The 144,179-nt window shown below is 39.9% G+C and overlaps 1 protein-coding gene across 2 annotated transcripts; it reads left to right on the top strand.

Annotated features, from left to right (window-relative positions):
- Positions 1-50,881: 50,881 nt before the first annotated feature.
- Positions 50,882-133,889, top strand: LOC127631403 (neuronal migration protein doublecortin-like). 2 transcript variants are annotated; one of them, XM_052109525.1, is made up of 7 exons: positions 50,882-50,998; positions 71,470-71,901; positions 85,295-85,626; positions 115,537-115,639; positions 119,375-119,464; positions 130,322-130,419; positions 132,749-133,889. In XM_052109525.1, the coding sequence occupies exons 2-7, from the start codon at positions 71,511-71,513 to the stop codon at positions 132,803-132,805; spliced, it is 1,071 nt and encodes a 356-aa protein (XP_051965485.1). In that variant the 5' UTR covers positions 50,882-50,998; positions 71,470-71,510; the 3' UTR covers positions 132,806-133,889. The 2 variants fall into 2 exon arrangements, with proteins under 2 accessions (XP_051965485.1, XP_051965480.1); XM_052109520.1 differs by having other exon boundaries at positions 119,369-119,464.
- Positions 133,890-144,179: the final 10,290 nt, after the last annotated feature.

The raw sequence follows: 144,179 nt of genomic DNA, 5'->3' as shown, positions 1-144,179 counted from the left end.
ATAAAGTCTTCCATGAACTCGTATCAGTCACATCACGAGTTTCACCTCTTAAATGAATAAGTGCAGTACAATACAAAAATTAAGAGTAAATGAAACACTTTTAACAAATTATATTAAAATATATTGTTAACTGGTGATGATTGAGTCCATGTATTCTCAATGTAAAAGCACTTTGAGTGTAGTCAGACAATTCATTCATTTAAAATATGTGAATACGAGTGTTGTTGATCTTCATCAAAGGAAGTAATATTTCAATTTGAAATGTTTAATCGTATAACATTACATCAACATGAAAATGTTATGACTCCGCCACTGAAAATCTCCAGTCATGATCACACACAGGCAAATCATGACATTCATCCGCCAGAAGAGTAAATCCGAAACACGACTCGGCACGTTCTTCCGCAAACTGCTTGCAATTTTAATTTTCAACCACAGATGTCGCTAGAGAGCACAAAGTTACGTAGTGCAGCTTTAATTAGGTAGATACATAAATAAAGAGCATTTTAACGGAGCCAAGTCCCTTTAATTTCAAAATAAGAGTCTCAAAATAAGTAAGAGTGTTTCGGCTTGTTTATTGTTAAAAGTCCCATGTTATGCAACACATCTTTTTTTTCATGTGTAGATTGAGTCTTCAGATAATGTTTTTTTAAACATCAGGGTTTAGAAGGAGACAGGAGAAGCTTATTACAGGTTATTACATTAGTCATTTGCATAAATAAATATGGAATGAGTAACAGAATGTATTCACAGATGTTTTCTTTCTTAAAAAAAAAAGTGTTGGTTAGGAGGCTAGCTAAAATTCAATGGCAATTTCTTTTATCGATTTAAAATTAGGTTTGTTGATTGGTTGGTCAGCATAGGAATAAAAGTCGTCCTTTTTCACACGATCCAAAGTCACATCTTATGTTTTCGCCAAGTTGTATAGACAACTATAATGATGCTTTTTGACAGCCTGCAGGTCACAGTATGCTTTCATTGTGTGGAAAAGAGCAGTGTGAACATTCTGCTATACATCTCCTGTGTTCTACAGAAGAAAGAAAGTCTTATAGGGTTGGAACGACCTGAGGGTGAGTAAAAGATGACAGAATGTTCATTTTTTGGTGAACAATACTTTGAAGTTGACAAGCATTGGTTGTCTCCGTCTCGAGCGTACACTGGACAGGGTTTAGTTTGCATTATTGCCATGTTTCCAGACATTTGTCCTCAGCTTATATTAAATTCCAGGGTTGATGGAGGAGACATTCCTCAATTTCCTGTCTCTTTCTGAAATTGTAGTAATTCACAGAGCAGCTGACAACCAGGCAAATAGCGCGCCGGGTGAATCGATCTCTAAGCAGAATACCTGCTTGTTCAGTGTCACTGATTACATTGCCTCAGTTATCTACCGGCACAGATGGCCCTGAGTATATGAGACTCCAGTGAGTGTTTACTAAAGGCTTTCTGCGCTCTCTGCTTCACATTGTACCAGCCGAAAAGCTCATTATTGTGCCATTTCCTGTTTTGTATGTAATTCCTTGGTGAGAGGTTGTTAACATTCTTAATTATAATGTAAAACATATTCTTGGTTTTGTTTCAACACTTTGTACCCAATAGATCCCACTTGCTTAAAACCAATTTATGATCTCAGCTACTCAGTTTTCCCACTGGGAAACACATCCGTCAAATTGCCATCAACTTTATTGGGTAAATTTTTAGAATTTTGAAATTCTGTTAAGCACTTGCCCGAAGCACTAAAATTCCTGAGGAATGACATGGTGGAGGTGCAAGGAAGCTTTCCACTCTTAATGAATCTACAAACAAATAGAGAAAAACTAAAAATGTATCCAGTCAGAATTTATTCCTTGATGCTTACAAGTGAAGCGTGACAACTGTTTCACAAATCACATGCCTGAATCCGAAACAGCACTTGAGATTGAGCTCCACTCCGTCAGGACTTCAGAATTTCACAGAATCCCTCAACAGTGCAAATGAATGCGCATGTAATCTCAGATTCATCAGCCAATCAGATTAATTTATTTTCTTGTTGGGTGTGATCTTTAGGATATATCCCGGTCAGGCCTTCTAGCTGGCCTTGAGTGACGCAGTCACGCTTTAAGTGATGTACGTAATTTGAAAGCGAAGAGCGCGAGATCTTGCTGACGAGTCGGCTGTCATCGCTGCTGCTATTGCTGTTGAGAATGAATGGATTTAAAAACACAAGATTTTCTTCATGACTGTAAAGAAGAAGGACTGATTTTCACTTCAAGAAAATTGCTAAGTGCTTTTTGCATTGTTATAGCCACCATCAGGAATTTTCTAAGTGTAAATTATGCAGCTTGAGCATTCAGTGTCGGATCAAGATTTGAAAAGTAGTGACTCGGAAAGTCAGATTTTACAACTTCTTACTAGGAAAAGTGCAATGTGCAAAGTGCATCTTGAAGTCAGAATTACAACTGTAGACTTGTGCAGAAATTCTCGACTCGACAATTTGCAGAGGCATGATGTCACACAAACATGTCGACACTCAGGGATATATACAAAGTAAGGGATAAACATTCACTTTATTAAGTAACATCGATAAATGTGTTTGTTTCCACATTACATGATATTAAAGCTTGTTTAACAAACGCTTGCAGAAACGGGTGTATAAAACTTTATAACCTCTTTTGATAATCGTACACCTGTAGCACAAATGCTAGCGCTGCAGCATTGTTTATCAGTTGTGTTGCTAGGAGACATCTCTAACGAGAGTCAAACCCCTGCTAAGCTAACAGGAGAATTGCAGTTTTGTTTCCTAAAATGCCATCTTCCGATTATCGGGGAATGGAATGCATTTATAGTCGGAGATATCAAGTAGGAATCAACTTGAATGGAACGCAGAATAACCGTGTACCCTGACGAAACTAAATTTTTGCAAGCAACATAAGATTTTTCCATTTTAGGTATTATATATATTTATAATTATTATTGATATGAAACATTATGGTTTTTCAATTTCTGCTCGGGACACAAAACAGTCTGCTGCAGTTAAAATTATGCTTGCTTGAGTGAGCATTTAGTGTTGTTTCAAGTTCTGGCTTTCGTATGTGGACTTCTTTATAAAATGTCAATTGGTATTACTAGTTAGTTGTGACATAATGTATGATGCTCAAAGGCATAGGGTATCTTATTCATTGTGAAACTGTGTTTTCTTAATGGCATGAATCACACTGAAGGCCTAGACTTAAAATGCACGACCCGTAACTGATTTCTACAATTTATTTAAAATAAAAATACAACTGTGTATTGTAACTTCACAGTGAACAGGAACAAGAAATTTTTCCACAATATTCAAATCTCAGAAAATGACCTAGCCTGAATTGATTTTACAGTAAAATATTGAAAACAGTAAAATCCTGGAAAACATTTTTTACAGAGTACCTAAACATGGTCGCAGACCAGGTACTCCCCTTCATGGCTATGGTATTCCTAGATGGCAATGGCCTCTTTCAGCAGGATAATAAGCCCTGCCACACTGCATACATTGTACATACAAATTTTATATGTTCAAATAACTCTTTTGTACTTTGTAGCTTGTGATTAACTAGAAAAAAACATTTTAGCATATTATATATGTCTTATTACTGTATGACAACTGTAGTGCTGCTGAGGATTTACAGATATCCAATCACTGCTCTGCATATGTCTGCTAAAGAGGCACCATTGGTCAGGGCCCAGGAGGCCACCACTCTCCTGGTAGAGTGGGCTTGTAGCCCCAAGGGGGCAGCATGTCCTGGGCGTGATATGCCATGGCAGTCCTCTGTTTGTAGACAGCGCTCACTTTCCGCTGTCCACCAAAGCAGACAAAGAGCTGCTCTGAGCTTCTAAAGTTCTGTGTGCGATCTAAATAGGTGCGCTAAGCATGCACCAGACACAGCAACGCCAAGGCCGGGTCAGCCTCCTCCTTGGGCAGTGCTTGCAGGTTCACCACCTGATCCCTAAACAGGGTCGTGGGAACCTTGGGCACATAGCCCAGTCAGGGTCTCAGGATCACATGAGAGTAACCCGGACCGAACTCCAGGCATTTTTTGCTTATAGAGAATGCTTGCTGGTCCCCTAACCTCTTGATGGAAGTGAGTGTGGTCAGGAGGGAAGTCTTCAAAGAGAGTGCCTTTAGCTCCACTGACTCCAGGGGCTCAAATGGAGCTCCTCATAGGACCCAAAGGACCACAGAGAGGTCCCACGAGGGGATGAGACGCAATCTGGGGGGGGTTTAACCTCATAGTGCCTCTCAAGAACCTGACGAACCTGATCAAGTTGTGCTTCCCTACAGTCAGGTCCTTAAATATTGGGACATCGACACAATTCTAATCTTTTTGGCTCTATACACCACCACAATGGATTTGAAATGAAATGAACAAGATTCCGAGCCTTCCGAGCTTTCCAGAGCTCCGCCTTCCGAGCTTTCCAGAGCTCCGCCTTCCGAGCTCCCTAGAGCTCCGCCTTCCGAGCCTCCCAAGCTTTCCAGAGCTTCGCCTTCCGAGCCTTCTACGGCTCCGCCTCCCGAGCCTTCTACGGCTCCAGAGCCTCCCGAGTTTCCCACGGCTCCGCCTCCCGAGCCTCCTACGGCTCCGCCTCCCGAGCCTCCTACGACTCCTCCTCCCGAGTCTCCTATGGCTCCTCCTCCCGAGCCTCCTACGGTTCCGCCTCCTGAGCCTCCTACGGCTCCACCTCCCGAGCCTCCTACGGCTCTGCCCCCAGAGACTCCAGAGCCTACCAGGTCTTTGTCTCTGAAACCTCCCACGGCGCCACCTCCCTCGGCTCCGCCTCCAGAGCCTTCCAGATCTCCGCCCCTAAAGCCTCCTACGGCGCCACCTTCCTCGGCTCCGCCTCCTGAGCCGCCCTCGGCTCCGCCTCCCGAACCTTCCAGACCTCCGCCTCTAGAGCCTCCTACGGCGCCACCTCCATCGGCTCCGCCTCTAGAGCCTCCTACGGAGCCACCTCCATCGGCTCCGCCTCTAGAGCCTCCTACGGTGCCACCTCCATCGGCTCCGCCTCCAGAGCCTCCCAGGGCTCCACCTCTAGAGCCTCCTACGGCGCCTCCTCTCACGGCTCCACCTGCAACGGCTCCGCCTCCCACGGTTCGGCCTCCTGAACCTGTCCTTGCCCTGTGGCTGCCTTCCAGGCCTCCTGAACCTGTCCTTGCCCTGTGGCCAGCTCCCAGGCCTCCTGAACCTGTCCCTGTCCTTGGGCCGCCTCCCAGGCCCCCTGAACCTGTCCCTGTCCTGTGGCCAGCTCCCAGGCCTCCTGAACCTGTCCCTGTCCTTTGGCTGCCTCCCAGGCCCCCTGAACCTGTCCCTGTCCTGTGGCCAGCTCCCAGGCCACCTGACCCAGTCCCCGTCTTGTGCTCCCCTTGGACTGTCTGTCTGCCCCTTGTGCCCACGTGGACTGCTTGCCTGCCCTCTGTGCCCCCTTGGACTGTCTGTCTGCCCCTTGTGCCCCCTTGGACTGCCCGTCTGCCCTCTGTGCCCCCTTGGTCTGCCTATCTGCCCCCTTGTCCCCCCTTGGATTGTCTGGTGTCCCCGTGTGCTCTCCGTGGTCTGCCAGTCCTCCCCTCATTCCTTGGACGATTCTGTTTTGTTTTTTTGTATGTTTTGTTTTGGATCATCTGGAATCCGATCCTTTGAGGGGGGGTTATGTCACAATCCCTGGTTGTCTGTTCCGCGTGTTCCGTGTCACCGTCACCATGTTCCATTGTGTCATTGTTCGCACCTGTTTATCATTGGTAATCACCCTGCCCTTGTGTGTATATAAACCCTGCCCGTTCCTCCATTACCTTGTCGTTCGTTGAATGTTGTTGATGTTCGCTCCCATGCCTGTGTTCCCGTGTTCCCAGTTCCTGTGTTTTCGTGTTTTGTTTTCATTTTGCCCATCATGGTAGTTTTGTTTGTTCATGTCTGTTGGTTTTCATTCGTGTCAATAAACCCGCATTTGGATCCTCATCCCTCGTCTGCCTCCATCCGCATTCATAACACTTTGGATCATGAGCAGTTCCTTTCCTTCTCCATACTCTTCTCTTCCCATCACTCTGGTACAAGTTGATCTTTGTCTCATCTGTCCATAGGATGTTGTTCCAGAACTGTGAAGGATTTTTTAGATGTTGTTTGGCAAACTCTAATCTGGCCTTCCTGTTTTTGAGGCTCACCAATGGTTTACATCTTGTGGTGAACTCTCTGTATTCACTCTGGTGAAGTCTTCTCTTGATTGTTGACTTTGACACACATACACCTACCTCCTGGAGAGTGTTCTTGATCTGGTCAACTGTTGTGAAGGGTGTTTTCTTCACCAGGGAAAGAATTCTTCGGTCATCCACCACAGTTGTTTTCCGTGGTCTTCCGGGTCTTTTGGTGTTGCTGAGTTCACCGGTGCATTCTTTCTTTTTAAGAATGTTCCAAACAGTTGATTTGGCCACACCTAATGTTTTTGCTATCTCTCTGATGGGTTTGTTTTTCAGCCTAATGATGGCTTGCTTCACTGATAGTGACAGCTCTTTGGATCTCATATTGAGAGTTGACAGCAACAGATTCCAAATGCAAATAGCACACTTGAAATGAACTCTGGACCTTTTATCTGCTCCTTGTAAATGGGATAATGAGGGAATAACACACACCTGGCCATGGAACAGCTGAGCAGCCAATTGTCCCATTACTTTTGGTCCCTTAAAAAGTGGGAGGCACATATACAAACTGTTGTAATTCCTACACTGTTCACCTGATTTGGATGTAAATACTCTCAAATTAAAGCTGAAAGTCTGCAGTTAAAGCACATCTTGTTCGTTTCATTTCAAATCCATTGTGGTGGTGTATAGAGCCAAAAAGATTAGAATTGTGTCGATGTCCCAATATTTATGGACCTGACTGTAAATACTTATCGTCTACTGCATTGTGATGTGCTGATATAGTGGTGACACACACCTTCAAGGTGGAGGGGGACAGCCGCCTCTCCAGCCCCTTCCTGCAGGAAGGAAAGCACTGATCCGACTGCGCACCTCTGGGGGTCTTTGCGTCGGGAAGAACAACACTTAGCGAAAAAAATACAGGCACCTCGTAGAGGGAGCCCTGGCCTGAGTAATTGTGTCTACCACTGCAGGTGGTAGGCCACTTAGGTCTTCCGCGTCCCGTCCAAGGGCCGCCACCTTGGTGTTGATGTATGCTACATCGCTGTGTTTTACATCTGGCTGTGTGACCCAGGAAGTGAGGAAACGGCTCTTTTCTTGAAAATGTGGGTACCACAGCCCTTTGGCCATGCGGTAAAATTATAAGAAAAGGTAAACAAGGATTATCCGCCCGACCCTCCACCAGGGGAAGAAGTGGTGCTCTTACCAGCTCCTGTGTAGCAGGTCTCCCACTTCCTTGGCTGCCCGTCAAAGCCTTCCTTGGGTTCTTGGTGGCCGACCATGAGACGGGTGGCGTCTGCTTCCTGTGGCGGAGGTGGTGTTGTTGCCGCAGGGGGGGCAGGATATATTGGATGGCCTCCGTCTGCTTCCTCACCGCTGAAAACTGCCAGGTAAAGTCTCTGATGGTGTCGCCGAATGAGGGCATCAAGGAATCGTACCTTGTCAGCCTCCCTTGACTCGACCAGGTTGTCGTCAGAGGTGTTTAGTGCTCCCAAGTGTGACCCCTAATGTCACTACATCGACACAATGTTGAGTGAGTGACAGAAGGGAAACTAAAGCACTTTCATTTGTTTTACAGTGACTTCAATGCTGCTATTGATTACCACAAAAAATAAGTACAACTAAGTTTTGTGTTAAGTAATGCACTTATGCACTAAATGTGTTATTGTTCATTACAAACTGACGAACAAGTCAAAATAATTTTCTGTGGTAATCAATGGTATGCCACAGATGCTGTAGAGCTTAAGTTGTATTGAACCTGGAACATTCCTGTAAATCAATGCATTCCATTCCCTTTTCATTCGCTTTGATTTTATGCTATATTCTTCTACACGCTGACTTTAAACACATAACAACAGATTCACATGTCTTGGAAATTCATTCACTCCTAGGTAATGATCATTTGGACCAACTCCACTTAATCTTAGTCTTTTGTTGTCTGGCGTTAACACTAGAAATTACGACCCACATTACAAAGAGTTTAAATATAGGCATGCCCTAAAGCTCGAAACAACCTTGTAGTGTTAGCTCTGAAAGGATGGGTTAAATGGCTGTTTTAAAGGGACAGTTAATTTAGAAAGGAAATGTATATAATAATTTACTCACACAAGTTTTTGTGTGGAACAAAGAATGAGACGTTTAGAAGAATGATCATGTTTTTCTATCCCACACAATTAAATTGAATGGTGACAGATGCCCTCAAGCTCCAAAAATGCACTATTACAGTATCATAATACCTATTCACATGACTCATACGCTATATTTTCAGTCTTCTAAACCATATGATAGCTTTGTGTGAAGAACAGACCGACATTTAAATTAAAAAATCTATCTCTAATATCTCATGCTCCTGCATGTTCAAACTTGGTATGTTGCAATCCGGTAGGCAGCAACCAACAATAGATTTTCAGTGAATAATGACTAAAAGATTCATATTGAGCTGTCCACCCTGGTCTCATAGGATCATGTTACTATGCCTACATTTTTTCAATGATTCTAAAATGATTTGTATGTGCCTTATGGTATGTATCGCTGCACTCTCCTGGTGAAATGAATTATAACAGACACTACAACAATTACTTTTAATAATTTTCACACAAATCACAAGTAAAATAGCAGATTATCCATTTATAAGCACTTACTTTTCACACTTTTCCTCACACAATGCTATCTAACATCAATGACATCTAAACACTTTAACTACAGTGCATGACTTCAGCTGGATAACAGGGCTATCTAACATGCACTTACATGTTGGCCAGACCTTTGAAGCTCCAAAAATTACATCATACATACATACAGGCAGCATAAAAGTAATCCATAGGACTCCAGTTTAAATGGTTGTGCGTGAAAATCCCAGTAAGGGATTTGTGCAGAGCAGATTGTGAAATACTCAGACCGGCCCGTCTGGCACCAACAACCATGCCACGCTCAAAATTGCTTAAATCACCTTTCTTTCCCATTCTGACATTCAGTTTGGAGTTCAGGAGATTGTCTTGACCAGGACCACACCCCTAAATGCATTGAAGAAACTGCCTGATTGGTTGATTAGATAATTGCATTAATGAGAAATTGAACAGGTGTTCCTAATAATCCTTTAGGTGAGTGTATGTCTTAATATTGGGTGAGAAACAGATCAATATTTCAATCATTTTAGACTATAAATCTACACTTTCACTTTCTGAATGTGAAAGAAAGTGAGTAAACTCAATATTGATCTGTTTCACACCCACACCTATCATATCACTTCAGAAGACGTGGATTAAACCACTTGAGTAGTATGGATTATTTTTTGCTGCCTCTGTGTGGTTTTTGGAACATGGTCACCATTCACTTGCATTGTATGAACCTACAGAGCTGAAATATTCATCTGAAAATCTTTGGTTATGTTCAGCAGAAGAAATAAATTCATACACATCTGGGATGACATTAGGGTAAGTGAGTGATTATAGAATTAAACATTTTGGCTGAACTACCCCTTTAAAGCTGAAGTATGTCATTTCTGCACCACCAAACGGAATTGCAAAAATAAACTTTGTTTTCAAAACAGCTTTTTGAAAACACCCCCCTTCTGCCATTGATCAAACAAACAGATAGTCCTGCCCCCAACTCACATCATTGGTTGAGTCATTGTTATTGTCTCTCTTGAAACCAGCGCACAAAAAAAAAACAAAAAAACGTCTGAGATGGTCATGGGAAAAAAAATCACCTCCAGTAAATACTATAATAATAAGGTTTGAAGTGCACTAAGGATCTGATTGTGACATAAATTGTACCTGAATGTGGATAACTGACAGATAATATTTAACTTTTCAATATTTACATTTATGTTAATGTGTAAAGGAAAATGCACATTTTAGGGATTATAACAGGTCACCACTCCTTTTAAGTTTCTCACCATTTTGATTCACCAAATGTCATGCCAACCGAGGACCCCCCCACATATTGCACTACCACTTTTGTCCACAAGGAGTCATGTGTGATTCACAGTTGTGAGGCGAAATCTTGAGCGGAAACTACTCACATCTCAAGTCTCTTTAATAAAGCACTTTTGACTGAATAAATAAAAGAACGTTTAATATGTTGACTTTTATTTCTTGGAACGATTGGATTCGATGCTTTACAAAAATGTACAATGATATTTACAACTCTCCATTTCACAGCTCAAATTATCTGTAGGCTAAACTAACATGCAACATTTGCATTATGTACAGACTAAAAGGGATAGTTCACCCAAAAATGAAAATGCTGACATCATTTACTCACCCTCATGTAATTCCAGACCCAACTTACTTTCTTCTGCAGGACACAAAATACATATTTTACTATATTCCGTACAATAAAAGTGGATGGTAATATAACCTAGTGCTTTTGTTGTTCTTCTTTTAGTACTCCTACAAAAAATGATTAAAATGTGTGTCTTTTCCTCACACAAAGCTATCGTCTTGTATAAACATTTTTGAGTAGGCTACAGCACATAAGATTAACAGACTATTTTACAGTGCTTTTTGTTAGCCTTGTTGTCCACTTGTCAAAGTCCACTTCAATTTGATGGATAAGAGCAAAACATCTCCTTTGTGTTCCATGGAAGAACACGAGGAGAGTAAACTATGACAGAATATTAATTTTGGGGTTAACTGTCATTTAAACCACAACGTACACACAACCCCTAACTGCGTTATGTTTGAACTTTAAATGAATAAATGAATGGCCATCCCAAATGACCCTGTGTTCCTTTTGATCCTGACTTTTTAAAGAGGCTACAAAACCACAAACACTTTGTTTTTCAGCCATCCATGTCAACTTTTGTACAAGAGTTCAAAGTAACTTAATGACCATGTCAGGTTTAGTTTCTGTGAAATTTCAATGCACAACAAAGCTTGTTTACTGAGGTGTGTGTGTGTGTGTGTGTGTGTGTGTGTTGTTGGTCAGCTCAGACTCACCTGTTACCTGTTTTGTAATAGCTCTCATTACTACAGTATGTGATGCGTGTATTTGTGTTTGTGTATATTTGCTTGACTTTCTACTGAAAGCAGAATGTCTAAAAGGATAATTCCTTTCCGGAGTACTTTGAAGTCATTTGAAATGACTTTGCACTTTCACTGTAGGTGATGTGAAGATCGGATCATTTTACTGACTTGGATCTTTGAGTCTCGTTCAGCAAAATTAACAAATCTTTATTCAAGTCATTTTGTTAATTTTAGCAGAATTAAATTAAAATGTATAATTTTCAATAGCCAAAGCACCCTAACACGTCTACTTACACAAACTTTGATTAAAGTCCCATTAAGGAAAAAATTATAATGCAGCCAAGGACAAATTATGAGAATCAGAAATGATTAGTTCACCTCTTGAGCCATCTGGTCCAAGTCGTTCGTTCTTTTGTCATGTGACAGCCGTATACACTAAGCACTGCTGCATAGCGTATATAGCTGTCATGTGACAAAAGGATGAACGTCTCGGAAAGGATTATTCAATCCAGAGGTGAACTAATAATTTCTGTTTCCTGTGTTAGCAATGTATAGCGTATATGGCTGTTATGTGACAGAAGAACAAAAAACTTGGACCAAAAGAGTTCAATGGTTAAGCTCCTATGTGGTTTTCACGTAACAAATGAATGGAGGTTGTGCAATGCACATGTGCGGCCAACACAAAATGAAAGAATCACTCTCTGAGACTACTCGTTCTTCTGAGTCACATAGAAGATTGGTTCAAAATGAATGAATCATTCATGAGCGACGCATCATTATTTCACTGGACACAGCCAAAAATACACACATCTTGTCCTGAACTGTGTGCTACAAGCAGGGTTGGGAGAGTTACTTTTGAAATGTATTACACTACAGATTACAGAATACATGCTGTTTATTCTGTAACGTATTCTGTTAGATTACTCAGGGTCAGTAACATATTCTAAATACTTTGGATTACTTCTTCAGTACTGGTCGATTTTTTCACTTGTTTTGACTATAAAACTCTGCCAGTACAGTAAGACAAAACACACATGTTAAAAATACATTCTCTGATAAACCTAAATATCTTATGCAGTGTTGTTTCTAAAACAAAATAAACAAATGTATCTTATTTTAAGGATTTTTATATAAATATGATCGTGTCTGATAACATGTGCATTTAAAATGGCTAGAAATAGAATTTTAGCTTAGCGCAAAGCTGACAATTTACACAAGGTTTATGTCTATTTCTGGTGTTCCAAACTTCAAACTTACTTCTCTGTCTGCTCGTAATGTAACAAATCATAAGAAAGTGTTTCACACTTTCATTTAAATTGTAACTGTAGTGGAATACAGTTACTTATATTTAGTATTTTAAATACTTAATCCCTTTACATGTATTCAGTTACTCCCCAACCATGGCTACAGACATGTACGATAGGTCTCAAACTGTGTGTGTTAATACTTTTTTAAATGATCAGACTTATGATTATATCCTAGCAGACGATAAAGCATGTGAAAAATCTGCTTAAACTTAGAATGAAAGAGTGTATTGAGCCATATGTACAGAAACAGGAGTTTTCTTTTTCTTTAGCTAAAATCTAAAGGTGTCTGTGCTGACTAAAATTCGAAACACTGCCGCCAGTGGCCGAAGCGGTAGGTGTTGTTGGGTGTATGGGTACGTTTGAGCTCCATTTTCTGGGTGAAATGTCCCACAGAGGATCGCCAAATGCAAGATGTGAAGCTAGTTGTTTTCAGCTGTACAGGCTGTAATACAGTGAAGAGGAATGCATAATTTATAAACCATACCATCCAACCCAAACCCCAACCCTAAACTTCACAGATGCTATGTTACTGGAAGTATTGGAAAGAACATGCCTAATTACTGTCTGATCATGTTGCCTATGGAGAATAGCATTGAGAATTGGTTTGGTCCAGTAAGGAACCACCTAGCAACCACATAGCAATTCCCTGGTAACCACACACCCAGCAACACCCTAGCATCATGGCAGCAACTAATTTATTTCTTTCTGCACATCTGCACTGGTGCTTGTAATAAACCCTGGTAGTATTAGACAAAATGACAGTAGCCATGTGGTTTAGCCACCATACAGCTCTAATAACGAGCTAGTGTGAAGTTTTAAACACTCACTCAGTGTTTTTCACTTTTCCCTTTCCACATTCTATGTTTTTCCCTCCTTCGTCTGAGGCATTTTTTATGTGTGAAAATCCCTGATGATTTGGCTCTTTTATTTGGGTATGTAAATTGAGATGAGTTTCTCTAGATTTTAAAAGATTGTGTGATGCTAAAATGTGTGTGTTGATAAACTGCATTGAGAGATTCTCTGAGATATGCTGATCTTGCAGTTTTCTGTCTCTATAGTATCTCTTTTCTCGCTCTGTGTCTGTGTGTGTGCGTTACACTTGTGATCAAGGGCGTAGATTTGGCTTGAACTTTGAGGGGGTTGCCATGTTTCCATTGATCATGGTATAAATATTGGGGGGTTGTACTTGCTTGTTTTGATTGGGGTGGATGGTCTCTTTACACTTGGATGTAAAGAGACCATCCACAGTTTATTTTGCTTTTATGTGCCTTTTAGGGCAGAGATAAATTATACCACAATAATAGGCTGGCGCAGAAACAAAGTTCAATAATAAAACACCAAAACAATAAAGTATGTGTACAGTGTATTTTTAATTATACAGGTGAAACTCGAAAAATTAGAATATCGTGCAAAAGTTCATTAACTTCAGTAATTCAACTTAAAAGGTGAAACTAATATATTATATAGACTCATTACAAGCAAAGTAAGATATTTCAAGCCTTTATTTGATATAATTTTGATGATTATGGCTTACAGCTTATGAAAACCCCAAATTCAGAATCTCAGAAAATTAGAATATTGTGAAAAGGTTCAGTATTGTAGGCTCAAAGTGTCACACTCTAATCAGCTAAACACCTGCAAAGGGTTCCTGAGCCTTTAAATGGTCTCTCAGTCTGGTTCAGTTGAATTCACAATCATGGGGAAGACTGCTGACCTGACAGTTGTGCAGAAAACCATCATTGACACCCTCCACAAGGAGGGAAAGCCTCAAAAGGTAATTGCAAAAGAAGTTGGATGTTCTCAAAGTGCTGTATCAAAGCACATTAATAGAAAGTTAAGTGGAAGGGAAAAGTGTGGAAGAAGAAGGTGCACAAGCAGCAGGGATGACCGTAGCCTGGAGAGGATTGTCAGGAAAAGGCCATTCAAATGTGTGGGGGAGCTTCACAAGGAGTGGACTGAGGCTGGAGTTACTGCATCAAGAGCCACCACACACAGACGGGTCCTGGACATGGGCTTCAAATGTCAAACGTCTTACCTGGGTTAAAGAAAATAAGAACTGGTCTGTTGCTCAGTGGTCCAAAGTCCTCTTTTCTGATGAGAGCAAATTTTGCATCTCATTTGGAAACCAAGGTCCCAGAGTCTGGAGGAAGAATGGAGAGGCACACAATCCAAGATGCTTGAAGTCCAGTGTGAAGTTTCCACAGTCTGTGGTGGTTTGGGGAGCCATGTCATCGGCTGGTGTTGGTCCACTGTGCTTTATTAAGTCCAGAGTCAACGCAGCCGTCTACCGGGACATTTTAGAGCACTTCATGCTTCCTTCAACAGACAAGCTTTATGGAGATGCTGACTTCATTTTCCAGCAGGACTTGGCACCTGCCCACACTGCCAAAAGTACCAAAACCTGGTTCAATGACCATGGTATTACTGTGCTTGATTGGCCAGCAAACTCGCCTGACCTGAACCCCATGGAGAATTTATGGGGCATTGCCAAGAGAAAGATGAGAGTCATGAGACCAAACAATGCAGAAGAGCTGAAGGCCGCTATTGAAGCATCTTGGTCTACCATAACACCTCAGCAGTGCCACAGGCTGATAGCATCCATGCCACACCGCATTGAGGCAGTAATTAATGCAAAAGGGGCCCAAACCAAGTACTGAGTACATATGCATGATTAGACTTTTCAGAGGGCCGACATTTCTGTATTTAAAATCCTTTTTTTTAATTGATTTCATGTAATATTCTAATTTTCTGAGATTCTGAATTTGGGGGTTTCATAAGCTGTAAGCCATAATCATCAAAATTATATCAAATAAAGGCTTGAAATATCTTACTTTGCTTGTAATGAGTCTATATAATATATTAGTTTCACCTTTTAAGTTGAATTACTGAAATTAATGAACTTTTGCACGATATTCTAATTTTTCAAGTTTCACCTGTATATAATTAAAATGCACTACATTCTTGTGTCAGAAGGGTTAATCATTAATAAGACAATACAAAAAAATAGCTTTAGAATACAATGTGTTGTTTACTACCATATTATTGATCATAAGTCAATCATTGGCATACAGTTCACAGCAATCCATTTCACAAGTGAATTTGTCAATCAGTTGGAGACTTATTATAAGGGCTTGTTTAAGGACCCGTCAATTTCAACAAGCGTCAGACATGCTTGTGTAGCGTCTCAGGTGCATTGCGTCATAAACATAAACGGTTTAATACTTAGAACACATCTTGAGATCCCTTAGTTCGGATATGCGCTCCATCAAATGTTTTGAACGCAAGAACATAACGATTGTCTGTTTTGTGCTGTCTGGTTGTTTTCTTCACTGTATAAACTGCGCATTGCCACGCAGCTGAAATTTCAATTACTGCCCTCTGGAGTAAACAGGTGGTACTACAATCTTGCATTTCTCTGGAATCTTCCTTATTACAATCCGGGGACGTTGCGATTCATTGCGTTACATTTTTAACGCGTTATTTTAATAAAATGAATCACACTGAATTAACGTGTTAAATCGACATCCCTAATCAAAACACTTTCACTGCAGTTTGGTACATGTAAACTTTGACATTACATAACCAACTACATTTACCAGCTTGTTCAATTGCAATCAACTGCTATGACGTGGTTGCTGCAGTAATTGTGTTTTTCCTCACAAACTTATTGTTATGACACTAACTTAGGTTTAGGTTTAAGGTTTAGAGTAGGGAGGATGCTTTTATGGATTTAAAACAAGATAGAGCATTAACCTTAAATATAAATCAACTGTTTGGGAGTATATTTAACTCACTTTTAGTGCCACACATTTCACCTAAGAACTATTGTAATTTCATTTAGCTGAAATGTTGCCACAAATGTTGTAATTTTCATGAGATCACTCTGTTTGTGGATTTCAGTCTGTTTGTGGTGAACTTGCTACTAATGTAAGTGCCTTCCACAAAACTCTGAATATGTTTTAAAATTTAATTCGCTTTTAATAAGAGCCCTCAAAAATATCTATAATATAATGAAATATTTGCAATTTATATGATGCTTGCAAAAAACAATTTGGTACTTTGAATGGCTGTCTACAGAAAAATGCTTTTGGCTGCTGAATGGTTTAGTTATGGTGGTAACCCTTACAGAAATCAAAGGTTCATGATAATCACAATGAGATTTGTGGCACACTTGTGGCAAATTGTCCATTGTTGCCAAAGGTTTGCCAGAGGTTCACCACTAACGATGAAGAGCTGCAAACTTCTGGCAAACATTTGCGGTGAATCAAAAGCTCATTTGCATGAGAAAATAACAAGCAGAAAATTAGCTGCATGTTTGCAGTTTAGCAAGTGCTAACCATGCTAATCATGCTAACCAGCCAAATCTTGATCACTAGTTAGTGGCAAGAGGTATTCAGGGGAGAAACATTATAATTTTAGAGAGCATTTATTAGTACTTTTTATATTATAATTAAAGTATGGGATACAGTTTTTCCAAGTGATGAATAAATGTGCATCAAATAAAACAAAAGTTAAAAAGCCATGCATGACTACTAAAGCTTTTAAACACCTGCGTTAACAAAAGCAGTGACAGTCTGAATGAGGGACGATTTCTTTTGCTGTGTTAATTGCCTTTAATGTAGCAGCTTTTATTCTGGGCTAAATTAGAGACTCTCAGGCAGACCTGACACACACACACACACACACACACACACACACACTCATACTGGTAAAGCCTGTGGTAATGCCAGCCTCACAGCATGGGCACAGAAGAGGGTGGGTTGGGCACTGTTCCCATTAATGCCACCACTGATTATAACACATCAATGAGTCTGGAAAAAGATGCCTTACAGACACAATAAGAACATGCAAAATAGCACCCAAAATTAAAATGGCAATTCCGTGTTACCATGGTATTACCATTAGAGGCTGATCAACTGAGTTTTTCAATATAGTATCAAATGCAGTATCGATGTCAATGTCTACAGAGTACGGTGGCTGATTGATGATATAAGCACACATCATACAGGCTTAGTTCGCAAAAGAGATATACTGTACACAAAACTGATGACTTGAGTAACTTTTTCTATATTAAAATATTAATATGCCGAGACATACAGTATAAATAAGCCATTTGTTGGGTCAACCCCTACAAAATGTAGAAGTAATTAATTTGCAGATCCATTTGTAGCTATAGTGGCTTTGAAATTTAAAGGAACAGTTCACACAAAAATACAAATTCTCTCATCATTTACTAACCCTCATGCCATCCCAGATGTGTATGACTTTCTTTCTTCTGCTGAACACAAACAAAGATTTTTAGAAGAATATCTCAGCTCTGTTAGTCCATACAATGCAAGTCAACAGGGTCCAAAACCTTGAAGCTCAAAAAGTACATAAAGGCTGCATAAAAGTAATCCATAAGACTCCAGTTGTTAAATCCATGTCTTCTGAAGCGATATGATATGTTTGGGTGAGAAACAGATAAATATTGAAATCCTTTTTTCCTATAAACTCTCCTGCCCAGTAGGTGGCGATATGCATGAAGAAATCGAATCACCAAAAACAAAAGAAGAAGAACTCTTAGGAGAGGAGATTGCTTTGGAGGGCTGTTTGAAAGTGGATTCAATTTTTTTATTTTTTATTTATCTGTTAGCCAGTCTTTTGATTACTTATAAGTACAAGCATATGAAGTTACACAATTCCTGTGACTTCTATTCTAAAACAAATTTCCTATAAAACTCCAAATAAAGTTCTCTACAAATGCATATATCATGGCAAACATATTAAGGATTAGCACCCAGACAGTCAATTTATACAGTATGTGATTAAATACTAACAATTTACACTAAAGCAGTTAATGCAGCGCTCTCCATCTCCTCCATCGACTTCCATTTAAACAGGTCTCCTTTTCGGCCATTCCAAGATGTCGGTACCATTGACGTATCCGAACCAGCCGAATGAGGATACAAATGGATATATATGGACATATCGCTCTATCACTAATTATCGCTGTACCCCACAGTACTTCTTGTTAATTGAAACATCCTCCCCTTCACAAATTGACTTCTCCACATCAGCAAAAGAGAAAGCCACTATTGAATTTACAATGAGAGAAACCAACTTTAACATTCACAACATATGAAACCAAATATGTCTTTGTGTTCTGTCAAGGTCTTCCCCTCATTATTAGTATGCTCTCTCCGGCAGACTTTCATTCCGATCCACACAAAAGACACTTTGCTAACCCGTAACCATGACAATGGAATGGCAGATAAAAGAAATCCAGGCCATGTCATTTTCACTAACCCTTCATTCATTCCCTCTTCTAATTTTGTCATCATCTCCTCCCTCTCTTCTTGTCAATAGCCGCCAACCACACCCCTAAGTGTTTGATACTTTATTCTTAATCGTTCAATAGCAATATGCTGATAAGGACATGTGCTATAGTTGCCTATAGTTAAGTGAAATAATTACTGTATGTAAAGGGCAGGTTCATGAAACATATTTTAACTGGACATCTGGGGTAAATTATCCTGCTCATTCATTAAAGCAATGAGCCTCTCAAGGCTGTGGGTTACAGTGATTTAAGGGGTGTTGTTGTTAAGGCTAGGGCTTTGTTTTTCCACGTGCCATTACGTCTCATGTACGGTCAAGCACTCTAGCATTTCAAAGTGTACCCTTTTAACTGTGAGCCCATACAGATGCGTTCGACATGATGACTGCTTAGTGATACTCATTAGTACATTCAACAACAGGTGCATGCACAGATGACGTGCACAGATCGGACTGTTTGCATGTCTAGAAAAACCATGCGTACTGTGCTGATGATGAAATTTGCATCACATGCATTGTACACGATACGTACTGGAACATGGAAAACTGAAGTATACTTTGTCTCTTAGGCGGTGGAAATTTAGCTCTTAGATACACCTTTGATCCGCAATTAGCTTTTATAAGATGCTTTTATAACAAATATTTTGTCTTCTAAAATCGGTTTATGCTTTCCGAATCCCAGTGGTCGAAGCTGGAACTACAGTTGTTACGCACTGGCAAGAACAATCTTTTTTGAATGGATGTGACGTGAAAGCCAGAGAATATTTGTGTGCATTACATTTTAATTAATCCTAACCCAAACCCTATGTAGGATAAATATTTGATTCCTTGTAAAAGAAAAACTTTCAAACTAAAATCGTAGTAATAATTGAGAAGGGAAAAGTGTGGGTAATGGGGAAACATGGGGTTACAAAGCTTTAAACAGAACTTATTACAATGTAAAAAATTATTTGTGTGTGAATATGTTTTATACATATTTTATATATAACTTTTAACCCTCATGTTTTGACCCATTTTCATTTTGTTTCTTTAATAAAAACTGTATTCTTCATCTGAGTGGTCCAAGGCTTGGTTACTTTTCCTTCTGAACACACAAACACAAAATTGGACTGGATTTGCATCAAATAAAGTAACACTCGTGTTGTTTTCCGGGTCAAAAATGACATGCCATAGGTAGGCTTTTTTGTTTGAGGACATTTGGCCCTCACAGATATAGACAAATTTGCATTTGCATTTATGCATTTGGCAGACACTTTTATCCAAAGCGACTTACAGAGCACTTGTTACATGGACAATCCCCCCAGAGCAACCTGGAGTTGAGTGCCTTGCTCAAGGATACAATGGTGGTGGCTGTGGGGATCGAACCAGTAACCTTCTGATTACCAGTTATGAGCTTTAGCCCACTACGCCACCACTACTCCAAATGTGTCCACATATACCAAACAGACCACACAGGACCAAGTCTGAGTCTGGCCCCTGTGTGACAAAGTTTATGCTGACATAATGACAAAATAATTAGTCTTTTCTTTGTTAGTCAGATTTGACTGTGGCAGCATGGTCAGGTTTGACTCTAAGCATATTGGAGCATCATTAGTAAATCTGACAGTCCAACAGTAGCTGTTTAAAATTAATGGATATCATAAGTTGTGATAATATCTAGAAATTAAGTTTGCTACAACATTGGGAGATCAGCCAATGCATGGAGCACTGACGCCATCTACTGGCCTTTATTGTCACTTCATGTAATTGTTATTTTGTTTTCCAGCAGAAGCTACCAGAGACCCCCAATGCATGACATATTTTGATGTTTTAACACTCATTCAATTTACTGAAATGAAAGTTTTTATTGAAGTAAAGAGAACATAAAATGTGCTTATTTTATATGAAAAGGAATGGTGTCATTTAGTCATTTGGAGCTAAATAAGGTTTAAATACCATAAACATAAATAGTTTTACTTGTATTTTGTATTTATATAAACATTATTTTGGTAGAAATTAATCTTAAGGATTGATCTTAAAATAGTTAAATGGGAATGAAAATTGTTTTTGTCAAATTATTTAATGTGGTCTTTAATAGTGTAGTGTTTTGTTTTAAACTCTTCTACCCTGATCCAATTGGTGAAACAACACACCAGAATAAAATACTTTATGGCAGATTACGCAGTCAAGGGCGTGTGTTCATTCAAAGAGCTCACACAATAATTTATGAAGAGACTATTATACACTATTACACTCTATCTAGTTTGACTTAAAGGGATAGTTCACCCAAAAATAAAAATTCTCTGATAATATACTCTCCCTCATGCCATCAGAGATGTGTATGACTTTCTTTCTTCTACAAAACACTTTTGAAGATTTGTAGAAAAAGATCCAGGCTCAGCAGGTTAAATGGCTGAATTTACCCGAGTGCTCCTGTGATGCAAGCACATTGGCATGTTCTTTCAACTCAATGGTTTTGTGTCTATAACGAGTCAGTTCACGTGCCATTGTGTCTGTGTCTCTGGACAACTTGTGTAAATTCTGCCATTCGTCAACGCCTGACTGAAAGAGACCTTTTATAGTTAAAAAGTGCTTAAATATCAGTCTTTTTCGCACACTAAGTGATCGATTCGCTTTAGAAGACATTAATGTCGCCGCTGGAAATAGGATGGATTACTTTTATGCTGACTGTCTGTGCCTTTTGGTTCTACAAATATCGAATCACCATCCACTCCCATTCTAAAGATCTACCGAGCCTGGATCTTTTAAAAAAAATCTTCAAAAGTGTTGTGCAGAAGAAAGAAAGTCATATACATCTCAGATGGCATGAGGGAGAGAAAATTATCAGATCATTTTCATTATTGGGTGAACTATCCCTTTAAGCACACATTACTTGGGTAGACACAGCTATTTTCATGACAACTCATTTGACAGTCAAGCGTCACAGTCTGCTTGGCATTTTCCACCCTATCCCATCATTATAAGCTGACTCACATTTGCCTAATTTGTATATGTAAGTGTGTGTGTGTGTGTGTGTGTGTGTGTGTGTGTGAGAGAGAGAGAGAGAGAGAGAGAGAGAGAGAGAGAGAGAGAGAGAGAGTACAAGACAGTTTTAAAGAGAAAGAAAAAGGTAAAACATTCATCATTTGTGATGTAACATTATTTGTGATTTTATTCATGGGATGGTTGATGTAGTGGAAAATAGCAGAAACTTTTCTGCTTTCATTTCTGCTGTTGCTTTTTGTGTTTGTTGTCACTTTCAATTATTTTTCATGTAGCAATAATTCAAAGCTCATCTTTTTACCTAATTATGTGTTTGATGGTTGTCACTGTCATTGTGATTTGCATGTAAAGTGTTGAGGCCCATGTGTGTGTGTCCTTGACAAGCTTAAATTTGAATTTTATAGAGGGATCAAATGTTGATTCAGTTGACTCTGATCATCAAATGGCCATTCACTTTTAAATGGCAGTTTATTTTACCTCTGATAATGGGTACCATAACTGCTTCTATAGTTAATAATATTAAAGGACAATATAAGTATTTGAATTAGAATGAAGATGATTGAATAAAGAAAGTCTAGTATAGTTTAAAAGACATTAAATGTCTGGGCCTGGGTAGGGATTGGCGATACCACTTATTTTTTTTCGATCCGATACCAATAATTTCAAGTCCAATATCGTCGATACCGACACCAATACCTAAAAATTTTTGCAATTACTTGGGATAATATGGGTCTTTTTAAATAATATTTTTAGTCATAATTCAAGTCAGAATTTTTTTTTAGCCTAAACAGAAAATGATTAGACTTCTGTTCTGTTTTGTTTATCCTTACAAAAATTAACCATTTCACTCCAGTAACTATAGTTTAACCATGGTATTTAGTTAAACCTTATTTACCATCACAATTAATCATATTTACTACTACAATATTACAGTAGTTAAAAAATGGGTTCTGCCCCATTGTTTTAGCATGAATTTACTCAAGAAGCAGTAGTGTAGTAATATCTGAAGAGGTGGGTGTACTGTGAATTTATATAACAATGCATGCATCCGATCTCTAAAATTAACTAATTCATAATACGCAATAAACTGTTAAGCATGAATATGAGTGTTAATGTTCACATTAACACGTTATCTTGTATTACCAGATACTGTATAGCCTACATATTGTTTTATTTTTTTAGCATTATGTGCTTTTGCAGTGTAGAGTGAAATTGTTTTCCTACTTAGAAATATAAATTATTTGATATCACGAGAAAAAGGCACCCTTTTGTTTGAACGAGTCTTGGGATGGCGCAAGTGCTTATCTGCTTGTGTCTTTAAGCATTTACAGTATGAATGTTAAGATGAGCGGAAGAAGAAACAGTTCCCATGCTGCACAAGTATTTGCTAATATAGCCTAATCCATTTTATTTCACTTTGAAGCTTATGATTATTGTTCGTGGTAACCAAATAATAATATCCCTTGTCAAAACATAAATACATTATTTAGAATCGATACTTTTGTGTGAGGATCGATATTTTTGATACAACATCAGTATCGGAAGTATCAATACTTTTCAGATCGATCCGCCCATCCCTAGGCCTGGGTAGCTCAGCAAGTAAAGACACTGACTACCACACCTGGAGTCGTGAGTTCAAATCCAGGGTGTGCTGAATAACTCCAGTCAGGCTTCCTAAGCAACCAGTTGGCCCGGTTGCTAGGGTGGGTAGAGTCACGTTGGGATAACCTCCTCGTGGTTGCTATAATGTGGTTGTCGCTCTCAGTGGGGAATGTGGTGAGTGGTACGTGGATGCCGCGGAGAATAGCGTGAGCCTCGACATGCACTAGGACTCCGTGGTAACGCGCTCAACAAACCACGTGATAAAATGCATGGATTGACGGTCTCAGATGCGGGGAGGCAACTGAGATTCATCCTCCGCCACCCGGATTGAGGCGAGTCACTACACCACCACGAGGACTTAGCGCATATTGGGAATTGGGCATTCCAATTTGGGGAGAATAGGGGAGAACCCCCCCCCCCCACTCAAAAAAGCACTCAGCAATTCCTGAGAAACACTGTTTATATTCGAACTCAACTGCCAAAACAAACACACCCCTCCTTTCAATGCTCCTCTGGAAGCTCCACCCCCCAAATTCATGCACGCCGAAAAGCCTCGCCGATGTTGACGTGGGTTCTAGCCCTCGTCTTATCATAATACTTCTTTTTGAGTTTATATTCATCTGACATTTTTCTCTTGGTCTAGTTTAGAAAGTTTGCATCAGCCAGATTTGCCGTCGCTCTTCTAATGAATTTCCCTCTCACTCAGCCCCCACCCCCAATCCTGTGCATGCGCAAGAACCAACCCTGTTGCTGATTGGCTGGAGTAGTGTTGTGTGGATATGTCCGATACACTTTGTTTTTGTCCCATTTACAGAGCCAGGGCTGTGTTCAATACTAGATTTTTTTTCAGCCAACCCACAGAACATTGACAGAGACATTTGCATCAAAGCAAGTGTTATCTGCAAACAAATTATGCTAAGCTTTTATCTAAATTTTTTTTAAATGACTATATATATATATATATATTAGGGCTGTCGATTTAACGTGTTAATTCAGTGCGATTAATTTGACAAGAAATAACGCATTAAAATAATTAAAGCAATTAATCGCAATGCCCACGGACCATAATAAGGAAGATTCCTGAGAAATGCAAGCTTATAGTACCACCTGTTTACTCCAGAGGGCAGTAAGTGAAATTTCAGCTGTATGAGCAATGCGCAGTTTATACAGTGAAGAAAACAACATTAAGTAGACACACAACACAGACATGCATTACGTTCTTGCGTTCAAAACACTTGAAGGAGCGCAAATGCGAACTAAGGGATCTCAAGATGTGTTTAAAGATTGAGTATTAAACTATATTTAACTTGACACAGTGACCTAAACATTTTATGTTTATGACACAACACACCCGAGACGCTACACAAGCATGTCTGACGCAGTTGTAAATTGACGGGCTCTTAAACAAGCCCTAATAATAAATCTCCAACTGATTGACAAATTCACTTTTGAAATGATTGACTTATGATCAATAATATGGTAGTAAACAATACATTGTATTCTAAAGCCGATTTTTGTATTGTCTTATCAATGTTTAACTCTTCTGCCACAAGAATGTAATGCATTTTAATTATCTGAATATTTTATATATATATATATATATATATATATATATATATATATATATATATATATATATATATTGCATTTGTTCAAAGTGACACTTCACGTTAAGAATCACTTCCCCCCATGTGGACCGAGAATTGTCCTTGTAACATTCTAGATGGATCTTGCTACCCCTCACATCATCTTACAGTATGTCTCTATGTGTGTAGCATTTATAATGTATGATATTTTTATAATGCCATGTACAGATGGAATATTAAATGATGTTAAAGTGGCATTGTCCTGTCTGCCATATGGGGGCTCCACAGCCCCTGCAGTGAGCGCTGTACACACCTGACTGAGTCTCACCATGTCTCAGTCAGCTGCTCTTTGCTAGTGCCCGGTCATTCTGGACGTCCTCTCGTTTCTCGTTTGCCGCTCCCTGCTTCCTCTCCCCATCCCTCTCTGTCTCTCTTTCTCAATCCTGCCCCCCAGACATCTGCTGCTATCTTCTATCATCTGTTTATATCCTCCTTATGTTTCTAGAAACACCAGCTGAAGTTCTGTAAATGACGGTCATCTTTTTCCCTGGATGGGTTGAGCATAAGATACGTTAAAACCCAAAGAGGAGTAAATTTATTTAATTCCCCAATGAAGATCTCACTTATGTCTCATTTAAGTATCAACTTTGTCTCAGATATTTCTCCTTAAATTCATTAGGGGAAATAAACATCTGTATGAGTAAAGAGTTAGTAAAATGAATATGGATAAGTTGGTCTGGGAAGTATTGGATGAGAAATATTCATATTGAAATCATGGATCATCACAAGACAAACCAGCAGAAGAAAAAAGCCAGTCAGCTTAAATGAAACATGACATGTCTTTTCTATAAACCATTGTGGTAAAACTGAACCGTTCACAGTACGGTCGTTTTTACTCATAGTTATCAAATTAAATCAGGTTAAGCTGTGAGAGTGATGCTAAAGGCGACAAACTGTGGATTGAGATGAGCGACCGCTTTGGTACAGAAACAGAGGTTATGAAAGAATCGTGGCACGTGTTGCATTTCGGATGCACAGTGAGAGGCGCTGACCCCTGCTGAGACCCTCAGATCAAACCTCCCCCTCTTTCCTAACCCCCAACCCATCTTCTCTGTTCAGTTTACCAAACCTTTCCTCCCTAAATCTCTTTAGTACTCTCCTTGGTTCATTCCTTCCTTACGTCTGTTTTATTTTAGTGGTGTTTGGTAAGACAATGCTTACTAATGCAAGCATAACAATTCATTATTGTTTATTTTTAAGTTTAGGGATTTTTAAGGAGCATGAATGATACCTCAGATCAACCACAACATAGAACACCCTAGAAACCATCTAGTAATACCCTAGAAACTACACTGAACTGCCCAGAACACCATAGAAACCACCTAGTCATATCCTTGAAACTACCCTGAACACACTAACAACCACCTACTTCAACCTAGAAACAACCAAGCAGTGCCATAGCAACCAACCAGACTAACTAACAAGAACACCCTATCAATACCTTGGACCCAGCTAGAACACCAAAGAAACATTCTAGTAATGCCCTAGCAACTACCCAGAACACACTAGCAACCACATATATCACTTTAGAGACCACTTAGCAATGCCCTATCAACCACACAGAACTAAAAACCACCTAGTAATGCCTTAGAAACTACCCAGAACACCATAGCAACCCCCACATCACTACAGAGACCACCTAGCAATGCCCTAGCAACCACCTTAAAACACCTAAGGAACCACAAAGCAACACCATGGCAACTATCCATAAAACCCTAAGAAGTGCAAAGCAACATGTTTGAAAACCACTCTGAACACCATAGCAACTGCATAGCAACACCCAGGCAACCATCTAGCAATGCTCTAGTTATCACCTAGAACACCAAAGAAACAATCTAGTGATTCCCTAGTGACTACCCAGAACACTCAAGCAACCACCCATATCACCTTAGAGACCACCTAGCAATGCCCTAGCAACCACCAAGTAACACCCTGGCAACCATCCACAACATCCTAAGAAGTGCAAAGTAACATGCTTGAAAACAACTCAGGGCACCTTAGTAACCGCACAGCAACACCCAGTCAACCATCAAGCAGTGCCTTAGTTATCAAATAGAACACCAAAAAAAGCATCTAGGGCCTAGTGAATACCTAGAACACCCTAGCAACCATGCATATCTCCTTAGAGACCTTAGAGACCACCAAGCAATTTCCTATCAACCACCCAGAACAATCTAAAGACCACCTTGCAATGCCTTAGGAACCAGCAAGTAACACCCTGGCAACCATCAACAACACCCTAAGAATTGCAAAACAACATGCTTGAAAACCACACAAAAAACCTTAGCAACTGCATAGAAACACCCTGGGGACCGTTTAGCAATGCTCTAACAACCACCCAAAACACTCTAGTGTAACCCTTGTTATTTTAGGCTTTTATTTTTTCAGTAATTAAAAAACATTTTTTTAAAAGAAGGATGCTGTTTCACATGTGCATTTAAAGTATAACTTTTTAATGTATATACAAAGCGCATATAAATGTAACAATTCAAAACAATTACAATCTGAACAACATAATAAATTGGCTCCGCCCTCCCTCACACATCTTTGGTTCATTGGTTGACACTGCGTGTCTGACTGACAGGAACAACAGGTGAGGTTGTTAATCTGAGCAGACAGTCAGAACGAATGTGTGCGCTTGAGCATTTAGGCCTATATTATTTTATTTATTTTTTCGTTCTTTGAAATAGTTCATTATATTAATTTAAATCTTTTGATTATTCATATCTTATTATTTTAATATTTTTATAAATAGATTTGGCTCTTTTGATATGCGAGCCAGCTCCCAACGTTCACCTACAAGAGCAGGCTCTAAGAGCTGACTCGTTCGCGAACGACCCATCATGAACTAGCAAGCAGTGGGAAAGGGAGAGATCTCAAGTTTGCTCATTCAGGGCTGAATGCTTGTAATATAGATGCTTTGAGGATTAACAAACTTCAAGTTACACAGTTTATTAGTTCTGCTAACAAATATTGAGATTCAGAAAATATCTTAGGTTGTTTCTCTGGGTTTTCCACGGTATCCTGTCATTATTACTGATCTTCCTATCATTATTACTGATCTGTGTTCATTCTGTGTTCTTGAGTGAATCATCTGGATTTAATTGCTTCAAGCGGATTCCTTGGAGTGAGGTTGTTGCATTTCACTGGATTCTTCTATCCCCTTCATTCTTCATCATCCTTTCCTCTCTTCTTCATCCTTTCATCGCTACTGGACTGAATATCACCATTCCCATTGGAGTGGTAGGACTGAGACAACCAATAAACATGCACACACACCTCATAGGACTGAACACATTTTGAAAGATGTTTTGTTGACTTTCTTTTGTCAACTTATTGTAAACGGTTTAATTGTGATGTGTCATCATGATTCCAACTGTCTGTTATAAATTGTTCAGATTGTTAACATTGAAGTTTAAGATTTGTTTCTGAAAAAACAAAATCTATAAACAAAGGAAAGGAAAAGATACAAGGAAATTCCTTCCACAATATACATATATTCCTTTCGGTCAATGCAATTGTGTGTGGAGTATTTTCATTTTTTTTCTTTCTTTTTATTTCCCCCCTTCCCCAAGACTGCAGTATATGCTTACTATAAGTAACTGGTTTTGGAAAAGGAAAAAAACAATCCCAATCTCCTTGAACAAATTAACCTTGCTACCTGATACTTAGAATTCGATCATATCGAATCACTGCGATCAGGTGGAGACTGGTGTGAAACCAAATAAGTGGCGAGCCAGCCAGGAGATTGGGTTGACGATTTCCTACTTATTTTTATTTTGTTTGTTATTTTCAGTTATTATCCAAAGAAAAAAACAATAGAAAAAGACACAAACAGAACAAATCGACAAACATCCCAAGAGTTAAGTATGATCTCTGTAACCATTTTGATGTACGTGGGCAGAGTTGTTTGTATGTTACTGGGGAAGAGGAAGCAGTACTGACATATATCACAGAGTTTTTTAAGTAACTGGGGAAATTGCAAAAGTAGTCAGGGTCCCTGATGAACCAAATCAACCAGCAGGTAGAGTCCTCATTCAGTATTTATCTGAAAGATCTATTTTGAGGATCAGGCCTGATCATTTAGGTGACATGCCAAGCTCTAAATACCCTGCAGTTACATGGCATGTAAGAACATTTTTTGATGTATGCCAAAAGGAATTAGGCAGAGAGCTGGCAATGAGATACTTGGATGAACTAAATGCTATTGCTGGAAGTGGCAGGGCAGGATTCCTACTTGCTTTTCAGAATTAGCTTCAAGTCAATTTCAAGTCAAGTCAATTTTATTTGTATGGCGCCTTTCACAACACACATCGTTTCAAAGCAGCTTTACAGAATATCAGCATTAACAGAAGATAAAACAGTAATGTCTATAAAGTTGATTAATCATCATTGTGTAATTTAGATAAAATAAGTTTTTTAATAGTGTTTAAAAATAATTAAATGATAATTGTATTAATAACCCCAGTGAGCAAGCTGTAGGCGACTGTGGCAAGGAACACAAAACTCCATAAGATGTAGATTAATGGAGAAAAATAACCTTGGGAGAAACCAGACTCACTGTGGGGGCCAGTTCCCCTCTGGCTAACATTATGAATGTAATGTAAATATGAATTATGTATAGGTAAAATCATGGTTTAAAATTATTAAACTAAGTGTTAAGGGTCAGTGATTAAACATCGTTTGTGTTTGAACTGTAAGATTAATGACCAAAGTCTTTGAAGTCCATCTTGATTAATTGCAGAAGTTCACATAGATGCAATTGTCCTTGTTAATTGGCTGATGAAGGCTTTTGTTGGCAATAGTTAGTCTAAGCATTTCATTTCAAGATCGTAGTCCATAAATAGACCGAGGTGATGCAGGTTGGAGTTGGCATCATTTCATCCTCTGAAGTCCGTCATAATAGATTGAAGTGATGTTTGGCTGGCACCGGCTGCATTTAGTCATCATCATTCTGCGACATGTAGCAGTGGAGTCCAACATGAAGCAGGAATGGTGCTGGATCCAGCCGGTTCTGGTGACCTCAGGATAGGAGTCCTGAGGTTGAGACAGGGAAACAAATAAAAAGATGTAAGCGTAGATGCCATTTAATTTATTGCAGAGTTAGAGATCATGCTCAATGTTTCTGGTTTCTGGTTCCGGCAGACCCAACTAAAGCAGCCTAATTGTGGGTTGGAGGATAAATTAGGTGTATGCCTGGCTATATAGATGAGTCTTTAGTCTAGACTTAATCTGAGAGCGTGTGTCTGCATCTCGAACAGTGTTTGGGAGACTATTCCATAGTTTAGGAGCCAAATATGAAAAGGATCTTCCTCCTTTAGTGGATTTTGATATTCTAGGAACTATTAATAGGCCAGAATTTTGCAATCTTAATGAACGTGTTGGAATATAGTGTGGTAGAAGATCACTCAAGTACTGCGGAGCTAGACCATTCAAAGCTTTGTACGTAGTTAACAGAATTTTAAAATCAATACGGAATTTAACAGGTAGCCAATGTAACGATGATAAAATGGGGCTAATATGATTATATTTCTTGGTTCTCGTCAGCACTCTGGCTGCTGCATTTTGAACTAATTGAAGTTTATTTATTGATCTTGCTGGACATCCTCCCAGTAATGCATTACAATAATCTAGTCTTGAGGTCATGAACGCATGAATTAGTTTTTCGGCATCAGCAACCGAGAGCATATGCCTTAATTTAGCAATATTTCTTAGGTGGAAGAATGCTGTTCTACAAACATTTGTAATTTGATTTTCAAAGGACAGATTGCAGCACTAAGATCTAAAAGCACTAGGAGAGAAATGCAGCTGCGATCAGATGATAAGAGCAAGTCATTTGTAACTCTGATAAGTGCAGTCTCTGTACTGTGATGAGGCCTAAATCCTGATTGAAATTCTTCATATATACTATTTCTCTGTAGAAATGAACATATTTGTGAGGATACTACCTTTTGTAGTATTTTTGACATAAACGGGAGATTTGAAATCGGTCTATAATTAGCAAGTTCTCCAGGATTAAGTTGTGGCTTCTTAATTAGTGGTTTGATAATTGCCATTTTAAAGTTTCTTGGGACATGTCCTAAGCATAGCGAGGAGTTAATGATATTAAGAAGATGTTCTGATATTACAGGAGATACCTCTTTTAAGAGCTTAGTTGGTATAGGATCTAACAAACAAGTTGTGGCTTTTGATGTTTCGATAAGTTTTGTTAGCTCTTCATGACCTATGATAGTGAAGGATTGAAGTTGCACATGAGGGAAATTATTCAACACTGTTTTCTGAGGTGCTATGACAGATGATTGCATAATTCCAATTTTATTTCTGATTATTTCAATTTTATCTGTGAAGAAATTCATGAATTCTTAAGAGCATTCAGCTTGTTTCAACCACTCACGTAATGCTGATTCAGTTCCCTATACTACTGTTCGCAGCCCAAGCCTTGAGAATGCAAGAAGAGTTAATGCTGAACCTGACCACGCTGAGTCAATCAGATCTCAAACTGTAACCCCCTTGCATGTGCCACCAAGCCCTGGGCATGTTGAAAAGAACATTATCAACCCTCCTCAGATATAGAGAGTGGTTGTGGAGCATGTTATCCACTGCAAGTGTGCACCCTCACACTATAGTCAGGGTAACATTTGCACATTTTCTGGAAAAATTCCAAAGCCGAACGGGGAAATTGATTATGAAACCTGGCATACTCAAGTTGATTTTCTGCTTGCTCATTCCTCCTTATCAGATTCTCAGAAGTTGAGAAGGATCTTGGAGAGTCTGCTTAGCCCAGCAGCTGACATTGTAAAGCTACTGGGTGTTGGTTCATCACCTAGTTCTTACCTTAACCAGATTGAATCTGCATTTGGTGTGGTTGAAGATGGAGAAGAGCTTTTTGCAACTTTCCTTAGTTCAAATCAAAATGTGGCAGAAAAGGCATTAGTCTACCTGCAAAGACTGCACACCCTTCTCACTCAAGCAATATCTAGAGGGGAGCTCAGACTCCAGTAAACACTTACTTTGTCAGTTATGTCAAGGGTGCTGGGGCCAAGCCATGATAATAGGGCTTCAGCTTGAACATTTGAAAGACAATCCTCCATCATTCCCTGACTTTCTTCTCTTAGTTAGTACAGAGGAAGATAAAAGAGCAGCAAAGCTAGACTGAATGAAAAAACACCTTGGTAGTGCAAAAGCTGCTGTGCATGCTCACTCCGTGTATGAGATACCCTGAAGTGTTGAGTCCCATCCTGAACCCAAAAAAAGAAGCAGGATGAAGCTTAAAAGCTTAAGGGAGATGTAGCAGCATTGCGAAAACCAGTTGCATGTCTGTCAAGGAAAGATGAAACTAAAGAGTGTGAAGCAAAGCTTATGAAAAATCCAAATCAGAGCACAGCTAGTATTGACTGCCTTGTGGCTAGCGCCAATGTGTCTTCTAACCCCATAGCCATGCCAAGGCCCTGGTTCTGCTTTAAGTGCAGGGATGATGGACACATTGCAGTTCATTGTAGCAGGGACACTCAGGAGTTGCCAACTGTCATGTTCATCCCAAAATTATGGTTCATGATGTTTTGGGTTTGACCACAGATAAAAGTCATAATCAAATTCAAGACAAGTGTAAAGCGGAGTTTGTGCTACAAGGTCTTATTGACCAACGCTGCATTGCCTCTGTTCTAATTGAAGGCATTGAATGTGAATCTCTTCTGGATACAGGGTCTTAAGTCACAACTGTTTCACAAACATTTTACTTGACCCATCTTACTTCTTCCCCCATTCAGCCAATTCATGCTTTGTTTGCAGTTGAATGTGCTGGTGGGCAGCATATTCCATATCTTGGCTACATTCCCTTGTACTTGTCATTCCAGACTATCACTTTAACTGTAAAGTTCCCCTGCTGGTTTGAACAAATGTTCTAGATAGGCTGTATCTGCATGGTGTAGAGTAAGAAGGATCCAAGTTCTTCCAAATGCCTGTTGCCAGCAGTGATTATGCTTTGCTCTTTCAGCATGTTGCTCAGAGTTATGTCAAAGTACCTGGAAAATGTTGCATCACTATCCCAACCCAAAAAAGTATGTATCCCTGGTCAAGTAAGTGTAAAGAGGAACATCCCAAAGACCTAATTAGTTCTAGAGCAACCTGAGTCATTTCCATTGCCGGGTGGGTTATTCCTTGAAAGAGCTGTTGTGAGTGTCCCACAAAGTGCTTGCTCCAAGACTCCTTTCACACTCAGGAATGTGACAGACTATGACATAATTTTTCATCCGAAGCGTGTAATTGCTGAGCTGTGGGCTGTCCATAATGTTTTGACTTTGAAGTCTGAGCTGCTATCTTGTTCCGCTCAGGTGCCTATTGGAGAGCTCATGTTCGATCTTGATGACTTGCCAATTCCTGAAGACTGGAAAAAGCATATTATTAATAAACTCAAGTCCATACCTGAAGCCTTTGCTGTTGATGACTTGTGATATGGTCATAATACTGTAGTGAAGCACCATATCAGACTGCAAGAGGAGACACCTTTCAAAGAACAGCTACAGCCAATACATCCAACTAACAGTGAAGCATTTAAGCAACACATCAGAGAGCTCCTGGATGCTGGAATAATCAAGGAATCCGAAAGCCTCTATGCATCATAAAAACCAGCCCTCAGCAAGCATAAAAACATTTTATGGCGGACTGCACTTGCCTCAATTAATCCTCATGATATGCAGCTTTTAAAGGAAATCAGAAACCGGTACACACAGGCAGTGAGGGAAGCTAAGGCTAGCTTCTATAAACATAAATTTGCTTCTTGCAGTACCAATTCTAAAAAGTTCTGGGACACAGTCAAATCAATGGAAAACAAGAACACCTCTGCCCAACTGCCCACAGCTTTAAAGCTAGGAGACATTGTCACCACCGACAAGTCCACTATAATAGAGGGATTCAATAAGCACTTCACTATGGCTGGCCATGCATTCCACCTGGCAGCATCTACCTGGCCCAACTATACAGCACCTACGTTAGCATCCGGCTCTAACCACCTACAATTCTCCTTTGCTGAAATTCAAACTGAAGATGTCTTGAGAGAGCTACTAAACCTCAACCCATATAAATCAGCTGGACTTGACAATCTGGACCCCTTCTTTTTGAAGATGTCAGCTGCAATTATTGCCTCACCCATCACTAGCCTTTTTAATCTCTCACGGGTTTCATCAGAGATACCTAAAGACTGGAAAGTTGCTGCAGTTATCCCCCTATTCAAAGGGGGGGACACTGCAGACCCAAACTGTTTCCGACCCATCTCCGTTCTGTCCTGCTTTTCAAAAGTCTTTGAAAGTCAAATCAACAAACAGATAATAGGTTATCTTGAGTCACATCATTTCCTCTCTGATATGCAATCTGGCTTCAGAGCTGGTCATGGGTGCACCTCAGCAACACTAAAGGTTCTAAACGATGTTATAACAGCTCTTGACCAAAAACAACACTGTGCTGCTGTTTTTATTGACTTGGCCAAAGCTTTCGATTCTGTCAATCACAGTATTCTTATTGGAAAACTTAAGGCCCTGGGTCTCTCAAATACGTGCCTTTCCTGGTTTTCTAATTATTTCACTGACAGATTTCAGTGTGTTAAGACTGAGGGCCTGTTGTCTGAGCCTTTGGCTGTATCTATGGGGGTGCCCCAGGGCTCGATTCTCGGCCAGATGTTATTCTCTGTATATATTAATGATATCGCTCGTGCTGCGGGCAAATCTCTTATTCATCTTTAAGCAGACGACACCGTTCTGTACACTTCAGGCTCAACACTGTAAAATGTTTTAGAAAAACTTCAAAAGAGTTTTGAAGACATTCAATTAGCCTTCTGTGATCTTAAATTGTCTCTAAACTCTAGTAAAACAAAATGCATGATTTTTAATCGTACACATTCTGTATCTTCGTGCCCAATAAATATCACCACCATGAATGGGTCTAAGCTGGAATATGTGGAGAAATACAAATACCTAGGGGTCTGGCTAGACCCCTCACTTTCCTTTCAAACCCACATAAACCATCTCCAGTCAAAGATCAAGTCCAGGATCGGGTTTCTATTTCGAAATAAAGCTTCATTTATTCTTCCTGCAAAACAGGCCCTTGTGAAAATGACCATCATCCCAATGCTTGACTTCAGTGATGTTGTCTACAGAACTGCTTCTAATTCTTTACTGAAGAAATTGGACGTTGTTTACCACAGTGCTATTCGCTTTATTACTAAAGCTCCATATAATACCCACCACTGCACTCTTTACTCACTAGTTGGATGGCCTTCGTTACACAATCGGCGCCTAAATCACTGGTATCAATTAATTTACAAGTCCATACTAGGCAAAACACCATCTTACCTAAGTACTTTAATAACCATATCAGTGCATGTATTTAACCTGCGTTCGAGTAAATATATCTCTTTAGACTCTACTAAAGCCCGCACCTCTCTTGGCTGCTCTTCTTTTAAATTTTCTGCTGCAAATGATTGGAACACTTTACAAAAGTCTCTCAAATTAGAATCCACTGTTTCGATCGCTAATTTAAAGTTTTACTGTCAAATTTATTGACAGACCACTGTACATGTTGATGTTGATGCTCTTTGCGAACAAAGACTTATGTATTTTTGCACATATTCAACTAAATGGCTATCACTGCATTTATTTGCACATTATCAATTTACCTATGTTGGACTGCACTATTATCCGACTGCTATTTCTTTTGCACTGCCATTTTACAATTTTTTAAACTATCAAGTCTTTCAATTTCTATTCTTATATATTGTCCAGTACTTTTTAACTGAATCTGAATGTTTTCTGTATTCATGACTGTGTAATTGTATGTTGGTATGTCATGTGTAACTTTATGTCGCCTTGTACCTTGCGCCTTATCTTGGCCAGGTCGCGGTTGCAAATGAGAACCTGTTCTCAACCGATTAACCTGGTTAAATAAAGGTAAATAAATCACCAATAATGCTTTTCTGCAAGAAGAATGGTAATTTCAGACTTTATGCTGATTACTTTAAAATAGCTGTGGCAGGGCGGAGGGCAGGGCCGGGTTGTGATCCTACACACCCGGTCCCGTATTAGGCTAATAGGATAAAGGTTGACTGCAGGGGATCGTGCGGGAGAGAGAGAGATCGTTTACGGACATGTCCGTCATGTGTGTGTCTGTTCAAGTTTACTATTAAAATATTATTTACATCGTCAAGCCAGTTCTCGCCTCCTCCTTTCTGGGTTTCGGCATCAGTGTAAAGTAGTCATTGGAAAGGAGGAGGCGAGAACTGTCTTGACGATGTAAATAATATTTTAATAGTAAACTTAAACAGACACACACAAATGCCAACGATTTGCCGCTAAATGTCTCACTGCTGGATATAGTCCTCCAAAGAAAAAGGGGAAGGTCTACAAAAGAGAGAAACCCCACACACAATGTACTCTTTGGTACCTGTATGGCACTATTGGTGCATTATTCACGTACAGATTCAACATAAAGCCGGGCTGGATCTGCCAAAAAAATGCCAACGATTTGCGAGTTGAAGATGATGCTTTCCTTAAAGAGGAGAGGGCCATTGATGATCTGAAACAGCAGTTGTCCCAAACGGATACAAGGATTTCCAACGAAGTGTTCTCCACTTTATGTCGGCGCCAGTCAGTTACCTTGACAAGTGAAGTTCCAGAAGCGCCAGAATTCATTGTTCTTGCTGAATCTTTAGCATTGAGTGCTTCATCAGTCCCTGAAAGCTTTGCCTGCTCAGGTTATGAGACCCTACCTGGAATGACCAATGATGATTGTATCAACCACAGGTGGAGGATTCATCTTTGCGAAGGATAATCTCTTTTGTGGAACAATACCAGAAACCCAGCTTTAGACTGACCAGCCTCAAAATCCCTGAAGTCAAATTGCTCCTAAGGGAATGAAATGGGCTTGAACTATGAGATGGAGTGTTATACAGTAAATGGACAGACCATGGGGCTGTACTTCCCCAATTAGTTGTGCTAAACAATGCAGAGAGAGAGAACTGAAAGGTGTTCATGATGTTGTAGGACATTTGGTAATGAGCATGCAATCAACCTTGTTTGTGCCAGGTTATTTTGACCTAGGATGGCAAAAGATATCGAGAATAGATGCCATACATGTGAGAGTTGTTTTAGGTGGAAAGCAATACCACAAAGTGCTGCTCCCTTGGAAACCATACAGACAACATTCCCACTTGAGTTAGAGTGTATGGATTATCTGTCCCTTGAGCCAGACATTCACAACACCAGAAATATATTAGTCATTACTGATCATTTCACAAAATTTGCTGTGGCAAGACCAACACGAGACCAGAAAGCTAAGACAATTGCACCACTGGTACATGCGTACAATTTTACCCGAAATGATACCACAGGCTACTCGCCTTATGAATTAATGTTTGGGCAGCAAACTAAACTGCCAATTGACCTTGTTTTTGGAATAAGTCCTTCAAATGACCAACACAAAACTCCCTCTGAGTATGTCAAGAAACTAGAACAGAACCTTCAAGAAAGCTATGAGCTACCATTTGAAACTTATCACAAAATTAAAAAGGCTAGGTTTGATTTAAAAGTCAGAGCTGCTGAACTGATGCAGAGAGACAGAGTCCTTGTGAAAAATGTGAGTATCAGAGGGAAACACAAACTTGCCGCCAGATGGGAGAAAATGGTTCAACAACATAATGGTCTGTATTGTACCCTTCACAGAGATCTCTTATTGCCCTGTGGATTCTTACCAGTGAGCCCTGAGGAACAGGTGCTTGGAACGAGTTCCACCACTAAGAGGATACAGAAGATGAGGACAAGAAATAATACAGAGGTGCAAGAAGGAGGTGATGAGTATGTGGAACTGTCCAGTGATGACCAATTCCTGAGATAATCACAAGGGGCCCATTCATAAGGATGCTTTCCTTACTCACAATCTTTCTATGAAATCATCAGACCAGTTGAACCCTCATGCCATTGAGTTTGTTCCATGTACCTTGACTGTGCCCATATCAGAGTGTGTTCACCCTGTAGAACCCAAAAGACAAGTCCCTGAGTTTGTCACTGAACGTGCATTCCAGTCTTGAGACTGAACCCATTTGAGTCAGACATTCAGTGCTGGAAAGACACCAACCAGATAGGTTTGGATATGATGAACTGGGGAAGCCTCTATTGCTTGCCCGTACTACTTTCTTTCTGCCGATCTTACCGTTAATACGCATGTAGAGACGGTTTAGAGGGGGAGAGTGTACAGAGAGTGCTATCATGACGAACATGTTGCATGCAATGTTTACGCTTTAAGATTCTTTGCATGTGTTGATTATTAACATTTAACATGTAATGAGACACGATTAATTCTGTATGTAGATGTGGGTATGTGGAAGTGTGTTGTCAAGTAATTTTTTATTTACAAGGTTACTGTCACGAACCCCGCTCCTCTGCCCCATCCCCGCTTCCTCGAGCACGCACACGCGCTCCCCTTCGTCCAGCTCACGTGCACGCTCGGCTTTACCGAGCACACACACGCACTTCGCGAGCGTACTCACTCGCTTCCCGCTCCCTCGCTCCGCCCCCTCGAGCTTCTACGCTTGTTTTGCTCGCTCGAGCTTGCACGCTCGTTTTACTCCTACGAGCTCACATGCTCGTACACTATCTCCCCCCCTCGGGCTCACATGCCCACTTCTATCGCCAGAACATTATGTACACCTGCACTCGCGTCATCTGCACTCCTGTTCATTGTATACACCTGCACTCATCCCTATCACCTGTCATTGTTTACACCTGCACTCGTCTCTATAAATATCACAGCACATTTGTCTCCCGCTTGTTGGTTATTGTATTTAGTTTCCCGTGTCTTTGCCCCCCGCTAGTCTCGTCTAGTTCTGAACTCCTCTAGTTTACCCCTTAGCTTGCCAGCTCTTGTGTTCCCCTAGCTCCCCTGTTTAGTGTTACTCGTTGTTTTGATTCTGATTACCCCGGCTTTGACCCCACGCCTTCCTCGACCTCTCTCTTTGGATTTGCCCCCCTTGTTTATATCTTGATTCCCCGGCTTTTGACCTATCGCTCACCCTGACCATTCTTCATCTGGATTTTCCTTGCTGTACTTTTGCCTGCCTGCAATAAAACGCAGTTTTGACTTACATTGTGACTGTCTCTTCTTGTGCGGGTTACAGTTACATTTAACGCTGTTTATTTCAGATATTAAGAGAGGTGCTGGAAAAAAGTACATATTGTATCCATTTATTGGAATTGATTTTGATGATGTAATCAATGTTGGGATTAAACTTGTAATTTTGCATTTGTGCAGATTGTTTTTTATTTTTTGACTGTGTTCTTGAGTGAATCATCTAGATTGAATTGCTTCAAGTGGATTCCTTGGTGTGAGGTTGTAGCATTTCACTGGATTCTTCTATCCCCTTCATTCTTCATCATCCTTTCAACTCTTCTTCATCCTTTCATCGCTACTGGACTGAATATCACCATTCCTGAGGGAGTGGTAGGACTGAGACAACCTTACGCGCACACACACCTCATAGGACTGAACACATTTTGAAAGATGTTTTGTTCACTTTTATTTTGTCAATTTGTTGTAAACTGTTTAATTATCATTGTGATTCCAACTATTTTATAAATTGTTCAGATTGTTGTGAGATTCAACCTCTTAACATTGAAGTTTATGATTTAAGTTTCTGAAAATACAGGGGAAAAATCTATAGAAAAAAAGGAAAAGAAAAAATACAAATAAATTCCTACTACAATATACATATAGTCCTTTCAGTCAACGCAGTTGTGTGTAGTGTATTCTTATTTTTATTTATTTTTATTTTTTTGTCTTCCCCTAGACTGCAGTAAATGCTTACTATAAGTAACTTGTTTTGGAAAAGGAAAAAAACTATACAAATATCATTAATAATAACAAATATTAATTATAACAAATGAGCCTTGCCTCTTGATACTTCGATCATACAGCCGACCGGGGTTACACTAGCAATATTCTAGCAACACCATGGCATTTGTTCACAACAGCCTAGCAACTGTAAAGCAACATGCTAAATACAACTCAGAACACTTTAGCAACTGTAAAGCAACACCCTGGCATAAACCTTACAACACCCTGGCAACCATATACACTCACCTAAAGGATTATTAGGAACACCATACTAATACTGTGTTTGACCCCCTTTTGCCTTCAGAACTGCCTTAATTCTACGTGGCATTGATTCAACAAGGTTTCTTTAGAAATGTTGGCCCATATTGATAGGATAGCATCTTGCAGTTGATGGAGATTTGTGGGATGCACATCCAGGGCACTAAGCTCCCGTTCCACCACATCCCAAAGATGCTCTATTGGGTTGAGATCTGGTGACTGTGGGGGCCATTTTAGTACAGTGAACTCATTGTCATGTTCAAGAAACCAATTTGAAATGATTCGAGCTTTGTGACATGGTGCATTATCCTGCTGGAAGTAGCCATCAGAGGATGGGTACATGGTGGCCATAAAGGGATGGACATGGTCAGAAACAATGCTCAGGTAGGCCGTGGCATTTAATAGATGCCCAATTGGCACTAAGGGGCCTAAAGTGTGCCATGAAAACATCCCCCACACCATTACACCACCACCACCAGCCTGCACAGTGGTAACAAGGCATGATGGATCCATGTTCTCATTCTGTTTACGCCAAATTCTGACTCTACCATCTGAATGTCTCAACAGAAATCGAGACTCATCAGACCAGGCAACATTTTTCCAGTCTTCAACTGTCCAATTTTGGTGAGCTCTTGCAAATTGTAGCCTCTTTTTCCTATTTGTAGTGGAGATGAGTGGTACCCGGTGGGGTCTTCTGCTGTTGTAGCCCATCCGCCTCAAGGTTGTGCATGTTGTGGCTTCACAAATGCTTTGCTGCATCCCTCGGTTGTAACGAGTGGTTATTTCAGGCAAAGTTGCTCTTCTTTCAGCTTGAATCAGTCGGCCCATTCTCCTCTGACCTCTAGCATCAACAAGGCATTTTCTCCCACAGGACTGCCACATACTGGATGTTTTTCCCTTTTCACACCATTCTTTGTAAACCCTAGAAATGGTTGTGCGTGAAAATCCCAGTAACTGAGCAGATTGTGAAATACTCAGACCAGCCCGTCTGGCACCAACAACCATGCCACGCTCAAAATTGCTTAAATCACCTTTCTTTCCCATTCTGACATTCAGTTTGGAGTTCAGGAGATTGTCTTGACCAGGACCACAGCCCTAAATGCATTGAAGCAACTGCCATGTGATTGGTTGATTAGATAATTGCATTAATGAGAAATTGAACAGGTGTTCCTAATAATCCTTTAGGTGAGTGTATAACTGCATACATAACCATGCATAACTGCAAAGCAACAACTGAAAACCTCTTAGAACACCCTTGCAACTGCTTAGCAATGCCCTTGCAACCACCCAAAACACACTGGTAACAACCTAACAACACCCTGGCAACCACCCCTAGCAAACACCTAAAACTCCCTAGAAACTTCCCAGAACACCCTAGCAACCACCCATATCACCCTAAAGACCACTAAGCAATGCCCTATCAACCCCCCAGAAAAACAGAGAAATCACATAGTAATTCCCTAAAAACTACCTAGAACACCATAGCAACCAATGCATCACCCAAGAGACAACCTAGAAATGCCCTAGCAACCACCTAGCAACCGCATAGCAATTCCCCAGTAACCACCTAGCAACACCATGGCAACAATTCACAACACCTTAAGAACATCAAAGCAACATGCTAAAAAATACTCAGAACACCTTAGCAAATGCTTAGCAACACCCTTGAAACAACAAAATAAAACCCTGGCAACCATCCAAAGCACCTTAGCAACAACCTAGCAACACCTTGGCAATCATTCACAACACCCTAGCAACTGCAAAGCAACATGCTAAAAACCACTCAGAACAATTTTACAACTGCATACACCCAGTTAACAACCTAACAACACCATAGCACCTGCAAAGAAGCATGCAAAAAAAACCCCACTCAGAACACCTTAGAAACCACATAGCAACACCCTGGCAACCACCCACAACACCCTAGCATTGTGCTAGTGAGTCTTTGCACTGACAAACACACTCAAATATCTATTTTTCAAAATTTCTGAACATCTTGAAGTAAAAAAAAGATAATCATCCACTCTCTCTGTTTCAGAGGGCAGCAGCTGTGTGGAAGTGTGATAGATATTGCAGTCAGTTTGAATGGGAGTAATGTGTGATATGAGCTGGGCTCGAGAGGGTGAGAATGCAGAGACAGCTGAGGACGGAAGAGCCAGAGAGAGACATCCAAAAACAGACTACCCCACCCAGAAGAACCAAAGAGGACCTTTTGGAGTCACTAGAAGAAAAAGAGACAACTGGGGAGGGGTGCATTTTAAAAAGTCCATTATATAATTATATAATAAGTCCCTTGGGTATCTCAGTGATGCTGTGTTTAGTCTTTTCAGTGTTAGATTTTGCTATGTAAGATTAGTCAACAGGAAATGGCACTTGCAACCCATTCATACATGTGCTGGCTTTGACGTCAACAAATTTCAAAGCTAATGAATATTAAATTAAATTGTGTGCAAAATGTTTTAAATAATCTTTTATCCAGAGATTAGACCTGTAATATTTGTTTAAACAATTGTGAATGTGTGTGTGGATAATGTTCTTCTTTATTGTTTCCCATTGTGCCATTACTTACGAAACGAAAAGATCTAAGAATTAAATGTCATTAGAAGGGAAGGGGATAACATGCTTTGATGCGTCAGAGTGATTTTAGGAATGGGCAGAGCTCTTTTCTTTGGGCTATTGTTTTCCTTAAGGTGTGTAATTCGTATGGCAATCCTGAATCATTTGATTGGTCAAAAGAATCAGGAAGTGATGTGTACAGCCAGACTTCCCCATAACACACACACACTATTACCTTTAAACTTCACTGACTGTCATCTTATACATTGGCATAAACACACACAGACGCCTGCCAATTATGTTTTTAGGGTGCTTAATATGAGCATAACACTACATTCCCATCATACATTCAGTATTGGAATATATACTTTAAAGCTATTCGTAATTTAAAGTAGTTCACAGTCAACCCACCATTTTGATCAAAATCCTCTCTCTGTGAATTCAGCGACAGGAGGTTGAAAGTTGTGTGGCTGAAATCGGTCTGAACTCACCAAAATTTGCTGAATTCCACTGGAGCATTGGGAGCCAATGGCCAAAAAGGGTGGTGCTAAAAACGAGTTGTATTTTTATTGTAAATTATGTAAAACAGTCAATAGGAATACATAATTTATTAACCCAACTTGTTAACCAACAATGGAGAAAAATAGTGTTGTGAAGGACTCCACAAACAGAAGGGAAGGAGGACACAGGGAAGCAGGTTTTTCCAGACTCAGGTAAGGCTTTTAATCGGCCACTTCAGTACTTTACAGTTTCACAAACTCAACAGTTTCAGTGTCACATAGGCACTCAAACTCATTTGCTTCATGAACATAAACACATCAGCTTCCACGAGCACTGTAGGCTCCCTTGTGCCAGATTCTCTCTGCCTCTCTGCTGGTGGCATGTCCGTTTATATGCCACTCTCCCCATGCTCGCTGGAATTAGAGACAGGTGTTGGACATAATCTAGCTCAGGTATAAGTGCCCCTACCACTTTCCCTCTCTCCGGATGGATGCTCGACCACTCTCCCGCTGCCACATATCCCCACCTCCTGACTCAGGCCGGGGGGGCCATCCGACCAGTCTACCACACCCCCCTTCCCATTTCTGGAAAAAATTCCCTTTATTACATTTCTAAATTCAGGCCAATTAGTCCCTAAAATCAGCGTATGAGTGAGCCGGGAACTAACCGCGGCCTCCACTCTGGAGCAGTTTTGTTCCCTAGAATTTAATCACAAGGGTTACCACAGGGTAGTTGTGAATATCCCCATGCACACACTTAACCCTCACCATTTTAGCTGCGCCCAAAGCCTCGAGTTGAACCAAGAGTTGGTGGATAGTGGTTTGATTGCAACCCGTGTTCACCAATGCTTGGTGAGTACCCCCTTGACACTTACCGGTATCGTTATGCTCCTGCCCGGTCGGGGGCAGCCTGCAGAGTATCAGAGACCTAGACCACCGTCCCCTGCTCCATCACAGTGCATTGATCCTGGAAGTGTCCCGAATCCCTGCAACTCCAGCAGGCTGGCCCAAGCACCATGCCCGCACTTGCATCGGCAGACACTTCCACCTGAGGGGGAGAGCGGCGGGGCACTTTAGATGCTGGGGGTAGTGCAAACCCCTGTGCACGGGGAACTGGCCTCGGTGGCGGGGCACCTCACCTCTGCGGGGCAGGACAGGGCTCTGGAGAGAGAGCAGAGTGAGAGGGAAGAGGGGAGGGGGAAGAGAACAGGGAACACACAGGGGGGGGGGGGGAGAAAGTAGGAGGACTGAACCCACTCCGCCATTCCTTTTGGCAGTCGATGGATTAGCTGCTCCAGCATCACCTGGTCGATCACTCCCACTACGTCACAATACCCTGCCAGCAGCCATTTCCATCATGCGTCTCAGAGCCGTTGGGTGAAAGCAAACTGGCGGCTGGTCTTCTCCAGTTTCATGGATTGAAAGTGCTGGCAGTACTGCTCTGGACTACTGCCAACCCCTTGCAGGATGGACATCTTCAGGTCTTCATAAGCCAGGAGGTAAGCCACTGGCAGTGGTTGAGCAGCAAGCTGGGCTTCCCCGGACGGCAATGGGTGTAGCCTGGCCAACCCCAGATCTCAGTGGTGCGCTCGAAAAGATTGAGGATGTCTTCTGGGTCGTCTTCTGCCCCCATCATCAAGAGCGTGGGTGTGCTCCGCTGCTCATCACCCAATTTCTAATTCACCGCACCCGCAATTCACTCATCACTGACTGCATAAATAACTCACCTACACGCGACTTCACTGTCAAGTCTCACACATTGGACTTTAGTTTGACCACGCTGCTCTCACGCAGTTTTTATTTACCTATCTGTATTTGCTCTTGATCTTCATGGATATCTATTTAGTGCTTATCCTGCTGTTTTGCCTGTTACCTCTTCTTCAGTTCTGTGACTGAACTCTTCTGTGAGTTCATCAACTTTGTGAATCCCTCTTCAGGTTGTGAAGCTTCTCTTCTGTGTTATATCAGCTGTACCATTGATCTCACTGTGTAAATCCTGTGAATCTCAGTAAATGCTCTTGTAGTAACTACAACTTGTGTGAATTCCTGACAGTCATATAGCCTATATATTTCTGCTAAAGAAAAAGCACAAGTAGATAACACAATGGCATTGCTCCGAAATAAAGGATGGTTATTTACTGTATTAATGTTTTTTTGTATTATTATTTGGAAATTATTTTTTATTTTAATTTTATATTGGTTATATTTTTTAAATGGTTTTGGACTGTTTTGGTTTGTGAACGGCACTTGGTCTGTGTTCTGTGCAATGTAAATAATGATGTGCTTCCTGACTCCTCCTCCATGTGACGAGCTTACATCATCCCTATCATGAGCATGTATCAGAGAGATGTATGGAAGCAAACATTTGTAGTTTGTAAAGGGATTTAGATGGGCAAAGAGGAGGTGAGAACCGGCTTGACAATATAAATAATAGTTTAATGAAAAACCACAAAGAAACAAACACACACATGACGGTCAGCTGACCGTAAACGATCTCTCTCTGTCGAACCACCATCCACAGTCGGCCTTTATCCCTCTCGGAGGCTTAATTAGCCTGATAAGGGACCAGGTGTGTATAATCACAACCCGGCCCCGCCCTGTCACATAGTATTGTTTTGTTTCTAGAAATATTAAATAGTTTGTGCTCAGAAGAACTGTATTTGTAGACTGGAGTCATGTGGATTATTTTGATTCACCCTAAATGCGCATTTTGGACCGTCAAAAAATTTAATACATTCACTTGCATTGTTTAAAGGAGGAGGCCTGAAATGAAATCCTAAAAATCTTAAATTCTGTTTTGATGAAGAAAGAAACTCGGATACATCTTTCAATGCATTATGGGACACTGGGCGACTGTGGCTCAGTTGGTAGAGCGGGTCGGCCACTAATCGCAGGGTTAGTGGTTCGAATCCTGGCCCACATGCCGAAGTGTCCTTGGGCAAGACACTGAACCCCAAGTTGCTCCCAATGGCAGGCTAGCACCTTGCATAGCAGCTCTGCCGCCATTAGTGTATGAATGTGTGTGTGAATGGGTGAATGAGAAGCAGTGTAAAGCGCTTTGAATACCACTAAGGCTTAAATAGGTGCTATATAAGTGCAGACCATGTACTGTACACACAGATATATATATATAAAAAAAATAATGCTGAAGTTTAATTTGCTGAAGTTTCAAAACTATTATTTTCTCTAGCTGCCGTTCAGTCTCTATCGCACACACATGGGTCTCTATCTTCAGTTTATCTTTTGACACTGGTTCATATGACAGTAAGAGAGCATTTTGGGGCGATGTGAAGAGATAAAGTATTGCAGCTTGCCTGTATCTCTCCCACACCTGGCTCACCCCTTGTGGGTGAAGTCTCCATTCTTGTTACAGTAAATCCATTCCTGTGTTTATAATTTCTAGGACATGTGTCACGCGTAACGAATAAGCATGCACTGTTCCCCACAATCAGTTTCTGTGCTAGGGCGTGGAGTCAAGTCGAGCGTGTAATTTTAGCCACAGGAAGTGGGGAAAACATAAGTGAAGATTTAGGAAGTGAAAAAAAAAACAGATGCTGAATTAATTGCTTTAATGATTACTTTAAACAGTCAACTATTAATCGTATAAATTAAAAAGTACATGAATATTATTTAGTAGAATTACTAGCTACTAAAAAATAAATAATAATAATAAAATATAAAATGCCATGCAGTCTGAGCAGGGACTTGTTTTATTTAACTGGCACATTTAAATCAAGCAATCTGGTTCTCTTTAATGAATATACCAATGCTTCACATGAAAGAAAGTGGACATTTTACGTTAGGATATTTGATTATTATCTCAGTTTGATCTATACCAAACTTCGCAATGTTGACATATAACGCTAATGCAACATTAAAAACATGCAACCGTCAACTATGTATTCTTTGTATTGATCCCAGAGGTCACTGTGTGAAGTTTCCACCATACTTTTAATTAGTTACTCCCCAACACTGCATATGATGCATCACAATGACTCTGTGATTTCACACACAGTTTCTATGTTCTTAACAGATGTGAAAAATTTGCAGAAATCATCAAGTTATCCACCCACACATCAACTGAATGGAATTGTAATGGAAACTGTACTTGCATTGGCATAAATCCAAATGTAGGACATAAAGACTGTTGTTGCAACTAAAGAGTTTGTGCGACATAGGAAGGTTATAACATCACACAGCTGCAGTAAATCTACTTTCATTATCTCTTTGACACTCGGCTCACATCACAGGGCCTGTGTTTGCTCAATGCTATGGTCCAAATCTTTAACTCTTTGAAGTGATTATATCATAGATCTGTACAATAAGCAATGAATGACTTTGTGTTCCTTGACCTCCAGCATTTCACAGTTAAACACACTCTTCAAAGCACAATCAAAGATCAGAGATGTGTTTACATGTATGAGCGTGTGTGCGTTTGAGTTGGCGCATCTTTGTCTGAGTCATTGTTGAGGAAGATACTTCAAAAACAATTTACTAATGACTTTTTTTAGGCTATAAAGCGATTACTTGACTAATTACGCTGTCTGAACAGTAATGCCATTACTCATTACTTACTATTTTAACATTACCGAATGGACAATACAAGGATAGACACCAAATTGTCCTTAAATTGCTTCGAGCATGCAAAATTAATTTGCACACCACAATGGACAGGATATGAGGTCACGCTCGAGGGCTTCTGGTTTAAATAATTTAAGAATATTATATTCAAAATGTTAAGATGTAGCATCTACTTACTTTCCTGCAACAGTAAAAAAACACACAGCTTGGAAACATGTATTCTTTGTATTGATCTAATAGGTCAGTGTGATAAGTTTCCATCTACAATTGGTCACACGTCTTCTCTTTATCCGAATTCGCCAAGTTGAGAGTGTGCCAGACTTGAACTTTGGTACGCAGTGGAATTCGAAATTTCTTGTCCTTGCATTTCCGGTCTCCCATGCTTGGATGCTTTTGAATGGAAGTGAATGGAGCTTGAACATGAGCACTTCCAATATTTGATGAACACTACAGTTTAATGTTTTGCCATATGTGTGCCAATTAGGCCATGGCTTCAACCCAACTACATGATCTTTGAATGAGTTATGTGACCTCTATGTGCTCGTCACTCAAGGTAACATCTCAGTACAGATACAAATATTTACATTAGGATAGCTTGTACAAATAAATCGAAACTAGCCGCAAACTTGCCACAAATTTGCATCTTGCTATTTTCACAAGCAGATTAGCTTTTGATTCGCCACATATGTTTGCCGGAAGTTTGCAGCTCTTCTCCAGTAGTGGCGAACCTCCGGCAAAACTTTGGCAACAATGGACAATTTGCCTCAAGTTTGCCACAAAGCTAATTTGCATGTGAATAATCAGTGGCGAATTTGCGTCAAGTTTGCGTGAAATTTACCATGAACTCTCAATTTTCGTAAGGGTAAGGCATAAGTTAGTTAAAGTGTGGGACACAATTGCTACAAGGGCCACATAAATGTTGCCAGGCTGCAACATCAAGCATCACTTGTACAGCGAAAAGTCAACAACTCATAAAATGTTTCAAATTGACCAAGATCTTGAAAGTTGAGTTTTTTTTACTAAGAAAGCTAAAGCTTAGGATTACTCATTGCTATGGTGAAAAGTAACCCATATGCAAACATTGGGCAAAACAATATCAAGGAATTCAAATTTTGCCAGCACAGGATTGACCATGTCAACTGAGGTAAATGGCCTCCAATGCGACAACATGGGGCTTAACTAGATCAAGTCATTTAAACTGGGTCAGTTTTCCTACTATTTTCCTCTGGCATTGTTGCAGACAGGAAATGAGTGTGATGTAAATGTTTATAGTCTGCTGCTCTGGCCTTTCGTACTACTTACAGTCCTTTATATCAGAAAGAGCATCAGTTCTTTTGTCACTGAAGTTGTATTGCTAACAAAATTATGTTTTCTTCCACTGGAGCCAGTAGCAGATCCTGGCATAGGCGATATAGGCAGGCGCCTAGGGCGGCAACGCTCTCTGGGGCAGCAGGACAGGGTACCTGATCGATCGCCTCTGCACAGAGCTCACAAGTTCGTGATGGGAGAAAGGTGCCCTGAAATGTGCAATCTTGCCCCTGGCTCCCGATGGGTGAAAGGTGTCCCAAATCATGCCCCCTGCCCATGCTCGCAAGATCGCGATGGGAGAGAGGTGAACCAAATCATGCCACCCTGCCGCACAGAGGGCGCAAGATCACGATGGGGGAAGGTTTCCCCGAGTTGTTCCTGACAGGCTACTCAGCCTAAAAGGCTCTAAATGGTTAGGATTATAGATGTTAATAATGCATTCTTACATTCTGAACAAACATAAGATAACCATAATCAAAAGTATAGGCGCACCGTGACACTTGAGAAAATAAGTATCAGCCATGTGATTGCTGGGCACATTTGACAATGTCATTGATGATTTTGCATCAGTGAAAACCAGTAGGGGAGGATTACATTTGAAATTAGGAATTATGTGTAATAGCACAAGCAGCCATCTGTAAGTATTCTGCCATTTTCTTTATTTATTGACTATAATTTAATTGTGCAATTTAAGTTCTGTATATATAATGTACGTGTTCATATAATTTGCCATATATTTATAGTTACTTCATTTCTATATTAATTGTCTAGTTATACCCCAAAATGAATTTACTCAGCCTCATGCCATTTCAGAAACATGTCTTTCTTTCTTTTGCAGAATACAAATTAAGATTTTTAGAAGAATATTTCAGCTCTGTAGGTTTTTCAAAAATTAATATTGACCAGAAACTTGAAACTCCAAAAAGCACATAAAGGCAGCATAAAAGTAACCCATTTTTATATACATTTTTTCCACGAGATTGCACCATTCCTTATGTTTAGACTATGGAGCAAATACATGCTTTTTTCCTATTTTCTGCTTGCTGTGTTATTGAGCACTGCAGGCCAACTGAAGACATGATGCAGCTAAAATTGTGTGGGTGTGTTGGTATGGATGTCACAGTGTGTTTATGTGTGTATCGAAAAATGTGTATGTATGTGTAAAAAACAAAAGTGCCATTATATAAATAAACTTGCATTTAAAGGGTTGAAATCCTTAAAATCAGTGTTGTTGCTAATCATTGACATATCCCAGACTGTGATAATCAAATAAATAAATAAATAAAACAAAACATCCCCTTAGCAATTAGTATATGGAAAATCATTCTTTTTTTGTGTCGCCAACATAAAAAAAAACAACAACAACAGTGGCATTATATTAAACAATTTGACATTTAAAGGGTTAAAATCCTGAAAATTAATGAATATTTGGTAGTTATGAACAGGACTGATGTTGGTTAAAACAATTAACTCACTGAAAGTATAAAATAATATGAATATGTAATATTATTATCAGTTTTTTGACGCGGAAATTTTTGTCCTCTAAGGTCTTCTGAGTAACTTTTTTTTATTGACACAAGGGTTCATTTTGTTGTGTTGTGACTTATTTTCGTTGTTGCTTCGCTAATTTTGTTCGTGTTGTGCACTCCTGGGTCACTGTATAACCTAGAAAGAAACCTCTAGTATTTCATTGAGAAAATAGCCAATATCTTACTTGACTGCAGTACATTTAGGCTGACAAAACATTATCTGTTTCTGAACACATGAGTACGGAAGCTGCACTAGGCGTTGACTGTGCTCGGTAGGCGTGTGCTGGGCGGCGTTAGGACCGCGCGGTGAACCGGCGGGGAAGTGAGTGCAGGCAGAGCAGCTGAAGCGCCAGACAAAGACACGGAGCGCACCGCGATCCTGCAGCATCCACACCCACCCACACACACTCACACACAGCAGCACTGTACCGCTGGTAAGTACAACACCGGTGTGCTATTACTATTATTACTTTTACGTGACAAACAGTGATGCAAACCTGTATATGATGTAATTATGTCAGTGCTCAATGAGTTTTTTTTTAGTGTTACAATCATAGAGACAGATCTTGGGTAAAAGGGTGGTGGATGAACAAGCAGGTGGTTAAAGGTTCGAGACAGCCCTATATAAAGAAATCATTTGGAGTTTAAGAATGTCCTTTTTGCCACTCAATATTTGAGTTGTTTAATTAAATTGAATGAAAGCATATTTTAAGACTCTGAAGTTATTTATTGGAAGCAATTTTCCATATGGTCAAGAATTTGGACAGGATTCCTACTGGAATTTCGTTCATAATTTGGAATCAAACCTAAATTAGATCCTACTGGAAAAACTGACATTTCTACTGGATTCTTAGAATTCAGTTGGATATGGTGTAATCTTTATCAGAACTCTATTTGTTTTATATTGGAATGACGTCTTGTTACTAGAGAGTTCAAGGGAATCATATGGGACTATTGGAGTTTTAAAATCCTTAAAGATTTTCTTTAAATTCCTTTTGGTGTCCGATTGACAATCATAATGGCCCTATTGTAAACTAGATTATGTATTTAAAAATAAATAAATAAATAAATGTTTTATGTTATATTATAGTCCTTTAAGAAAATTCCCATTAGGATCCTTTGGGACTGATTCCAAATTTTTATTCTTTGGAAATTCCTGAAATTCTCTGTGTATTTGTGGTTAAGCAGAGCCAAACTTTACTATCTTTGAGAGATATAAAGTACCGGTACTCTATTCTAATATTCAGGAGGTTGCAGAGTCCTTGGAGTTAGTGTGTGCAGTAGTATTTCCATCCTGAATTTGCTGTAGTGCAGCATGTGCCAAAGGGACACAATGGAACAGATTCGCAGAGCGCTCTGGGTGGGTGGGTGTATGAGGGGAAGCGGGGCATACGGATCTTCCCCTGGAGAACATTTGCTTTTACTATGACCGATTACAGCCCTTTCATCGTGTCATTCAATGTGTCATGTGTTTCTGGACTCCATACCCTTCAGCACAGTGGGACATTAGGAATTATTTATTACCCCCCAACCCAAAAAAAAAAAAAAAATATATAGTAGGCAAAGTTTGTAACAGCAGTATTTTACAAACTGGAAACAGACATTTGGTTTGTGATTATATTGGAATGACCATTGGTATCTGATGGCAATCATGTTCCCACAAAAGAAAGGTATGAAAAAAATGTTAATTCTTTCATCATTAATTCCCTCATGCCATCCCAGATGTGTATGACTTTCTTTCTTGTTCTGAACACAAACAAATATTTCAGCTCTGTAGGTCCATACAATGCATGTGAAGGGTGTCCAGAACTTTGAAGCTCTAAAAATCACATAAAGGCAGCATAAAATTAATCCATAAGAGTCCAGTGGTTAAATCTATATTTTCAGAAGCGATATGATAGGAGTGTGTGAGAAACATGTCATGTACGAAGAATGCATTTTAAATATAAAATTCCAACGCAACAAGAGTAGACCTGAGGAGTGCTGTAATTTACACTTTGCACAGTTATTTTATTTTTGCAGACCTAATATGGACCGAAAAATACTTTTATTATACTTTTTTGTCCTTTTTGGAGCTGGACATTGCCAGTTCCCTTTCACTTTCATTGTAGGAGAAAGATCAGCCAGGACATTTTGGTAAATAATTCCTTTTGGATTTCTTGCAGAAAAGAAAATAATTCAATAATACAACACAAGGGTGAGTAAACGATGACATATTTTTAGTTTTTGGGTGAATTACCCCTGTAGATTGGGTATCAGGTACATGCATCCTTATCAGAAGGGGTGCTGTCTCCAATTACTGTCATTAACTGGAAGCATGTCTGGATGACACTAGGTGTCTTGCTGAGTCAGTCGGCCTCATTGGCTGGCTTCTGGTGTATGTGTGTGTTTAATTCATCTCTGCCCTTCATTGTGTGTGTAGGAGCCCTTGTGTCAGCTGTGGAACAGGCCCAATTTCCTTCTGTAGCACTGATGACAGGAAAAAAGCACTCAAGGTGCACAGTGTCACCACAATAAGGATGTAATCCCTCTTTTTTTACATTACAGAGGGACATGTGCCACATGATTAGACAATAACAGGCCTGTAAATCAGAATCTAATGCAGAACAGGGAGGGGACAAATTAGTGGGCGACACACACAAACACACACACACACGCACGCACGCACGCACGCACACACACTCATGAGTGTTGCCTCAACATATCAAACATGCTTTTTCATCAAATCTTGGTTTGTGCTTTATTGTCAATATCGATTATTGTGTATGTGTGTGTGTGTTCTAAGGTGGGATGGTGAGGGTAGATGCCAGACTGTAATTGGAAAAGCTGCTGCAATCCCTGCTGGCAGTGGCACTGGACACAGGCCCAGGTCTAAATGCCACAGTCCACCACTATTAACAATACAACCCTAACTGCAAATGCATAATCGTTGACAACCACTAGAAATGGGCAATGTCACAAGTAGTATAAAAATGTTTTTTTTTTTTGTTTCGAGTTATTATTATTTGTTTCATTAGATTTGATGTCAATGATTGGAAGGCAAGACAATGTGATTGCCATTTGTTGTTAGTAGTGTTTGCTATGGCAAGCACCAGTGTTAGTATTGCTCAAACTTAGGGTTAGAGGTTTTGAAAAGTTTCCTCTTTGAAGAATTTCATCGGGGAGAGTTGTTTTACTAGGATTGATTTTATAAGCGATCAGGGTTACGATTTTCACCTGGCGGATGATAAAGCAGGCCAAAAAGCCCCATAGACTTGTTTTAATGTAATCTAAGAGTTATCTTGTTTAATGTTTCACACTGTTCATCCTGAACCTTGGGTTAGGAATTCACACTGTATACCTTTGGCACCACACTTTGTGGTTAGTTCATAACCAATGTGTGAAACAGTGCTTAACACGGGGGTTAAATTGGCCTTAAAAGGGATTTAACCCAGGGTTAAGCATAGTGTGAAAAGCCTAATAGGGACTTGGGGGTGAGCTAGTTTGACTTGGGCCAGTAAGCAACGCCTTAGCAACCACCCAGAACACCCTAGCAACCACATAGCAACGCACTAGAAATCTCTATGAACACCTTAGCATCTGCATAGCTATGATCTGACAACCACCCAACACATGACTTTGCACATGCAACACCTCAAGAATGTAAAAAACCCATATTGATCGACCACCAGTCTAAATATTGGGGACTGGCCCCTCTAAATGTCTTATTGTCCTGCAAGCACCACTCCCTCATATTTTCTTCGGCATCATAGAAGATAGTTTGAATGGAAGGCAAGACCATGTGATTGCCCTTTGTGTGAGAGTAAAACTTTTGTTAAGGAGAGCATAGAGGACAAATTTCTCGCTCTTTCCTGTGGCCTCTTGGTAGAGCAGCGTGTTGTCAGAAAGTGGAACAAGAACACTGACTGGTAACAATTTAACTCTCAGAAATCCCATCATTACAGGCTAAAGATAGAAGAGGTCAGGCTTCAGTGCTGATTAAAGAGCTAATTGAGGTATCGTCAGGCTAGTCAGCACTGACAAGCGTTTACAGGATTCTTCTAAATAAATCAATAGAGATGAAAGCACTTTAGTCGTTTGGCAATCCTAAAGGATTTAAGGATATGTCACCTACAACATTAGACCTCTCCTTATGGTCTGAAAGCACGATATGTCTGTTTAATGACTATATAAACCTTTCAAATCTGTTGCGTTACCTTTTAATCGCTTTCTTAATCGGATTTTCTCAAAAAATCTTTTCAGAAAAAAAAATTAATAATGTACTACACCTCTAAAACAAGATCTCATGAAAATTATGTGACTGTGGGAACATTTTTGCCAAATGATATTATGAGGTTCATTGCCTGTATCGCAGCAGTTCCGAGGTGAAATGACCACTGTGTGGCGCTAAAAGCAAGTTACATGTTCTCCGAAACACATGTGTTTTCGAAGGTTAAACCTAAATCTACCCGTTAGTTTCATGAAAGCAAATGTGAGATGAAAAATGCAATTAAAACTGACTGATCTCAAAGTGAAATCAGAAACAATAGGTTTGAATTCTCTTTAGCTAAAATCAGTCTGTGTTAACCGAAATTTAAAACACTGCCCCAGTGGCCAAACTGGCAAGTGTTGTTGGGCATATGAGCTAATGCGAGCTTCACCTAAACATAACCAACACTGGAGTGAAAATGTTATGTTGAAAATGCATCCTCCGAATCACACGGATCATGCGTTCCTGGTTACTTCCTCGTTTCTGCGCGGGATTAGCCGATGCAAAATTGTCTGATGTGAGATGGCCCTTGTCAGTCAGTCCGCATAATTTGGCCGATCCTAGGGGTACTTGAACTCTAGGAAACAACATGCCAACTTCCCGCGTGATCATGTTGTGATGTCATTTTGTGATGCCTTTTTGCAACTCGATTAAGCTTGTAAATGGAGTACGTTATGAAATGTAAACGTTAAAACGTATCACCTTAAAAGTCATGCGCTATAGTAAAAGTGTTTTGATGTCTTAAGCTAGCATTAGGTGAGGAACAGGGTGAAAAGTACGTGTTTATGAACTGTTAACTGTTTTACTCGTAATTTGTGTGAAAGTGAAGAAAAGTTGTTGTTGTAGTGCCTCTAGTGTTCATTTCACCAAAAAAACTGTGGAAATATGTACAACAAGCCATGTAGAGGTATAGTACAGTGATTCTACGAGACCAGGTTGAATATAACCTCTTGCCAGTAGTTAATGGTGTAATTTAATGTTGGTAAACGTTACAAAGGTTACAACAAGCCAATAGCGTTTGAAAAAGAAGCGTTTCCATTTTGATCCATCAACAAGCTCTCAACCTGCCAACACTCCCGAATTTACTGGGTTTCTGTGTTTTTCTACCCCTCCTAACACTGTACTCCCAATTCACAATTTCTCCTGATAAACAATGATTTTCTGCATCCACACTTTGCTCATGAGAATGTATTAGACCTTCACGTAGTGTTGGTTGTCACCCATCCCATAAAATATGGTATTGACCCGTATTTAAATATGAAATGATGCATCCCTTATCGAAACAATACGGGGCGCGATTTGTCCTGTAAGCTGGTCAGATGGCATCACAGCGAAATTGTTCCAGATCCTTAATTTAACATTGACATAAGTTGGACATTTTTCATACCGTTAGTAAGGGGTCGTCTAAAAACGTGCTGAAACGGGCTAATACTGTGAAGGGTGGGGTAAGGGACCGTCTGAAAAGTCCACAAATTGTGCACAAACGGTGGATCTTTTTATTGAAAAAAGAAGGTTAATTGTAGGATGTCAAAAATGACACAGATACAACAATGCATGAATACAATCACTGAGTCATGAAGACAAGAAGTACAGGTGAAGGAAAACAAATAATAATAAAAAAACAAAAAAATACATATAAACCAACCGAATACATAAAGAAAATAAAGAAGATACATAACTGAAGAAATAAAAAAGTATTATTTTACAAGTCATGGATCATAAGTTCTCAGCACACAAGAAAGGATGTACACTTTTATTATTAATAAGTCACAAAGCATTTATTGTTAAAACAGTCAAGGATGTGGTAAGGGACTATCTGATTACATTTCTTAGTATTATTCATCTTCAATGTGGTATTACTGACAGGTACTGCCGCTCCATATACACATATTACGCAGTCTGTGTAGTGCACCCACACCCTACAGGTGCACCATCTTACCTTAGGGGGGCACCAAAAACTCCACCGGGTGCCGATCCTTGCACATACAAACCACGTTTACTAAGAATCCATGCATGCGATGTCTACATTTGACATGTTTGCATCAGCTTGCTTTGATTTGGGATCCAGGTCGTATTTCTGCCATGGAAAATAAAGTAGCTTAATCACTGAACAGTCTATAAACACTGCTGGAGTGCTCTATCATTAACTCTGATATACCATTACTTTCTTAGTTTTGCTAGGCTTAACCAGCCCCTCATCGAGGACAGTTGTTTTGTTTGACATTTCCAACATATCAAATTTCAAATGACACTAAAACAAATTATTTATCAAGTGGGCCTCGCTCAGCTGTGCAGGGAATGATGGGTAGTGCAGTTTATGATGTCTTTGTTTTTTATGTGATGTTGTTGTTGCTTTCAACAGCCGCTCAAACCGAACATGTTTTTTAGTCCATCTGCGCTATACTTTAATTGTTTTCCTAAACATGAGCTAGACGGACACATTTGACCACTGTGCCGCGTCTTGCTGTTTTTTTCAGCATCTTTTCAGTGCATGGGAGTGTCAGTTAAAAGAATTTAAACTTTTGAATACTGAATGTGTCTGTTATGAATGGAGGCAGCGAAGCAGACGAGGAGATGCAGATCCAAAAGCAGTTTAAACTTTATTAGAAAAATAAACAAGGCGGGTACACAAAACACGGGAACAAAGGAAAAACCCTCAATGGGGAAATAAAACATAAAACTAGAAAACACGGGCAGGGAACACATACCAGGCTAACAACAACATTCAACGAACGACAAGGAGTGAACAAAAAGCAGGGCTTAAATACACAGTGAGTGATGACTGAATAAGACACAGGTGAGAACAATGAACAAAATGGCAGTGATGATGGCAGGTGGATTCTGGGAAGTGTAGTTCTTTAACAATGACAAGTGAACACGAAGGCTAACAAAGAGACTAAGGGGCTACACAAGGGACAAAAGTGAAACAAGACAAGGAATTCCTAACAGTGTCTAGAGACACTTGCGTTCTGTTCCATTCGTTGGGTTGCGGAAGAACATTTTGGTCTGATTGGCCACTTATACTGTTTATTAAAAGCTTTCTATTGCTCTCTCTGTTTCCGCAAAATTCTTTTGAAATACAAGCACAGCATTTAACATTTAGATTAGCAAATTTTATTCTTGAAATACAGCTGGCGAGGGCTCTGGCTCACAGACCGGGGCAGGCGAGGGCTCTGGCTCGCAGACCGGGGCAGGCGAGGGCTCTGGCTCGCTGACCGGGGCAGGCGAGGGCTCTGGCTCGCTGACCGGGGCAGGCGAGGGCTCTGGCTCGCTGACCGGGGCAGGCGAGGGCTCTGGCTCGCTGACCGTAGCTGACGAGGGCTCTGGCTCGCAGACCGGGGCAGGCGAGGGCTCTGGCTCGCTGGCCGTGGCAGGCGTGGGCCGGGAGGCGGAAGCCCGTCTTCTCCTCCTCCTCCGGGCAGACGAAGTGGACCGTGCAGGCTCACTGACCAAGGCAGGCGTGAAGGGACGAACCACGGGCGAGTGGAGGGTTATTACTGTGGGAGGAGTGGCAGAGTTCTCCTCGATGGCACCCACAGTTAACGGCGACGCGCAGACCAGCAGAGTCTCCTCGATGAACTCGTGGAGCGTCCAGCCGCGCGTTGTCGGTGGTAACCGCTCCTGGAGCGCACAATTCAGGTTAGCCCGAAAAAACGCCACTAGGGCGGAGTCAGGGAAGTCGGTGGCACTCGCAATCGTGAGGAAATCGTGGATGTGGTCCTCCACCGGACGGTTTCCCTGCATGAGGCTGAGCAGACGGCAGCTTGCTCGTAAAACCGCTGGATCCATGGTGGTCGTTCATTCTGTTATGAATGGAGGCAGCGAAGCAGACGAGGAGATGCGGATCCAAAAGCAGTTTAAACTTTATTAGAAAAATAAACAAGGCGGGTACACAAAACACGGGAACAAAGGAAAAACCCTCAATGGGGAAATAAAACATAAAACTAGAAAACACGGGCAGGGAACACATACCAGGCTAACAACAACATTCAACGAACGACAAGGAGTGAACAAAAAGCAGGGCTTAAATACACAGTGAGTGATGACTGAATAAGACACAGGTGAGAACAATGAACAAAATGGCAGTGATGATGGCAGGTGGATTCTGGGAAGTGTAGTTCTTTAACAATGACAAGTGAACACGAAGGCTAACAAAGAGACTAAGGGGCTACACAAGGGACAAAAGTGAAACAAGACAAGGAATTCCTAACATAGCCCCCCCCTCAAGGATCGGATTCCAGACGATCAAAATAACATAAAACAAAACAAAATATGTCCATGACTGGGGGGGAGCTTGAGGTGGGCAGACAGACCAAGGGGGCAACGAGGGGCAGATAGACAGTCCAGGGGGCACAGAGGGCAGGCAGGAAGTCCAAGGGGGCACAGCAGGCAGGCAGGAAGTCCTAGGGGGCAACAACGGGCAGACAGGCAGTCCAGGGGGCAACAACGGGCAGACAGGCAGTCCAGGGGGCAAAGACAGGTTCAGGTGGTCTGGGAGCTGGCCACCGGGCAAGGACAGGTTTGGAGAACCTGGGAGGAGGCCACTGGACAGGGGACTGGGTCAAGAGGCCTGGGGGGAGGCCACATTACAGGGACTGGGTCAGGAGGCCTGGGAGGAGGCCACAGGACAAGGACAGGGTCAGGAGGCCTGGGAGGAGGCCACAGGACAGGGACTGGGTCAGGAGGCCTGGGAGGAGGCCACAGGATGGGAACAGGGTCAGAAGGCCTGGGAGGAGGCCACAGGACAGGGACTGGGTCAGGAGGCCTGGGAGGAGGCGGAGCCGTAGGAGGCTCGGGACGCGGAGCCGAGGGAGGCTCTGGAGTCTCTGGGGCCTGAGCCGCAGGAGGCTCTGAGGCGGAGCCGTAGGAGGCTCGGGAGGTTCTGGAGGCGGAGCCGTAGGAGGCTCGGGAAGAAGGGCCGTGGAAGACTCGAGAGGCTCTGGAGGCGGAGCCCTGGAAGGCTCGAGAGGCTTGGGTGGCGGAGTCCTGGAAGGCTCGAGAGGCGGAGCCCTGGGAGGCTCGAGAGGTGGAGCTCTGGAAAGCTTGGAAGGCGGAGCTCTGGAAAGCTCGGGAGGCTCGAGGGGCGCAGGCTCTAGGACTGGCATGACCATTGGCGCTGGCTTTTGGTCAGTCCTGGCTATTGGCGTTGGCCCGGGAACGGTCGAGGCTACAGGCGCTGGCTCAGGGACGGTCGAGGCTACAGGCGCTGGCTCAGGGACGGTCGAGGCTACAGGCGCGGGCTCAGGGACGGTCGAGGCGTCAGGCACTGGCTCAAGGATGACCAAGGCGTCAGGCACTGGCTCACTGACCTCTGAGGCGACAGGTACTGGCTCACTGACCTCTGAGGCGACAGGTACTGGCTCGCTGACCTCTGAGGCGACAGGTACTGGCTCGCTGACCTCTGAGGCGACAGGTACTGGCTCGCTGACCTCTGAGGCGACAGGCACTGGCTCGCTGACCGGGGCAGGCGAGGGCTCTGGCTCGCTGACCGGGGCAGGCGAGGGCTCTGGCTCGCTGACCGGGGCAGGCGAGGGCTCTGGCTCGCTGGCCGGGGCAGGCGAGGGCTCTGGCTCGCTGGCCGGGGCAGGCGAGGGCTCTGGCTCGCTGGCCGTGGCAGGCGAGGGCTCTGGCTCGCTGGCCGTGGCAGGCGTGGGCTCTGGCTCGCTGGCCGTGGCAGGCGTGGGCTCTGGCTCGCTGGCCGTGGCAGGCGTGGGCTCTGGCTCGCTGGCCGTCTTCTCCTCCTCCTCCGGGCAGACGAAGTGGACCGTGCAGGCTCACTGACCAAGGCAGGCGTGAAGGGACGAACCACGGGCGAGTGGAGGGTTATTACTGTGGGTGGAGTGGCAGAGTTCTCCTCGATGGCACCCACAGTTAACGGCGACGCGCAGACCAGCAGAGTCTCCTCGATGAACTCGTGGAGCGTCCAGCCGCGCGTCGTCGGTGGTAACCGCTCCTGGAGCGCACAATTCAGGTTAGCCCGAAAAAACGCCACTAGGGCGGAGTCAGGGAAGTCGGTGGCACTCGCAATCACGAGGAAATCGTGGATGTGGTCCTCCACCGGACGGTTTCCCTGCATGAGGCTGAGCAGACGGCAGCTTGCTCATAAAACCGCTGGATCCATGGTGGTCGTTCGTTCTGTTATGAATGGAGGCAGCGAAGCAGACGAGGAGATGCGGATCCAAAAGCAGTTTAAACTTTATTAGAAAAATAAACAAGGCGGGTACACAAAACACGGGAACAAAGGAAAAACCCTCAATGGGGAAATAAAACATAAAACTAGAAAACACGGGCAGGGAACACATACCAGGCTAACAACAACATTCAACGAACGACAAGGAGTGAACAAAAAGCAGGGCTTAAATACACAGTGAGTGATGACTGAATAAGACACAGGTGAGAACAATGAACAAAATGGCAGTGATGATGGCAGGTGGATTCTGGGAAGTGTAGTTCTTTAACAATGACAAGCGAACACGAAGGATAACAAAGAGACTAAGGGGCTACACAAGGGACAAAAGTGAAACAAGACAAGGAATTCCTAACAGTGTCTAGAGACACTTGCGTTCTGTTCCATTCGTTGGGTTGCGGAAGAACATTTTGGTCTGATTGGCCACTTATACTGTTTATTAAAAGCATTCTATTGCTCTCTCTGTTTCTGCAAAATTCTTTTGAAATACAAGCACAGCATTTAACATTTAGATTAGCAAATTTTATTCTTGAAATACAGTATAAGTGTTTTAATGGTTTACTGGATGTTTTGTATATGCTTACAAACTGGAGTTTACACTACGTCAATGGGGATGGTGTGTCGCAAGGATGTAGAGGAAAAACGCAAGGAATTCCAATTTGCTGTATTCCGACTTCATTTAAAAAAGACCTGGCTCCTTCCACACTCTGAAAACACATCCTACACATTCCTATTCGTGAAACGCTCCATCGTACCATTTTCTAGTGTGTAAGCACTAGCCCTAGTCAAGAGGGCTGAGATAATAACTTCAATTTATTTACTTAATTATGACCAAAGTTCAGTTGTTGTCATGTTTTACTTTGAAACACACTATCATGGCGTGTGCAGAAAACCAATGTCCATTTATAGAGAAATGCTCCAACACTGTTTACATTGAGGCTGCTTCATCTCTGATCTGTGCATCTGTGCGGCTCTTCCATGAACCAGAGAAGAAATGACATGCAGCGCCAAGCACCCTCTAGCAGCTGGTGACTATATAGACAGCTTTAATAATGTCTGCTGTCATGATTACTGGACACATTTGTCCTGAAATTAATTAATCGACAATCAATAAGCTTAATCATCAAATTATTAATGACAATAATTCCATTTTCGATTAATCATTAACATCCCTTGTTACAGAAAACAATACAGAAGAAAACACTCCTAAGTCCACAAGAGGGTGCACAAATAGTCTACATAAAAAACCAAAGTACGTACCTAACAAAAATGTATACAAATCAAAAGGTTTTAATCCAGTTCATATTCTCAGATCTTGAATAAAAAATAAAAGGAGAAATGAATGCCTTAATAGACAGTTCTATGTTAACTTGGTGTTGTAAACTAGCTTCAAAATAGCAGTGGTATCACGGTTTTTCATTAAAACAGTTATATGAATGGTAGAAATACGGTATTCCCTGATAGTAGTGGTATTGCGTTTAACTCAGTTGTGAAGCGCCATATGCGGCTCAGGCTCTGCCTTATTATAGTAATGGTATCTGAGCCCAGTGCTGCAATAGGAGCACAGGACCTTAGATGGAGGACAACAGAATCAGAACGCGAGGTTCTGGCGACACACTAACATTTTAAAACACATTGCCAATGGGATGTTCAGACCAACTGCATTCTTGTGCTAATAAAAAGCTTGATGCAGCGCAATGCATATAACAGAATGCACAGGTCTTGAGACACACTTTTAAAAGTTGACTTCCTTTTTTCCTTACACAGTGTTTAAAAACGTGGTGCTGCACAAGGCGCAATGGTCAAAGACATATACCAGTGTAGGGTTTCTCAGCCTTTTGGATTCCCAGTTATCCCAGATATCCCAGTTATCCATGACCCACCAAGGGGGTTAGATTATTTAATTAAGCTAGTTTTGTTTATATTTGTTATATAGTGACCTAATGTTAATGTGTAGCCCGAGTAATTTCATAAATACACAAACATTTTCTGTCATAAATCACACAATGAAGAAAACTGAACGTTAATGTGACAGGGAATGCTGGGAATGCTGCTCTGAAATGATGATGTCCAGAGATTGGATTGCATTCAGACTAGCACGGTAATGCATGGAGCTAGTGCATGCAATGCTACCTAAAGAGACAAAAAGAATGATTCGTAGCATTGGTGGATTATAGTTATTAATACGACTCCGGAGGCTGCTCAGATTTCTGCTGTGCCACGGAGCACAACTCGCGTAGTTTCCATTAAATTCGACCCAAATCATTATCAAAGGACAAAGACTATTTACTCTAACTATGTTCATTCTTGAAGATGGGAAAAACCTTGGTGACTTTTGTGTTTACTGTTTGCCACCTGAACCGCATCGATGTGCCCTGTGTTTGATATCTGGTCAAACACAGGGCACATCGATGCGACATGCACATCGATGATACCGTGATGCGACATGGCATGGCACTTCTCGTCTGGTGTGTCTGCCTTTAGTTAGCACCCTAAGTCTGTTGGGGTATATTTGTCAGTGAGCTGAGAAAGAGTAGCCTACAACCCCAAAAAATTACACTGGGCAAATAGGAGTGGTTTTAAGTACAATGTGGTTGCTAGGGTGTTATGGGTGGTTGCTTGTCATTGCTTGGTGGTTGCTTACTGGCTGAAGTTAAAAGATCCCACTCTCATGTCTCTGTGTTATACTGGTCACTAGATATTGGGAGTCTATGGGATTTTTTTGGCCTGGTTTTTCATCCGGTAATTGGATTTCACGAGCCAGATAGCATAAATGCTCATCTCCCCTCAACAAGCCACAAGATTTGAGGTATCATTTATGTCTGTAGCCAAAACAATGCTTGACGAATTACATGCAGAAGTTTAATACTTACGGTTAGGGATTTGATCAAATCCATGACCCTAAGTATGAGCAATATTAGTGATGCTTGCCTTAGCAAACACCACTAAAATCCAGTGAACAATCTCACACAGAAGAAGACAAGAACAAACCTAATGATTTAGGAAGCATTAAAATGAAAAAGACAGTTAGAAATCAAATAGAGCCGGGTTATTCCGGCTGGCTCTCATCAGGGGGTTGTATTGTTATTTAAGTGACTGTCTCTCTCCAGGCTGCATTTTAAACAGAACCTTTAATCACCCAAATCCAAAAACCAGCATGCTATTTGCTAGACAGGGAATAGGGACAAGGGCTATTGACATCAGAGCGTTCTGGAGACAAAAAGAGTTAAAAATATATGAGGACAGTGATGAGTGGATATTGATTTGGCTATGAATAAAAGAAGTGTGTGTGTGTGTGTGTGTGTGTGTGTGTGTAACATGAGGCAGAGCTGTTCACCAGGGATAAACTGCTGAATATGTGACAGAGCATACCTGATCATTTTTGCCTGTGTTTGATTATTCAGACATTTTATTAAACATCTTAGTTGGAGGTGCAGCTGTGTTCTACAAGTGTTCCAAGTGACCCAAGTGAGGGAAGCACACCGGTGCACTTGTTAAGCTTCGTCAACACAGCTTTAGTACTCCGCTGCCGAGTGTTCATCTGGCGAATGTGCGCTACCTTGCCAACAAAACGGACAAACTGATTCTGCTCACTCAAACAAATAAGGATTTTTCTAACTGTGCTCTGTGTTTCATGGAAATATGACTGAATGTAGCCATCCTGGACACTGCGCTACATATGCCTGGCTTCCGGCTGTTCAGAGCAGATCGCGTTGCGGAATCATCAGGGAAAATGAGAGGTGTTGGAACATGCTTTTACATCAACGAATGTTGGTGTACAGGTGTAACAACGTTGAAGAAGATGTGCTGTCCTAATTCAGAAGCACTCTTCATCAACTGTAAGCCTTTCTACTCGCCGCAGGAGTTTTCCTAGTTTATTCTGGTGAGTGTGTACATCCCGCCACAAGCATGCATGAACGCAGCGTTGCAACAACTGGCTGATCACATCACAGACACGGAGCAACAACACCCAGACTCTCTTATCATTATTCTGGGAGATTTTAATAAAGTTAAACTCAACCGTGAACTGCCAAAATACCAACAAAACATTACATGCCCCACCAGAGAAAGAAATATACTGGACCACTGCTACACCACTGTAAAGGATGCATATCATTCTGTCCCACATGCAGCTTTAAGACTCTCTGATCACTGTCTGGTTCATCTTCTCCCGACTTACAAGCATAATCTAAAATCAGCTAAGCCATTAGTAAGGACTGTAAAGAGATGGACCAATGAAGCAGAGCTGAAACTACAAGCCTGCTTTGACTGCACGGATTGGAGTGTTTTTGAAGCTGCAACCACAGATCTGGACGAGCTCACAGATACTGTGACATTATATATCTTCGCCTCACTGTGCGTGCAGATGCACTCACACCAACTTGCTGCCAGTATTCAGCAAGATCTGCACTGGTGGTGACACGATTCCATAGCTGACTCCTCAGTAGGAGACGGTCCTGGCGCTTGCTGGACACTCTGGGACATCCTGAAGCCTTCTTCACTGCAGTTGAACCTCTCTCCTTGAAGTTCTTGATGATCCGGTAAATGGTTCTTTCAGGTGCAATATTCTTTGCAGCAATTTCCTTGCAGGTGAGGCCATTTTGATGCAAAGCGATGATGGCTGCACATCTTTCTTTAGAGGTAAACATTGCTAACAAGAACACAATGATTGGAAGCACTTCTTCCCTCCTTTTATAGCAATCAGTCTGCTCTTATAATCCAGTCAGAATGATAGAGTGATTTCCCCTGACTAGTACTCGTTCACACTTTCCCAGGTGCTGCTGATATGATTAGTGAAATGACGTTAGCTGGTAATTTTGTGCCAGGGCCAAAAAACAATGAAATTTGGGTTTTTGTGATAAAGTAAAATTTTTTGGCCAATGAAGCTTTTTGCAGTTATTTATAATGCATCTGATCACTCTGCACAATAATCTAGAAACAATATGAATCAACACCACAACAACTGAAGAAGAAAAATTTGCGAAACACAAAATTCATGTCACTGCCAATACTTTTGGCCACGGCTGTATATTACCACTTGAACATGTACATATGCCATTCTATGTTATATGTCGTATTTTTTGTATGTCTATTTATACTCACCCTTACATTGTTTTATATTCTGTGTTTCACTGTAATTTTCTGTGGGCACTTGCTTGTTTCTCCAATCACCAAATAAATTCCTTGTGTACGTGAGCACACTTGGCAATAAAGCTGTTTTTCATTATTATGATTATGATTCTATGCGAGTGCTTTAGTTGTATTGATCCAGTGTTGATTTAGGGGGTTATGGGGGTGGGGGGTGTATTATAAGAGAATGTGTGCTCTGAGGGAGAGTGGGGTAACAGAATGAGAATATTGACCAAGTGCTGGGTGAGCAGAAGGTTGGTGGGAGGGGCAAGTCTGACTTGTAAAAGTGTTGTGGGGGCAGGAGGCCTTGATGACAAAGAGATGGACAGCTGACCACTGTTTATAGAAGTGTGATGAGGCATATGTTGGTTACAAACACACACATAAACACACACACACACACACACACACACACACACACACACACACACTAGTTAGTAGTTTCAAGTTAGTTTCGTTTAGTTTTTAATCTGTAGTTGTTAGTTTATATATAAACACTCATTTGGCCTGATAGTTGAAACGCGGCTAATAAGAGTGTAGCACACACTTAAAGAAATGTTCCGGGTTCAATACAAGTTAATCTAAGTCCACAGCATTTTTGGCATAATGCTGATTACCACAAAACATTTTTTTGTCTCAATTCTCCTTATTTGTAAAAAAAAAGGCAAAATATTTTGGTTACAGTGTGGTTACAGACTCTTACAGTTTAATGGAAGTGAATGGGGCCAATCTGTAAACGTAAAAAAAAGGTAATTTTTACAGTCATTTTAGGGTTTTAATAAAATATATTAATTTAAGTGGTTTAATACAATTTTTAAATGTACATTTCTGACTTTAATCCCTCCAAAATGTGTCCCCATTCACTTCCATTGGAAGTGTCTCACTGTAACCATGTTTTTTTGTTGTTGTTTTTTTTTAAAAGGACGGACGAGTCAAAAGAATTTTTGTGGTAATCAACATTATGCCACAAATGCTGTTGATTGAGATTAATTTATATTGATCCCAGAATATTCCTTTAAATGTGTTCCACAGAATTCAGCAGATTTCTCCCATAATCAGCACAGAAAACGTGAAAAAAGTATGCAGACTCTGTGTGGGCCTGGACATTAGTTTGTGTGTGCATGTGAGTGACTTTGGGGTTAACCAGGAGTTTTTAGTTTTTACACTTGCTTAATCTCTTTATCCCTCTGAAATGGTTGATGTGAAAAGATACAGTTGGTGCTGCTGAAGAGACCTCTACCCTCTTTTTACTCTCCTTCTTTCACTTTCTTTTATTTCTCTCATCTTTTGTGGAGTTGTAGAGAGAGATCTGTTTAAAAGGAGCAGCTGTGTTTTAGAAGATCTGGCGCTGGTCCACTAGAACACTGTGCCCAGGACTGGACTGCCTCCCTCTTAGTTTGGACTTTAATCAGAGAGAGAGAGAGAGAAAAGAAAGAATTGTGATGTCCAGCCCTCCAGGCAACTCTGTAAAACAGTACTGTATATATATATATCCATCCTTTTTTAGGACACAAATAGCTGTATCAAATTAAATGAAAGGCAAATTACTTACTCAAAAGACTAGCTGCAACTTTCTTGCTTGAAAATCCACCTAGAACCAGATTGCGATGGTAGCTAGTTTCACATTTTCTTGTTCGTCAAAGCTAGTATGGTCATTAGCTGGTCTAGATGGCTGAGGATGACATCAAAGACCACCTTTGACAGCTAAATAGAGTTGGTAGACCACCTTGTACCAGCAAAATACCAGCTACCATGTTCCAAATTCAGCTGCATCAACTTAAAGGTGCTCATAGGAATTGTAGCCGCTTTGCTAACTTCCGCCATTTTGCTCATTTTTAACCATGCACACGCCCTCTCTCCTATTGTCTTTCTTTGTTCGAAAACAAAATAAGATTAGTTTCTTCAGGATTCGTTTTCCATACCTTGACAGAGAACTGTTTGGCCTATTTGTTTATTATTATTTTTAGAACATCAAATTTGCATACATATGCAAATGTTGCACCACTTTCCAAGCAGCTATTGGCTGATTCTATCTGTACAAATCTGGAAACCACTAAAAGGATCTCTCTCTCTCTCTCTCTCTCTCTCTCTCTCTCATTCTCTCTGTCTCTCTCCCCCCCTCTCTCTCTCTTTCTCCCTCTCTCCCCTTCTCTTTCTCTCTCTCTCTCTCTCTCTCTCTCTCTCTCTGTCTCTCGCCTAAAAAGTTTTTTTCTGGAGATAAAAGTCATCCGATGGCAGTTGTGCTGGAGAGGTTTCTTTGGAAAAGGAGGCTAAATATATGCCTTCCTCTCCTCTTTTGTTTCCTACTCTCAGTTGCATATTGCATGCCTAATAATACGAAAAACATATCTATCAAACGGCGAACTCGGGTTTAGGTTTCTCTCAACTTCAAACAAGCAACTTGCACATAAAGAGCATTATTAAAAAATTAAAAAGCATTTTCATTTATAATTTGCAGCATCTATTGTTTCTCATCTTTAGACATATTAACTCTTCTCAAAACCTCAATGTCTTGAAGCATGTGCGCCAACGGCTACGCCACTTTAGAGTGTGATATATACGGAATTAGGCAATTGCAAAAATGTCAAACACCAATGCCATTGTTGAGATAACCTATTTGCAGGTGTAGTCATCAGCCAACATTTATTGGTTTTGCAAGCAAAAATATCTAATATGGATGTTGTAGTGAATGGAATTTTAATGTTGGGAATCAGCTGCATAGAAACAGACATCCACTGTATAATCAAGTGTGATTTGTTGCTGTGGTGTACTTTCCATGCTTCATCAGTGTGTCCTTTTAGAGAGCATGGCGAGTACTGTATTGTAGCTGTTGCCATGGACACCAGCCAGGAACAATTGAGACATGTACAGTAGATGTGGCATATAATGCTAGCATCATGTATGAATACAGTATGTAGATATAGTCAGTAAACTTGTGTGTATCTCTATGTATCCATTTAGCTGTTAACTAGTTTAACTGTGACCATATACACCAATATTTGTATTAGTCCATGAGTGACATTCAAACGTGCGTGGGTCTTGTGTATGTAGGGCAATCTACTGTGGAGTGTGTGTGTGTGTGTGTGTGTGTGTGTGTGTGTGTGTGTAGTAACTACTGTAGGTGGCTGTAGGGGTAGAATGAAAAAGAAAACGGGGGCTTTTGTGTTTCAGGTGAAATACTGATTCTCAGTAAAACTGGAAGATGTTGTCTGCAAAGTACATTTTTAATGCAGTTGCTTGCCTATATATCTATAAATCATTTGTGTGTAGGAATATCACAAGTGTTATACACATGTCGAAGTGATGAGATAGATACAAAACAGGCTTTAGTTGTTCATAACACTTAAATATTGACATATTCTGTCATGATTTTATGTAGAACTTGAACCCTGTTGAATGAGACTTCTTAAAGGGATAGTTTGTTAAAAATCATCACATAAGTAGTTATCTAATAGATTATCAAGGCTGCTCTTTTCCGCACAACAAAGTGGATAGTGACTAGCTAGTGGATAGCTGTCAAACTTTAAAAAATAAAAAAAAAACACCATGAATTTAGTCCATAGAGCTTGTCCACAATATTTCACGTCTTCTGAAGCTATATGGCAATTTTGTCTGAGGAACAGACATTCGTAAGTGGTTATTCACTAAAAATCTTGGCTTCCAGACTTTCAAACCTGGCATGTTCATGATTCAAATGTTTAGGTAAAACATACCGGAGCGCTTGCCACTTTTCTTTATTGAATAGCCAATTTCTAATCATGGTAATCACATTACTGACTTTACTAATTTCATATTACTTTTAAGTTACTTTTTAAAACACTTATCACAAAAGATCTTGTTTTACCGCTCAATGAATGCAAAATAATCTCTATATATCCTCCTTGTTCATTTACTCATTAGGAGGCGCAAGCCTTTCAGCTGTCACAGAACTCAAAGAGATGTACATATTAATTTAATTCATGTTTTAAATGTACAGTATTTGAAATTAGGCATGCAATGTTACACAAATATCATGATACAGTATGATGCGATACAATAAAGTATGAGCACCCACAAACGTGTTCAAGGATTTTGACATAAATGTCTTTTAAATAATAAATGCCACAATTTCAAAGCTGGTTTATACAAAATGATTCCTTGTTGTCTGAAGCCCCCCGTGAACACGCTGAAGTGACTGTAGCGAGGAAAAAACTCCTTTCAGTGTAATTTAGTGGTGAAAAAAAAAACCTAGATAGGAACCTGACCTCTGGTTTTACGATATATGTACATAATCCAATATTATTTGGGGCTTGAGCAAAAAACGTTTTTTTTTGCCCTCTTCCCCCTGTTTCACTTTGCATGTAAACTTTTAACAGTGTTATTACTGGCTTATAGCATGTGCGCAAGTGTTGTTCTCAAAGCTTGTAAGTCTCATTTAATCGTGGATATCGTATGTTGTAATTTTTTTGAATAAGCTGTTTTTTGATTGTTATGATTCATAACTTATGAGCATTTGCTCGGTGTCTTCTGGGGGCTGTTAAACTTACTGCTGCTGTTCCTGCCTCACAAATCCACCGATTTGCGTGATGATGTCTGTGTAAATAATATGACATGTTTAATGTACTGTAGCAGCAACGGGACATGACACCGTTGTTTGGCAAATTGGACATGCTGTAATGCTACAGTACAATGTACTTGGCGTTTGCCATCGATCTTCTAGCTTATGTACTGTAAGTGTGTTGCTCTTTTTTTTCTGTAAACGCTCAGTGCCGCCCAGGGACGGATTACTGACCGGGCCAATGGTGCCAGTGCCCAGGGGCCCTTGACTGACCAGGGTGCCCTGGGCTGTAAGGCTGCGCAATCTAGTTTGGAGATCCACCTCGGTTGAAAACCCTTTTGGGGATGAACAATGACCCCCCCCCAACTGTAATCTGATTGCGCGACACTACTTTTTGTACTTAAAAAGTAATTATATTACACCCAACACTGGCCATTATTGAACCATGCTGGTTTCTTGGAAATTCTTATTATGGAGGGCAATTGATTTGACAAAAATGTTTGTAGTGCAGCATGAGTCATTCATATTTTTGGTCAACTTTTTCCGGAAGAGAAAGACTGGACATTTTAAATGTATATATGTGCTAAAAGGGACTTTTTCCAACTTTTTGGAGTATAGTAGAAAATAAATGACCTCAAAGTTAACAGAAAAGGACTAAAAGTCACCAAACTCAAATTTTAATATAATGGCGCCATTAGAAATCCCTTATCAACATTAAACCGATTCAGTTGAACTATTCCTTCTCAATTCCCAGTCAAGTTATTCTGTCTGCCACTTGTGTCTTGTTTCTTACTCTGCATAGACCCATAATTCCTCACTACAAGACCTCTCTTCACCACCACTATGGATGCCCCCTCTGATACTGTTGCCATGGAGCTGGACTTCGGCCATTTTGATGAGCGGGACAAGACGTCTCGGACCCCTCGGGGTGGACGGGCCAATGGCCTCCCAAGCCCCACCCACAGCGCCCACTGCAGTTTCTACAGGACACGCACACTCCAGGCCCTGACCAACGAGAAGAAGGCCAAGAAGGTGCGTTTCTACCGCAACGGCGACCGCTACTTCAAGGGCATCGTGTACGCTGTGGCCAGTGACCGATTTCGCACATTTGACGCTCTGCTGGCCGATCTTACCCGCTCGCTGTCTGACCACATCAACCTGCCACAAGGGGTCAGATACATCTTCACCATCGATGGGTCACGCAGGATTGTCACACTGGACGAGCTTGAGGAAGGTGAGTGCTTGTGAGTGTGAGTTTAGACAATGAGGTTTCTAAGAATTCTAGACAATCTTTGTGAATGAACTGGTTGAGTGGACACAAAATGACATTTCTGCTATTCAGGATTTATAAATATATTTTCAGTTTTGCAACTTTGTGTTCAGGATTCAATAATGTATATTCACATTTACAACTAAATATTTGGATTTACATCTTACAGTATGTATTCACATTATCATCTACATATTCAGAATATATACTGTAAATAGATATTCAGATTTACAACTATATGTTCTGGCTTTATAAATATATATTGATATTTACAAATAAATGTTCAGGATTTATAACTATATTTCCCCTTCTGTCGCTCTCTCCACGTTGTGTCAGAGAAGCGACACTAGGGGTCTCTCTTGAGCGCTGATATTCACCTCTGAACTATGAAAAAAGGCCAATGAGAGTTGGCAACCAGTATTTGCATGTCTCGCCCCCGGACATACGGGTATTTAAGCGGCGCAAATACGGGAGTTCATTCAGAAAATTTCTTCGGAGCCGGTGGTCGTGTCTGCAACTGCTGCATACTACACACCGAGTTCCTGTCATCCCTCTGCTGCATAACTGTTGGATTCCACAGCGCACAACAGCGGCTTTCTCCTGTTTGCACGGCTGTGCATTCCTGACCCTGGGCGCATCGACAGTACAGATTTAAAAACTCTCACGAGTTTTTTCCCTAAAAGAGTGATTTTATTTAAGAGTAATTTCCTCTAAAAGAGCAAAACACAGCGGCGTTGAACGTCCTTTTAAAGACGCGTCTTTATAAAGATGCCCTTCCGCCCCTGTGTTGTTTCTGGATGCGGTAGGGTGCTCTCCGCTTCCGACGGCCACAGGCGCTGTCTTGTGTGTCTGGGTAGCGATCACACCGAGGCTGCGTTTGTGGATGGTTCATGTTCTCACTGCGAGAACATGACCATGACAACATTGCGGTCGCGGCTTGCTTACAACATGGTCGAGATGCGTGAAGCCGACAAGACTCGCTTCCTCAACGCCCCTGTCTCCCAGTTCGGCCTCTTCGGCGACACCGTCGAGGACATTGCCCAGCAGTTCTCCACGGTAAAGAAGCAGACGGAGGCCATCTCTCACATCATGCCTCACCACAAGCCTGCCGCCACGGCCCATGCCCCGTCTGCTCGCCGAGGGCGTCCTCCCGCGGCCAGAAGACAAGCTCCTGCTCCACCTCAACCTGGGCCCAGCTCTCAGCCCCAGCGTCGAGCAAACCGCGGGAAGCGCACGCCCCCTGTCTCATGGACCCCCTCGAGGACCCGGAAGGCTCCCAGGCGCTCCTGAGACAACGCACCCAGAGTCCAAGAAGTTAGCTCCCGGAGGTGGTAAGACCGCTCCATCCCCCCGGTGGAGGGCCGGGAGGAGAATCCTTTGTTTTTTCATTTGCCGCACCCCTTAACGGGGGCTGCGGTACCCAAATTCTCAATAAAAGAGCTATTTCCTTTGTCTCTGGGGCATATGGCCCGCAAATGCCGTTCTCACGGCACTCTGCTTTCAGGCCTCAACAGTCCTGGCTCCATGGATGCGGTGTCCCCGCCTTCAGCCCCACGACTGGGTACGTCCAAAAAACCTGTCCCTTTGGTGCCCCTAGCACGGAGTTTAGAGGCGTGGCTTTCACTGCCCAACCCATCATGCTGGCTGCACCGGACCATTCGACTCGGTTACGCAATTCAGTTTGCCAGGTCTCCGCCCCCCTTCGTGGGTGTACATTTTTCCGCAGTACACGGCCAACATGCCCATTTCCTGCGCGAAGAAATCGCCTCCCTTCTATTAAAGGACGCGATAGAGCCTGTCCCTCCAACCGAAATTAAGAAGGGTTTCTACAGCCCTTACTTTGTTGTACCCAAGAAAGGCGGCGGCTTACGACCGATCTTGGACCTGCGAGTTTTCAATCGGACCTTGTCCAAACTCCCGTTCAAAATGCTCACCCAGAAACAAATTCTATCTGGCGTCCGGCATTTAGATTGGTTCGCAGCGGTAGACCTGAAGGACGCGTACTTCCACGTCTCAATTCGCCCTCGACATCGACCCTTCCTACGGTTCGCGTTCGACGGTCAGGCGTATCAGTACAAAGTCCTCCCCTTCGGCCTGTCTCTGTCCCCTCGCGTCTTCACGAAAGTCGCAGAGGCAGCTCTTGCCCCGCTCCGAGTAGCCGGCATACGAATACTCAATTACCTCGATGACTGGCTCATACTGGCTCACTCTCGAGAGTTACTATGCGCACACAGAGACCAGGTGCTCAGGCACATCAGCCGTTTGGGGCTTCAGGTCAACTGGGAAAAGAGCAAGCTCTCCCCGGTCCAGAGCATCTCTTTTCTCGGTCTGGAGTTAGACTCAGTCTCAATGACAGCATGTCTCTCCAACGAGCGTGCTCAGTCAGTGCTGAAATGCCTTGCTTCCTTCAAGCCAGGCGCCGTGGTCCCGCTAAAACGTTTCCAACAGCTCCTGGGGCATATGGCATCCTCCGCGGCGGAACGCACAACGTAAAAGTTACCTCTGCCTGCCGCCAGACCTTCAAACCCTGGACAGACCTTTGCTTTCTAAGGGCTGGAGTACCCTTATAGCAGGTGTCCCGACGCATTCTGGTCACGACCGATGCCTCCAAATTGGGTTGGGGCGCCGTGTGCAACGGGTGCGCAGCTGCAGGCCGGTGGAACCGAGGCCCGCTGCGCTGGCACATCAACTGCCTAGAGCTGCTGGCTGTTTATCTGGCCCTGCAGAAGTTTCTTCCGTTAATTCGGCACAAACACGTCTTAGTCAGGACAGACAGCACCACGGTCGTAGCCTACATAAACCGCCAAGGCGGAGTACGCTCCCTCCACATGTCACAGCTCGCTCGTCGTCTCCTCCTATGGAGTCAGCAGCGACTGGAGTCAATGCGCGCCACTCACATCCCCGGCAACCTCAATGTGATGGCGGACGCGCTGTCAAGACAAAGCTTGCCCGGCGGAGAGTGGAGACTCCACCCCCAGTCGGTCCAGCTGATTTGGGACCGGTTCGGCAAGGCCCAGGTAGACCTGTTTGCCTCCCAAGAAACCTCCCACTGCCCGCTCTGGTATGCCCAGACAGAGGCTCCCCTCGGGGCAGATGCACTGGCACACTGCTGGCCCACGCTGGGCAAGTACGCATTTCCCCCAGTGAGCCTTCTTGCACAGGTGCAATGCAAGGTCAGGGAGGACGAGGAGCAAGTCACTCTGGTAGCCCCCTACTGGCCTACCCGGACTTGGTTTTCGGACCTCACACTCCTCACGACAGCCCCTCCTTGGCGAATTCCCCTGAGGAAGGACCTTCTTTCTCAGGGACGGGGCACGCTCTGGCACCCTGACCCAGACCTCTGGAACCTCCACGTCTGGCCCCTGGACGGGATGCGGAAGATCTAGCCGGTCTACCATCTGCCGTCGTAGATATAATCAATCAAGCCAGAGCCCCCTCTACCAGGCATCTTTACACCCTAAAGTGGCATCTGTTCGCGGACTGGTGTTCTTCCTGAGCCGAAGACCCGTAGAAGTGCGCAGTTAGGTCAGTGCTCGTGTTTCTTCAGGAGAGGCTGGAGAGGAGGCTGTCCCCCTCCACCCTCAAGGTGTATGTCGCCGCTATCGCGGCCCACCACAACACGGTAGACGGAAAGTCTCTTGGTAAGCACGACTTAATCGTCAGGTTCCTAAAAGGTGCCCGGAGGATAGCTCCCTCCCGGCCTAACCTGTTCCCCTCCTGGGATCTCTCGGTCGTCCTTACGGAACTCCAGAGACCCCCCTTCGAGCCGCTTGACTCAGTTGGACTCAGGGCCCTCTCTCTCAAGACCGCCCTGCTGATCCTAAGACCGCGACCGGGCTATGTGCCCAAGGTTCCTACCACACCCTTCAGGGATCAGGTAGTGAACCTGCAAGCGCTGCCCAGGGAGGAGGCAGATCCAGCCCTTTCACTGCTGTGTCCAGTACGAGTGTTGCGTCCTCATGGGCACTGGCTAGGGGCACTGCCCTAGCAGACATTTGTAGAGCAGCGGGCTGGGCAACACCGAACACTTTCAAGAGATTCTACAATCTCCGAGTTGAGTCAGTATCGTCTCGTGTTCTCTCAGGTACCGAGCCCGTAGAACTCGGTGGCACGCCCACGATCTGACCGGGTGAATCACTTGCATCTAGCGCCCTTCCCCCTAACCAGGGGAAACAGTGCGCCTTCATTCCCAGGAGATCTCAGGTTTGGGACACTGGTTGATTCCTCCCTAGCCTTCGTGGGTCGCAGTTCAGCGGAGGAACTCGCCGACCCAAGCCACTGCGGGTACCGCAAGCTACCCTGCACTGGTATAGGTGCTCCACAGGTAAGGCCTCCTTCGGACTCCCCCTGTGTGTAACGCCACGGTTCTGTCTCCTCTGGCGAGTGAACTCCCGTACTTCCCTTAGGCAGTCACGGCTGCCTCGGTTGCCGTGCTGTATGTTCCCCCCTCTATAGGCTGGATCCACCATCGCACCGACTTTTCCACATAGGCCCTAAGTCAGGCCTCTGATGGTTTTGCCACTTAAACTTTCCTCCCCTCTCGGGTAGGCGTGGCCTCCGCAGGGTCTTCTCCGCCCTGAATAAGGGCTAAGACCCCCTTCCCTCAATGCGTGTAAGGGCCCCGGCCTAAGTTGCTCTATGCGAGAAACATAGAGAGAAAGAGGCCCGGCCAGGCTTGGCCCGTTCCCAGGTTGGCGGCCAGCACCTTGTTCCCCCCTCCAGGGTAACGATAAGGAATCCTGATGGCTTAAATGGGGCATTGGGGAAGGGTACGTGCAGACTGATACAGTTGGTCGTCCTGCACGTAAGAATACCTGCTCGCTCCTGTATCAGCAGTTCACGTACACGGCTCAGCGCGTGGCGCTTTTATAAGTGGACCCCTAGTGTCGCTTCTCTGACACAACATGGAGAGAGCGACAGAAGGGGAACGTCTAGGTTACGTATGTAACCTCCGTTCCCTGATGTAGGGAACGAGACGTTGTGTCTCCCCTGCCACGTCGCTGAGCCGAGCCACTGTTGTGGCCGGACCATTTCCGGCTCAGAAAAATCCTGAATGAACTCCCGTATTTGCGCCGCTTAAATACCCGTATGTCCGGGGGCGGGACATGCAAATACTGGTTGCCAACTCTCATTGGCCTTTTTTCATAGTTCAGAGGTGAATATCAGCGCTCAAGAGAGACCCCTAGTGTCGCTTCTCTGACACAACGTCTCGTTCCCTCCATCAGGGAACGGAGGTTACATACGTAACCTAGACGATTCATATTTACAACAAAATATTTTTACTTGTAATTATATATTCAGCATTTATAAATAGTTATTCATATTGACAACTATATTTTAAGGATTTATTACTATATATTCAGAATTACAACTACATATTTAGCATTTATAAATATATATATATATTCACATTAACAATATGTTGAGTATTTATAAATATATATTCACATATACACTAAATATTTAGTATTTATAAATATATATTCACATATACACTAAATATTTAGCATTTATAAATGTATATTCACATATACACTAAATATTTATCATTTATAAATATATATATTCACAGTAACAACAATATGTTGAGTATTTATAAATATATATTCACATATACACTAAATATTTAGCATTTATAAATATATATTCACATATACACTAAATATTTAACATTTATATATATATATATATATATATATATTCCCATTAACAACAATATGTTGAGTATTTATAAATATATATTCACATATACACTAAATATTTAGCATTTATAAATATATATTCACATATACACTAAATATTTAACATTTATAAATATATATATATTCACATTAACAACAATATGTTCAGTATTTATAAATATATATTCACATATACACTAAATATTTAACATTTATAAATATATATATTCACATTAACAACAATATGTTGAGTATTTATAAATATATATTCACATATACACTAAATATTTAACATTTATAAATATATATATTCACATTAACAACAATATGTTGAGCATTTATAAATATATATTCATATATACACAAAATATTTAGCATTTATAAATATATATTCACATATACACTAAATATTTAGCATTTATAAATATATATTCACATATACACTAAATATTTAGCATTTATAAATATATATTCACATATACACTAAATATTTAACATTTATAAATATATATTCACATATACACTAAATATTTAAAATGTATAAATATATATTCACATATACACTAAATATTTAGCATTTATAAATATATATTCACATATACACTAAATATTTAACATTTATAAATATATATTCACATATACACTAAATATTTAACATTTATAAATATATATATTCACAGTAACAACAATATGTTGAGGATTTATAAATATATATTCACATTTGCAACTACATGTTCAGCATATATATATATATTTACAAAACGATATGTTAAGGTTTACAAAATATTTAAGTACATTTAATAATTATTTCTATGCAAATTAGATTATTATCGCAATAATATTATTATTGCGTGTGGGACGAGAGTGTTAATAAAACACACACTAGCCACCTGCTATAAGCTTTGAGAGCCAATTGGTCATCCTGGGTGCAGTAAGCTGACAAATTTGCTGTCTGGTCACCATGCCAACTGTAATCTGCCCATTTACATGTGATACCAATTTATAATCCTGTACAGTCACACTCGCACACATCTAAGTCATCTATGAAGACAGAATTGAACTGATGCTATATATAGAATATATTAAACATAGCTAACTCTTCATTTGAACACAAAAGTTTTACACTTAGTTTCTTCGTTTTGTAATAACGATTATAACAAGTCTGTAAATACACATAGATGTTCATTTAGAGCGAATCTCAAAGAATTCAAGTGTATGTAAATGTCTTAGCTCTCATGTGTACATGCGGCACGCAAGGTGAAGTAGTTGTTGCTTGTGTTTTCAACAGTGCTGTTTGGAAAGCGATTAGATTTGTAGCTATTTTGAATAATTTGACTTTCGTGCCTCTAAAACCAGAGCATGTTTTCCAATGCCTTTTCTCTGTGTGCAACTGATCTATTTCCCTTGCTCACTAATCAGAGCCACAGGTCAAAGGTCAGAGGGTTTAACAGTCATACAGTGTGTTTAACTTGTGATTACCTTAATCCCGGCACTAAACTGAATTAATGTACATGGAGCAATAGGGAGTCAATGCTAGTGTACTCCTCCTGCACAGATGGTCCACATGGAGAAACAACATATGTACGTTAAGTAGAGATGCACAGAATACCAATTTTATTGGCCAGTTTTAATTCATTATTGGTATAAATTTGATTAGGCCAATATTGGAAGCATGGCTTATTACAAGGCTCTCTGGAATACTTGCTTGTGATTGGCCAATCACAGCATTCTTTGGTCAGCTTATTTTGTACAGTAGCCAATAAACTGCGTAACTGACTGTTGTCCCATTCAGCTATTTTTAAGAAAGATATAATGCAAAGATTATAATCTATAGATGGAATTGATATTGCTTGAGACGTGGGTGTAGTGTTCTTTCTCCATTACAATTGTTACATTACTGTGAATTTCAGTCCACCAAACTATTTTAGCAATTGGATACAGCAGGTGATTTCCTCTTGTAAGGCAGAATCTGTTACAGAGCAAATCTGCCTTGTCAGTGAATGTTTAATGGGAGATGAATGTAGCTGGTAGCGGAAGCCTTCAGAAATACGATCAAAATCTGTAGCACACACTCACTTTACCACAAAACCAGAGTGTGTGTCTGAAGCTCAGATATTGTGTTTGATCTGCCACTGTGTGGATACATCTGCATGTCAACTGCACCTCCTCTCCATTTAACAGCATATGCTCACACCCTGGTATCCCCATTCATGCTTGTCTAGTAAGTGCTTTTAAAAATTTATACATTTCTCACATGTATAAATGTCTAGACTGGGAGTGGTGGTGGTGTAGTGGCTAAAGCACATAATCAGAAGGTTGCTGGTTCGATCCCCACAGCCACCATCATTGTGTCCTTGAGCAAGGCACTTAACTCCAGGTTGCTCTGGAGGGATTGTCCCTGTAATAAGTGCACTGTAAGTCACTTTGTATAAAAGAAGATCAAATAAGATCAAGTGGATAAACTAAAATGAGTTTTGTTTTTAACATTTTTTATTCTCAAAGTCCAATATAAACTAACTGAGCACTAAGGAGCACCTGTACACCTACTTGTTCATACGATTATCTAATCAGCCAATCGTGTGGCAGAAGAGCAGTGCATAAAATCATCCAGATACGGGTCAGGAGCTTCAGTTAATGTTCACATCAACCATCAGAATGGGGAAAAATGTGATCTCAGTGATTTGTTCCATGGCTTGACTTTGAGATAAAAACATCTAGTAAGGGGCAGTTCTGTGGACGGAAACATCTTGTTGTGATGAGAGAGATTAATGGAGAATGGTGAGATTGGTTTGAGCTGACAGAAAGGCTACGTTAACTAAGATAACCACTCTGTACAATTATAGTGAGCTCAATAGCATCTCAGAATGCACAACACGTTGAACCTTGAGGGCGGATGATCTACAAAAGCAGAAGATCACGTCGGCATAAACTGGCTTAAAAAAAATCTGTGTACTCCTTTAAATTAATAAATATATAATTCAATACATTAGTAAGACCTAGGATATTTTGCAGACCAACGTTCAAATATTGGATTATATCAATATGTTGACCAATATATTGTACATACATAATTGTTGTGTTATTGGTACTTTGACTTCCAATACTTTGAGTATCAGTTAAAAAAATAACAGTTTGATATCTGCTTCCTTCTCTCAAATTCAAGCAGAATGTGTGTGTTCAGGCAGAAGCTGTAATGTTTTTACCCAAATCAACTTCTGGTACTCTGATGGCAGAGACAATTTATCAGGAGCAACCTGAAATTAAGTGTCTTCCTCTAGACACAATAATGATAATGCACTCACGCTCTCCTCTATTTGGATTGTCTTTCTTTAGATTTGCATCTCACATGGTTTCTTTCTCCCTCCTCCTCTATTTTTGTCCACATCTTTCTCTGTTCCACTGTTTGCATGTGTATTCTGTATGTGTGTATCAAGGCAAAATCAACGTATTCTGCGGCTCAGTCGTTGGCGCAACACTCAAAAGAATCAGTGGATTGCTTTTTAGCTAGTTCATTTCAAGGGGTCATGACTTGTGGAATCTAATTTTCCTATATCTTTTGACATAGATGTCATTGTGCTATAAAAAATATATTGTATGCTTTTAGAACTCAAAACTTCCTCAAAAGCTGCCAAAATGACTCTTTCTCTACTTTCTCGACATTGTGATGTCACACTGACACTGTGGAAGAGATTTGTATCTGACTGCCTCCACAGCAACACATCAATGCCTACTTTACCTTATCACTTCCGTAGCCCACCCAGCAATGGTGAGCAGTGAGATGGCAAGTAGAGAGAGCATATCAGTCAAGAGCAGAGAGCCAATCATAACAATGGGCATTTACTTTCAAGTCTTAAAGGAGAAGCAGCGCAAAAACTGAGCGAGTCAGAATGAGGGTGGGAAATGATCATGTTTTACAAATATATGACTGTTATTTGTGCAAAAAACTTTACATATTGAACATATTGAAATAACAAAAAAAGGCATGTCTTGACCCCTTTAAGTGAACTGTCCAAATTAACTGATTAATTGGATTGAATAAGACTTACCAATGCTTCTTATGTGACAGGGAATGTGGACGTTTTAGGAGAACTATAAAGCTGTGGACGCAATATGATGTGACCAAAGACAGCAATTTTTTAAGCATTTTGTAGCATTTGATCACTAAGGTTACGTCTACATTAATCCAGATACATTTGAAAATGGCATTTTCATTTCGTGTTCTGTCACCGGACACCAATTCCGAGTAAACTTCCCTTCACCTTTGAAGGAATGCAATGTGAAGGTTGTACAAAGTGACATTTATTTTTCAACAATGCTATCAAAGTGAGTATCAGGCACAACAGCGCCGCTATAACACAGGCCACCATCTTGATTGTTTTGGTACGGATAGATCACATGACTAAAAATGCGTCATCGTTTTCCAAAGCATCCGTTTTCACAGTCCACACTACAAAGCGAAAACGGCGTATTCAAATGTATCCACTTTGGAGTGTGTTTTCAAAAAGCTCAGATTTCACGGACAAAAATGGAGGAAGGAAGGCCAAAATGGAGAAAAAAAGATGCGTTTTCAAACGAAAACGTATAAGTGTGGACTAGACCTAAAAGTAGCTAGTTACTGGAAAAACTACTGGGATTTGAAAACAGCTGAACTACCCTAACAACAACAACGACAACAAAAATGGCTTCCTTCATCCTAATATGGTTTGCTGGTCTTAGTTGTTCTCACAGCCTGGTCAGGCTGGTCTGTTGGGTGGTTTTAGAGAAGTTTTTAGCACTTTTCAGCTAGTAAGGCTGGGAGACCAGTTGAACCCAGACAGTATCAGCTTAGGCTTAGGTTCAGGAGGGTACTTTCACTTTCTATTGAAAAATGTAGTTAGGTTTGTTGCATAGCTACTTTTAGTCAGTTGTATGGTTGTTTATACAATGCACAGACAATAAAAACGTTCTGTAAAGCTGTTTTATTTATAGTATCCCACACTTCATTATCTCTAGTATACAAGTACTGTGGTTAAGCTACTGCCCTCATGTGACGGATGTCCTTCCTGACTGTATGTTTGTGCGTGTGAGTCTCTGTGCACATGTGTGTGTGTGCGTGTTTCCGGCTACTACAAAAGATAAGTGGTTTGCCTTTCTTATCCCAAAGCCTGGACATGATCGATGGTGTTTAAGAGAAGCTTCAGGATCCAGAGGAGCTGCTGGAATGAGGCTCCATATGATGGATGGAAGAGGAGATGGAGGAATGAGAAGTAGTGCAGGAGAGATATTGAATGAGTGGCAATGTGGGTGGACCATTAGTGGTCAATCAAGAATGCAGTGTAGAATAAAAAGAAATGATCTGTGATGAACTCAAGCAAGAATAAATGAACATCAACATGGGTTTTATTATATTGCAATGACATTTTTTGCCAGTTCCAATGGTGTAGTAGACAAGGACACTATAATAACAAAAACAGGGTTATGAGTAAATAAACGAATCTGCAAAAAATATGTAATATGCCCATTTTTGGCAAAAACATACAAATAAAATATATTATAATAAAAAAGGGTTGGGACCTCCTTTACAGTACTTGGTACTAACAGACTTGCCGTCAGTCCTTATTAAGATGCACATACTGTATAGGCTACTACTGCACTCATGCAACATAAAACGTGCATGCAGACTAAAGCGGAATTTTTTCAACTTTGTTTTGTGTTTTGTGTTATGATCAGAATCATTTCATGAAGGGTCAGGGGTTCTGCAGCAAGGAAAATGAAAAAATGTCAGACTGTCTCAATTTTGACTGAATTATCATACTGTGGCTTTAAATAATCACAGAAAATGTACCAACATGTAAATACTATGGTATATAAAAATGGTAATAATTTATTTCCACGGTATATTCTATATCAAAGTGCCATGGAGTGTGTCATAGTACCGTCACAGTAATTTTTTTGTAAGTTAAAGGCCTTTCTCCATTTCATTTGCAGGGTAAGTGATATCATACTTGCAGAACTAGTAATCCTTATATATATATATACAGTTTTACTCCCTGGATGAGTTTTTGAGATTTCAAGGCACTGCAGTAGATTTATGTGCAGTATTTTGCTTTTGTGCAGTGGACCAAGAAACCATCAGTTGTGACCCTATAGCATGCATCAATATAATCTATAGCATTCTCCTCAAGACATCCTTAACCCAACCCTGTGAAACAGAAGGAGTTCATGTAGCTATCTTTGACTGCACACTCACATGCATGCACAAACGTAATACTAAATCATGGCGAGACATTTTTGCGTGGCCTAGAATTCATTTTACATGAATGAATTCTGGATTTGCCAGTGGTTTATTGATTATGGGCCTGTCTGCATCCATCATGCAAGTTATTAAAATCAGATCATGACTAGTGGGGGGCTGGAGGAGCTCTATTTCATCTCCTAGTTCTCATTTCACTCTTGTCTGACCCCATTTACATCTGATATAAACGTCCATCCTGGGTGCTAAACACAAGCCAAACACTCACTGAGCACTTTATTAGGAACACCTGTACACCTGCTTATTCATATGATTATATAATCAGCCAATCGTGTGGCAGCAGTGCAGTGCATAAAATCATGCATATATGGGTCAGGAGCTTCAGTCAATGTTCACATCATCCATCAGAATGGGATTGATTTCGGCCATGGCATGATTGTTGGTGCCAGACGGGCTGGTTTGTACATTTCTGTAACTCCTGATCTCCTGGGATTTTAGTGCATAACAGTCTCTAGAGTTTACTCAGAATGGTGCCTAAAACAAAAATATCCAGTGAGAGCAGTTCAATGGAAGGAAATGCCTTGTTGATGAGAGAGGTCAACAGAGAATGGCTAGAATGGTTCGAGCTGACTGAAAGGCTACAGTAACTCAGATAACCACTCTGTACTATTGTTTTGAGCAGAATAGCTCAATGTTGTGCTCAGAATGCACAACATGTCGAACCTTGTGGTAGATGGGCTACAACAGCAGAGGACCATGTCGGGCACTTTGCTAGGACCATAGTGTTCCTAATAATGTGTTAAGTGAGTGTAGTTCACAATAGGGAATGTCTTGAAGATGCACTGCAATTAGATCACTCAAACCAGAGTAAATGCATCCCCTCCCCCCATGTGCCCCCAAGGGCAAGTGAAGCAAAGGGTCAAATTATATTGCGTAATGTATTGTATGGCGCTAACCCTAACAAAATGCACTGGAATGGAAGACACCCCCCACCCCACACCCAAACAGGAGGTCATAATACAAATTTGAAATTTGTTTTCTACCAGACTTTTGGAGCCGTGCATGAAGACCCTTTTGGTAGGACATGTATGGTTGAGAAGGATCATTCTGTTTCTATCTTTATTGTTTTGGGCTGTAATTGACTTTTAGGTTTACTTGAGCTTTTGTCCAATGTTTAGATCCATCAGATCAACAATCTTCACCACAAAACCAGCTCTTACTATGATAGCTGGTTTGTTGCTGTTCCCAGGTGGTCCACCAGCTCTAACCAGCTTGACCAAGTTGGTTTACAATGTCAAAACCAGGTCTAGTGATACACTGAAAGGCCTAAATAGTCACTGAAACAAAAGCGGTCTAACATAATGTAATAAAAATGTGTGGAGGTGGTTTTAATCCCTCATTGAACTGTTTTTCTCTCTTTTCTTGGTCTTTTCCACCTCTCCAGGTGAGAGCTACGTGTGTGCCTCTGAGAACTACTACAAAAAAGTCGACTACACCAAAAATGTGAACCCCAACTGGTCCGTCAATGTGAAAGCATCAGCCAGCCAGAAGATGCTGGCCAACCGTGCCGCCAGCGAGCCGAGGGAGACCAAGGACTTTGTGCGACCCAAGCTGGTGACGGTGATGAGGAGCGGGGTGAAGCCGCGAAAGGCTGTCCGTGTGCTGCTCAACAAGAAGACGGCGCACTCCTTCGAGCAGGTTCTCACTGACATCACAGAGGCCATCAAACTAGAGAGCGGAGTGGTAAAGAGGATCTACACGCTGGATGGAAAACAGGTACATGGAAGATGCACTATGTTGGGAATGGATACAGCATACCAGACAGTAGATATTGTATACTTCATGCTATTTGTTTAAGTCGTTGGGAAAGCAGTATGCAACTGCACAAAGTATCCAACACAGTCTACTCTGTCTTATACCGCACATTTATTACCGCTAAAAATGCATGGTAGTATACCATTCCAAGCATACCCAATAAGTTACACAGAAAGCTGCTCTAAAATGCAAAGCTAACCATATGACATGATCATGAATACAAAAACTTTTCTTTTGAACCGGAAATCAAATGCCTAAGTGAGTGTATGTGAACACATTCTTTTTGTTTCTCTTTGTTTATTTTTACACATTTGAAAATCAGCTGCCATTCATTATACAAATAAGTAAACCAATACAGCAAACTCACACACACACACACACACACACACACACACACACACACACACACACACACACACACACACACACAATACACATGCACCACAATAATCAAATATGTTTCCTGAGGGAGTCTGTCTGTCAGGTCAAATATAGTATAGCCATTCACTTGCTCTCTTGCTAATGGAAGCTTTTGGTTCACAGTGCAAACCACTAACATAGCCATGATTTGATTATTGTTCTTGAATGTTTCTATTTTATATTTAGCTTCCTGTAAATTATTTTCTATTGTCTCCTTAAATTAATGTTTCTTAGCAGTGCCAGTAACCAAAATACCAATTTCTTGCTCATGCTGGAAAATCAAGCTAAACACCAATTCTGGTCCAAGCTGGTCTAGATGGCTAAACAGCTGGTGGACCTGGTTGGTGGTTAAAGCTGGTAAACACCCCATGGACCAACTACCATGCTCCAAAATTTAGCTTCACCACGTTAAGCTGGTATGATCTGTTTTTTCCAGCATGCTGTTAAAGCATATTGCGTTCTTAAACTCACTCCTGAAATTAACAAATTCAATTATTAGGATTGATAAATAGATGTTAACATAATATAAATCTAGGTAGGAGCCAATTAGCATTCCTGTAGAACAACATAATAAATGGTCAAACCCACAAGACCTACAGTTGTAGACCATAATACACCATAAAAAGTTCTGTTAAAGGCTTGATCTTAAAAAGGAGTTTGATAAAAAAATGGAGGCCAGTTCAGTCCATAAAGGACAAAAAAAGTATGATTAAAGGATTCGATTTCCAGCTTTAAAGGATTCGATTTCCATGTTTAAAGACAGCAACCTACAAATGCTGTGTTTATGACGTGCACAACCAAAGTAAGATGCTCCAAAAGCATAGGTCTGATGCATGTGTACATTGATGCGTCCTTAGAAAAGGTCTCATAATAAGTCTACCTCGGATAAATTGGCGAATTCGATAGCAAAATAGATCCCTGTGGACTGTCGGCCAAAGCTTCATTGATGGACAGAGTCATTTTTAGAAGAATGACTGTTCAATGTAGAAACCTCTAGCTTAATGTATGTTAACTCATCTTAAGAGCCAAAGATAATGCAGAGCGAGGCGATTGTACTAAAAATGAGTATATTGCTAATAATGTGTGTGTGTGTGTGTGTGTGTGTGTGTGTGGATCTTAATCCTTTATGTCTGTTTAACTTTGATAAATTCAATGATTAAAGCCGCAGCAGTGGGCACCTTGCACTTTTTGTCACTCTCTCTTCTACTGTATCTTCTTACTCTTTACATTCATGCGTGCTATTTTCCTTCCCCCCTTTATCTCAATATGTCCTTTTCTGTCCTTCCTTGTAGCCTTTGTATTTGCTTGATCAAGCAGAACTCCATGAATGCTCCCTAATGTGTTCTTAAGGGCTGGAGAGCAGAATTCAGACCTGCAATATTCAGATAAGATAAATATTCAGACTTTTACCCTCAATACCCAGCAGGGTAGAAGCCAAAATGATTGGCCAAAATGTCTGTTCATACCAAATTACTGAAATAAGATATGCTGTGCAACAGCAATATGTCAATGACAGATTCAGGATATTTTACTTTAGCTGAAGTTTTCAGAAATATATTTGAAAACAAGTTTGCAGTATGAGTGCTTATGCATGATTTGGTCTTGCTAATGTGCTCAATGGAGCAATGGTGATGTCCCACATCGTTTGGACTGGATGTAAGGTAACAAATGGTGGAACTTCCCACCTCCTACTTGAAAATAATGACTGAAACGCTGCTCAAAATCAGACATCTGACTTGTGAAGCTGGGGTAGATCGATCCACCATGAATTCAACGAGTAGAATCATTTGATGTCATTTCCAAGATGGCCGTGACCAAAATGCATAAAGAGGAGCTGGGTTTAAAAATATATTTTTAAGCATTTTTACTGCAAGAATCTTTTTAATATGCAGTGAATACAGTAAATATACAAAATTATGTTAAGAAGAGTTGTTTGTGTATCAATCGATGCCTACATTTTCACCTATTTTGCTTGTTAAATAGCTGCTGCACTAGATAGCCAGCAAGCTAGCATCTGAAAGTTTGTGCGTGCCATTGTAATTAACATGTGTACATGTGACCGTGGCATCTGATTGACTCACGGAAATTTCAACTCGGATATTCCCAACCTCTGACTTCATCTGAAATGCAGCATAAATAATGTTTGGTCGAGTTGAGCTATGGAATAAATCAGAGCTCTAATAGCGCATATCCCGCTAGTGTCTAGTATCTGACTCACTCAAAAATCTTTATAGAGTTTGCCCAGACTTGCCCAGATGTCAGTTGAACATTGAGCCAATCTTCTTTACCTGTAAGTATTACTCCAAGTGACCTGACCTTTTGTTGATGTAAAAGTTACCCAAGTTGATTATGTCAGGTTAAGTTTCCTATAACCCAATAGTTATCCAGGATCTAATAACTCATGATTCTGAATATAGAGTAGGATGTCCTTGTACACTGACTCCACAAATCAATAAATCTAATTTGATGTATTATCTTGAAGGCCATTTGGAATTTAAATTCCAGACATGTCAGGAGACTCTCGAAAATCCAGCTGCACTTTTTACAGGGTGCCTAATTAGTCCAAACCGGTCATTTACTGTGATTTGCTGCTCCAAGCTGGTTTAGATGGTTGATCAACTGTACTACCAGCTGGTGGGGCTGAATTTAAACTGACAGACCACCCCCCCACTCCTTCCTCCAGCTTGACCTTAAAATTAAATTTTTGTGTCATTTAGTCCATGTCTGTTTGCCTTGAGGTCATCTATTATACTAGTGGACTCTTAAAAGTTAATAAACAAGCAGATATTTAGAAGATTTAATAGACCAAATGAATATTGAGCAAAATTATTGATCACTCGCACTTAGGGGCATATCTAAAAAAATTTCCTATGTGCTCTGTAGAATTGGAACGTCCCTTCCCCCTAATACCACCTGCCTTACTAGCAATAGCAAGTAGCAATTTGTTGGGTTTTCCCAGGTTGTTGCGTGAACTAAAGTTTGTTGTTCCTTAAAAAAAGTCGTCCTGCTGCAAATTCCTTTTTCAATAGTTGCTTTAGAACAATATGTATTGCGAAAAGCACTATGCAAATAATATAAAATTTAAATAATCGCAAGATATCACTCTACCTATCTCTCTCTCTCTCCCTTTTGCTTTTTATATCTGCCTCTCCCCGGATTAAATTTTACCTGCACTTGTTTAGACCAAGGAAAGCCAACACCCTCAGGGAAAACGCAAAAACGTAGGAAAGAATAAGTCAGACAGTGATTGTTCAAGGTTCCTCAATTGCCATGAGGCATTTGCAATATCTTCAAACTCTTTCTCACAAGGTTTGTGTCTCTTAAGGGTTTGCCTGTCTCGTAGTTCTGTGTGAATGTGTTTTATTTGTATTAATACAATGCACAACACATATGAACGCACGCTAACAGATGGAGATTATAGGATAAGTATGTTGTGCAGAGTTAAAGTCAAGCTGCTTTCTATCCCACCCACTCTTCTTTGATATGGGTAATTTCAGCATTTGCTGTGGTCCCACTGGAGTCACATATGTCTCGCACAGTTAAGTGCTGACAACAGCAAGCTCTTAGCATCCGGCTGTGGGATTCAAGTGAAGATTTGTTAAGACGCCACTGTTTCACAGCAGGGGTAAAATACAGTGGCCCCAAAAGTATTTGAATACTTAATGCATGAATGTCTGCGTTATCTAACAAATTTTTTTAGGCTGTTGATTTAATGCATTCATTGAGTTAAATTAATAATATATATATATTATTAATATTTGGCACCATAATAAGGAATTTTCCTACCAATGGAGTGAGCCAAGCTTCAAGTACCACCATGTTTTGCGAGTCTCAGTCAGCATGGGGGAGTAAGCGCAGCTATACAGATAACAAACAGTTGTTTAAAGACAGTTAGATGGAGCAAAGTGCAGTGACCTGCTGCATGAAGCTGGTTTCAGTGGTTACCCAGGTAAGTTTGAGTTTAATTTGAGCAAACTTTGTTTTTTTGGTCTCAAGAAGGTGGGTCAGTTTTAACCGATGTTCACCACCACAGCAACATACGCTACATGGCTAACCTGCTTCGGAGCTGGTTTTATTCTGGTTTACAGATCGCAAACAGATACAGAACCAATTAGCTGTGAGGGTTAACCATGAGCTCAAGATCAAACTCTTATTTGACAGAGAACATTAATAGCAAGCTTCATGAGATCGCTGAACCTGATCTAAACTGATTTGTCTCTATTTGATTTTGTTAACCTGAAACGTACTCTTTGTTTAACTAGCTTCGTGCAACGAGCCTTAGGAGACACGGGATAAGCTTTTCAAAGTTTCAAAACACTCTTAACACAATGTCCTAAAAATACAGCGTTTATGGCTAGAGACGCTGAAAAGCAGTGAAATGCAACTCAATCACAGTGAGATGCACCAAAAGCACTACAATGTGTCGACTGAGAACATCTACTTCAAAATTGAAATATGGATCACTCTGAACTGTTGGCCAGTGAAAAACATATGCTCAATGATTAGTGTTGGTTACATTACTTAAAAATAATAATCCACTATAAATTACAAATTATATCTCTAAAGAAATTGTAATTAGATTAGGCCTACTAATTACTTCATTGAAAAAGTAATCACATTCTAAAGCACTTTTCTACTCAAGAAATTCAAAATAATCACAATAACTTGTTACAGGGTCATAATTAACGTATTCTACATAAATAATATATTAGAAATAAGCATAACCCTATAATGTACTTAAAGGTAATGAAATTAATTGAAAGTCAGAAACTATAATCTGATTACAAGACTTAAAAATGTAATTCATTACACTACTTTTTTTTTTACAAAAGTCATTAGAATTCATTTGTAATCGTATTACACCCAAAACTGGCAATGATATCGAAGTAAACCAAATAGTTTTTTTGACTTCTATAGACAATTTTTGAATTGTCTAATCAATGCTTTTCTCAATTATCTGATATTATTATTATTATTATTATTTATTATTAACGACTATGATTATATTTATAATTATTTTAATTATTATATATTGAATTATCTTAGCAAATATTGATATATGCTATTACAATTGCAATTGATTTGATTATATTTAACCATGGAATTTATACTGTGTAATTAATTTGATTAATATTTTAATTAATGGATAGCCAAGTTATCAAATTAAAATATAAAAATCGATTTATTTGAATGAAAATAGCACAACAAAAATGTCACTATAAGAAGTTTGTTATGTTTTAAATAATACAAAATTAAGACTCTGTGTAATGACACATTAATGTACTAAACCACACCTGTGGTTACACTGTTAGGACACCTGTGAGATTAAAAGCCCTGTCACATTCCTCAAAACGTTAAATTAGAGCGAACTGTCAAGCTACAGCGTTACCACTGGCACTGATATGTACACAGGCCAAGCACCGTAACACAAGTTCAAACATTTTCAAACTTGACCACATTTGCAGCTTACCTTTCGAAACATGGTCAGTGATTACTGGACAGTTCACATGCCAAATCATTACATGGGCAGTACTGGCATGACCACTGAAGATGAAAGAAAGATGGAAATGTACGACCCAGTGTCAAATATCAATGGCAATGTTATATATCAAATATCAAAGGCATGTAATACACTTACAATTCTCATTATTTCATAAAATGCATCAAATATCTACTATATTCCCAATGAGTTATCTCCTTTGCCCTAGTCTCCTCTCATTCTCTCCTCTCTCTGTATCGGCAGCTGCTATGGCTGGTTGCTAGGCAACCACATCTCTGCACAAAGACGGAGCCCAGCTGGGATGAACTAGTCTGCCAGTCGGCGCGTCCTTCCGGAGGTGTGAATGTGAATGTGTGAGCGTGTGTGCAGGGGTTATTGAGTTTACAGTATGTATGAACTAACATGCTTACAGCTCCTTGTGGGTTCTGATGTATATCAACCAAGCAGTCACTCTTTCTACGCTGTACTCTGCACCACCTGTGATAATTAACACATACCTCAGTATAATAATGAGATTTTACCTATCAGTTGATTTTTAAATTTTTCAAAGAACATTTAAGTGTATTTGGCCTGTACACAAAAAAAACCCACTTAAATTTTGAGGGTGTTGCTATGCTGTTACTAGGTGTTCTGAATGATTTGTATTGTTATGTGGTTGCTAGGGTGTTCTAGGTGGTTGCTAGGTGGTTACGTTCTGGTCCAAGTCAAAAGAGCCCATCCACATGTCTGTACGTTATGCTGGCCCTTAGATATGTCTCAGGTTCCTCCTTCAGTCGGATTCTGTGCCTGTTTAATCATCCAGGAGGTCAAATCCTTCAGTTTGAAGTCACTTAGAAAAGTAGCAACTCTCTAATCAACAAACCACAAGTTTATAATATCATTCATGCCCAACATCAACGCTTCTAGATGAGTTACGTGCCAAAGTTAGAGTTAGGGGTTTATTCAAATCCCTCACCATAAGTAAGAGCAATAATAATATTGATGCTCTCCCTAGAAAGCATCACTTATATGCTTATGGAGAATTTATGGGTATTTATAAAAATAACCAGCAGTTTCATTTTTCACTTGACTCGTTTCAGTGTAAGAAATATTCACTCCCTTGATTAGACAGGATTGTAATTTTGTTTAACATTTTCTAAGAGACATAATTATTCCCTGTCTACAAACATGCCCACACCCCATCATTGCGATATCTCTCCAGAATAATGCAGGCAGAGAGAGAAAGAGACAAAGAGAAGGGGCCATTTTGTTTCTCTTCCTCTGTATTTGGCAGCAGTCTTGTTGTTGTGCACTTCTCCATAAATCTCCTGCCCCCTGTGTGCTACCGGACTGAACAAAATCACACTTCACTGCCGAGACATGTTTAGTGTGCCACACCTCTTCAATTCTGCATACAGACAGAGGTGCATTTTGAAATCTTTATTATTGAGACTCTGGTTTATAAAAATGGATTGTTGGTGGTTTAGATAGTAACCAAAAATGTCTTGCTTTTAACTAAATGTTCAACTGGTTTCACCAAAATTTCAGGACATTAATAATATGTAAAATTACTATTACAATTTGATTTTTTTTTTTAAACTACTTCAAAGAGTTCTCATCAAAAAATCCTCCTCTTGCAGCAATGACAGCTTTGCAGATCTTTGGCATTCTAGTTGTCAGTCTGTCCAGATCCTCAGGTGACATTTCACCCCACACTTCCTGTAGCACTTGCCATAGATGTGGCTGTCTTGTCGGGCACTTCTCACACACCTTACAGTCTAGCTGATCCCACAAAAGATCAATGGGTTTAAGATCCGTAACACTCTTTTCCAATTATATGTTGTACAATGTTTGTGTTTCTTTGCCCACTCTAACCTTTTCTTTTTGTTTTTCTTTTTCAAAAGTGGCTTTTTCTTTGCAATTCTTCCGATAAGTCCTGCACCCCTGAGTCTTCTCTTTACTGTTGTACATGAAACTGGTGTTGAGCGGGTAGAATTCAATGAAGCTGTCAGCGGAGGACATGTGAGGCGTCTATTTCTCAAACTAGAGACTCTGATGTACTTATCCTCTTGTTTATTTGTACATCTGAACTTCCACATCTCTTTCTGTCCTTGTTAGAGCCAGTTGTCCTTTGTCTTTGAGGACTATAGTGTACAACTTTGTATGAAATCTTCAGTTTATTTTGGCAGTTTCAAGCATTGTATAGCCTTTATTCCTCAAAACAATGATTGACTGATGAGTTTCAAGAGAAAGCTGTTCCTTTTTGCCATTTTTGACCTAATATTGACCTTAAGACATGCCAGTCTATTGTCTAGTTTGATATAATGGCAAGTGATTTTCTAGTACTAAATTATCAATATATCACGATTACTCAAAGATAAGGTGTTGGAGTGATGGCTTCTGGTTAATGGGGCCTGTCTAGATTTGATAAAAAATTACTTTTTTCAAATAGTGATGGTGCTGTTTTTTACATCAGTCATGTCCTGACTATATTTTATGATCAGTTGAATGCCACTTTGGTGAATTAAAGTACCAACTTACTTCCAAAACAGATAAATCTGTATATTAATCCAAACATTTGGCTGCCTATATACAGTATATAATATTATTTTTCATTGTTTGCTCATGTTAGTTCATTAAGAATAAACTTGATAAATACTTTAAAAACTATTTTTATTAGATTATTTTTGGCAACACTTTACAATAAGATTGTATATGTTAACATTAGTTTATACATTATCATGAGACAATGAACAATAACGTTATTATTATAGTTATTAATCTAGGTTAATCTTAATTTATAAATGTATTGTTCATTGTGTGTTTATGGTAGTTCATAATGCATTCATTATTTTATTTTTAACATTATACTGTAAATTATGTATAATGAACTAACATTGAACAATAATGATTAACAGCAGTTATGAATCTTGGTCAGTTTTTAATAGAATTATTATTGTTTGTTCATGTTGGCTCATAATGCATAAACATAATTATTTTAAATATTAAATATTATGTTGTAAACATTTTACATTTTAAATATTATATATTTCATAAATATTATATTATTATAGTAAAATTTGTCTGAACTCCGCACCAAGGTCCTGAGTTTCGGTCTCTTTGTCCAACGAGTGATTTGTATTCCTTTCGTTCATTCTGTAAGTAGTGTGTGCAGTAAAAAGCTAAGATTTCTCTCTCTCTTTCTACATCAATGCTGTAAGCGTGGTTAGGGGAGGGGTGGATGCGGCTACCTCTAGAGGCTGTGGAAGACTACATTTCCAGTATTGACATTCAGCACAGCTTTTGTGCAGCTAGAGACAAAACTATGATAGAACCTCTTTAATATGCGGATGATCTCACTCGCAGCCAATCAGATTCTTTAATTTCCCCACACATGCCCTTATCTGTCTAGCCATTCAAGAGGTATTTTTTTATTATTATTTTTTTTGCTGAGTGAGCGGGCTATAGAGTGCGAGCAATCACAGAGGATGTTGCTATGGCGACAATGAATCTGCAGGGCGAGTGATGGACCTCAGCAGTTGCCGTGACAATAGTGCCGCAGGAATACGCTGAGTGGGTGCTTTATATTGAGCTTGACAAGGCCATATATGTGGTGCGGCAAGGACCCTTTAAAATCCACTGCACTACACACAGTACACACTGTGTTTGAAAGGGGTTTAGGGGTAGGGATAGAAAATATTGTTAGCTCAAAATAAAAACAATAAAAGTCAGTTGAAAGTCCTTGTAAATATATTTATACCAATGTGAGTCTGAGAGAGACTGATTCAGTGTGAATCTACAGTAGTTTTACACACATCTGTCAGTTGCATGGGCCAACTTGCCAGATGGTTGTCGCGGGAGCAGCGTCATATGGAACTGTGAGCAGTTAATGACATCATAGAGCGTGTGACCTGGCAGATGACTGGAAGGAAGGATAACAACAGGACATTTATTGAACACTGGACTTTCAATCAAGGCATGTTTGTTTGGAAGCCCAACTTCTCTATTTGATATTTGGGCAATCTCTCAGATAGGTGGGACTTTAAAGTTAAGATCAATCTGCAGCATTTTCGGCATAAGGTTGATTACAACAAAAATGTATTTCGACTCACCCCACCTTTTTCATTTTTTTGGAATACCCAATTCCCAATGCCTCGTGGTGGCATAGTGACTCGCCTCAATCCGAATCTCAGTTGCCTCCACCTCTGAGATCGTCAATCCAGGCATCTTATCAAGTAGCTTGTTGAGCACGTTGCCATGGAGACTTAGCACGTGTGGAGGCTTCACGCTATTCTCCGCGGCATCCACGCACAACACACCACACGCCCCACCGAGAACCACATTATAGTGACCACGAGGAGATTAACCCATGTAACTCCACCCTCCCTAGCAACTGGGCCAATTTGGTTGCTTAGGAGACCTGGCTGGAGTCACTCAGCACACCCTTGATTTGAACTCGTGACTCCAGGTGTGGCAGTCAGCATCAATACTCGCTGAGCTACCCAGGTCCCCATCCCACCTTTTCTTTTGAAAAAAGGCACTTACAATGGAAATAAATTAGGCTAATTTTTGGAGGGTTTAAAGGCAGAAATGTGAGGCTTTTAATTTAATAAAAAAAATCGAAAAAGAAAAACAGAAGAATATCTTAGCCAAGTAGGTCTTTAAAATGCAAGTGGATGGTAATAGAACTTTTGAAGCACCAAAAATCACAGACAATCAACATAAACGTCTTCCACATGACTCCACTGGTTAAATTAATGTGCGAAATGATCACATTTGGTGTAAAAAAGATCAATATTTAAGTACTTTTAAACTATAAATCATCGCTTTCGGACTGCAGACGTATACACATTCACGAGAAGGCGGAGTTCACACGGTCTGTTGTGTGAGGTATATGCGTCGGCATGTTACGGACGTAATTTCAAGTTTTCCTCTTGGTTGAGACGTCCAGGATTAGCACACAAACGCCCCACTGTGAGTAAACAAACAGATACAAATACAGATCTAAACCAAAAACAACAATGCTCTTTACAGTGTTCCTCCTACTCAGTCGTAAACAGCGCTGCTCTTCCAAGTGTGTCGCACAGATGTATGTTCTCGTGTGAACATGCCAATGGCAATAATGTCACACGCGTGTACTGCTGCTGACCGGAAGTGATGAGTTAAACAATTCTTAAATATTGATCATTTTGCAGCAAAAGCGATCGTTTAACTATCCATTTAAGCCACACATAACCAGTCGATTAATTGACAGGTTAGGGGCTTGTGCTTTGCTGTTGTCCAGGACGCATTCAGGACGGATAGCGTTAACACCTCAAATGTGATCAGGTCACATGTGTTTTTGATTACCTACAGCTATGTACGGGGCGGCTGTGGCTCAGGTGGTAGAGCGGGTCGGCCACTAATTGAAGGGTTGGTGGTTCGATTCCCGGCCCACATGACTCCACATGCCGAAGTGTCCTTGACCAAGACATTGAACCCCAAGTTGCTCCCAATGGCAGGCTAGTGCCTTGCATGGCAGCTCTGCCGTCATTGGTGTGTGTGAATGGGTGAATGAGCCGCAGTGTAAAAGCGCTTTGTTTCCTGGGTAAAAGAAGGGGTCAGTATGCTTCAGTGTAAAATAAGATCAAATAACATTTTGTTAAAAATGTATGTAAGGTACTATGTTTTTGTTTGCTGTAATTGTGTAGTTATTTTGTATCTCTGCAGTATGTTGCAGTCTGAGACAAATAGATGAAGAGGTCAGGGCTATAATCATTTCATAATAAGCTCAAACTCTCTCTCTCTTCATTTGTGTTATCAATTGTACACTCTGTACACAACTTAGGTTATCTGCTGTGTATATAGTAATTAATTATCTTTTAAGAGCCTTGTCCACACATAAAAGCACATCTTTTTTTTGTGTAATAAGAGAAGCTAAATTCCAGTTGATGGAGTTTAGGTGTGGTACCATCAAAGCACAAAGTTAAATCATTAAGGACATATTCTTTCTTAGCTAGATCATTAAATCGATGCATTCTATGATAAACAAGCTGAATCACTCCCTCAGCAAACATCTCAACAAGCAAGACATCATTTATCATCTACAGCATGACTTTAGTGAGAATACAGATGAAATATGCAGGTTTTAGTCTCTTTACCTGTCTTCTGACAGGTCTTTTTGCCGGCTTTGCCTCATAACATAGTACAGATTTACATTGTTTTTGACATTTTCACCATTTTCAGATTTCAAACTCTTTTAGACCCTATTTAAACCTGGTTTTAACACCCAACTCTGGTGCTCCAATAGGAGTGGATGATGCTTAATTCATCCTGAGGCATCCCAAACAACATCAAGGTATGGTTTTAAAAGGAAAACAGCCATATGATTGAAAAAGCCATATAGAAATATGGAAAGTATGACACAGAATATATTAATAATGTCTGACATCAACATGCAGTGGAATAATTGATGACCAGATTATATCCAGTAGATGAAAATTTAACAGAGGTATAATAAGTAAGTGTATATGGGATACTAATAATTCACCATTGTTACAGAGAAAATCAACATGAAATAGTAGTCATTTGTATGATCATACTACTCAAATGTTTTGTAATAAACAAAGAAATTGATATCCTGTGATGGTAAACTTATATAGATATAAATTATATAGATATAAAATAATTTATGGAACTGCAAATATACATTGCGACACATACTGTATTTTCGGTCGCTAACAATGCTATTTACTTTTGTAAACGTGTATCAAATATAATACACAACGTTTCGTGGCTCCTGTTTCACATGCTAATGAGCCAAACAACCTGTGGTATGTAAGCTTCACATGTTTATGGCACCATCTAGTGGTTATTTGTGAATAAAAGTGGTTTCAATGTTTATATCGTTCTATTTAAAATGGTGGTGGATTTGCGTGAAAAGTGACTCTTATGTTGGGATAAATGACAGCTTATTTTAATAAAGTAAAAGTGACAGTAATGATTAAATTGGTACTGATATTTTAAAATGAGTATTTGCTGAACATAAACAACGTGTGCTTGATTTAAATTTTGTATATTATTTTATTTAAAAAATAACTTTGAAATCCATGTATCAAATATGATTCATCAGGCTTTTGAGGTATATCTCTCAATCACCATTACATTCCATTCATGCCCACCACCACAAAAAAAAAAAAAAATAATAATAATAATATAAAACAATAAAAAAAAAATCACAGGGCTTTGAAAATTCTGACATACTTTTTATAAGATATATTTAAAGCATGAACTAATATTTCTGAATATTTTTCTATATGCAGAATGTCCTTATAAAGATCTCATTATTTCTGAGATCGGCTCTGTCCTTATAAAGATCTCATTATTTTAAATTACAAGCTATTATGATGTCATCTTACTTGAGACCCAGTGAAAAAAAGTTTTACTATTTCCCCTTTTTTAAATGTCAACATAGTGTTTGGTGTATAAAATACTGCACATTTGATTAAAAAAAAAATACATATTTTAAAGAATATTTTATTCGTATTGTATTTAATGTGCTGAATTGAACTGTGTTACATCTCAATCCATAGTTATAGATAAAGGAGAGGAATTTGTCATGGCTCTCAAACATTCTACACAAAAATGAATTGCTGGGCCTCAGGACAATAATGACATTTAAAGCCTAATGTATCAAATATGATACATAAAAAAACAATTTCTTTTATAGTTTGTCTAATGGTACTAAAAATAGTTTTTTTATGAAAACAAATTAGAATTTTCTGACAATTCTTTCACATGTCAGGCTTTCAGTGTTAAGCAATTTACTTTTTTAGGTTTATTTTTTATATTTAGCATTTTTATTATCAGACTATTCATAAGAGAATACTTAGTTGAGGAATACTAGAAAGTTTGGGGCATAACTCCAAAAAAATAGATGAGGTAAAGAGGAGGAATGAGGTCCCATCTTACTAAAGACCCGAGGTATGCATTTAAGGGATAATACATTTTTGTACTTATTTTATATTTGGGTAAAGCACATGTGTCAGAAACTAAAGTGTTTTGATTCGGAGTATTAAAGAGCCTTGTGATGAACAAAACAGTCGTCCAGAGTTATACATATCCCTCTTAATGCCTTTGAAGACTCTCAGAGATGTATAATATATTTTAAATCACAGTACTTTTTAGGTACACCAGACTCAAAACTCAAAATTTATTTTATTATTATTATAAAAATATCCACTTTTTGTCTGACATGCTGACTCATAATCTGTCTAATCCTGCAGTTTTAAGGATACAGCTCATCCTTAAACCCACTGAAAACGGAAAAAATAAAAATCAGGTTTCACACGCCATCATTTATCACTGTGTTGGAAGAGAAATATTAGCATATGCCTCCTCCTGGAATATGTGATAAGAGACTCAGCAGGGTGAATAAAGATGACACTTGTTTGTTACTGTCCTTTTTGTTAGAATCACTTTCTCTCTCTGTGTGCTCATTTGTGGGTAGGATGGAGGAAAGGAATAGCAGGTTTTTACAATTTGACTTTTGGATCAGGGATTATGGTATCTGTGCACACGGTATCTGTGCACCTTTCTCACATTTTCAGCACTGACTGTAAAAGAAAATCTGCGGAATTCAGCTATTAAATGGTAAATTGTAGAGGATGCGAATGACAGGCCTTCTGCAGAATATCCGCGTATTTATCCTCTTATTTGCTGCGTCTGTGCTGAGCTCAGTATTCTAAGCAACTTTAAATGCTGACTAATGCTGCATGTGGTGATGACAGGGCCACTTTTCATAGAACTTAATTAGAGCACATAATGTACAATACAAGTCCAAATGTCACTGAAGTTATATGACATTGCTATCTCAACCCTGCTTAAAATATTTAAGCACATTAAGCGAGAATAATATCTGCAAATTTTGACTAAGGGACGTTTTCCTTTTGGCATGATGTAGTGTCAAATTCAAAGCCTGATTCCATTTGCTAAAAGAACCTTTATATGAGTATTTGGTGCCTCATTAGAAATCCTAAAATACAGGTTCTTGATAAATGGACCCTTATGAGATGAACAATGAACAATGGTGTAGTGGAGTAAAGCACATATCTGTTAATCAGAAGGTTGCTGGTTCGATCCCCACATCGTGTCCTTGAGCAAGGCACTTAACTCCAGGTTGCTTTGGGGGGATTGTCCCTGTAATAAGTGTACTGTACTGTAAGTCACTTTGGATAAAAGCGTCTGCCAAATGCATAAATGTAAATGTAGTAACCATGACTGTTTATTTATTTAAAATTTTTTTATGGAAATCATGCTTTTACTATAGTAATTAGGGGTGTAAGGATCTATTGATCTGGATCGATGCATCGATCAAATTACCAATGATACGATGTCATTGGTTCAATACACAAACATCAGTGTATTTTATTTGAATCAAAACCTTTATTTTGAAATTCTCTTGCCAGCCACGTCTGTATGCAGTTCCATCCGGCGATGCAGCAACCTTATGATATTCTTCTTGCTTTATAAGCACTAAATATGGCGCTGTGCTCTATCCATGTGCATGTCAACAGGGCTGCAAACTCCGGTTACAGTATAGAGCAGAGCCGATCAAGCAATGGATTTGCACTTTTCAGAGAGCTCAATAAAATAGTCAAATTAGCACATAATATCCTAAAATCGATCGCAGGCCCCTGAATCAGATCAAATCGTAATTGCATCGCGGCAGACTTTGAGGTATCGACAAACATCTGATTGCTGGTTAAGAGAATCGATATAAGATCGTATCGTGATGAAACTTGCGATTTACACCCCAAATAGTAATACTGTAGTAACCGTGACTGTAGTAACCACAACTGTAACCATGTTTATTGGCAGAAACCATGGTTTTACTATAGTAATAACTGTAGACCATATAGTAAACATGGTTTCACTATAATAATACTGTAGTAAGCATGACTGTAGTAACCATGGTTCATATTCTGGTTACTGGTTTTACTACAAATACCATAGTCAGGGCTTGAGATGAGGTGGGATGCGAAAGAGATACCATCCCCCTTGTTGAAAGAAAAGGCAAAAAACATCCCCCTAGTAAAACAGCTAAAACCCCTTTCCATCCCCTTAGGCTACATCCACATTAATTCGGATACATTTGAAAACAGCATTTTCGTTTTCGAAATACTCTCCATCCACACTGCCTTTTTCAAGCATTTTCCAAAAGTTGCCCATCCACACTAAAACACATAAAATTGCTTAAATCCCCTTATGCACATGCGAAAAACCACCGTTTCGTGCACGGGCTGAAACGCAATTGTCCTTGTGTTACGTCACCTGACAGCAATTCCAAGTAAAATTTGCATGGCCTATGAAGAAATGCATTGTGAAGGTTGTACAAAGTAACATTTATCTTTAATAATGCTCTCAAAGTAAATAACAGGCACAAAAACGCGTTTTAATGGTTAAGACCCTTTTAATTTAGAATGAATGTATATCTGCTTTTATAAAGATTTTTATCAGATGTTAAATTAGAATGCAATGTTTTCCAGATAAAATACTCTTAAATAGACATCTCGGATATGTATGTGTGCTATCTGGGATGCTAACCGATTAGCCAGCTAAGTTAATATACCTTGTTCAAATTACTACATGTAAAAATAGCAATCCTTCATAGAATTTCGTGCTCTCAGTGTTAGACATCATACCGGGTGTAACGGGTGAACACTCCAACATAATACTTTAACGATACAACTTTTCAGTGTACATCAAACATCAACGTGCTTTTCAGCACACCAACTAAAAACATTCAACACAACAGCCTTGCTTTACAGCAGACACATTAACACAAACACACACACAACTACGTGTGTCTATCTCTCCCTGTCTGCCGCTGTCGCCTCTCCTTAAATACTCTTGCCGCTCCTCACTGGAACGCCAGACCGGTGTGGTGCCCAGGTGGAATTCATTCACAACTCATCTTCCCGGCCTCACTCTGCCCAGACGCCGCTCGGCCACACCCTGTTTGCCATATACCCCCATCGCCCCATCTCAGGCCGGGGACCCATCCAGCCTGCGACTTACCCCCCATTTCCGCTTCGGCCGCCACACTGCAGGATGTCTTCTGGATCCGAACTGCATGTGCTCGGGAATAGGAACAGGATGAGAGGAAGAAGAGGAAGGGGAGGGAGAAAAAGAGAGGAGAGAAGGGAGAGAGAGACTGGCTCGCCGGCCCCCGAACATGCCGCCAACTGGTCCTCAGCCAGCGGCACTGCCTCCATCAGCAACACTGGGTGATGGCCTGGACCCACTCTGCAGTCCCTTTCGGTCTCCAGCTGACATACTGCTCCAGCACCACCAGATCGGGATTCTCCTCAGCATCACGATCTTCAGCCAGCAGCGAGGACTCCATGACAGCGCCTTCTTCCTCTAAGTCCCAGGTTTTGGCACAAATGTGGCAGACCTCAGCCTTTCTACGAAAAGAGGAAGTGGGGACTGGGTGAACACTCCAACATAAGACTTTAATTATACCACTTTTCGGTGTACATCAAACATAAACGTGCTTTTCACCAATTTTTACACCAATTAAAAGCAATCAACACCTTTGAACAGCCTTGCTTTTAAGCAGACACATTAACACAAACACACACACAGCTCCGTGGATCTCTCTCTTCCCGTCTGCCGCTGTCTCCTCTCTTTAAATACTCCTGCCACTCCTCACTGGATTGCGAGACTGGTGTGGCGCACAGGTGGAACTCATTCACCACTTCTCTCCCCGGCCTCACTCTGCCCAGACGCCACTCGGCCACACCCTGCTTGCCACAAATTATTATTGTATTACACTGATAAGTTAAAACAGGATAAGACTAAAGGCATTTTGAATCAGACATTTCATACAATTACTCCTTGGAGCCTAGAACTTGACAGGGCTTTGAATTTCAAGTCATTATTATTGTTGCCTTAATACAGACTTCTTCATCATTATTCAATTGTCACACACTAGGGACTAAAGAAGTACAATGGCAGAAATCCCTAGTAAAGACCTGGGTTGACATTGAATTATTTTAATGGAAAATGTCATAATTAAAACATTTATTAAATCTAATTTGATTTGGGAAAGTTTATTTTTTCTGAAAAAACAGTATACATTTTTGTCAGTAATTAACACACTGAAACTAAATATTTGGGCTTGATGAAATACTACCACACCTCTTTTCAGACAGCGTTCAGACAATATGTCTTGACTTCTGTTCTATGTTCTGTTCTAAGAGGGGTGTGTGTGTGTGTGTAATGGTTTTCAGCAGAGGCGCTGACAGGTTATTAAAGTGATTGTCTAGATGTTACGCTTCAATCATTCTGCTTAAGAACACACGCTGGAGAAATCATAATAAATTCAATTTGTCTTTGTTTTGAAGTCTCTGAGGCTGTCTCTTACTCTCTCTCTCTCTCTCTCTCTCTCTCTCTCTCTCTCTCTCTCTCTCTCTCTCTCTCTGTATCTAAATACTTGCTTTTTTCCTCACATTTTAACTTGGTATATGCTCGAGTAATCAACTAATTGATTACATTTGCTTGCCGTGAGCAGTACTGAATTACACTGTATTTTCCCTGTGAATGTCTTACCAAATGAGAGATGTCATTATGATGGCGTCTTTGGCCAAGTGTGTATTCAAGTGTGGCAATACTTGTAATATTTTGATTCTTATTGAAATCTACTCTATTGGATTTCAGTTCTTCTTGGAGTCATGCCTACCAATGGATGAGGATCTGCTTTTATGGTGGAATGAAAATGCAAAGCAGTACAAGAAACTCGGAAGCTTATCTTCCTCACACACACAAACACCTTACTGGGTTATTGAGTTATCTGCTTCCATGGCTTCACTTTAATTGTTCTCTTTAAAGAAAGGGCAGACATTATTTAGCCTGATTGCTGAAGGTGATACCACAAATAAAAGTGAGAGAGGGTAGAGGGTATATCATGTATCATAGAAAGCACAGGACTAATTTAGTACTCCTGTTAAACCCCTACCCCAAGTTAAACCCCAAGTCTTTTTTGCCCTTTTCCGCAATGAATGTAAATGGTGACCACGACGGCTAGATTTTGAGCGAATAACAATTTACATTTCAGTCTGTTCCTCACTCAAAGCTATCGTATGACTTCAGAAGTCTTGGAATATATGGCATGAATCATATGGACTACTCAAAAAGATCTCAAAAAAGCAAGATATTAAATATTAATGCTCATATGGCTATAAAAACCTTGCGTGATCTGATATCAACATCATTCCTGGTTAAGTCTGAAAACAATATGGGTAGTGTTTAGACATTTGGCTGGACTTTAACAGTCTTCTGTAGCTTATTTCTCCTCCTTTTTTCCCCTTATATGGTATCAGAGTCAAGAATGTGTATTGGAACGCTTTTGCTGTAGATTGGCAAGATAAGAAGTGAAAACACATGTTTTAAGACATTCTAGATGTTTTGAGTTGACTGGGGGCCTCTGAGAATCTTTTATGGTAAAATTCAGCATGGATTTAAGAGAATGCAAGTGTATTCTCATTATTGTCATAAAAATAACAGGACACTGTAAACCCTAAAGTTGTCATTACTGTAAAAATCAAGTTGTCTTTATCAAGTATTACTTGAAATGTCAGGTTTTGGACTCATACCTCAAATATTTAAGTTTACTGAACTTAACATAAGATTTGAAGTTTTAATAACTCAAACTACTGAGTACAAAATTGAGGCTACGGGGAATACCCACAATCCCTTGCTGCTTGAATTATGTTTCCTTGGTCAGAGGGAACAGATTGGGGAATTTAAATAATTGTTATTAAGAATACATAGATGTTTTAGCTCTTTTGTTGTATTATTTATGCTTTGTTGCAGCTGAAGTGCATATATGCATTTCTGTAAAGAATGATTTCATAACTGACCTAGAATCAGTTATCATCTTTATTTGAGCTGTGCTGTTGTTTGATCTAAAATTGAATCAATTCAATTAAAATGTACAACAGTAGAAACAGCAATATATAAATTGAAATCTGAGTTAAGTCTACTCGCATGTATTTAACTCAACTTAAATAGTTAAGTTCACTCTACTTGAAAACCAAGTAATTGAACTTGAATTCTCAAGTTTTAGGAGACCCAATCACTCAATGGAATTGAGGGAACGAGTTTACTCAATTAAATGAGTGCAATAAACTTAGGGTTTTCAGTGTATTATTATAATTATTGTATATATTATCTTGAGTTGCCTATATGGTTCTTTGTGGAACAAAAAATGTTCTCCTGTGGCATTTTTAGTTTTTCCCAAGACTGTGGTTACTGTTTATTACATTTTACATTTACATTTATGTATTTGGCAGATGCTTTTATCCAAAGTGACTTACAGTGCACTTATTACAGGGACAATCCCCCTGGAGCAACCTGGAGTTAAGTGCCTTGCTCAAGGACACAATGGTGGTGGCTGTGAGGATCGAACCAGCAACCTTCTGATTAACAGTTATGCGCTTTAGCCCACTACGCCACCACCACTTTAAATAAACCACGTAAAGAATAATTGACATCAGACCACTGAATTATTAAAAATTAATGCACATCCGAGCTGGTAATGCTGTGGTTACACCTTAGCTTAGGCATGCATTATTTTCAATTATTCATCGATTCATCCATGGAGTCGACAGGGAGACAATTATTCCACTTATACAACAGTGGCAGTTATATACTAGGTATAACTGATGTATCAGTTTTACTGATTCATTGGTGTCAATAGTTGCTTTTTGGAACTATCAGTTATATGCACAAATCTATGCCGATAGTTTAAAATATATATTTTATTCCTCAGCGTTCCTTTGTGGCCTGCGCTGAACTATTGCAGTATAACCGCGGCCTTTAGAGGTTAAATGAACACAATCACTGAGTCCTTGAGAGGATTTACTGTATCTAAATATTTCATCATTGACAATATTTATCCACATTTGTATTCTCACTTCAATGCATATCTTGTTATTTATTTAGATAATCAAGTGATCAAAATTGAAAAAGTGAGGGCACGCAAAGAAACATTTGACTAAATGGAAACGTGCCCCTCAGATCATAAATTGTGTGTATGGACATACATTAATATCTTGTGAATAATAATAAACATTATTCCTTATTTAACCTCACCTGGTGAAATATAAATGTAGAAAACGCAGGAGAAATGGGCCGGAGTAAAGACCAGGGCTACATTGACATTGGCCAAATTGTAAATCAGTTTCATAATAGTCACAATACCTGGGTCTTGAGCACATATTTATCTGCAATTACACTCACACACACAATGGCAGCCTCGCAACATTCAGACAAACTGTATGTTATTTAGTCTTTGTCCACTGCTTGTTCTGTCCAGCATAGAACAATGGGACCATAAGGGGCAATGAGGTTAATAACTGACAGACTGCAGATTGGCAGTGTGTTATGTGTGTGTGTTATCCTATATGAGGACTCCTGTATGACCTATATTAGATTTGTGGGTGCGTTTGGGAGGGGCTATTGGGGTATATGAGGCATGTGGCCATGGCAGCTGGAAAGACTATATTATAGGCTATAGGGTGTGCCATTTTGTATGTGTGTGTGCTTAATTTGTGTTAAGGACTCTAAAGAGACTATTGATTATTATAGTTTTGACCACCATCAGCTACATGTAAATCAGCATTAACATTGAGCTTTTGAAATGACAAAACAGACATGTTTAGATCTGTTAAAACAGTCGGCTTGCATGGTGCAGCTGATTGGTCTTTTGACTTGTAATTTGTTAGCCAATCAATTTGCATACTCCCTCTTTGTCTTACATTTAAATTGCCTAGCACAACATGTCTAGATCTGCTTCAGTTGGATTGTATGTGTCTAATTGTGCAGTAGTAGCATGTCCTACATACTGAACACAGTATTAGTACTTGCTCTGCAGCAGTAGCGTTGCAGATCTAGTCTGCCAATAACAAACCTAGCAACTTGTTATATCCATTATAACACCTTAAATTTATTCAGAGAGTTGTCATAACCCCCTCGGTTGTTGTCATTGTCTGGCTAGTGTTTGTTTTCATTGTCGAGCAAGAACGATCACTGGCCTGACAACGAAAATGACCGAGGGGGACAATGGCTTGGAAGTGACTGCTGGTTAACATGTATATGTAAATAAGAACAGCTTTATTGAGAATTCGGCTGTATTAAAATACTGTATGTGAGCACAGAGAGTAGGAGAGCAGCAAACAGATGTAAAGGGCTGACAATAGGCAGAATGCAAATACAACTCGATGACGTCATAAATATGCTAATTAGTGCATGAAGTCATCTAGCGACATTTAGTGACTTTTCGAGCAGGCTTTAGCTACTTCCCATTGAAAGTAGTTGGCAACAGTGTGCCTGCATGCACTGCCTCCCAAGTGGCAAAAACAAAGCAAAGCTAATTGACTCATTAATATTAATTATCAATAAGCATTGTTTTTTTATCAGACCACATGCATGATTTATTATGCATGATGCATGACTTAAACCTAAAGAATCTGAAATCTCATCTGGATATTTTATCGCTGTTTGTCACTGACTTCAGACAGTTTGTTGATGGTAAATTTTGAATGACGTGTTCATAATCCAGCGATAATTCTCTGTTGACTCATTGGTCCATTGGGACTCTACAGTTTCACTTCTAATCTTGCTCTAGTATTTGTTCCTGCACAAAATAGTTGACAGAAGAATGATTTTCATAAAATCTAATGTTCTGCTTGAATTTTATATTTTGTCTTTGTGACATTGCCTATAAAGTTTTTAAGGAATTGCAAAATAATACATTGTTGTAATCGCAATGTAAGAGTGATAATCTGACCCCATATACAGTATATATACTCAGGGTTGTGGAGTAACGAAATATATGTAACAGGAATACATATTTAAAATACTAAATATAAGTTACTGTATTCCACTACAGTTACAATTTAAATAGTTGGTAATTAGAATACAGTTACATTCAAAAAGTATTTTGATTACTGAAGAGATTTCTTTGCATTTTATTGTAATTTGTTTCATTTAATATTTAGTCCTTTCAGATGGAAAACATTTATACTTATAAATGATGCAATCCAAAGTGCATTTGAACAGCGGTGAAACACTTTCTTATGATGTTACATTCATACGAGCAGACAGAGAAGTAAGTTTGAAGTAAGTTTGGAGCAGAAGAAATAGAAATAAACCTTGTGTAAATTGTTAGCTTTATGCTAAGCTAAAATGCTATTTCTCGCTAAAATGCTATTTTACATGCACATGTTACCAGACACGATCATATTTTTATCAAGAAAATTCACGTTGGATCATAATTTCTTTTTTCTTGTAAGACCTTTGATATTAGGGCAAAAATCATATTCTTGATAAAAATGTTGTATTGTTTTCCTGTAGAAATATTTAAAAATCCTTAAAACAATTTGATGTATTTTGTGTCAGAAACAACACTGTATCTACCAGTGCTGAAGAAATAATCCAAAGTATTTAGAATACATTACTGCATTACTGACCTTGAGTAATCTAACGGAATACATTACAAATTACATTTTACATGTAGTGGAATACATTTCAAAAGTAACCCTCCCAACCCTGTATACACTGTATAAATACATACACTCACTTAGCACTTTGGAACAATATGGTGCCTATAAAGTGCAAGACGTGGACTTCTGCTGTTGTAGCCTGGCATCCCAGGAGATCAGCAGTTACAGAAATACTCAAACCAGCTCATCTGGTACCAACAATCATACCACGGTCCAAATCACTGAGATCAAATGTTTTCCCCATTCTGATGGTTGATGTGAACATTAACTGAAGCTCCTGTATCTGCATTATTTTATGCACTGCACTGCTGCCACATGATTGGCGCTCATAAATATATAGCGCTCGTAAATTTTCTCAATTCATCCTCTATTGGGATCTGTCAAAAGAAGAATATAAAGGACCCTCATTTTACATGCAGAAATCTTTATCTGATTTGTGACTTTTTTTCATGAATTGGTCCAGATGTACAAAATCATTTGAAATTTAGGGCAGTTATTAACGCATGAAGAGACTGGAGTGGTACAGTGGCAAGAAACAGCAATATGCAGAGATTTGTTTTGGAGTTTGTTTTGTCAATGAACCCAATCCGTGCTGCCTCCTGGACAAACAGGGACACAAATGGGTGAATGTTCAAAAGGATTGCGATAGTGTGGTCAATGACAGCATGATCAAAGTGACGTGAACACAATACACCTTTACCCACATCGACTACAATATACTTTCATTCACTCATTTAATGACGATAGTACACAATAGAAGGTTTTATTTGAATTAGTCTTTTGTGTAGCCCTTTCCTGTCCTTTTCAGTTTTACTTTAAGTTTTTATGTCCTTTTTTTTTTGGCATGACAAATAATTGTACGTGCATTTTGCCAAAGCAATACTAAAAAACAATAGCACAAAGACAATAGTTGTAAACACGTAGTGCAATGTACAGTTTGTTCCACAAGTGAAAATAGTTTTATTTTTCATTATTTAATTAAAATTTCTAACATTAGAAATTACATGGTCAGCATAACAATTTAAGTGAACGGATAGTTTTGTTATTAGCTATTAATTAATAATTAGTTTGTGCAACACCTGATGATCCATGTTATCAGCTTGATTTAAGAATATTCCAAAGCTACCACCCCTGGAGTCGCGAGTTCAAATTCAGGGTGTGCTGAGTGCTAGGTCTCCTAAGCAACCAAATTGGCCCGGTTGCTAGGGAGGGTAGAGTCACATGGGGTAACCTCCTCGTGGTCATTATAATGTGGTTCTCGCTCTCAATGGGGCGTGCGGTGAGTTGTGCGTGGTACCTCGGAGAATAGCGTGAAGCCTCCACACACGCTACGTCTCCACGGTAACGCGCTCAACAAGCCACGTGATAAGATGCACAGATTGATGGTCTCAGGCGCAGATGCAACTGAGATTCATCCTCCGCTACCCGAATTGAGGTGAGTCACTACACCACCATGAGGACTTAGAGCACATTGGGAATTGGGCATTCCTAATTGGGGAGAAAAGTTGGAATATTAAAAAATGTATATTCCAAAGAGCATCTTGTGCTTCAATGGAAACAAGGAAATTCAACCTACAAAAGTTGTAATATAATCAATGCCATAAATTTGCACTAATTTAATTAGTAGCCTAAAAAAATTCAAAACCTTCAATATTTCTTATTCATTTTATGTCCATTTACAGTTTGTCCATTATTCCATTTCCAACTTTTTGTTGTTTCCATTTTAAATTCCAGATTTTCAATGTGTACTCAGATGTTTGGATCCCACTGTATATAAATTAAGTATAAAAATATTAAGAGTTATTAAATATAAAGATAAATGGAATCTTTAAAAGCTCAAGTTATAAATAAAAGAGATAAAGAAAATGACAATCATAATTCTTATTTCCTCTGTCTCAGTATGAAGGTCATCTCCATTCTGTTTAAGGCACATTCCCTTCACTTCTAATCATATCAAATGACAAACAACACAGCACCCATCCCCAATAAATGCTTAGACACACACACACACAACACACACACACACATACAGTGATCATGATTACAGCTGCCTGTGGCATAGACACCAATTGCAAATAGTTTTAATGAAGATCGCTGACCTCAGGACACCAGTCATCCTTATTTAAGGCCATCACATTAAATGCTGACTGAAATATGCCTGACAATGTGAAGCTGCATTAAGGACTGAAATCAGACTCTTAAAACTTAGTATTGTTAATTAATTCCCATCATTTCTGAAAATTAACACACACACTCACAAGTGCTTCATGTTCTTCCTGTTGCTCACCGTGATCTGTAGAGATGGCTGTCACATTGGCTGGCAGGAACAAACTCTTTAACTTGCATCTGGATGAGAGGTGACATTAGGTGACAGATAGGGGTCAGACAGACACACACAGACACACACACACTGAAACTCAGCTTCCGACCAGCCAGTTACAGTGTTGATGCAAGACAAGCAGTGATTTGTTTTATTAGACTAGTGCCCATATTTTACATTGGACATTTTACATGTCGACCAAACACAGTACCAAAAGTGTTTTTGTACAAAGGTAAATACAAGTATCCATTATATTAAATATTGAATTGGATCAAAATGACATGGAACTGCATATGCCCAATATTATACTTGTATCTTTTTTGTATTAGGGTAGAGTTAAGGACCTGGTATACTTATGGAGAAGATCTTCTTTGTTCTTTGCTTAAAGCCTTAAAGAAGTTCAAAACAGCTGAGCAATTGTATATTGTTTGCGGACATTAAGACACCAGCCACGCCATTGTGGGAGGCATTCAAAGGAGCAATTAAATATTAGGACTAAAAGACTACATGTATAACATCAACTAATATGACATTAAAATGTGTTATCAATGAGTTCATGCCTCATTTGATGAGATCAGTAAAAGGAATGTGTGTGTGTATATAAATATATATATATATATTTATATATTTATATATATAATATGCAGTATATGATGTGTAATTTGGAGAGCTGTTAAAATTAAAGCGTTAAATACATGCTATTAATTAAAAAAGTTTAACACGTTAGTTTTATCGCGATGGATGCATTTACCATTAAGTAATAAACCAGCAAAACACTGGTGGAACTAGGGTGGAATCTTTGCGATGTGTCCGCCCTGAGTCCTTAAACTGTCGCACAAGCACGCACTTTTCATGTGGAGTTCAAAGCGCCGCTTGACCGTTGATGCCCTGATGTGAATCGTAAATGCAGCTTCACGATTGCTGTAACAAAGCGGATTGTGGAGGATGAGAGTTTAAGAGATTTAATGCCCATTACAATGAATATGCAACCTCTGCAGGAACTAGTTCTTTTAATTAGTCAAACTTAAAAATATGTTAAATGTATAAGAAATAAAAAATAAAAACATATACTGTATATATACTTAGAGGACTCAAGAGCTGTGATGAAGAAAGTTCTTTATTAGATAAACAACAACAAAAAAAACAGGCTGTAATCCCAAACTGAGGAGTTATCACCCTGGCAGAGAGAGAGGGGATTAAATAGGAGAAGGAGATCAGTGGGGAATGAGGAACAGGCGCCAGTTATAATGAGCAGCCATGATGAAAAACTAATTAGCCAATCGGCTAGCAGAACATGGTCAGCACATGGCACCTGTCAAAAAGAACCAACCAGACACATGGAGGTAACAACAAAGCACAAAGCAGGGAGAGAGAGAGAGAAAGAGAGAGAGAGAGAGAGAGAGAGAGAGAGAGAGAGAGAGGGGAGGAGGAATTCAAACCTATCAGCCCTGATTCCTGACATATACAGAAAATGAGTCAATAAATGTATTATTTATTATTTGTAAGGAAAGGTCAGAAAATTAGCTAAAATCTGAAGGGATACAATTCAGGAAATAATTCAGGTCATAGGAGTTCAGCTGACAATTTTTTTGGGAAACATCTGGTCTATATTTGATTACAACTCAAATATACATGTAAAGCAAAGCAAGCAATAATCTATATGTTTCTAAGTGTAGAAGTGCTACATCAGTGCTGTCCTTTAGATAGAAATCACTGTTTCCATGGTTTCCTCACAATTTCCTTAGTCTCCTCTAGCTCTTGACTTTTGACCTAGAGCTCATTCTGTGTCCTGTGGGGGTCATAAGATGAAAGTAGTTGCTGAAGTTAAAATATATAAATAAATAAATAAAATATACATATATATTTTGTTAGACTGGGTGTGTCTAGGCACAATTTGCTGTTTGTGTGTCCCATGAGGCCTTCTTTAATGGCCCACTTTTATGAGCAGTTCAATCAGACACGCACACACATTCCAGCCTCTGGAGAATTCCGAATTTCCATCTAATCAGCACAACACAGTTCTGTAGGGTTGGAGTGGGAGGGGGGTGGCAGGTGCATGGGGCTGGACTGACACATGATTGACAGGTGGATTGACTGCTTTTGAATGTCAGCTTAGATAATTGTAAGAGTCTTTAAAAATATGTCACACCACTGTTTAAGGCAGTAGAGAGGAATAACAAGATGTTGGAGTGGTTTTTTTTCCACACACCGAGTCCCGCCTTTTGAGTGTTAGCTTTGAGCTGGATTTTAAATAAATGCGTATTCTTGATACATAGAAAATAGATTCAAATGAAAACTAGATTGACTACACAGTTGCATATATTACTGAAATTACTCTCAATTTCATTAAAGGATTAGTTCACCCAAAAGTGAAAATTCTGTTTCAGTTTACTCACCCTCATTTCGTTACAACCTTGTTCGGCTTTCTTTTTTCTGTAAAACAAAGAAGTAGATATTTAGCAGAATGTCCAAGCTGCTTTGTCCGAGGTCACCACTAACATTTATTGTATGGACAAGAATGACAATGAAAGTGAATGTTGACCATGAGGCGTAATCATGAAAATCTTTTGAAGAAAAAAAATGAAGAAAGTTGGATAAATTATAAGAAGTTCGTAAGAAGATATCTAGCTAAAAATGTCAATGGATAAACATCGTCCGGTGTAAACAACTTACTAATTTCACATGGCGGATGATAAAATGGGTACAAAATCCCACAGAAATGACATAAGAGGACATAGGGTCAGTTGCCCTAGCAACCACCCAGAACACTCTAGCACTCTAGTTGTTGACTAGTTTAATTGTTTGATAATGTCTCAGTTTTTGTTTATTGATAGTGTGATGTTGATAGTATTTGAGAAATAGCTGAGAGAAATGGCAAGGACAGACTGTAGTTACAAAACCAAACTGGTTTTCCTTGTTGTGTTTGGTTTTATTTTTGATATTGTATGAGAATAGGGTGATACATCAATGTGTCAGCCATACCAACCCCACTGCCACTTGAGACATACCATTTACACACACACACACACACACACACACACACACACACACACACACACACACACACACACACACACACACACACACACACACACACACAAACACTGACCAGTTAGGCATTGTCTGCTAGGGCAGAGGGTGGTTAGACACAGCTGGCCATCGATGTTGACGATAGGCCATTTCTCCATTTTTAGCACATGACACACACATATGCAACCCACTATGCAGACACACACCCACTGGACAGCTGTTCATGGTTGGGCCACATAGATTAGCTTTGTCATTTATTACTGTCTCTATGCATTTGTAAGTGATAGACCGGGGCGGGTCTCTGTACTTGGATTTTGGTGACCCAATTTTAGTACAGAATGTTGAATAGCAGTCTCCAACAACATCCAAAATATTTCCAATAGTCCCAGCTTTTGAACAACAGAAGGATGTGTAGTAAACTTTTGGGTGGTTGCCTTAATACAAATCAAAAAATTTAGAAAGCTTAGGTTTAAGGATAGGAGATTGAAAATATAATTAGCTCAGTTTAAAAATAGTGTGTGTGTGTGTGTGTGTGTGTAGAGTGAGTGTGTGAGAGAGAGAGAGAGAGAGAGAGAGAGAGAGAGAATCATTCAAATTGGTAACACATGGTAGAGATATATGCTTAATGATGTGTTCATGAAAAGCAAAACAAGTTTTATACAAAGTACCTGCTGTTAGCACTAGCTATCCACTATGAGCTCAGCAGTATTTTCTATAAATCACTAGTAGAGTCCCTTTATTTTGAAATGTTAATACTAATCCAAAACCCATGTCTATGCACAGTGTTAAGGATCCCTACTGAAATTTATAGATATTTTGTTAATTTTGCAGTACAAGCAATTACTTTAATATTTGCATTACAGATTATTGGTTGCGCTATTAGGCTGTAATGTATATCCTTCTTACCTGTTGGTTAAGTCTGTCCAGTATTATTGCTGGAGAGAGCTAGTTGTGGTTGGATTACACCAGCGGTCTTGAAATGATGCTCTGTTACTCTTACCATTGTTCTTGATTACGGTATTTATAGAATGTTTATCAGTTGCTCATCAGGTCTATCTTTTTTTTTTTGCCAGGTGACTTGCCTGCAAGATTTCTTTGGCGAAGACGACGTGTTCATTGCCTGTGGACCAGAAAAATTCCGCTATGCGCAGGATGACTTTTCCCTGGATGAAAATGGTAAGTTGCTTCTCTTATAAATAATAACAATGAAATATTGGTATTAATTTTGCACCAATTTTTACCACTCATCTAAATGATGAGTGAAATGTTAATGCTAAATGTGCTAAATATCTGTCCATGTTTTTAATATTTATAACTGCTCTTAAGAATAAATGCAAAAGGATTAGGTCCACATGATGTGCATCTAACCCTACTCTAATCCGAACCCTAACTTCTCTTTATTCAGTAAAGAAACACTTGGTATCTTTTATTTAAACTCACTGAGAACTTTATTAGGAACCCCTGTACACCTACTTATTCATGTGATTATCTAATCAGCCAATTGTGTGGCAGCAGTGTCATGCAGATACAGGTCAGGAGCTTCAGTTAATGTTTACATCAAACAACAGAATGGGGACAAAATGTGATCTCAGTGATTTCATCCGATTTTAGTTCAGTGTAGATACAATATTTTCAGTGTCGAAATAGATAATTAGTTCTGTACACTAAGGGTAAACTACATCTTATCTCTGTTTGAAAGCGAATTAGGCTTAAGTTCAGAGCTTGTTTTCTGTTGTCCATAAGAATAACGCACCCCATCTGTCAAACGCAGGAATGCTGTGTCAGCTCGTGCTCCAGAAGTCAAACACGTGATCGGCTGAGCAAAAGACATTTACACTTACCGTGGATGTTTACATGGATGTACAGTTGGAACTGATATACTGCAGCACTGATATAAAATGTATACTTAAAATGTCATAAGAGCCCATAGTTAGGCCACGTTATCAGTCTTGAAATATCTGTTTGTCTTAAATGTAATGGAGCATATGTAGCACATTAATACCCACCTCTGCCCAAAGGTGAGCCGTTGGATTAGCCAAGCCCCCCTTAGATACCAAATTAGATTTATTGAGACCGCCACAAGCAGAATCAGTTGTCAAAAACAACAGCAGCAAAATAGCGGCCTCAGCTGGCAACTGTTATGAGCAACATGGCATAAAAATGGCAGTAAGCCTCAATAATTAGCTGCTACTACAATACTATGAGAACATGCAAAATTATTGACAAGCAGAAAGCGGCATTGTCAGCAGAATTTTTTTTTGTTGCCTTTTTACGGAGTCTAGACCTGCCATAAGAGACTGGTGAGATATCTGAGGACACTTAATTTCATTAATATCTTTCTCCCTGAAAGTAAAATTTTTGAATACATTTCCATGAGAAAATTACATACGTATATTTTATCTTACGTATACGTATCTTTTGAAAGCATAGAATCTGAACTTTTCATAGGTAACATCACTTCTGCATTTATGTTACATAAAATAACAAAATTAGGAAAACATTTGCGTTGCAAATCAACGCCACCTAGAGATCATGTGTAATCAAAATATTTAGATGAATATAAAAGTCTTTAAAATAGCACTTATATAGACAAATCATATATCAAATGAAAGCTCTCATTCTCATGCGATTGTACAGTTTATTCTGTTGCCCTAAAACCACAGTTCAAAAGATTTTCAAAAGAATCACAAAGCTAAGTATGATTTCTGTAAGACATCAAACACAAACGTCTCTTTTATACACCGCTTTTATTCTGCTATTAGCCCCAAATAGCTAAAAAGCTTTATATCTGCTTTTAGTTTTCAAAAAAATTTGCTATTTTTTACTTATCTGAATAATCCAATGTTATATCGTAGATGTTCAGAACAAAATATGCGGTCCAGCCAAAAAGCATGCTAAACAAATCTTCAGAAATACATGTTATTGACTATTGATGATAAAATCTTCATACACAAATACATCATCACAAAGAGGAGGAACTCAGCTTTCTAATGACCTAGATTGAGCATCTAGTCCACTCAGAGGCCGAGATATTCGAAACAATGGTGGTGGTGCGTGAACTGAAAATGAGGGAGGTGGGAGGTGGAGTGAACAGAACCAGAATTACATGCTTCCAAAGTTAGAATAACAAAAAAAATGGTATCATAAGATTGTAAATACAGTATATACAATATTTTTTATGAATAATTGGAGTCTTCTTTTTTAATTGGGGGGGGGGTCTGAAAAGTGAGACAAATCTTTGGCAATTAGTCCACAGAATGTGCAACTGGTGAGTTATGCAAAGATTAAGCTAACCTTTTGATTAACTAGTAAGCTACACCACAGGAAAGCTGTTGACAAAAAGTAGCTAACTACGTTGAAACTACTTAGAGATGCAGTATTATTTAATTAACAATTTACCAGTATCATTTTCAAATAACAGAGCTGCATTTATCTGGCATAAACATAATGATTATCTCCTATAATGCTTACAGTTACTCCCCAAACCCAAAATCAGTGATGCTCAGTCATTGTAGTCTGTACCATTTCCTCTCCTGGGGGAGTTTTACAGGGACAGCAGTTAGTCTGAGCAGATGCTTAGACAATGACTCAAGCCCTAAACTAAGAAAGAAGGGCATTCTTTAATGCAACTACTTTGTCTAAAACCCTGACCCTGTCATTTTGTCTACCTCAGTCATTGACTTTGAGTAAAGTGCTTTATTAGTATGACTGTGACATACGATATTTCCAAGCATCAATACAAACATCACTAACACCAAAAAATGTATTACATTAAAAATAATTTTAAACCCAAAATACAATTATTTCCATAAATAAATAAATTACTGTAAAGGGGGTTCAGGGGAAAGGAGGAGGCGAGAACCGGCTTGACAATATAAATAATATTTTAATGTAAAACTGAAACCAAAAGACACAAACACACACATAGGATGGACAGCTGCCCGTAAACATTCTCTCTCTGTCGCACAACTGTCCGCAGTTGGCCCTTATCCCTCTCGGAGGCTTCACGACCCGGCCCGCCTCCGCCCTATCACATTCCTCCCTTGTTCTCTCAGGCCGGGGAGCCCCCGGCATGACGTACACCCCCGCCCCCCTTCCTTGGGGGAGGGCGTGTGCCGGCAGGTCATCCCCACCTTCCTGAATCTGGGAGGGGACAGGGGGAGGGAAACAATAATGAAAAATGGGGGTACTCCCTGTAACAGTGCAGTACCCCCCCAACAAAAAACACTAAAATTTAAATGAGAGGGAAAAGTGGGCAGTGGGAGAGAGAGAGAGAGAGAAAAAAAAACACTTACTTGCCGGTTCTGCGATATGCCGTAGCTTGGTCCTCGGCCACTCCTTCACCCTCTAGTGGACGACAGCCGCGCCTCCCCAGGCGGATCGGAGGCAGTCCTCCAGCCCCTGGCAGACGGAACGCCCGCCACGTTCTCGGGAACAGAAGGGGTCTCTCCCGCCCCTGGCAGCGGTTCTCCCACTCCAGGCGGTCGGCAGTGAGCCCCTCCCCGCTCGCGGTCGGCGGTCTCAGTCCCTGCCACATTTCAGCACCTGGTAGGTGTCTCCTCCGCCCCTGACAGCGGCCCTGACTGCTCCACCGCTGACAGCTGCCTGTAAACATTCTCTCTCTGTCACACCACTGTCCGCAGTTGGCCTTTATCCCTCTCGGAGGTTTGATTGGCCTGATAAGGGACCGGGTGTGTAAAATCACCGCCCTCCACCCTGTCACAATTACATGTAATTAATAAAATAAAATAAGATCAATTATAATACAATTCAATAACAAAGGTAGAATGGGATAAGGGCCGATAGTTTTCTAAATTGTTTCTTGCTCAACGTCTACCGTATGTTGCTGACATTCCATGTTGGTGTCTTTATTTCAAGTGTATCTCTCTGTTTTTGTGACTCTTGCTGTAGAGTGCCGGGTGATGAAGGCTCCCAAAGGACAGAGGGGCTCCACTAAGAGTCCTGGCCCCGTGCGACGCAGCAAGTCTCCGGCTGATTCCAGTGAGCCAATAATTATGTGATTCATGTCAACTCAACACACCTTTTACTCCATAATGATGCTTTACTAACTCAACAGTCAAATCCACAACAAAACGCTGTGATTTCTTTCATGTATGATTAACAAGCTTTAAACTTACTCGACACTTCATTTTACTCTGCTTTCTCCATTATATTAAAAATATATATTATATAGCTATCCCTTTATTTTTGCTTATGCAGTTAAATATATCCATGATCATGAATGTTCTTTTTTATGTTTTAATATTTTTTAACACGTCATTTTCATTTTGTTATTTAATCATAATCTCAGAATTGCTTATGTTTGCTGTGTGTGTTCTTGCATTGGTTTGTGCAATTAACCCTCTGTGCATGGATGCTGTCAAAATGCTTTTAATATAATATAATATAATACAATATAATATGTTACATGTGGGAGCTAGTTTCATTAAATAAGCAGATTAATTATGTATAAAAGTTTTAGAGACGGGTTTGTCTGTCACACAACAGTTTGAGTTTAATATGAGTAGACAGCTAGACAGATTTTGCTGTGCTACATGTTTAATATTTCAGAGGGACGATCACTCAGTCCTCTGAGGGAGACTGAGGCACGGGACAAGTTTTAATCTGAGGATGAAAGTAAAGAGACTCAAGTTTGCATGCTTGCAAACTTCAGAACCAACACAAATAGCAGAGAGTTAGGCTATAACCAAAAGGCATCAACACAAACAAACATATAGACAAATAAAGTAACCAAATCTATAGTACCATTATGTTAGGTTCAGTTTTAAACTTTCTATCCTTAGGAGGTCAAAGAGGAAAAAACTGACTGTGAAGATGATGAGATTCTTAGTGATAGGAGCAAAGAAACCTTTAATATGTCCTCTTTGACCTTTTTTTTTTTTTATAGCCGATTGTATGATGATATGATGATATGACTGCCATCTTGTGGTGGCAGGACCACATAGTCCTTAATCATTAAGGTACAGACCCCATGAAATAGTTTTGACAAATTCAGTTCTTTTCTTTATTGACATTTACTTAAAAAACTTTACATTTTAAATGTTTATATCTGCTTAAGTGTATTTTGTCAACTTTTTGGAGCCATTACACTTCTATTTTGATTTCATGGGGTCTTTTATAATAAGGCAAAAGGGACAAATTTGATTCACAAATAGGATTGACAATTGAGATTTTAAGAATTTCAAATTATGGGATGCTAACTTTATTTTCAAATGGTCTGTGTGCTTTAAATTATTAGTTCACTGTATCACTGGTGGCTGGATTGATGTTTTTTTATCTATTCATTTTCCTGTTTCTTTTCCCCCTCTTGTTTTAAAGCTCATCTTGTAAATTTTGGGTTAATTACACAGCTCTCCTTTTGAAATAAAAGAAAAATGACATTTTGAGCATTTCATATTTGGCTCTTTTTTGTTTGTTTGGTTGTTTAATATTCACCAATTCCTGTTTTCATATCATACATCTCACAATTTCTTCTTTTATATGTTTTTTATTATTATTATTATTATTCTATATTTTTACATCATTACAGTTACCACACATAAAAATAATTGAATCATTAGATCAAAGTATCATTGCATTAAAATATAAACCATTTGACATTTATTAAAAAAAATATATATAAATGATCGCACAAACTCTTTTTTTATTTTCAATGAAATATTTTTTTATTTGGTGGGGTTTATTTAAAATAAACCCTAAGTAACTGTTTCCACACAGAAATTGCTAGTAAATTTAACAGGTCATATTTTCAAGTTAAGGCAACTCAAATCTTGGTGGCTTCAATTTAAAATTCTTAAGTTTATTTAGCAATAATCTTTTTAAGTAAACTTCACTCTCTCTTTGTTTGTGCATTTTACTTAAAGGTGCACTCAGTAACCTTTTTGAAAGTTTCATTTGGACGTATACTGACACCTAGTGGTTTGGATGCAGCATCATTTAAAAACAACTGTTTTCAGTATCAGATGCCGTTGTAGAAATGTTGTATTTACAGTCAGCCATGATTACTTTAATCAATAAGTGAAAGTGTCAAATAACAGGACGGTTACTGAGATTAAGCGAGTTGTATTCGTCTGGTCATGTGATTCAAACATGGCAGCTCCCATGTGTGGAACCTCTCCATGTAGAATAAAACAGCTTTCATAAGGTTACTGACATGACCGGAGTCTTCATTTAAATGTGAGGGCTCATGATGTTTCTACATACATTGCAAAATTACAATTAATTTCTTATGGAGTAAAAGCTTTTTACTATGTGCACCTTTAAGCAATGTAGCATGAATTAAGCCAAGCTTTTAAAAGTGAGCTAGCATTTCATACTTTGTTTTGAACAGAACCACATGACACACACGAGCCTACCCCAGGAAAGCTTAATGCATGCTATGTAGTCTATTAGACAACATCATCTTTCTTAAATGGCTACATAAGCTAAACTTAGAGCTGCACATGCAGACCTGAACACTTGGTGCACAAAATACGATGACGGTAACAATCAACAGATTAAAAAAAAACATGAACAGGTAATTTTAAGTAGAAAATGAACTTCAGACTTCACAAAATAAGATTTACCAAACCTAACAACATAATCAACAATAAAAATGATATAAATAAACTTGCAAACTGTGAAACAATGCAAGCTCATTAATTATTCAAGCCTGGTGCATGCTGGGAACACCAGCTTCGAAAAGTTAACTAAAATGTAATTATTTCATTTACCTGTGAAATTTACTCAAATTAAAGAATCATAAAAAGTGTATATATAGAGTTCATTCTTATGATTATTGTGGTTGTTTTGTTTTAGCTAGTTGATAACATTTTGATAGTGATTTGTGTGAAGTCACCATTAGAGAATCCAATGTGCCATATGACTAGCCGAGATTCCAGTCATAATTTCCCTCATGCTGTAAAAGACATGCTTTTGTGTGTTCCTGTTTCATGTTTAGATTCATGTTCATATTTTCAAGTCTTTCAATGTAAATTAGTTCACTTCCTTGTCTAGTCATGTGATATCCTATTTTCCTCATGTTCATGTGTCTCGTTCTCATTGGTTTATTGTCTTTTTAACTTGCAGTCTTGTCTTTTCATTGGTTCATGTTTTAGTACACTTGTTATTAAGTCTTACCATTGGTTGTCCTTGTCATGTGTTACCCTTGTCCAGGTATTACAACCCTAATGTTCTCTAGTCCTTTGTCAAGTATTGTAGTTGTAACATCGTATTGTTGTTTGCCACATAGCTAAGTCAAGGTATTGTCTGGTTTATATTCTGCTTTATGCTCATGTTCATATTTAAGTTAATGTTTCACATCTTGGAGGAATTTCAAGTCTGGATGCCACTTAGTAAATTAAGACTGCACTAGGTTTCTGCACATTGTTTCGTCATTGTCTTCAGTCTATCTCTTGTTCCTGCTTCTGCCTTCCCGAACGTTACAGAATACTTGACCGCAGTTATGAACCCACCAGTCAAACTCTTGCATCTACGTCAAGGGGATTGTTCCCTTGAGGATTATGTTTCTGATTTTTGTGGACTGTGGTTACCTTGGGAATTTGAATGATGTTGCCCTCAAAGATTTATTTCGTTGTGGTTTAAATAAATGTGTTCCCTGATGCCCGGGGGCAAAATTCCTTGGACTCTGGAACAATACATCGACTATGTCCTGTGCCTCAGTGGTCCACTGTTTTCTGTGGAAGTGGCTGACAAGAAAATCAACACTTCTACAGTGGCCAACGTCCCCGAGCCAGCGCCTGAAGCCTTGGCCGTTCCCGAGCCAGCACCTGAAGCCTTGGCCGTCCCTGAGCCAGCGCCTGAAGCCTCGGCCGTCCCAGAGCCAGCGTCTGAAGTCTCGGACATTCCCATAGCAGTTACTTTGGCTGTCCAGAAGAGGAGGAGAAGGGCCGCTGCTCAGCTGCCAGTGTTTACGGCCACGGAGGCTGTCAACAAGCCTGTCCTGTTCCCCGTGGCCAACGACCAGTCTTTTGCTCAGTCCAGTGGCCAGAACCCATCAGAAACCAGCTACCAGTCTGTTTGTTCATAAGATTGTTGATTTCCCAGCAGCTGCCCACCTCCAGAATGACCCCTGGCCAGCGGCCGCCGCCCAGTCTGTCCAGTACCCAGCGGTCACTGTCCAGTCCCAAGAGGCCACCACCCTGCCTGATCTCCTACAGTTCCCAGCAGCTGCCGTCCAGTCCCAGTTGGCTGCTCCCTTGCCTGGTCTCCTACAATTTCCTGCGTTTGGCGCTTTATCTGCCTAGCCTGCTGTGGCTTCCCACCAATCTATCCGGCCCGATGCAGCAGCCGGTCCTCTGTCTGACCAGGCTATACTCAAACCACATCCTAGTCCCTGTTGGTTCCCTGGGTCTGCTTCCTTGTCTGCCTGGTCTGCCATTTCACTGGATCTGTTCCGTCTCCCTAGCCATCTGCCCTGTCGGGATTGGTACTCTGGCCGCCCACCAGATCTGTCCTGGTCCCCTGGCCCTTTCTTTAGGCCGTCTCCCAGGTCGCCAGACCCTGCTCCCTTCCTGGAGCCACTTCCCTGGCCACCGGGTCCACACCAGTCTCTGGGCCCTTCGCCTGCTCAGTCATGGCCTTCTGTAGTCATGCCTGGTCTGCCATGGTTTACCATGGTTCCGCCGGATCCCTTGTGGCCTGCAGCGCCACCTAGTTCCCCCCTACCTAGTCCCCTCATTAACTTTTGTTTTTGTTTATTGTTGGGCCTTGGGATGGGTGTGTATGTAACGTATTTGTGTGTTCTTGTTTCATGTTTAGATTCCTGTTTTCATGTCTTTTATTGTGAAATGAATTCACTTGTCTTGTCATGTCTATCCTGTTTCCCTCATGTTCTTGTGTCTTGTTCTCATTGGTTTATTGTCTTGTCATCAGTCTGAACTTTTCATTAGTTCATGTTTTAGAAGTCTTGTTATTAAGTCTTGTCATTGGTTGTCTTTGTCATGTGCTGCCTTTTTGTCCAGGTATTTATAACCCTAATATTCTCTAGTCCTTTTGTAGCGTATTGTAGGTGTAACATTGTGCTGTTGTTTGCCACAGCCAAGCCAAGGTCTATCTATTTAACATTTGGATGCAACTTTGTAAATAAAGACTGCACTTGAGTTCTGCATATCACAGTTTCATCATAGACTTAAGACAATCCCTTGTTTCTGCTCCTATCTGCCCAAATGTTACACTATAACTAAACTTAAATAAAAACAATGATACTTTAATCACATATTAGTTAAGTTTACTTGGCCTTGTTACTTTTACACTTAAATAGTTAACCTTACTTAAAACAATTACTTTAATTTACTTGAACCAATTAAGTATGTTTATTAAACAAGCAAGTAAACTGATTGCCCTAAATCTAAGTAAGGTCTGTTTATTTGATTTCTGGCTTTCAAAAGTGAACTGAACATGTTCATAGTTAATGTGATGAACCTGTTATAGATCTGCTCACAAAAAAGCACCTTGGTTGGTTCAAAGTAATTGCAAAGTTTTAGGATCATTTGTGTGCAGATGCCACTTTGCGAAATGGTTTGTCTGTTTCAACTGAATTAATTCATCAAGTATTGAAATATTATATAATACAGCATTATACTGTATAATATTAGGTGTGTGAGTGTGTCTGGCTCACAATTGCTATACTGCACTCTCAAAAATAATAATAATACAAAAATAGTCTTCAATGTTTTTTGCAGCACTTTACTGTAGGTTCAGCAAAGAATTCTCTTCAAATTAAGAACCATTTTTACAATTGGTTATGTTCATTATGGGTTGTTCAGATCAGTGTTCTGGTTATTTAAAGCACCAGTGCATTGATTTGTTCTTCGGAAATCTTTCTTTGAGGAACTTAAAAGGTTTCTCCAGTGTCTTCACGCTGTGGAACACTTTTAGTTCCGAAACTAACCATTTCACCTACTGAGCATCAACCTACTGAGTCTGCTGAGCATCAACATAGTAAGGCTAACCTAGAATACAAATTACTACTTATTAATATACAACCACCCATGCATTTAATTAGGACATGAAAGGCTGAGCTCAGCACTTTTAGAGAAGTTTTTTGCATATCTCTTGAGCAAGACTTTTTGCAGCTCATCCAACAGTGCTTGGCTCCTCTTCCGAGACTGTTTTTTGTTGTTGTTGATTTGTTGCTCTTCATTAGCTCAAACGATTTTTAGTCCTGGCATCTGGTCCTTAGGTTTTTGTATTACTTAAATAAAAGCTCTGTTTTTTATTGTAAAAACAGCCTTAAGTGCCCACAATGCACTCTGGCCAGCATGCCACATTACACCACTCTCACATGTAAACACAGCTCGGGTGTATCATAGCAACCTGCTAAATTCAAAGAGAGATGTGTAAATGAGTTCCAGCAAACACACATACGCACACACACACACACTTGCAGCTGGCTAGACGACAGCTGACAACATGATTATACATAGGCATTAAACCTCCATTTACACACAACCGGAGGAGAAACTAGTTTGAGACACTGTCTAACCCAATAATTTGTCTTTTCTTTCCCTTGCTCTGTCTGTGGTTTTTCCTTGATACCCCTTTTCACATTTGCACTTTTATATTATCTATGAATTAGTAGGTAATATACAGTAATAGGCCTCGCTCTGAGGTGCTATTTTTGCTTGAGAATCTCGGCCTGGTCCCTGCCTCCATAATATTCATATTATTGATCAACAAATAATTTTTAAACAGAAACTGTTACCCCTACTTCTAAATATGTAGTTACAGCTTTGCAAATAGTGCCTACATTTATGTGTAACTAAATATACTGGGTAGTAACAAATTACTTGTAATTTGGATTATGTGATCTGGATTTAAAAAATCAAGTACTTGTAATTGGATTACATTATATTTCAGAAAGTATAATCAGATTACAAATACTTTTATGGATTACATGATTCAATTCTTGGATGGCAGAAAAATTAAGTCATAAATGAAGGCCACACCTTCTCATGAATAATTGTGAGGAGGTATAATCTGACATCTCTACATCATCTCTAGATACATATAACGGGATTACGTATTTAAAATACAAACATTGTGTAAATTGTCAGCTTTATGCTAAGCTAAAATGCTCTTTCTATCCATTTTACAAGCACGTTACCAGGTATGATCATATTTTTTTATCAAGAAAATTCACAATTGATCATAATTTCTAGTATGGACTTGTGATATTAGGGCAAAAATTCATCAATCAACAGATATTATTTTTATCACGAATGGTTAAATAAGAAGTTACAAAACATACTGTAACAACAAATTCAACAAAAAGAAACTTGCAAACAGTGAAACCATTCAAGCTCATTAATTAATCAAACCTGGTGCATGCTGGGAACAGGTTTTATTTATTTATTTATTTATTTAACTGTTTTAACCCCATCACAGTAAGCTTGGAATGAACATGCTTGTCATTTCAATACTGAGACTACGTCCACATTACACATCCGGATACATTTGAAAATGGCATTTTTATTTTTGATACACTCTCCATCCACAAGCATTTTCAAAATGTTTCTCGTCAACATTCAAACAAATGAAAACTCTTAAATCGTTTAATGCACATGCGAAAAATCACCATTCCATTTATGGTGTTATCCTCGCAGTTGTCCTTGTGTTCTGTTACCAGACAGCAATTCCTAGTAAACTTCTCGTCGCCTTTGATCAGAATCAGAATTAGATTTATTGCCAAGTATGCTTGCACATACAAGGAATTTGTTTCTGTGACAGAAGCTTCCAGTGCACAAACAATACAACAAGACAGAGATAATAATAAAAAAATAGACTAAAAATAAAATGAATAGAAAATATAACTATATATATATATATATATAAATACACAATAAGACTATATATATATCCAATAAATATTACATGAGCAAGAGTGTGATATGGCCCTACAACAGCACTGCTGCGATTCGGCTGCAGGTTATCACGGCAGTGCTGCTTTAGGGCCATATTGCACGTATTGCGAGTGTGTTTCGCAAATTTTTCTGCTTCAGTTGTTGTGGTGTTGATTCACATTGTTTCTAGATGATTGTGCAGAGTGATCAGATAAATAATTGCAAAAAGCTTCATTGGCCAAAAACATTTACTTTATCACAAAAACCCAAATTTCACTGTTTTTTGGTCCTGGCAAAATGACCAGCCAACATAATTTTTCTAATCATATCAGCAGTGCCTGGGAAAGTGTGAATGAGTACTAGTCAGGTGAAATCCCTCTATCATTCTGATTGTATTATAAGAGCAGACTGATTGCTATAAAAGGAGGGAAGAAGTGCTTCCAATCATTGTGTTCTTGTTAGCAATGGTTACCTCTAAAGAAAGATGTGCAGCCATCATCGCTCTGCATCAAAATGGCCTCACATGCAAGGAAATTGCTGCAAAGAATATTGCACCTGAAAGAACCATTTACCGGATCATCAAGAACTTCAAGGAGAGAGGTTCAGCTGCAGTGAAGAAGGCTTCAGGACATCCCAGAGTGTCCAGCAAGCGCCAGGACCGTCTCCTACTGAGGAGTCAGCTAAGGAATCGTGTCACCACTAGTGCAGAGCTGGCTCAATATTGGCAGCAGGTTGGTGTGAGTGCATCTGCACGCACAGTGAGGTGAAGACTTTTGGACAATGGCCTGGTGTCAAGAAGGGCAGCAAAGAAGCCACTTCTCTCCAAGAAAAACATCAAGGACAGACTGATATTCTGTAGGAAGTACAAGGATTGGACAGCAGAAGACTTGTGCAAAGAAATGTTCTCTGATGAAGCCCCCTTCAGTCTGTTTGGGACATCTGGAAAACCGATAGTCCAGAGAAGAAAAGGTAAATGCTACCATGAGTCCTGTGTCGTGCCAACAGTGAAGCATCCTGAGACCATCCATGTGTGGGGTTGGTTTTCATCCAAGGGAGTGGGCTCTCTCACAATTCTGCCCCAAAACACTGCCATGAATAAAGAATTGTATCAAAACGTCCTGCAAGAGCAACTTCTCCCAACGATCCAGGAGCAATTTGATGATGATCCGTGCATTTTACTAGCATGATGGAGCACCATGTCTCAAGGTAAGAGTGATAATGAAGTGGCTCGGAGATCATTACATTGAAATTTTGGATCCATGACCAGGCAACTCCCCGGATCTTAATCCCATAGAGAACCTGTGGTCAATCATCAAAAGGCGAGTGGACAAACAGAAGCCCACAAATTGTGATGAACTCCGAGCACTAATAAGGCAAGAATGGATCGCCATCAGTCAGGATTTGGCCCAGAAGCTGATATCCAGCATGCCAGAGCGAATTGCAGAGGTTATGAAGAACAAGGGTCAACACTGTAAATATTGACTCTTTGCATATATTGAATGTTTTTGCCAATAAAAGCCTTTAAAACTTATGAAACGCTTATCATTGTTTTCCAGTATACCATAGAAACATGTGAAAAAATTATCTACAAATACTGAAGCAGCAAACTTTGCAAAACACAAAATGTATGTCACTGCCAATACTTTTGGCCACAGCTGCACAACAGTTCATTGAACAAGTAAATGTAAAACAATTAGGAAAAAGTGAGATTGGTCATAAAAATGCATTTGTGCATGGAACTGCTTTCTACTATTACTACTCTGTAGCACCAGCCAGAAGGCAACAGTTCAAAAAGGTAGTGGGCTGGGTGAGTGGGGTCCAGAGTGATTTTTCCAGCCCTTTTCCTCACTCTAGAAGTGTACAGTTCTTGAAGGGGGGGCAGGGGGCAACCAATAATCCTCTCAGCAGTCCGATCTGCCCTTTGTGTTCTTCTGATATCTGATTTCATAGCTGCACGAAAACCAGACAGTTATTGAAGAGCAGATGACAGACTCAATGACTGATGAGTAGGACTGTATCAGAAGCACCTGTGGCAGGTTGAACTTCCTCAACTGTCAAAGGAAGTACAATCTCTGCTGGGCCTATTTCACAATGAAGTCAATGTGGGTCTCCCACTTCAGGTCCTGTGAGATGGTAGAGCCCAGGAACCTGAATGGCTCCACTGCTGCCACAGTGCTGTTTAGGATGTGAGCGGGGGTCAATGTTGGGGTGTTCAATCATCTCCAATCTTTTGAGCGTGTTCATCTTCAGGTCGTTTTGACTGCACCAGTGTGCCAGCCATTCAACCTCCCTTTGAAGGATTTAATGTGAAGATTGTACAACGTAACATTTATCTTTAACAACGCTATCAAAATTAATATCAGGCACACAACACTGCTGCAACATGGGCTGCCGTCTTGATTATTTTGGTTTGAATGGATCAAATGACTGCATCAAATGACAACAAATACATCATCGTTTTCAGATATTTCTGTTTTCACTGTCCACACTACAATGCAAAGAACAAAAGCTCTTCAAAAATCTCAGTGTGTCTCAGTGTGTCTCAGCTCTTCAAAAATCTCAGTGTCTCAAAAATCTCAGTGTGTCAATGGCAGGACAAAACCTAGAAAAAATGTAGTTGCAGTTTCAAATTAAAATGCAGTAGTGTGGATGTGGCCTGGGTAAACTCACTCAGATTCGACGTGCCTTATAATTACTCACACATTAAGAATACAGTATAGGTCCTGTATTAATAGCCCATGGCATTTATCTTTCAAAACATGTTTTGTGTCATCCCTGTTATTACTTTAAAAATGTTTTGGGGTTAAAGGTCAGTGAAAAATGTGTTTTAACAGCCTTAACTAGCAAATGTAATTTACAGTCTGTATTGTGCTTAAAGCTAAGAGTAATATTTGTTCCTGTAAATAAATCATTATGATTTTTTAATGAGTTGAACTATTAAGCTTGATGAGGCCAATTTTTCATTATCTATTTTCCTTTCTCTGTATTACTCAAGCTAATGGAACAGGTTCCAGTAGTCAGCTTTCTACACCCATCTCTAAGCAGTCTCCCATATCAACCCCGACCAGTCCCGGCAACGCCCGCAAACAGAAGGTAACCTTCTTCCAATTTACACCATTCTTCTTCCTCTCTTTGGATATGATCGAAATGGCATACAACCATGCTACGTGTTCTATTTTTGCACAGTATGCATATCTTGGCCTTGTCCCAAATGGCACCCTAAGCCCTTGCAATCCTTCTAAGAGTCCACACATTGGCAACTGCCACATAGAGTGTCAGAAAGTGGTCCACTGTGAAGCTTGCATCATTGCAGGCTTGGCTGAAGTATGCATTGAGGGCACAATGCGGCCTACCACAAGGGAGGCGATGATTAGCACACATCTGAAACCACTAGGCTCTGTCCCATTTACCCTTGCATGGTGAAATCCTACAGGCGAAGAACCCACATAAAAACCCACATAATTACTTGTTAAGAAGCCTATTTTTTATGCTGCTTCTACATTGAACTCTGGGAGAGTGAAGTAATAAAGAAACTCACTGCTAAAATGACTTGCTTGTCCACTGTGAATAAGTGTAGCTATGTACGAAACACTGCCCACAGAAGTCACTGCTTAACCAACAACACTTCCTATTGGTCAACACTGCGAATTTGAGTGTTAAAATTGACCTAATTTGAACCCTACTTGGAATTCAAATAGGGAAATTTCTTTGCCACCAGAAGTCCATCATGCAAAATTACTGAGTACATGGATTCCCACTGAGCTGGCTGTATTTCGCTCACTAGATTTCTGCAATGAATGTATCAAAGCACTTGCCAGGACTTTTTTCTCTTTTATGTCCAAATAGATGTTTTACATGTTAACTGTGCAGACCTGCTTTCTTACTGGAAAAACTCTAAAAATTCTCCCTTGGTGGCACTTTCTGCAACTCTTGTCATTTGGAGGGCAAAGCAATGCTTGAAGCTGCCGTTGCGCTGTTGATTTATTTGTAATGTAAATTTACACAAAATTGGATATTGACTATATTTATTTCCAAGAAGGTAACTGGGTGCCACTAGCTGAATTAGGCATGCATCATAGTGAGGTCATGTGACAATAAAGCATATAACTGTTTGAAACATTTACTCAGTCAATACTACTTTTTTAAATGGTACGCAGTATAACTTATAAACAGTGCAATATGGCATAAGCAGTACACAATAACTTTCTTTACATTATTTGGCTGAACGGGAACCATTGCTAAACTGTGCCTTTCTTATATGGGCTTGCTGACATTGGAACAGGATTAGGATAGACTGACTTAACGTATGTAATACATTTAAAATGTTTAAAGCATTAATATTTCTTAATTACAATTAAGACATTTACCATTAATACAGCATAAACACTGGTTGTAAGGGCGGACCTCTGCGATGTGACTGTCCGGACTCATTACACTGACGCACACACCACAAACAAAACACAGCAGTGATTCAGTGTCAGTGAGAGAGTTATGGAGAAAGGACTCTTAACCCTATTTGTTGTACAACACAAGCCTGGGACTTATGACAGATATCAAGTATTTTTCAGTCTATGTCAGGCACATTTTAATTATCGAAGCACGCCAAGTCTTAACTATCACCAAAACACTGCATGAGACATTTTTGTCTGCAAGCACTTTTCATGAGGAGTTCAAAGCGGCACTTGACGCTGATGACCTAACACGAATCATGAACGCAGATTCTGGCTGATGACACAGTCTGCTGGCTGATTAATATTGTGGAGGATGAGAGTTTAAGAGATTTAATGTCCATTGAAATGAATATGTGGGGACTAGTACCTACTTAGACTTTGGGAAACGTTTAATGTTACTTGACTTGTTGCTATTTTAGTGCATTTCTATCTTAATACTGTGTAAGGCTTTGTATGGAACAAGAAAAAGCATTTTATTGTTACATATTGTTTTGTTTTCTTTTATAAGAAGGAAAAAATGCATTTTGACAGGAAAATAAGTATATTCAGAGAACAATTTCAGCATTTTCAAAATTTGCAATTAATCACGATTAACTATGAAAAATTATGTTATTAATTGCGATTAAAATTTGAAACTAATGACAGCACTACTAAATACACTAAAGCCACTTCATCAGCACAGTTCCGAGAACGGATAGCTAACTGTGCTAAGAAATGTTCAGGTGGAAATGCTACTGGAACCGTTGACCACCGTGCTCAGAACCGTTCGGCCCAATCGTGGAAAAGCGTCTAAGTATTCCATTCTGAACAAAGCCATACTTTTAACACTTTACTATCTTTCCTACCTGTCTTTCTCATGAAACAATCACATTAATCAAATTTTATTCAAATATTGCTTCCCCAAGTTAATGGGTTGGAAACTATGAAAACATCCTCATTTCCTCATTTCAACCCATTTCTGTTTCCTCTAGGATCTCTACTTGCCTCTGTCTATGGAAGATGATGATTCACAGGGGGAGTCCATGTAGACTCTTTCTGCTTTGCCCTCCAATCAATATGAAATCCCATCACAGAGATATCGCTGTTCCTCTCTATCTTGGAAACATCAACATCGCCACCCTAGTGTCCTGGATGACTGCATGCATCACCTTTGCAGCCTTTAATCTCTGATGCTTTGCAGCGATGGTCAGCGCACTATTTGCTGCTTGAGAATTTGCTGCATCCATTTTCCGTGTTTTTTCCTGTTTTGATAATAGATTTGTAGTGACTGATGAAAACGCTAAGTATATGCGGGGCATATGCTGCAGTTTACACGTGAATTTTGACAACAACAACCCAGTTTGTACATGTGATATACTGTTGAAATTAATTTTATATATATGAGAAATTTGAGAAGAACGTTACTGTTAAGACGCAGATCAGATCTTTCAACATTCAGCCATTTTTTTAAATGAATAATTTTTAATTTTTCATACTGACTTTTTTTTTTAAAAAAGCTTGGTCTTGTGAATTCCAAGCAGCAAATAGATGTTTTTACAAGGGTGTGATAGTATGACTTAATTAATAATAAAAAAAAGAATAAAAAAAAAGGAAAAAGAACAAAAATGTATAAAGAAAAATACTTGTTGCACCATTAATACTTTTTATTAATATTTTTTGTAACCCTCTCTCTGTCTCTCTCTCTGTGCAATGGTTTATTGTGAATTAGTATTTTAAAAGCCCTAAGCATTTGAATTAGTATTTCAGAGCTACGTCCTCCATATCACTGTAAATAATATGTACAGCCTCAAAACACACACATCTATGTTTTTGCATTATGGTAAGATTTTTAAGACATAGATGTAATGTTATATGCCCATGGCTCTGAAGGTGCCCATTGGAAATTAAGAGGGGGGCCAAAGGCCATATAATCAGATCCTTTTACTTTCAAAAGCAATCACATTAAGGTTTAGAATGGTAAAATGTAAAACAAACACACAAACACACACACACACACACACACACACAACACACATACACACACACACACACTTATTTTCTGTTGAAGGGACTGGTTCAAGGAAAAGTTCACCCAAAAATGAAAATTATGTTATTATTTAATCACTCTTATGTCATTCCAAACCCGTACGTCTTCCATGGAACACAAAAGGAGACATTTTTGCAGAATGTTCACATCGCTCTAATCCGTACAATAAAAGTGAATGGGGACTGGGGCTGTCAAGCTCCAAAAATGACAAAAAGACCCAAGAAAAGGAATATAATAGTTGTCCATATGACTCATGCACTATATTCAAAGTCTTCTGAAGCCATAAGATAGCTTTCTGTGAGGAGCATACTGATATATAAGCCATTTTCATTGAAAATCGTCCCTATAGCCGTAGCTCTCAAGTCTTCTTCGTATATGAGTGGCCAGTTTTGACATCAGTGGCATCAAATATCATTGGTTTCATGCAAATTGTATGACTAATCCTCATTTTTGGGTGAACAATACCTTTATAAGCGAAAATGTCATGTAAGGCACTGTTTCTTTTTTAGAAAGCCAAAGGTATGTTGCATAGAGGGAGGTTGAAAAACAAAATGTTCTCTTCCCCATCGGTGGTGTATGTATGGAAATGTTTTATTCAAGGCCCTCATTTGAAAATAAACATTTTAGAAAACCAGATTCAAATGTACCACGATTTCACCATGAAGTTCCTTTGTCAATGTACTGTATGGTAGCATAAATTCAGTCATATTTCAATTCCACTCTCAGAGAGCACTGTGATGTACTCGTGAAATCTGTTGCTCATCTCTATGACAGACATGAAAACTAGTGCAACATAACTGCAACCCCTTTGACTAATCTTTTTACAACTTTTCTCTCGTTTTCAGCTGAATATTCTAGAACTGTAAATGATCATTTTTCACCTTCCATTGTGCCTTTTTTAAATCATCCTTGTCTTTATGAGAGAAAAAAAGAAAACTACAAGAAAAGTAAACTCTCATTTGTCAAATGTTTAACTACTTGTAAATCTTGCTCTCTTTTTACATGGTTTGAAATGAAGTGGGGATAAAAAACTAACTAGAACAATTTGTAAGTTGTTACTGCTAGTTTGCGACACTGTTTTTAGTAGTTTACCAGGGTAATTCTTCTGACATGGTGCAGATGCTCTCTTTGCTCATGTAGTGCTGTAAACACATGTACTGATATTTTTGGGATTGGGAACATAAAAAAAAATCAGACATCCTCTGTGATGATCATGTACTTTCTGCTGTATCATTGTGACTTGTTTTGGTGATGTCATTCTGTGTATTAAACTTCTCTCTTTACTATTAAAACAAGATGCTATTCCACAGCCTGTTTGGACTGTAATAATGCTCATGAATGTTTTTGTTGTTGTTGTTATTTTTTGTTTAGTTTCTTTCAGACATTTTGCTTCACCAGTTAACCCAAAGCATCATGATCCCACAGTTTTTTCACATTATTTACATTCATGGCTTAATTTTTACAATATGTATATGTCTACTGTAAAAGAATGTTCCAGGTTCAATAAAACTTAAGCTCGCCTGTGTTGTTGATTACCAACTCATTTTTTACTCATCCCTTAGTTCATAAGTTTATAGTAATACACAATGGAAGTCTATGGGCCAAGGCATTGCACAAAATACATGTTAATATACACAGTGTCATAAGTATAACCAAAAGACTAAAGAAATATTCTTGAACGATTAAGACACACGGCAAGCCTTTGTGAGCTCCGTGTGGACCTCAGGGAAGAATGGTGCACTCTTGGTTTGTTGACGACAGCTGGTTTGCAAAAAACATTCATCCAGGCGAGACTATTCTGGTTCTTCTGGAAGGGACCACTAAAGACCGAGCTCCTCAACCATCCTCGCGAAGATGCTCCTTATCAGTGGCGTGTGCACGCTCCTCAAGGGCAAGACGTAAACCACTTCTGAATGCGTGTTATCTCTGATCACTCAGTCTTGAATGAGTCATGAAATGCTCTTTTGTTTATAGTTTTATTATCTTCCCTGAGGTCCACTGATAATGTTAGTAAAGTTTTATTTCAGCAAAACAGTCATCATTTTGTAATATATGATCATTTTCAAATCCGTATCTGACCATCTTTCTGAAAAGCTTGATTTTTGCCTCAACTCCTCCTTTAAATTTAAATGTAAACGCCCTCTGTTATGATTGGCTCACAGCGTGCAGCCCCTCATATTCACCCATTTTTGAAACTCAATTAGAAGAGAATAAACAAGCACCAAAACACAAAAAATTTACATTTCACTGTTTACTCACAATGCACATCCAACACATTGCATCCGAATATTTTTACAGTATTCATCTCAAGCACAACTGTTAACACTCACACCCTGTCTACACCAGACACTATAATCAATGATGCGGTCTTCCATGGAATCATCTGCTGCGGTGCGTCACTCCAACAGTAAGCAAACAGGTGTCCCATTCCATTTTGCGCTGCCGCTACTACTGCCAACAACACAAAGAAACATTACAGAAAGTTTGTTTCGATGTGCTGGTGTAGACAGCCTCAAGGATGTGCACAGCACGTCAGCATAATAAACAATCATGGCATTTGAAATATTAATGAATGGAACTGTTTGCTTACGTTTTTTTAACGGGTCCAATAGTGTTTTTAACTGTCCCATACCTTCAGTGACAATTCCTTGACAAAGACTCGTTTAAGACTGTTTGACATGACGCACACATCCAGTTTATCATCCTGCACTGAGGTGCACATTGCCGGAAACAAATCAAAATGGTCAAAGACATTCTAGTGCGTCGTATACATACACCAACAATTAAAAATAGCGCTGATAGGCAATAGAACAGTTTGTTGGGCAGTTAAAGCGACAAAACAACAGGAACCACAGCAGCTGATGAAACTTGTCAGAGTTGAAACTTGACACTGTGTCTTTTAAACGCATGCCAGAAAGATGACAACAAAGACGTCTGTGTAGTACATGTTTGTATACAAAAATAGTGAAAAATAGTCCAGATATGTCTCCTTTAGTGTTCAGGAGTAGTGAGGCCACAGACAGTAGATATTTGTCCTCTCTGTTTCCGTTTATGAGCCAAGAGAGCACCACCGCCATGGGAGTGCTGATTATTTAAATAGGCATTGATGTTGTTATGCATTGACAGTGTCGACAATAGAGAATTGTCGACAAACATTTTCATTGTCGAATAGTCATTTGATCTCTTTTAACATAACATGAGATCACATTAAACTCTAATGATAAGTGCAGCACAGCAGCTCAGGCCTCACTGAGGAGAGGAAGAATTACACAGCTCACAGTCCAGATGCACTCTAAACTTTCCAAACAGCTTCAGGTGATGTCGATTGCAAAGTATGAGGGAATTATAATGGAAAAATACAAAATAAGTAAATACAAAAGCACTCTCATTGTGGAATAAGTGGAGCTGGAGCAAATCTTGTGTGTCGAGCGTCTTTAAAGGAAACACCCCAGATTTATATCTTATGCCTCCTACACACTACAGGACTTTCAAACACGTCAGATTGTGGTACCGTTCATATTAGACAACTGTCTGTCTTGTCATGGAAGTCGTAGTGTTTTCAAATTACACAACGAATCGGTGACAGGGGTGAACACATTACAAACATTTCACTATTGACGAATCCCCAACTCTTCTGCCTGGACTCCAAATTATGTTTCACAACAGAGTACATGCGAGAAGTGATACGGAAACCGAGTTCCTTGCTCGTCCGTCACTACCCTTGAAGGCGGTTGCTGTGAACCTGTGCCCGCAAAACGCCACCACCTGGCGGGATCAATTGACAATCTCCTCCAAGGCCTGTAGGATAACGTCATATCTGGTGACCAAGGCCTAAAGCACTGCTGGACAGGCCGCCTCTGCCCTGTATGCCATGGCCCTCCTGCAAGTCCACCAGGCCAAGGCGTTAAAAGATCTGCACCTGGGTAGTCCTGATCCTGATGTGCTGCAGGAACTGCACTCTGCGACCGACCTCGCCCTTCGGGCCATGAAGGTCACAGCGCATGCACTCGGACAGGCGATGGCCACCCTCGAGGTCCATGAACGTCACCTGTGGCTGAATCTGGTCGAGATGCGGCACTTCGACAAGGCTCCCTTTCTCAACGCCCCCATCTCCCAGATAGGCCTATTTGGCGATACCATTGAGGACTTCGCCCAGCAGTTCTCTGCGATAAGGAAACAGACAGAGGCCATTCAACACATCTTGCCCTGCTGTGGCTCAAGATCCCACGTCTGCTTGCTGAGGGCGTCGCCCTGTGGCGGTGAAACCCCATGCAGCTCTGCCCAGGCCCAGCTCTCATCCCCAGCGTAGAGCTCCCTGCAGGAGAAGGACGCCACCGTCTCATGACGGGGTTCAGATACAGCAGGTGTTCAGACACGTCATAGTTACTACAGACACATCCCAATCATGCTGGGGAGCCGTGTGCAATGGGCACGCAGCCGCTGGCTCTTGGATAGAGCCGCGGCTTGGTTGGCATATCAACTGCCTAGAGTTGCTGGCTAGCAAGTGTTGATCCGCTCAGACAACACAGAGACAGTAGCGTATATAAATCGCCAAGGCGGCGTTCGCTCTTGTTCCATGTCGCAACTCACCCGCCATCTCCTAAATAGCTTATATGTTGCTTCTCAAGTAAATGTATCTTGTTTTAAGGATTTTTAGACAATTCTAAATGGAAAACAAACTTGATAACAATAGGATTTTTTGCAGTTTTTTTTACTGAATTAAACTTAATAAAAAGTATTTTTTCCCCTTTAATTCAGTGAATGTCATTTATAGGTATTTTTAAAAGATGATTTTGTATATTTTATTGTTAGCAAACACATTTAATACAACCTTTTATGTTGGGGCACAAGCTGAACAATCGGTTAAGGAATAATGATTAATTATTGCAATAATTGCAAAATAGTCTAATAATCATTCTGATAATTGTTAGAGGCTCGGTCTCATCTTAGATGGAAAGTTGAACATTGGAACTGTGTTATTTGGTCCGAAGAGCCCACATTTCAAGTCAGCCATTGTTTTATCCGGGCCAAAGAGGAAAAGGACCATCTAAGCTGTAATCAGCATCAGGTCCAAAAGCCAGTGTCTGTATGGGCCAGGGGTGTGTCAGTTCCCATGTCATGGGTAATTTGCACATCTGTGAGAACACAATGAATGCAGACAAATATGTATAACATTTACTGCCATCATCACTGTCTTTTCCAGCAGAACAACTTCAAACCACATACTGCTCAGATTACAAGGGCATGGCTTTGTAAGCAGAGAGTGCTGGTGCTAGATTGTCCTGCAAGCAGTCCTGACCTGTCTGCAATTGAGAATGTGTGGTGCATTATGAATCGCACAATACGGCAACAAAAGACCTCATACAATTGAGCAGCGGAAGACCTACATAATGGATGAATGGGGGAAAATTCCACTTTGGTTCTGACTGTAGAGCCCCACAGCAGGGCATTTGGGTGACATCTTGGCAGCATACTCGCTCAGCAAAGCAACACCACTCTCCCGTTCCTGTTAGGGTTTCCAATCGATTCTCCCCACTCAGTGATGCACCAACTGAGAATCGTTCTGAAAGAACCCTTGTTATTGGTTATTCTATTGTAAGGAATATGGAAATAGAGACTCCAGCCACTATTGTTAAATGCATTTCGTGTGCCAGAGCTTCTGACATCAGATTCAATTTACAAGTGCTGGCTAATGATAAACACAGATTTTCTAAAATTGTTATTCATGTCGGCACTAATGATGTCCAGCTTCGCCAGTCAGAAATCACTAAAGATAATGTTAAAGAGGTGTGTGAATTTGCAAAAACTATGTCAGACACTGTAATATACTCTGGCTCCCTCCCTGCTCGTCATGGTGACGAGGTTTATAGTAAATTAGTTTCTGGAGAATAGAATAGGATTTATAGACAATTGGAAGAGTTTTTGGAGTAGACATGACTTGCTAAAGAGAGACAGACCCGCTCTCCTCTTATTGGCTTGTAATTTGGCTCGTATTCTTAATAATGATATTATTTGACTAACTGGGGTCCAGGTCAGAAAGCAGACAAACTGGTTAAACCGAACGTCTGCTAGCTGCCTTGAGATGTCACACAGGTCACATAAACTACAACACATAGTGACTGCATCACCTAGATATCACATAGAGACTGTGTCTGTTCCCCAAACTACCAAACACAAAAGTCTCACTAAATAATTTAGAAAGAAATTTGATTAAAGTCAAACTTGAATGAAACAAAAAAAATTAAAGATAAACATTATATGAAGGTTGGGCAACAAAACATTATATCTCTTTCTACTAAAGCACTAATTGTAAATTAAATTTTATAGATCATAGTTTGGATGTGTTCTGTTTGATTGAAACCTGGCTTAAACTGGATGAATATATTTGTTTAAATGAATCTACTCCCCCAGGTTATTGTTATAAACATGAGCCTCATCTGAAGGGTCGATGAAGAGGTGTTGCTACAATTTACAGTGAAGTTTTTGATGTTACTCAGAGGATAGGATATAAATAAAAAAGTCTTTTGAACTAATAATGCTTAATGTGACACCGTCAGATATATATATATATATATATATATATATATATATATATATATATATATATATATATATATATATATATATATATATAAAATAATATTTTATCCTTGCTCCAGTATATAGATAACCCGGGCCTTATTCTGATTTCCTTGGTGAATTTGATAATTTTTATCAGATCTTGTAGTTACTGTAGGTAGAGCTTTAATTGTTGGTGAATTCAACATTCACATAGAGAATGAAAATGACACATTGTGATTAGCATTTATCGATATTCTCAACTCTCTTGGAGTCAGACAAAATGTAACAGGACAAACTCATCATTATAACCATATGCTAGATTTAATTCTTTCAAATGGAGTTGATATTGATAATATAGAAATTCTGCCACAGAGCTAGGACATCTCAGCTCATCATCGTCTCTTGTATGCTGTGATCAGCTAATGTTACTCAATCTTCACCACGCTATCATTCAGGTAGAACTATTCTTTCGACTACTAAAGATAGCTTCACAAATAATCTTCCAGATCTATCTCATACACTCAGTAAACCTCAAAGCCTAGAAGAACTTGATGAAATAACAGAAAATATAAATAGAGTCATCAATTTAATATTGAAAAATCTATTTCGGATTGTCAACATAACGCGGGCCCAAAAATGTGTCAAGGCTGTGTTAAGTAGCGTTTTCCTAGAGCTTAACGTCCGGAGATTCATGCCCTCACAGTGAGGGCAGTCTGTCTCCATGAGAGCTGCTTCTGCTTTGCGGCCCAGGCAGCAAATACAGCTCTCGTGTTCATCAGACGGCAGGATGTGATAGGGAACACTTGCAGAACGACATCTTTAAAAATACGCTTATCACGCAGGCGGCTCTTTAGTATTGTATAATGGAAACAGTAACTCTAGCCGGAGTGCCGTGGGAAGCGGGAACGTTGCTTTAATCAACGATGAGCATCTGAAACGAAGAACCTGTTCACCAAGAGCATCTTTGATGGCGATGTGGAGAACTCCGCAATACACAGGGGAGCAGTGAGTCTCTCGCAGCAGGCGCTGAATATAGGCGACGAGTCGTCCTGTTCGCGTCTTGCTGAGAAGTTCCATCTGCTGTAAGTGTATATCGACGGCAAAGCAGAATGGGATCCAAGACGAAGATGATGTTCACAGTCTTGAAGGAAGAAAATTCTGAAGGAATGAATGGGATCCAAGACGAAGATGATGTTAGCAGTCTTGAAGGAAGAAAATTCTGAAGGAATGACTGAGCACCCGCTTATATAGGCCAACTGCGCGCTTAAAGGGGCAGGGCTCAAACACCATTGCCAATCAGAGGATTAGCGCGATTGTATAAGGGACTCCCCATAGTGCTTACAGCATTGTCGAGTGAAATGAAATGAAAAGGAACCTCATTTTGGGAGAACATTTCACTTCGCTTTTAGCGCCACTCAGTGGACATTTTACCTCGGAGATGCCACAACAACATTTTGCAAATATGGCACCGAACACACAACCAGACGTTCATGCACTTAAAACAGTAGTCCCTTCATTAAAATAATTATGTAGTCAACTGCTTTTAGATCCTCTAAAATGCCTTGCCCCTTAGACTTCCATTTAAAGGACATTACTGTACATGTACAATTAAGTACTAGTCAAAATAATTGTCTATGGTGATCAACAGCATGGCAGAAATGCTGTCCATAGAACTAAAGTTTTACTGAATCCAGAACATTCCTTTAAAAATAATGTCTACATAAGGCACAATGGGGCCAATCTGTAAATGTTTAAATACACACTATTTCAAAACTATAGGCACAAGATGTTAACAATATGTGTGTCAACATGATTTTAGTTTGATAAAATCGATTACTAAATTTTTCTGTGCAAATTTATATCCAATTTTACAACTTTGTTGATTATGTAAACCCTGTAATTTAAACAAAATTTACAGCTCAAATACTACACCCCTAGTATGGGGGGACTAGTGATGTAATCATAAAGGTGTAATTTAGGCGCCCACCAATATTTTATTTCACAGCTGCAGAAACTTAAAATATAGGATAATCTATAATTTCCTGAAAAATATAAATATGTCTCATTTCATACAAATATTTATAGAAGTAAAGGGGACATTTGCATAAACATAGCCATTAACTTAAGACTGCATCTAACAATTAGTTTGACTAGCTAAAGATGCCATAGAAAGCCTGTTGCATAAAACAAGCTCACAGTTGTCTTTAGTAAGACAGTCTAATTTGCATTGCATTGTGGGGAAAATAAGACACTGAACAGCTTAAAAAAATGGCCGACAGTGGACGCTCAATACATTTTTTATTTGCTGAGAATATTTGCTGATTAGAGGACTACAATGCTTCAAAATGTATTTTAATGAACACATTTAGTGATTTAACCCAAATAATTAAAAACAAAACATTTTGTTACCATTTTTGAGGTCAAAGTCTTCAACCAAGTCTCAACTCAAGCCCCTTTCAGCCCCCACTGTCTCAGCTCACAGTTATTTTCAATGGCAAAATGGAATGTAAACAAAAGTTAGCCTGAGGTGTGCTGTCTTACATTTTGGTCTTTAATTAGACTGATCTAAGTTTTTATGCAACTGACTGAAAAAACTAAGACCAACATTTTAGACGACTAACTAGTAAGACTAGTCTAAAACAGTTTTATGCAACCGGTCCCAGATTTTAACTGTTGCTACAGTTCTAGCTTTGTTACTTCAGTGGGGGGTATTGAAAGCAGAGGCGCATGGATATGTCAATTTTGACATATCCACGCGTGGGGTGGGGTGGCCAGGTTTCGGTCCATGGTGGCCATGACCACCCTTGGCCACTCCCTAGCTCCGCTCTATTTACATTACTTTAAATATCAGGGGGTACTTCAAGTAAATAATTCAGGTTAAAGGGGTTTGGCTGACAAAAAAGTCTGTGAACCCCTGGACTAGAGTAAAGAAAAATGTATCCACAGCAACAACCTTGTGTTCCCCGGAATTCAGTTGCTATGGAAACTCATTGTGAAGTGTCAGATGTTTCTTACCTGGAATCTGCCTCACCTCTAATCAAAGTTAAACCATCAAAATACTGGAATATATTAGGGTTAATAGTAAACTAATAATAATAATAATTATGAATAATAGATTCATGAAAGAATGTGTCAAATAGCACATGGTCTGACAGGAAATACGATGGGTGAGTGAACTTTAAAGAGAAATAACGAGAAATGGGGTAAATTAAAAAAATACTGTATTACAATTCCTACTAAGAGTCAGTCATTTAGATGCATTTGGTTGCTGTGGCAACACTGTCTCCTGTCGCGGTCATCATTCGCATACACAATCAACAGAGTCGTGAAAGAATGAATTACGCAGGATGTGATTGGAGGAAAGACACCCTTATGTGATTGTAGGTTGCCAGACTAACTGATAGAACAGATTACATTACAATGTCATTACTGATAGAGCAACAAGGGAGACTACTGATTAGCTTGAAGTGTCATGTTAATTATGAACTAAAGTATCTAAATGTTGATGCACTTTTAACATTCATCACATAATTATTAAGGAATTATACGGTACACTCAAAAAAATATTTAAGCCTATTTTTTTTTAGATATATACATTTCAATTTCATAGCCAATTTACATTAAATACAAATTTGTAATTCTAAATATTTAACACAATATATAGTTATGAAATTGAAAATTTTTTTTTTTTTTCAGTATTTCATACATTTATTTGAAATGCAGGACTACATAAGATAATAAGTCTTGTTTTTAGTGAAATCTTACAAGGTTTAGTAAGGTGCTTAAAAACAAGAACAACTATTTGCCAATGGGGT

Source organism: Xyrauchen texanus, chromosome 3, assembly GCF_025860055.1.
Source record: "Xyrauchen texanus isolate HMW12.3.18 chromosome 3, RBS_HiC_50CHRs, whole genome shotgun sequence".
Lineage (NCBI taxonomy): Eukaryota > Metazoa > Chordata > Actinopteri > Cypriniformes > Catostomidae > Xyrauchen > Xyrauchen texanus.
The sequence above is the reverse complement of the archived record's forward strand: the minus strand, read 5'-3'. Positions and strand labels throughout refer to the sequence as shown.

Bases quoted from the DNA above. Each gene is read 5' to 3' on its own strand.
- LOC127631403 (XM_052109520.1), top strand. From the start codon at position 71,511: ATGGATGCCCCCTCTGATACTGTTGCCATGGAGCTGGACTTCGGCCAT. The intron at 115,640-119,368 runs GTAAGTTGCTTC...TTGTGACTCTTG, and splicing joins CTTTTCCCTGGATGAAAATG to CTGTAGAGTGCCGGGTGATG. The intron at 119,465-130,321 runs GTGAGCCAATAA...GTATTACTCAAG, and splicing joins CAAGTCTCCGGCTGATTCCA to CTAATGGAACAGGTTCCAGT.